The sequence below is a fragment of the Schistocerca gregaria genome, chromosome 7, assembly GCF_023897955.1.
Source record: "Schistocerca gregaria isolate iqSchGreg1 chromosome 7, iqSchGreg1.2, whole genome shotgun sequence".
Taxonomy (NCBI): Eukaryota; Metazoa; Arthropoda; class Insecta; order Orthoptera; family Acrididae; genus Schistocerca; species Schistocerca gregaria.
The window spans coordinates 99,501,454-99,645,632 of record NC_064926.1 but is presented as its reverse complement, the minus strand read 5'-3'; the positions used below and the strand labels follow the sequence as shown (position 1 = coordinate 99,645,632).

The window sequence follows — 144,179 nt, the reverse complement described above, 5'->3', positions numbered from 1 at the left end:
GCTGACAACACGCTTACCCAGGACGGTGGGCCCAGGGTCTAGTTCACTCCAAGCCGTGTGACGAACCAAGTAGTTTGCACGACGACCAATGCCGCCGCACTATGTTTGACGTTGTCGGGAATGTGTTGTTAACGCCTGATGTTACACAAAAATTTCACTTGTTCCGATGAACACTGAAGTGTTTAGGCTTAACTCGTAGCTCTGAAACATTAATTTTTTCAGCGATTTTCTGCAGCACCTGCAAGGAATTAATTGAAGGCGGTGTGCCGACTGTTAGCACTGTACTTTTTCAAGGCCAATAGTCGGACCATACATCCTCTCTGAATGCAGTTAGGTTGCTACAGTGCTTTTATCATTTTGGTGACTTAGTGAACCACAGAGCGAGGCTGCGCCGTGGTTAGCACACTGGACTCGCATGTGGGAGGATGACGATTGAAACCAGTGGTCGGTCATCCTGATTTAGGTTTTCCGTGATTTCCCTCAATCGCTTCCGGCGATGCCGGGATCGCTCCTTTGAAAGGGCACGGCGCACAGCCTTCGCCATCCTTCCCTAACCCGATGGGACCGATGACCTCTCTCTTTGGTCTCCTCCCCCTAACCAACCAACCAACTAGTGACCACTTCAACTTTATATCGCAATTCAGAGCTTCGCTGCCAATCTTTATTTAGACAATTTTTAAAGTGCTGCAGTGCCGGGAATTGAATGGGGTCCGCCTTTTCTTGAGCAGTGGAGCAATACGGCGTGCCATTTGCCTCGCGCTCTGGATATCGCTGACACTTCATCGTTGGTAAGCGACCTGATGCGAATGCGGCTCGCCGCGGGACTGCGCGAACTTTCGGGCGACCAAACGCAAAGCGGTGCGACGAGGTTACTGTGTCGGACGTGACCAGCGCAGCCGGTAGGCGAAGCACTCGGTCGGAAACAGCGGACGCTATGAAGAACTTATCGTACGATTATAAGAAAAGTATTTGCTGAAAAACTTTGGTTCGTGCCCATCCTACAGCCCTATTCCTTCGCACGACACAGGACTGAATTTACTTTCGTTATTCATGGTAGTTACTGTGCTTCATCAAATTCAGTAAATAGCTGGACGAAGTTTCAAGAATTTGCAGAAATAAAAATGTGTTGTGTAGACTTTTCGTATGGTTCATTTTAGGTCATACATTTGTGCGTGTAACATGTAACTAACACACAAAAATCGTATTTGAAGTTGAGAGCAGAACGACATCAACTTCGCCGGCGGCAGTGGCCGAGCGGTTCTAGGCGCTTCAGTGCGGAACCGCGCGACTGTTACGGTCGCAGGTTCGGCTTCTGCCTCAGACATAGATGTGTGTGATGTTCTTAGGTTGGTTAGGTTTAAGTAGAATGAGATTTTCACTCTGCAGCGGAGTGTGCGCTGATATGAAACTTCCTGGCAGATTAAAACTGTGTGCCCGACCGAGACTCGAACTCGGAACCTTTGCCTTTCGCGGGCAAGTGCTCTACCAACTGAGCTACCGAAGCACGACTCACGCCCGGTACTCATAGCTTTACTTCTGCCAGTACCTCGTCTCCTACCTTCCAAACTTTACAGAAGCTCTCCTGCGAACCATGCAGAACTAGCACTCCTGAAAGAAAGGATATTGCGGACACATGGCTTAGCCACAGCCTGGAGGATGTTTCCAGAATGAGATTTTCACTCTGCAGCGGAGTGTGCGCTGATATGAAACTTCCTGGCAGATTAAAACTGTGTGCCCGACCGAGACTCGAACTCAGAACCTTTGCCTTTCGCGGGCAAGTGCTCTACCAACTGAGCTACCGAAGCACGACTCACGCCCGGTACTCATAGCTTTACTTCTGCCAGTACCTCGTCTCCTACCTTCCAAACTTTACAGAAGCTCTCCTGCGAGCAGGAGAGCTTCTGTAAAGTTTGGAAGGTAGGAGACGAGGTACTGGCAGAAGTAAAGCTGTGAGTACCGGGCGTGAGTCGTGCTTCGGTAGCTCAGTAGGTTTAAGTAGTTCTAAGTTCTAGGGGACTGATGAGCTCAGATGTTAAGTCCCATAGTGCTTTTCGATATCTACTTCCGCTCTCGAGATTTTGACTTGTATGGCTACGGTACAGTCATGGGCAGTCCCGTACATGTGTAACATGAATCATGTGCTGCTAACACCTGTGATATTCCGTAAACGGTTCGACATATCGAAACGACATTCGCTACAAATGATGCGCATTTTGCCGTACGATTACTACTGGAATTTTTTTATACATCAAGGTCTGAAAGCAACTCTGCTTTTTTTGTTGTTGGATGGAGCATTTACTATGTCGTCCAAGATGAATACTGTAGCACTGGACACATTAATATTTATGTAATTCTTTGTGAGCAACGTAGGTTTCATGGAAACATGTTTGTTGTTATGTCGCAAGATAAAATCGCTAAGTAACTACATGTTTTGCCCGCCCGGTTGGCCGTACGGTCTAAATGCACGGCTTTCCGGGCGGGAAGGAGCGCCGGTCCCCGGCACGAATCCGGCCGGCGTATTGGTGTCGAGGTCCGGTGAGCCGGCCAGTCTGGCGGTTTCCCATCTGCCTCGGCAAATGCGGGCCGGTTCGCCTTATTCCACCTCAGCTACACTATGCCGACGAAGTGGACTGTAGTAGTCGTTGTGGGATTGTGGACCACTGCGGCTGCGGCGGGGACGGAGCCTCTCCGTCGTTTCTACGTCACCGGTTAACATAACATAACTTAATTACATGTTTTAATTGTTTTTTGCGCTTCCATCGAGACATTTTGTTTATTTACAAAGTTTATAACGCATTATAGCTACATATAATGACAGCAGCTTACAAATTAGTGTCTCTAGCAACGTTACTGGAACGGTCTTTATACGGAGGCGCCTGATATTCTACTTCAGTTCCTCTTATCCTGTGAAGCCAAGTACCAAATACAACAGCCTGTCATCATCTTCACAAGCCAAACGTCCTGTAGAACAGTGCAGCATACCATGTGAGCTTCCGTGGTGATTAGCAGTTATGTAGAGCCGTAATTAACCTTAAAGTGACCACTTCAACAGTAAGCTAGACTCACCAAGTGACTGCGAAAATACCGAATATACTTTTGATTAACCTACATGCCCAAAGCAAAAACTAATTAAAAATAGTTTCATGCGAAATTAATGTCCCCTTCGATCAGTTTGCGCGCGACTGCATGACATTTGGAATGAGCATAAAAAGCACCCCTGCACAAAATGTATGAGTGGAACAGGAAAAAAGCTGAATAGGAACATCGACAGATATCGTGCAGTCACCAGCGATAGTGTGAACATTATCGCAGACTCTAGCGCTGTCTGTGCCCATATTGTTGTCCACAGTACGTGTGACACAATATGATACTGCAACAGTGAGTGTGTATCGAGAATGCAGTAAGTTTGTATTTTCTATTACTCAGCGTGTTCTGCGTTACATTACGCGGAAGTGATAACAACCACTTAGCCGTAATAATTTGTACAATAGGACACATCCTCTGCCATGCACTTGACAGTGGTTTACAGGATACGGAAGCAGATCTGCACCACTTTCTCAAACAGCAGTGACCAAAATTTCAGACATTGTAACTTAGAACGCAAAGTGCGGCAGTAGCGCCGCCGCTGTGTGAACGCAGTCCGCGCGGAAGTAACCTGTGGCACTGCTGTGAAGCAACAGACCGCGGCCGTAACCTACCACAGCGCTGCGTCCAGTTAGATGAAGGGCCAGTCAACCTGGGTTGGGTTGGGTTGTTTGTGGAAGGAGACCAGACAGGGAGTTCATCGGTCGCATCAGATTAGGGAAGGATGGGGAAGGAAGTCGGCCGTGCCAATTCAGAGGAACCATCCTGGCATTTGCCTGGAGTGATTTAGGGAAATCACGGAAAACCTAAATCAGGATGGCCGGACGCGGGATTGAACCATCGTCCTCCCGAATGCGAGTCCAGTGTCTAACCACTGTGCCACCTCGCTCTGTAGAGTCAACCTGATCCCCACCGCCCACTATTGGCCGCTCTAGCTTACATGGCGGTCGGCAAGCGGTAGGGATTTTAAAAACATTTGCATTAGGCTTTTCATAAAATCTAGACAAAGTATTTGGCAAGTAATTCTTATTATACGCTGTAACCTGCCGCAACTCTGCTCCGTAAATTTTATAAAGTGACGTTAGCTATAGCGTGACCAGACGTCGTATAAATCCAGACATGTGCTCCTTTTTATATCTTTGTCCCTGGTCCGGGGAGATTTTGACATTGTCCTCCTTTCTCTCAAAGTTCACCATAATGAAATTATATCTGCAGTTATTCCCGTTCTATTGCTCTTTTCTTAAATACCTTATCTACAGACGGCAGCAGGATCGCCGATTTTATCGATTTTTTAGCACTCATCAGGGATCGATCCATAAGTGAGTCCAAATATCTATTATTTAAAATTTCCGTTCCGTATTTTATGTTCCGGATTCATATTGGTTTGGCATTACAGATTTCATGTCAAGTAGTCAGTGTTCAAGTGTGAGAGTGATCTGTTATTTATTGTAGCCGAGTGAGTTTTATAAAATATCTGGCACTGTGACAATTTGTCGTTACTTTTCCATGTACACTGCTAGAAAGGAACAGCATGTGAAAACTAACTGTTTGCCTCTTTTCCAAACCCCTGAAAGGTTACTGGAAATATATCCTGCTCAGAAAGCTTAGTTTCTGTCTGAAATCAAGCCACGAAAGGTTTTGTTTCAGTTTTTTGAGACTGAGTTAACCGAAGCCTACTTGTGGCATTTGCATTCTATAATGACTGTGTTCAATTCAAATATTCCTGCAAACAGAAAAGAAGAAAAATTGTATGCCTGATGAGACTGAAATTTTAGATTCCGTATGTAAGGTTCTTGGGAACCGATTGAATGAAAAATTCATTTGCCTAAAGGTTAAACAGAAATTGGAAATTGCAACAGAAGGAAGGTTTGGTAATGAAATTACTCTTTGTATGGAAGAACCATATGTTACTGCATCAATCGTCCCATAAACATTTAAAACGATGACTCTGTACGTTTGATGTCTTTTCCTGTTTCAAATGGATCTCTCTTAAAAATGCTAAAAGCCTTCTGTATTTACAAGATGAATGTAAAGCTTTTGAAATTGAAGATGTAAAATATTTTGACCAATTCGGTAATTTTAGACAACTTCTGAAACAGAGTAGTGACGACACCGAAATTAGTGGGTTATCTTGTAGGTAAAAAAGGGCCAAGTATTTTTGTGAAACTTGTAAGGGGTTCACTACCCTGCTCGAGCAAATGTAACCTCGATGTATTGCTCACTTGCTAGAATGAGAATTCACAGGCGCTGCCTGAGACATAAAATATCTTTGCCGCTGTTACAAGAGAGCTGCAATGGAACCGCAGGTCTGAGCAGTCTCTGCGGCAGTTGCAGTCGCTCGCTGCTTCACTGTAGTTGCAGCCTGTCGCTGGTACAGCGACTTCATAGTTAGTAGTTGTTAAAGTCACAATGCAGATCAATTGTAAAATTTTACTATATGAAACTGAATGATAATTGCGATCAGCTGCAGAGCTAAATGATACCATGGAATCAGATGATGATGAACAAATGAATAGTTTTTAATATAATGAAAAATCAACAGTGTAATTAAGTCAACCATATATTGTAAGGTAAACTTTATTATTTTTATTGACATGAGTGTAGTTAAGTCACTTATCTGATATGTTCATGTGAATTTGTTTCAATCTTTTCTTTTGTGATTCGTCAGCAACAGTTGACCCAGATTTGTAATATATTCAATTTTTCCATGTAATAGATTGTAGATCTTTATCAATAACGTAAAATTTTTTCATAATATAATTGTTTTTATCAGTCAACTATAAAAGTATAATTTCCCCTTAAGTCATTACCAGTCCCGACCCAGACATTTATCTAAATTAAAATATTCCAGAATTTTTGTCAGACCATAGTCATGTGTTCTTTAGTACAGCTGTGCAGATGTGTCACTAAGTAAAGTCAGTTATTCTAGTAATTCAGATCTCTGACAAATGTTATACAGTATTAGTACATACGCCAGCATTGCAATAAGGTGTACCATATACGAGAAGATATATAGACAGCGTTATCCGGCGATACCATCACGAGGTAAGAATTTTTCAGTTTATTTCTCACGGACAGATTCAGACTGATTTCACAGTCCATGGCGCAGTATTTCATGAGTTAAGATTTATCAGTTTTCGTACGTCAGAATTTAATTATCCAAATTTAATTATTTTTATTTTCCGTTCGGCAAGGTTACACATCTATATTTTATACTTTTTTATTTATACGGGAAGGTTACAAATTAAGTGTGTTGAATGTCACTCAGAATTGTTAAAACTTGCCGAATAGTTGCAATTTCGCTCATTGCAACACAGTGGACTGATGACCGGGATAAGCTGAACTTTGAATCTGTTAAAGATATTTTGATGGTCCAGTATAATTTAAAACGATTTTTCTGTGCATCTTTTTACAATTATCTCCTTCGACATGAAACTGGATCTTCAGAGAAGCAGCAGTAAAAGTTAAAGAATGTATGTTATATCTGTTAATTAATTCATTTATGAAATTTAAACGTATGTTTCCGTGTGTTCTGTTTTTTCCAACTTTGTGCTCCTTTTTGAAGCTGTTTGTTCTCTTTTTTTATACGCCTGCATCTGGTCACCCTACACTTTCTTTCTAAAACTTCATTACTATGAAACCTGTGGGTGGTTACAAAATTTTACTTCTGGCAGAGTTGCAGCGGCGGCACTGTAGTCGCACCTTAAAACGTGAGCGCGTGCATCGGGGCGGCGGCAGTGGTGAGCACGGCAGAGCGCCTTTGCGACGGTGTGGCACCGCGGACGATGAGGTCGACAAACCTTTCGGCACTGACAAGCCAGCTGGCGACGAAACAGCACTTGAGCTGTCTGTATCGAATAACAGAACTATAAATCCAACATTTTTCATATTCATTTGATCACACTCGTATGTCCCTCTTGTAATTTGTGCGTAGATAAAACACCCGATGGCTATGCCAACTTACATATCACGATTATATGTTTATCTCAATGACAAGCAAGTACATATTCTACTGGGAAAGTGAACAAGTGCATTACTTTTATTCCCATCCTGATGCCAGTGAAGATTACGGGTTATCGCCTTCCATCAGCCTGGGTGTGCGAGAAGTTTCACCGTCTACTCTTACGACTGTTTATGTCCTTGGAATGCGCTGCATTTAAAGGCCACTGATCGACGGCGCTTTCTTTCTCCACTTCAGTAACGCACTTTCCCTTACAATCTGCCTTCATGAGATACCGAGAAAGATAAGTACAGTATGTGTCATCATGAACTGTACACTACGATTCCTCCTACGGATGTAGGTGTCTTTTCACTCTGTATGTATTAAAGGTAATACTGTGTTCCTTCATTTCATCTCCCTCCATATGAAATAATTAAGAAAATAATAATATAAGAATCTGGTAGCGACATTCTTGTGTACAAGTGCGTTTCCTTCGTCGTAATGCCGCACAAGCAGCATTGCGTTAAATTTGGAAACAATAATTATTTAGGGGCTTCACCCGACGAGGTATGCGTAGTAAATAGTTTCAACCTGTTTTACGTAATATTTGAAGCTCATTACATTAAAGTCAGACTGATTAAAATCTGAATTTAAGCGACAGTAAAAACTCTAGCCTGTATCAGTAATAATATCTTTGTTCAATAACAGTGAGATAACAGCTGTCATTAAAAATGAAATAATTTCTATTAAAATTCTTAAAAGCATTTCTCCATTGAAATCAGGTTATAACTGGATGTTATCATTAAGTTTCTGAAAACAGCCACAAGTCGCACTTAGCATATTTTATTTAGTGGTTTCGCTTTTCAAGTGAACAAAAGCATCAACAGATTATATGGTTCAAAACGGCTGACAGCACCAAAAACTGCGTTTAAAATTTGCTAACGGCTCTAAAAATTAAACTCTCTGTTTTATAGTACTTAAACTACCATTTAAAGTACATTTAATGTACAGTAGTATCTTATGACTGCAGATTATAAGGGAAAGTGCGGTACGATGGAGCTGTTGAAGTGGGTGGGTTCGAGAATGAGAGGTCTATCGATCAACGGCTTCCAGAGCTCGTTCTTCTAACCCAGCTCGTTTCCAAGAACATAAACACTCGCTACAGTAGCTCTCAATGTCACAATTTACTACTGTAATTTAAACGTAAGTAAACAGGCAGTTTAATCTTTAGTGCTGTCAGTCAACGTTGAACTGTATATCTTGAAGAAGAAAACGAAAAATAAAAAATACTAAGTGCAACTTGTAGCTATTTTCAAAACCTTAGTTTTAACAGTCGCTTCACTTGCCAGCAATCTCTACTCTTACTAATAAAGAATATTATCATTATGATTTTGCCTTACGTAGCTTATTTCATTGCTACCAACATACAAAACTATCCATTCATGCGAACGTGCAAAAATTCATACGGAAAATTATCGACACACTTAAGTAATTGAAGGAGAGAGACTATATAATTGACGTCCTGTTTATTCCAACAGTTCCGTGAATTTAGGGAGCCCCGTGGCACGCGCGATAGGGCGTCTGCTACCAGGTTGTCAGGTGTTTCTTTGTTGTGGGTGGCGGTAATTAACGAATTCCATTTACCTTTTTCGCGTTCGAACTATTGTCTCTGCCGATATGATATGTCCCGAAAATTTTACTCGGGTCCTACCAACCTTTGACTTCATCGGTTTAGCTATAACATCGAATGGTTCAAATGGCTCTGAGCACTATGGGACTTAACATCTATGGTCATCAGTCCCCTAGAACTTAGAACTACTTAAACCTAACTAACCTAAGGACATCACACAACACCCAGTCATCACGAGGCAGAGAAAATCCCTGACCCCGCCGGGAATCGAACCCGGGAACCCGGGCGCGGGAAGCGAGAACGCTACCGCACGACCTCGAGCTGTATCATCAGCATTGGGGAATTTTGTGAGCACTTCCTCTATTACCTCTATATGATCTTCCCGTATAGGCGTAGCAATTACTAAATCGTCTACACATAGTGTGACGTTATCAACTAACTCCGGACCCAACACAATATCCAGAGCATTGATAAATACCCCGGCGCTAATATTAGGCCCAAAGTGCAGCACTTTAAATTGGTAACTTCTACCATCAAAAAGCTGTACCCTTAACACGAGGCCTCAGTCGGTACACTCTGCCAATATGAGGATCACACATCAACACTACTTAGACAGTTTATAGAAAAAAAAAAGCTTTTCAAACTGTTCCTCGAGATTTTCTAGCCTTGTGTGTATCGGTACGATTTTTTAATTTATACCTCTGGCGTCTAACACAAGCCTAATGATACCGTCTGTCTTCGCAACAGCCAATAGCGGACTACTATATGGGGAATAGGATGATACAATAATACTCCATTTGTTCATTTTCCTAATTTCCCTTGCTACAACTTCCTTATTAGTCCGAGGAACAGAGTAGGTTGCACGACAGTAAGTTTTTTGTGGGTACGCCTCCGTGTCATAAACATATCCCTTAATCGTTCTCCGTTTCTCAGAAAATATCTTCCATATTATGTTAGTATACACGCAAGCTGTACATTCTGCTGCACATCCAAACATTCAGATTCGGCTACTTTCTGTAGAATCAGTTCCATAGTGGCACTTATTCCACCATCCCGACTGAGCCTTAAGCTACAGTTCGTCTTTGGACATAAGGTATTATCCATATACAAGAACACTGGTCTGTTATGCTTAACACAGATACGCCGACAGTAATTGCCATGTACGTCCTCAGTAGCAATCAATTCCAGCACAACTCTTTCACCCAAATTATCCGCGTACAAGTGCTAGACGGGATGTCGATTCTTCCGTTCCTCTTTCTAATGAAATCCCAACCCATAATACAAGCCACTGATAAACGCTTTATCACTACGAGCATTCACTTAAAGGCTCCGTTTCTCAGTAACAGCCCCACCCACACCTGAGTCTTAACTACCTGCGATTTGGCACCAAAGGCACCAACTACCCTACATCCTTGGACTGGAGAAGACAGTATTTTGTGTACGTGTCACAATTCTTTAAAATGCCTAACTCACCAAACGTCGTAGCTACAGTATTGATTACCACAGCAAGTGGAATATCTCCTATCTTTGCACAGACTCAAGCTTCTATTATATATCTGCCAGTTTTCGGAGACATGCTCAGCTCAGAGCATATTTCGCTGGTATATCAATGCCGTCACTGTACCTCAACATGTTTATTTCATACAATGAGCTGTCTACGGTCCAGCCCAGAACCACTACGCGAAGGCAAGGTGTGGTCGATTTTAGTTTAACTGCATAGACGGGCCAGGCTGTCTCTCATCTACGAGCTCTGCTATTCCTCCTCGTTGATCATGATTTGGCTGCATTACGTGGCTACGTTTCCCTTGCTTCCCTTCTTTGTTGCTTCGAAGATGATTTTGTCTGGTGGGTGGCTCCCAATTTTATTCTGACACGACTGACCTGCCTGTCGGGTTTGCCATTTGTCAGAATTACATCCATGGAACTTCCAGTTTCCATTCTGTGGATTGTTGTCGTATTGATTTTGGTTTGGAGTTTGCTACGCGTTACTGCCTTGTGGTTGTTCATAACCACTATTTTCATTATTATTCCGGTACTTGTCTCTCCTACGACTACCGTTCCCATTTCCGTTGAGATAACTTTTTATTGTCCCTTCCGTATTGAAGGGACAATAACGGTGTCCCTTTCCATTATTTCGTTTTATAGCCCTGTGTGTGGGGTCAATGCAATTCAGTGTCAGTATCGAACCGTTTATCAACTCTTCCCTTACCGAAATGGGCACTGTAGGCTTAAGTATTTTCATTATATTTTGTGTGGATATTGACTCGTCCCAATAACAGGTTTCACTAATGTAACTTTCAGTATAACGACGCATACTACCCTGCTTTGGGCTGTACAGCTCTGGACTATAAACTTGTTTACATAATCTCTCCTGAACGCGTGTACTCCAGTACTTGGCCAGAAACAATTTTTTAAACTGCTCTGGTGTATGACAGTGGACTGCTTCCATACCCATAGAGCAGTGTCACCAACAATATGTGATGTGACGAATTGTATTTTTTGTTATTCAGTCCAAACTTCTGGCAGAACACATTTAAAACGTTTTATAAATATTACAAGGTGAGTTAATTTCTTCTCTACAGAGAAATTATGTAATTGTCTGTATTTAAGTAGACTACTGTAGTTTGGTACTTGACCAATTCGGTAAAAGCTAACAGCTGTTGCTGTATTCTCACGAATACAACTATGACGAGTAGGTTCAGGTGAAGAGGCTGACGTATAACAGCACTCGTGACCACATCTGCGTTTGTTCAGCGCCACACTTCGCTCACCGTCAGGCAGAGTAGATCCATTTTTCTCTATCAGTGCTATCTAACGTTTTCTCCGCCCTCCATTGCAGAAGCTCTGCGTATAAGATTTGAGGAACGTGATTTGATTCTGATCTTAATTCAGTAGTAGATTCCCCGCTACCAAACGCTGTTTCCATGTTCATTCTCTGAACTACAGTTTCAGTTTCAGCAGTTACATGTTCCTTTATTTCTTCGTCTTTATTTTCTAGCCACGTAGTCACATCACCTTCTATTTTCGTGTCCGAGCCTTCATACACTGATCGGCCAGAAAACTACGACCACCTACAGAGTACCTGGTGTGCCCATCTTTGGCTCGGATAACAGCGGCGACGCGTCGTGGCATGGAAGGGGTGAGACGTTGCTGTTTCTATGGAGGGATTTGACACCACATCATCCCACACAAGTCACCTAATTCCCGTAAATTCCACGGATGGGTGCCATGAGCTCTGACGCCACTTTCAATCACATCCCAGATGTATTCGATCGGATTCAAATCTGGCGAGTGATGGGGGAGGGGGCAGGAAATCAATTTGAACTCGCCTCTGTGTCCCTTGAACCACTCTATCACAGACCTAGCCTTGTGAAATGGTGCATTATCTTGTTGAAAAATGCCACTGCCGTCGGGTAAGATGATCGTCATGAAGGGGTGCACGTGGTCTGCAACCAGTGCACGATACTCCATGCCCGTCATGGTGCCTCGCACGAGGTTCACTGAATCAATGCATGCCCACGTGAATGTTCCCCAGAGCATAATAGAGCAGCCGTCAGCCTACCTCTGTCCCGCTGTACAGGTGTCATGGAGCTGTTCTCATGGAGACAACGGATTCTCCCCCCCCCCCCCCCTCCCCCTTCCCATCGGCATGATGACGCTCTGCCACTGCCCCAACGACCAGTGCTGATGGTGACGTGCCCATTTCAGTGGTAGTCGCCGACGTCGTGGTGCTAACATTGGCACTTGGATGGGTCGTCGGCTGCGGAGGCTCATCATTAGCAGTGTTGGATGCACTATTTGTTCAGACGCACTTGTACTCTGTCCAGCATTAAAGTCAGATGTTAGTTCCATCACAGTTCGTCGCCTGTCCGACATCTGCAATGAGGGATGGCCGCCCAACACCATAACGTTTGGAAGTGGTTTCAACATGGCTTCACCACGTGTTGAAGGTACTCACCATAGCACTCCTCGAACACCCGACAAATCGTGCAGTTTCCAAAATGTTCGTGCCGAGCCTCCGGGCCATCACATTCTGTCCTCAGTCAAACTCTGATAGATCGCCCCCCTTCCCTATTCTACACACGGACAGCAAGCTCACTGATACTACACGCACCCTACACGTGTCTGAGTAGCAGCCATTACTCGCCTGGTGATGCTGCCATCGCCTGGACGGGTTTATATCAATGTTCTGGCTGACCAGTGTATGCTCCTCCACTTGCTCTGTCTGTCTGACAGTAAGCTGGTCTAACTTAGTAGTTACTTCCTGTACAATTCTGTTCAGATCATCCTTTTAATGTCCGACAATTCTGCACATCAATCGCCAGTTTCTTCATAAATTCCAGCAGGTCTCGTCTAGCTTCCTTCATCTGAGTTATTTCATTCTGAATTGTACCTCACTTCAAATCGATTTTATTAACTACAGCTTCGTCTCGCCTTATCGAAACTTCGTTTATCTGACTGGTGAAATTTTCACCCGACTATCTTCCCGTTCCTTATCACGAGCTTTCTGTTGCTACTTAGTATCAACAACAGCGCTTCGTCACGTTCCTTTTCTTTCTGCGCTAACATCCTTACGTTCTGACTGATCCTCACGTTCTTTTTCTTTGAGAGCTGTCCGACCTTCGCGTTTCTTTCCTTTAGCTTCAGACCTGACGAAGAAGTCCACAAAAAACTATTACTGGACATTGTTGTCAGTATCGTATTAGTTAATGCGGCATCTATTCTCGTCTCTGTACAATTGGATGCTACATTTTGCCGACTACTCACTGCGTACACAACATTCTCTGCTTCACTTTCCCTGGATTGAACTGGTTCAGTTTCTGAATTAATGTCCTGGAAGAAGGATATACTAACTCATGGTCCTCACATTGTGCTTTGTAGATATTGTCTTGAGAGACTCTGTCAGACAAGTTGACTGCTTTGCTTTTCACTTGTTGACGAATTCAAACACGATTCATTCTTATAGAAGGTAATTCTATTCTTTTATACCGACTATCCTGTCGGAAAATGCAACTAACTTTTTAACAAACTTTAATACGACTGTGAGCAGTACTATACACTACTCCTGGTCGGACTTCAGTCTAACATCATACTTTACTCACTAATCATGAAATACCGCCAATTGGCCCGCACGTAAGATTCTAAGTTCTCTAACACAGGAAATATACCATGGATCACACTAGCACAAATTCTTAAGCTTTCGCCACATTAGCGCTCTTTCTTGAATGTATTGGTGTGATTCGTCCATTTTTTTAAATACTTAATGTTCCTTGGCGCTTAGGTTGTCTTTATTGCTGCCCAGAATGACTCTCCGTTGACTTTTTCCGTTATCGATGCTTGACACAGAAAAGAAAATGAACAATAATTACCACTACATAATCAGAAATTTAATAGACATGTCATCTGATTCGAGCCCCACAATGTTCGGGCACCAATTATATCGTCCCTCTCTCCTTTAATTGTGTCGATAATTTTCCTTTTGGGTTTTTGCACGTTCGCATGAGAGGCTACTTTTATATACTGGCAGCAACGAAATGCGCTACATAGGCCAAAACAGCTTAAATTTCTTCTTTACGGAAGTTCGCTTCCGAAAACGCTACCAGCACATAGCATACGAATAGCTTGTTAAAAAATCTTGTCAATATTTCCCGATACAAAACAATGTTACGGAGAGAAACGATACAATCAACTGAGTAGCTATATTGTGGCAACGATCGTGATAATAGTATTCTGTTCTGACCTGATTTTAACGGCGAAATGCTTTTCTGTATTTAAATTTTTAAATGAAAACTGATATTTCACTGTTATTGAGCAAAGATATTATTACTGATACAGGTTAGAGCTTTTATTGTCACTTCAATTCAGACTGTAATCAGTCTGACTTTAATGTGTTGGCCCTGAAACATTACGTGAAACTGCCTGAAACTATTTCCTATGCTTACCTTGTCGGGTGGAAGCTAGTAAATAATTAATGGTTCTAAGTTAATCGTAATGGATGCCCGTGCGCCATAACGACAAACGAAAAGCAGATGGCCAAAAGAGTCTCGCTACCAGATTCTTACATTTTTATTTTCTTATTTATTTCACATGGAGCGATATGAAATGAAGGAACACACAATTACGTTTAATATATACTCGTATATTGTGAAAAGACACTTACATAGATTGACCTCTACAAGAAAATACGGCATAGATTTTCATTTGCAGAGCAAAAGTAAAAGCATTCTTCTGTAACACTACAGATTTACTTCATTATCAATGACTTTCTAGAATGTGGCTTCTTTGGACTATTACAATGCATAGATAATACATAATTGCATTTATTTTTCCATATACAACGTTAACTTAAGTTCAGCGTTCTTTCTCCTTCTGCTGTTTCACATTTATTTATAACTGTGGGTAATCCGTGTTTTTAGATAACACTTAACTTTTCTTTCTCTCTTGTTCTTACACTTTGGTCACGGGACGCATTTGTGACAGAATTTTTCTAGCTTAAGGTACACTCTGTCTTTTCGAACCCATCCAGTGCAGCAGCTCCATCAGGCTGCACTTTCCCTTACAATCTACTTTCGTAAGATACCGCTGAAGACGAGAATAGTTTGTGTCATCATGAACTGTACATCACCATCCCTCCCGAATTTTTCGCTCAAATACTGAAATTTACAACTTCTACCATAAGGACTCCTAAAGGCGAGTGGCCACAGAAATATGGAGGCACAGAGGTCTTACGTGTTGCCTCATTCCCGCTGTTAAACACTTACGTGTACAAAACTGTCTCCATATTCTAGAAGAATCTAGATGAACGGTTATAATCAAAGTCGTAGATAATAATGAGATATCAGAAACTTTGCTCTCTCTAATCTACAACAAGGCACCCTACTTTCATTTAGCTCAACAGAAAACAAAAGAACATTTTTGAGAGAGTTTGTCACAATTTGACTCTAGAAGAAGACGCGATTTTACAGACATTCTTCAAAACATTGAAAAAATCCGATGACATACATATGAGATGCTACAGCGATTGTAGGAAAGCAGAGTACCCTACGTCACTCGAGCAACGAGGCAGAAAATACCGACTGGAGAAAAGCGCAAGTTTTTGCCATTTTCGCGATGGGTAGTAGAAGATATAGGCAAATACACAGCCCAACAAATAAAATGAAGCATGCAGTGGAAGAGGACGAAACGGAAAAAAAGTTCACAAGTTTATAGGCTATGTTATAGCAGTGATTACAAAGCCACGTAAAATATACAGAGAACTTGGCAGCGTGGGCCCAATCGTCAGTATGAAGGAGTACCCCCTTTGGCGTGTATTCTTGCACTGATTCCGTCGGGGACTTGTCATCAAACCGTAGTAGCCTTGTAAGTAGCCTGTTTAGGTTTTTATGTTGGTAACGCTACGTAGCGCTCTGTATGAAAATCACTGACTGCGCTGTGTGCAGTCTGTGGCTGGTTGGTTTCATTGTTGAAATATTCGCTTGTGTAGTGTTGGGCAGTTGGATGTGAACAGCGCGTAGCGTTGGGCAGTTGGAGGTGAACCGCCAGCAGTGGTGGATATGGAGAGAGAGGTGCCAGAGTTTTGAGAGGTTACTATAAGCGGACGATCTGGAAGTCCACCAGAAAAAGGAAATTTGTAAAGAAGGTCGTCATGAATTGGTAGATATATATGATGACTTTTGAGCATTATTAACGTAAATACATTGTTTGTTCTCTATCAAAATCTTTCATTTGCTAACTATGCCTGTCAGTAGTTAGTGCCTTCAGTAGTTTGAATATTTTATTTAGCTGGCAGTATTGGCGCTCGCTATATTGCATTAGTTCGAGTAACGAAGATTTTTGTGAGGTAAGTGATTCATGAAACGTATAGGTTAGTTAGGGCCATTCTTTTGTAGGGATTATTGAAAGTCAGATTGCCTTGCGTTAAAAATATTGTATGTCAGTTTAGTGATGACAGAATAAGTAAAGAGAAAACTGTTTGAGTACGTTGAGTTGGCTCAGCTGTTTGAAAATCAAATAACGTAGAAGCTTACCAGCACAGTCATTCATAATTTTTCAAGGGGATGTTTCAGCCTTTCCTGAGGCAAGTTGACCCACAGCTGTTGCAAGTTGCCCTTGTTAGCTTGGATAGTGGCGCTGGGACGAAGTTTATGAACGCTCTGCTCTACACATATTGTACTGGGCACAGACCTGGGGACTTTGTTGGCCATCGAAGTACCTGAACATCACACTCATAGAGATAAGTTCCATGTGCGTACGAGCATTGTCCTGTTGAAAAATGACTGCTATACACTGCCACATGACAGGTAAGACATTAGCACGCAGGACGTCCGTGACTTGCTGTTGTGCTGTCATAGTTCCCTCGGTCACTACCAGCCGTCGTCTGAAGACATACCCGACGGCTTCCGACATCACGATGGCAAAAGTTTCACCTCCGTGCGTTTCCAAAGCATTGGAAGTGTGGAACCTCTCCCGAGGTCGTCGCCATACTCATGGACGACGGTCATCTAGTTTGGTGGCGCAGAATCACGATTGGTCGCTGAACAGTGACTTCACTCATCAGCAGTCCGTGCTCCTGGGTCAAAGCACCGCAGTGGTTACTGCCGTAGTGCTGACGGCAGCCTTCGTGTGAGACGAGAAGTCCCTAATAGAGTTGCTGCAACTCCCTGACCAATGGTGTGGGTAGCACAGAATGTCGCAGGCAGTGCATTACTTGTTCTCGGACGGCAGAGGCACATGTGATGCCGTTACGATGTACAGGTTGCACAGGATATGGTGGCCGATGCTGTGGTTACGATGTACAGGTTGCACAGGATATGGTGGCTGATGCGCAGTGATCAGTTTTTGTACAAAGAGCTCAGTGACGTCATTCGGTTGTTCAGAAGAGGAGACCGACAAGCGTTTGCCACCTTTCGGTCGGTCGGCGATGACAGCACGCGCACACGGCCTACAGTTTTTCTCAAACGATTTTACAGAAACTATGAGGTAGAAAAAATCATTCTTTACTTTACTTGTAGTTTTATATGTCAGGTTCATTATAATATGCCCATCATTTCGTTAATGGTCATAGTTATTGGTCTATTTATGTGGGAGTGAGGCACAGCGGAACATTCGAAATAGTTTACAACGAAAAATAGGGGTCGCTATGATTCTGCTAACATGCTGTGATTTAACTAACATATTGAATTTTTCTCTAGACTTCGTTGGAGGTCTCTGTCTCTCGCCAATCACGGGAAAATTGATCTGACGTAGCTCACTCATTTGCGATCGCACCGTGCCAGGGATAAAGCCAGAGTGAAATATCCACAACATTCCTTATATTTCATAAACGGTTTGAGATATCTCAATGAGACTTTGGCAACTGATAGCACACAAAGAGGAGAGTATTTTGCGGTACGGTTATTATGCAAAATTCCGTTATCTACCGTGTTAATCAACTAACTATAGACTTTTCCGAAGAAAGAATGTAATTTTTCAGGACTGTCGATAGCTGATAAAACGAGAAATGCTATTGGTTTTGGAACAACATAAGTCATTCCACGTTTATTGTGTACCGAGGATGTACTTTTTCATAAGATGACGACCTTACTTTTCGTCAGTTCCTCATTTAATGCGTTTTATCTGAGCACCACAACCAGGTAATTGTTTTTACGGATGGGTCTAAGCAGGGTGACTCCGTTGGTTGCTCTGCCGTCTTTCCGGATCGTGTCCTCAAGGTCAGACTGCCTCCAGACTTTACCATCTTTGACGCTCAATTATATGCAATCTTGCATCTTCTAGTGTGTTCAGATTCTTTGAGCGCCCTTTACTCTCTCCAGCGTTTGTACCCAGCAGATAAAGTAACCCAGACTATCCAGGACGCCCTCCCCTAACTACAGCGACTGGGGAAGGAGGTGTCTTTCTGCTGGGTACCAGGGCACCTGGAAATTCTGGGGAATGAAAGGGCTGGTCGAGCAGCCAAGGAGACGTGTCCTGCCCATCAGGTCTTTCAGTGTGCTACCGCCCTGCGTGCCCTCACCTCGCAGTTGCGGTATAAAGTCCTGTGTCGCTGGGAGTATGAGTGGCTAGAAGTGACCGACAACCAGCTCCGTGTCGTCAAGCCCACAACTCGGCAGTGGCGTACTTCCTTCCAGCCACGTCGACAGGACGAGGTCCTCCTCACTCGTCTTCGCATCGGCCACAGCCCTATGATGCATGGATTTTTACTCCGCCGAGAGGACCCTCCGATGTGTGGTGCTTGTGGCGTGCAAATGTGTCAACAGGGTGGCTGGCTCACCCAAGTTTTTTGTATGTGGTCAGCCAGTCACATTTCCATCTGCTGTTCTTTTCCTCTTCTGTGTTTTGTTTTCCCTCTGTTTTAATTTCTTGATTAGCTATCTTGCCTCTTCATTGGTTTTAGTGCATGTAAGAGCGCCTGTGCGATAGAGTAATTGTGTGATCATTTCTTGTGCATGTGTGTATGACAGGTTTCGTTCTTATCGACATTCGTTTATTTTAATCATTGTTAGGGCGCTGATAACCTCGCCATTGGGCGAACCACCGGACACACACACACACACACACACACACACATCCTCACTTAAAAAACTTAATAAATTCTCTCTCAATTATGTCTGCACAACATATTAGTGAGACTGTGCAAACTCCGGTGAGTTTTGGCAAAAGAAGCAAAATTTAACATGGCAACAAGAGAAATGTGTAGCTTTTACTAAAAACTCCCCAATCGTGACTCTCCCCTGAAAGATACAAGTGGTTAACAAGCGAGGCGAAAATAAATCGCTGCATTTTCAGTGGAATTCTTTTTAGATACTAACAAAAGAAGAGATGACAGATCATTTTGAACGGTCATCATGCAAGTGGCGACCTGGAGGGGCCCCATATAATATGTACCAAAAATGTGAGTGCACACTTTAGTTTAGAACGGCAATTCCCCTCAGGGCTTGGTATTTCCCCCCTCCATTTCCCCCTCCCCCACTCCCATTACACTGAGCAACTCCCCACCACTGTCGCTCTTCCCCCGCTTCCCTGGCTGACTGCACATCTAGTGGCCATGGCATTTTATGGGCACTATTTCTGGTGCAAAATACAGCTATGCTTTTTTGTGGTGATAAGACATTGTCGACTTGAACCTTGACGATAATTATGCCTGCCCTCACGATCCTGTGCAGTCCAATATCGATCCACTGTCATATAAGACGCCCAAGAAATATGGATAGTGCATAGTTCGACCAGACAATGATACCCGTAACGAACTCTGTCAGTTGCGATGACGATGTATCATACAGGTATATGGCATGTCCGTGTGCTTGACAGCGATGGCTCACTATGTTATGTAGTTTATGTCCGTTATACACCTTACCAGACCTGGTAACAACAATTAACATGAACAACATTAATGCACTCTGATAGCCATTCTACATATCATAGAAAATGCCACCGTACCGGTGGTGTATACCTGTATAAAGTTACACTGACGTGTACGCTTCTCTTCTGGGTACTTCGCTTTCTTTGTCAGACTGTGTATTATAGGACTATATTGATGACGTCATTCTGTTGTGGAATTATGGAACACGTTGTTTGCTCAATACAAACATTTGGAGAACGAAAATCTCGTTTATACAAATCAACGTGTATTTTCCAAACTCAGACTTTGCTAAACTTAGCTCGCTCTGTACGTCGATAAGGTACAGAGCTTCGTGAACAGAGGCGCCCATGATGATTCCTTGTTTCTTGACTGCAGAAAGGGATTTCATACAGTTTCGCATTTTCGTTCAGTGAACAACATTCGAGCTTTTTTTCAAACACACTGTTTTTTCTTTTTACTCACACATGTATCAGCACCTCTGTGCCATAATCAGTGAGTTTTTGTTTATCGAAAACTGTAAAAAAAATTAACATATTTTATATTGTAAGTTATCTAATAAATGCAGCAGTAAAGAAAGTTTTTGTTCGTTTTGCTTCTTACCAGGATTTTACATTACATGGTTCTGCAGGAACAACTGTGTGGTGTCCTGCGCTGATAGCTTGTCATTTGCAAACCAAACGATGTAAATGTGAATTTCATAAGCGAGTTAACACATCCCTTGATTTTTAAAAAAACGTGATTGTGAGGATATTTCTCGCGTTTTGTTGTGACTGATTCTTCTTCTTTTGCGTTCTGAGCACACTACACACACATGTTAATGCACTTTGTGTAATTTCGTTTTTTGTAAACGCTTTTTTACTTCACAGAACGCGGTTAGAGGCAAAACGACCAAAAACTTTGTTTAGGCCTCAATTTGTTAGACCAGTTACAACTTAAAGTATGTTCGCCTTTTACTGTTTTCAGTAAACAAAAACCCACTGATATTGGCACAGAGGTACTGAGACATGTCTGGTAAAATGAAAAAACAGATGACGTAAGAAGCTCCATGACGGGGTTAGCAACTTATACGGTTGTACACTGGATGATTCAGCTTCCCCTACTTATGGGTATTATGCAACCTGTAACTCCTACAAATACCACGACCAAATTTTCATATTCTTTCACACGCCATACGCGAAAAAATGCCCTTTTTCTGTAGAACTAGCACTTCACGTGTGGCGAGCGAGACAATATGAAAATTTCGCGAGTGGTTTTTGACAGCGTTGCGGGTTGCATTCCAAATCGGGAAATAAATAAGCAAGTAATTTTGCTGTGAAAATATGTATTTTGGTTGATCTTGGTCAAAAAAAGCTCGGTTTAATAAATGTGACTGTCTGCCTACATCGGCCGTCCATGCACCTTTTCTTCTCCTGTTAAATAATAAGGTTAGGATGAAGTGGAAAAAATGCTGCTGAGCTACAGAATTAAACCACAAGTGGCGGATATAGCTTCCATCAGTATTGCTGTAAACTCTTTTAGTGAAAAACGCGCCGCCGCGGAGAAATTCGAATCTTTGTGGAAAACAGTTCCTAGCCGTAGCAGCGTGCATGGCAAAGAACAGAGCGTGTGGAGGCCTGAAAATTTGATCTAAACCGCGTATGGCTCAGCATCTGCATCGTATAAGCACTGGACTGATATAATCATATTACTTGTGATAGGCCACTTTATACGAATGGCCTTGCTATGAATACTGAGTGAAATATTTAAGAGTTAGCCAGGAAGGCGCGGTGATTGTAATGTTTAATATCAAGAATATACGTCATAGTTTGTTATCCTAGTAATTCGCTCGTTTTCTTAGTATTTTGGAGAGAGTACCAGTGACTGTGCGGATTTCCAGTTTATTGCGTGACTGCAGTGCTTTTTATTCACTTTAAGAATATTGCGTGAACTGGGGAGGAATTATGTAGTCTGTGAAATTGACAGAGATTCTTTGGACAGTAAACTTTTACTTGAGGAAGAGCTTTATTAAATGCACATTCTGCAGCACTTTTAGAACCGCAAATAGTTTAGTCAATTATCGATGACGCATGTGGGAGGGGGGGGGGGATGGATTTTGTGTGTTAAGATTCTGTTAATGTACGTTTTACCTGAACCAGAACTATATCAATGTTTAAGCACTCAGGGACGGGAGGTGGACAAGCATCAGTCACGAAATGTAAGGTGAGAGCCAGTTAAGTAGAGAGAAACACCACATACGTGATATGGCCATACTATAAGTGACGTTAATGTTACAGCCAAGTTGACCATTCTGTGAAATGATTAATAAGATATTCCCCTCTTTATTTCAGATGCTATTCTCGATACTGGAGACAGTCGCATTTCCTGTGCAGAAATTTATGTCCAAAACTGCACCAAAGTGCCCAGCGACTACATGTTTCACTGAAGAATACGATATATTACTTAATATCGAAGCATCGTAGTAGTATGACCGATAGCAAAAATAGAGCCTGATCATTATCAAGCAGCACAGTGCAAGTATAATATGATAATTAACCAATTTATTAACCCAATGGTTCCCTTAAAAACACCTTTTAAAGACTGTACTGCGAAGGTAAGGCACAAAACCGAAGCGGTGGTTATCAAATGCTACGACTGAGTGGCAGCTTATCACTTCAAACATGGTTCAAATGGCTCTGAGCACTATGGGACTTAACGTCTGAGGTCATTAGTCCACTAGACTTAGAACTACTTAAACCTAACTAACCTAAGGCCATCACACACATCCATGCCCGAAGCAGGATTCGAACCTGAGACCGTAGCAGCAGCGCAGTTCCGGACTGAAGCGCCTAGAACCGCTAGGCCACAGCGGCAGGCCGTGGTACCAGACTGAAGCGCCTAGAACCGCTCGGCCTCAAGGCCGGCTGACACTTATTACTCATCTCGCTGAAACATTAGTGACAAAGTTATGCTAGTCGAGGCGTAACAAGATTTAGCGCTGTTATTCAGAAATGAGTCCAAGTTGTAACTTCGACTTCATCCGTCTGCTTTCGCTTACACTTCCTTAACTTTTATTTAATAATTAGCACACAGTTCGCTAATGAATCAAGATTAATAGAAAGCTCCGTGAATGTGAGCTCTCTTTTGGCCTTTAGTTTCTCATCCACATGGCAACGGCCTTGCCGCAGTGGATACACCGGTTCCCGTCGGATCACCGAATTAAGTGCTGTTGGACGTGGCCGGCACTTGGATGGGTGATCATCTGGGCCGCCATTCGCTGTTGCCATTTTTCGTGGTGCACTCAGCCTCGTGATGCCAATTGAGGAGCTACTCGACCGAATAGTAGCGGCTGCGGTCAAAGAAAACCATCGCAACGACTGGGAGAGCGGTGTGCTGACCACACGCCCCTTCTATCCACATCCTGGTGAGGATGACACGGCGGTCGGATGGTCCCGATGGGCCACTTGTGGCCTGATGACGGAGTGTTGAGTGCTTCTCAACCACATCGACTAGCGCTCAGATTCCATTACTCACTTCGCCCATAATAGACCCGGCGACAGAAAATCCCTGACAATTGCAGCGGACTTGGCACGGATGCTTAGCGTGCCTGCCTCAACTAACCACGTAACGCAATTGCGTACATGTGTCTATGGCAACGCCTCAGTGTTGCCGCAGTTCTGTAGTCGACTACTGTTTTCGCCTGCAGCAGTTTACACTTCGCAGTTGAAAGCTGGCAACAGGCTGACACCTGTCAGAGGTCTTCTGTCGTCGACTCTACTGCAGGTCGCCGTTTTTCCGCTGATATCCTTACTGCAGTTGCAGGAGCTAACGTAGACAGTGACGGATGATCATGTTTCGAATACCACGTAAGCACCTCAGGTGTAGAGGTCCTTCCATTCCTTGTAAAATGCAAAGTATCAGAGCTGGAAAAAATGGTTCAAATGGCTCTGAGCACTATGGGACTTAACATCTGTGATCATCAGTCCCCTAGAACTTAGAACTACTTAAACCTAACTAACCTAAGGACATCACACACATCCATGCCCGAGGCAGGATTCGAACCTGCGACCGTAGCAGCTGCGAGGTTCCGGACTGAGCGCCTAGAACCGCGAGACCACCGCGGCCAGCTTAGAGCTGGAAAGGTTAAAAGTACTTCGGGCTCTGAAGAAATGCACAAGCCTTCAGCAATGGGGTGACAAGGACACTGACGACAACAACCATCGACGGTCGAACAGCACCAGCATTCGTAACTCACATGATGTTACGTTGCCCGGTATCCGACAGAACAATTTAACGTCAGTCATTGTGAGCTGCCGTGCGCTCCGCGCCAACAATGACCTGCTCCCCCCCCCCCCCCGTCCCCCCTCCGCACCATCCCCGACGATGATATTCTCTGCAGACGGGTACGAAACATTGGGTCATCTACCAGATACTAGAAGACCACGGCACAATAGCTGAGAGAACTTTAGTAATTTTATTTCATTCCCTCGCTCACTTTCGTGTCGCAGCTGCCTGTGATCAGGGGTAATGGCCGTCGGAACAATATTGCCCTAAAATCTGTGAAACACTCCACCGCTCGAGACGCTCGAGAACCTCAGCACGTCAGGAACCCGTAATCAACAGTTTTCCACAACTCATGCACAACATCCTTAAATTAAGTAGTGTCAGTGCAGCACACAACCCAATTCAATCTGTGTCAAGTTTAGTTCGACGATAGTAATATGTGCCGTTAAACCATAACGGACAAATTACAATCTTTCTTTAAATACAGGACACAATTCACCTTTGGATCTCAGGCCACTCTTGCACTTTCTGGAAGATAAAAATGTCACCATCTACGAGCAAAGTATTTAACCTACTGATTCGCGAAACCCTTATTTATAGAGGGTTAAAAAACAGAATTTTAACTATAGACTATGAATAGAAAATATTTTGTAAATTTCAGATTTTTTGTTCCATTTCTGTATGACGGGCTTCATAATGAATTATGTTCCTACCATATTTTGAGTCTCTAGCCATAATAAAGGGAAGCAGTGGTCGGGAAGGGAGTGAGACAGGGTTGTAGCCTCTTCCCGAAGCTATTCAATCTGTATATTGAGCAAGCAGTAAAGGAAACAAAAGAAAAATTCGGAGTAGGTATTAAAATCCAGGGAGAAGATATAAAAACTTTGAGGTTCGCCGATGACATTCTAATTCTGCCAGAGACAGAAAAGGACTTGGAAGAGCAGTTGAATGGAATGGACAGTGTCTTGAGAGGAGTATATAAGATGAACGTCAACAAAAGCAAAACGAGGATAATGGAATGTAGTCGAATTAAGTCGGGTGATGCTGAGGGAATTAGATTAGGAAATGAGACACTTAAAGTAGTAAAGGAGTTTTCCTATTTGGGGAGCAAAATAACTGATGATGGTAGAAGTAGAGAGGATATAAAATGTAGACTGGCAATGGCAAGGAAGGCGTTTCTGAAGAAGAGAGATTTGTTAACATCGAGTATAGATTTAAGTGTCAGGATTTTTCTGAAAGTATTTGTATGGAGTGTAGCCATGTATGGAAGTGAAACATGGACGATAAATAGTTTGGACAGGAAGAGAATAGAAGCTTTCGAAATGTGGTGCTACAAAAGAATGCTGAAGATTAGATGGGTAGATCGCATAACTAATGAGGAAGTATTGAATAGGATTGGGGAGAAGAGAAGTTTGTGGCACAACTTGACCAGAAGAAGGGATCGGTTGGTAGGACATGTTCTGAGGCATCAAGGGATCACCAATTTAGTATTGGAGGGCAGCGTGGAGGGTAAAAATCGTAGAGGGAGACCAAGGGGTGAATACACCAAGCAGATTCAGAAGGATGTAGGTTGCAGTAGGTACCGGGAGATGAATAAGCGTGCACAGGATAGAGTAGCACGGAGAGCTGCATCAAACCAGTCTCAGGACTGAAGACCACAACAACAACAACAACAACAGCCATAATAGAAGTATTTTAAATTTGAAGTCTCACATACGTCAGTACTATCTAAGACTACGGTCAGAAAAAAAATGAAATTAATGTATGGCATCGTTGGCTGGGAGGCCCCATCGGGGAAGTTGGGCCGCCAGGGGCAAGTCTTATTTCAGTCGACGCTACATTGGGCGACTTGCGCGCCACCCAGCTAAGCAGTCGGACTATGGGCAGCATGGAAGAGCGGGGTGGTGCAGTGGACAGATATTCCGGAGCAAAGCGGATCAGCTTGACGTTGCTCGTGATTCGTTTAAATCGGACGGTTTCTTTGTGAGGGCACGGTTAATCTTCCCCATTCTCAGCTTCTCATCCTGTCTCTAATGATCTGAAGCAAAACCCTAATAATCCTCCCTTTCTCCTTTCTGCTACGTGCCACGAGCTGTTTGTCGATGATGTTTGCTTCCAAAGAAAGTTCATCAAGGGTGGGTGGGTGGTGAGTCACGTTCTATGCCGGTTGATGAACGGAGAAATTCTGATAAGAGTACAGTGTTCAGGTAGCAACGCGATAAGAGAGGTCGCCGAGAAAAGTGTTTACCAACGCTGGGGAATAACAGGCCACCTGCGTAGAAACAGGACTCGTTCAAATTACCCTGCTGTCAGCGGGGTCACGTAGCGGAAAATTTTCGATGATCAACGGTCGAAAGATGAAAACATACTTGAAAGTTCTCGTGTAAACAGCGGTCTGCCCTCGAGATATTCACACGGAGATTAGATGGAGAGCGGTGATACGGACACCTGCACGAGTATAAGAGCACAACTCGCAACAAACCGGAACAATGGCGCCGGCCGAGATGTTGTCGCTGTGCTTGTTGGTGGTGCTGGCGGCGGCTTCGGCCTCCGCTCAGGAGATCAACAACCGCTTCCCAGACGGCTTCATTCTGGGCTACGCCACGGCCGCCTACCAAGTGGAGGGCGCCTGGAACGAGGATGGTGGGTACTGCAGTTCCCAGGCTCCTTAGTGGCACGTAGCTGATCGTAATGAATATACACACAGCACCGATGTTGGTATGGGCTATGAACGTAATGGCAGAGTAAGGTACGCATGTTCGGTACTGAAAAGAATTCTCGTATTGCTGTCTGTACGCCATAACACCCGCAATATTCAGAATACAGACACTTCGACTATCACAATTTTATCAATAAACTGTCGAAGTATTCTTGAATTTACCGCCCTCCAGGAAAGTTCTCGCCCTCAAATTATTCTTGGGACTGAGAGGCTTACATCTGATATTTTAAGCACCTTGTTGCTTCCCGCTGTTGAAGATAAATTCGGGGATGGCGATTGCATCTTTCAACACGATCGAGCACCTGTTCATAATGCACGGCTTGTGGCGGAGTGGTTACACGACAATAACATCCCTGTAACGGACTGGCGTGCACAGAGTCCTGACCTGAAGCCTATAGAGCACCTTTGGGATGTTTTGGAACTCCGACTTCGTGCCAGGCCTCACCGATCGACATCGTTACCTCTCCTCAGTGCAGCACTCCATCGAGGATGGGCTGCCATTTACCAAGAAACCTTCCAGCACCTGATTGAACGTATGCCTGCAAGAGTGGAAGCTGTCATCAAGGCCAAAGGTAGGCCACCACCCAGCATTACCTATAGAGGTTGCCACCAACTTGTAAGTCATTTCCACCCAGGTGTCCGGATACTTTAGATCACGTAGTGTACATCGCACGTAAGGACCGCGAAGATAAGATACGAGAAATTAGGGGCATACGGAGGCATACAGGCAGTCGTTTTTCCGTCGCTGTATTTTCATGTGGAGGAAGCGGGAAATGACAGGTAGTGGTACCGGGTACCAACCGCCATGCACCTTACGGTGGCTTTCGATGTATCTATGTAGATGCAGATTTAACAAAATTATATAGACCGACTTCAGGAGCGTGTAGAGGTTATGCATAAGAAGAAAGGGAGGATTTGAGCCCATGTCAGAAACATCGTCCAAGCACCACACAAGAGAGTCGCTCGGCCAACAACTAAATCTAGGCATCTGGTATGTGTACATACGGGGTATTTCACAGTTCCTATTACAGGCTCACAAGGAGACGACATGCTAACCTCGATTTCAGCAATTTTGTTTTTATATTTATGACACGTGAGACATCAGTTGCCCAAAGCTGCTTGATGCAACTCTCAAAAATTCTCGAGAAAATCTCCTTCGAAGTTTTCCTAGCATATTTAATAACGTAAATTTTTTCGACAAGGAGTGTGGCTCTGCAGTAGACAGCTTGCTTGTCTTTGAGGGGTCTCAGTTTGATGCCCGGCGAATCAAATTTTTCAACAAAAGTGCATGTTCCACGGGCAATTCCGTAACGATGAAAAAAGTTGGAAGCTCTTTAGACTAGTAATCTCTGGATCGAGTCTCGTATGGGTCATTTTTTTCCTTTTTTGTTGAGTTGGAATGCCAACGTCAATAAGTGTAAAATTCATCAAATAAATGCTAATTAACAGATCTCTCACAAATTCACGGATTTATGAACGTCTTGTTCTTCTTCCAAGTTGCAAATTGCACAAAATCCATTTTTCATTACAAATGCAAATTCTTAGTTACCAATGTTTTATATAAGATTGTTAATATTAAAAAACAATAGCAATTAAAAATTTTTACCGCGTCTATGTCGTTTACCCTTCACAGTAATGTTCGTCGAATATGCGACTTTTTTTAAAAAAAATGTCACCGTTGGAAGCTGAACACAGGGTGGGAGAAGCTTCGAAAGACTGCTTATGGTGTCTTGAGAACCAAATCGAGGACGAAAACTATTGTTGTGAAACGTCATCCAAAGACGCTATAGAGCGTCAAAATTGTAAGGCCGCCATTTACGCCAGGCTACCCCTTCAGCAGGAACTAAGCCATCGCGTGAAAAGTATCCGGACGCTGCTATGTAAGGCGGTATTGACCAGTAATGCCACGTGGACCCGTCAGTAGAGTATCCAGTCACATTGTGGTGGCCACGTGTCAGAAACCTGAATAACCACCTTTTGCAGCGAGGTCCGCGGTGACACGTGCAGGAACAGGGTCAACAACATTCTGGGAGGAACCGGCAGCGGTGTGGAGCCGTGCCGACTCCTGCGCCGTGTTCCTCTGTTGAGGATCCTTGACGCGAACAGCTCAGTCGAGGTGCTCCCACAATTTCTCGATTGGTTTTCAACCCAAGGAGTTTGGTAGCCAGGGGAGAACGGTAAACGCCCGTTTGCTGGCCAGGAGAATACGGTAAAGTCGTCCTCGAGCTCTTCTAACTATGCACGTACACTGCGAGCATTGTGAAACGTTACATTGTCCTGCTGGTAGATGCCATCCTGCCGTAGAAAAGTAAACGGCATGCATGGGTGGACATAGTCCCGAAGGACAGATGCGTACTTGAGTTGATAATTTGAGTCTTCCAGAATGATGAGGCCACCCAGGAATGCCACTAAAACGTTCCCCAGGTTACAATGCTCCCTCCTACGGCCTGGACACTTGTTAAGGGGTGTTTGCTTTCAGAAGCTTCACGCCGAACACGACAAAGGCCATGTGTCATCTGAAAAGACCAGCTGTGGACGTCCAGTTGCGGTATTGGCGTGCAAATTCCAGCCTTAGTGAGCAATGGACAGTAGTGAGAACGGGTTCATGATCTGGGCGTCCGCTGCCCACGTGCAGGTCTTTGAGGAGACTCTGTTGCTTGTCCCTCGGTTCACGTGAGCGGCCAGTTGCTCAACAGTTGCATGTCTGTTCGCCTGTACACACCTCCACAGCCGTCGCTCACCCCTGCCATCTATGGCCCGTGTTGAACCACAGTTGCCGTGGCGCCGGTTTTGGATAGCGCCGTTTTGCCTTGTACGGTATACAGGGTGGTTCTAAAGTCACTGTACATTTTGTACTTAAACAAATTTTATTGACCAATATGTAATGGCACTGCAACTTATGTTACAATAGGACTTCATTTCGGTACATTTCAATGTGACCACCTTGCATGTCTAGGCACATCCCACCAGCGCTCCACTGTAGACCGAAAAACCTGCCCAAGCATATCTGGTGTAATCTCAGCAGCTGCGGCTCTAATCCGCTGTGTTAAGTGTTCACTTCTGCGGATCTTCACCTGGTATACCTAAGACTTGATAAACTCTCATGCAAAAAAGTCTAAGGAGAGCGGGCTGCCCACATCCGTGGAGAGGCACGACCAATCCATTTGCCGGGAAATGCTTCATTCAGATAATCCCGAACAACGAGGGCAAAATGGCGTTGTTCACCATAATGTTGAAAAACAACAGTGTCCATAATCCCATCAGATATCAATTGGGGCTCCAAAAACTAACATATCTAGGTATGTGGTTCCAGTAACGGTTTGTTCTTCAAAGAAGAAGGGCCCGTACATTCTTGACCTCGTTAACCCTAACCACACGTTCACTTTTGCTCCGTCCCGTTGCCACTCCTGCAGCACACTTGCTTGTTCGTCTGCCCAGATCCTGCAGTTGTGTCTGTTCATATGTCCACAACTATGAAATGTAGCTTCGTCACTGAACAACACATTTTGCATCAAATTATCATCTTCCACAGCTTGTAGCAGGTCATGACACATAACTTGTCTGGATGCGTAGTCCTCCGCTTCAAGCTTATGTACGACCTGGATATGGTACGCACGTTTGTGGAGCTTGTAACGAAGAACCGTCCACACAGTGGTTTGAGGAATACCAAGCTCCCTACTAAGTCTTCTGGTAGATGCGGAAGGGCTACGTGTGAGCGCATCCTACACACTTTGCACGGTGTCTGGCCTTATGCCCGGCCTTGATGGACGTTCCTCATCCGAAACACTACCAGTACGCTGGAATTTATTGACGAGGGTCTTGATAGCAAATCTGGTGGGGCCTGTTTTCCGGAATCTACGGGCAAAGTCTGTCCGCACCTGTTCGTACGTCATTCCACGAAGACGAGCAAAAAAATGGTTCAAATGGCTCTGAGCACTATGGGACTTAACATCTGTGGTCATCAGTCCCCTAGAACTTAGAACTACTTAAACCTAACTAACCTAAGGACATCACACACATCCATGCCCGAGGCAGGATTCGAACCTGCGACCGTAGCAGTCGCGCGGTTCCGGACTGCGCGCCTAGAACCGCTAGACCACCGCGGCCGGCGAAGAGGAGCAGAAACAACAGCGATTCGTTCTTCTTTCGTTAGCATTCTGTAGTAGTACTTGCAAGAAACAAATATTCCGTTACAATATCACTAAAATGTATAGTGACTTTAGAATCACGCTGAACTTTAACCACCAAATTTACAAACATAGCCATTTCGTAAATGTTTCCATCCTTGGCCCAAGACCCAATTATAATGCCCTTTTGTACCTCAGGGAAATCGCTCCATTTCGGCATTACGGCAAAGACAGCATTGTTTACCACGTCTCCCCAAAACTCCTTATATACCGGGTGATCAAAAAGTCAGTATAAATTTGAAAACTTAATAAACCACGAAATAATGTAGATAGAGAGGTAAAAATTGACACACATGCTTGGAATGACATGGGGTTTTATTAGAACCCCCCCCCCCCCCCAAAACAAAGTTCACAAAATGTCCGACAGATGGCGCTGGGCAGCAAAACGTCAGTAACTGCTACCGTGACGGGTGAGAGGAACGCCGATATGCTACAGAATCGCATATTCCCCAGCCTGGCTGATAAACACCTGCTGGAACGTACGATGTTATGCAGGATGGCGCTCCACCCCATATTCCTAGACGCGTGAAAAATCTCTTGCGCGCGTCGTTTGGTGATAATCGTGTGCTCAGCCGCCACTTTCGTCATGCGTGGTCTCCCAGGACCCCAGACCTCAGTCCGTGCGATTATTGGCTTTGGGGTTACCTGAAGTCGCAAGTGTATCGTGATCGACTGACATCTCTAGGACTGCTGAAAGACAACATCCGACGCCAATACCTCACCATAACTCCGGACATGCTTTACAGTGCTGTTCACAACTTTATTCCTCGACTACAGCTATTTTTGAGGAATGATGGAGGACATATTGAGAATTTCCTGTAAAGAACACCATCTTTGCTTTTTTTTACTTTGTTGTGCTATTTATTGCTATTCTGATCAGATGAATCCACAGCTGTCGGACATTTTTGAACTTTTGTATTTATTTATTTTTATTTTTTGATTCTAATAAAATCCCATGTCCTTCCAAGCATGTGTGTCAATTTGTACCTCTCTATCTATATTATTCCGTGATTTATTCAGTATACTGACTTTTTGATCACCCGGTACCCTCCGGTGCTCGTGGTGCCACCTGGCAGGTGAGTGATTATTGCACGTTCACGTCGAACATAGGCCGTGATCACATTAAGGTGACAGGGTCCTGTGTAAAAGGAGGTAGGGAGTACTTCGTTGTCAGCAGAAAAGCACTAACAGCAGAGTGGACTCAGTGATTTCGAACGTGGACTTCATTTTCTCTGTCATTAATTTCTCTGTTCTTTCTAAATGTTTCGCTTGCTCCCATAGTTCAGTTTTCACGTAACGTACAATTGTTTGACAGAAAAATAAAGTCAAACACAGCAAAAATGATGAAACGTCACCGAAACATGTATGAGGGGGCACAATGTTTTCAAAACATGTTTAAAGTAGTCCTTTGGTACCAATGTTGACTTTTTTTATACAGTGCTAAAGTGGTGTTCCTCCACAGGCAAGGGCGAGAGCATCTGGGACCACATGCTGCACGAGCATCCAGAGTGGGGCTGGAACGGCCAGAACGGCGACGTGGCATGCGACTCGTACCACAAGTACGCCGACGACGTGGAGTGCCTCGTGAACGCCTCGGTAAGTCGCTGGCCACCTACAGCTGGCTTTCATCCGCCTGATGTGCAGCTGTTGTAAGGTTACGTAGATTCTCTTAGCGGTTGGTTTTTTATTGTCTTTGACAGTCTGATGAACATGGTCACCTTAGCACTTCCATTTCTTCCCCGCATTGTGACACGGCTTACTATTATAGTTTACTTAAAGCCCTGTTCCATGTCAACTCGTAACTTTGTAATATGATAAAAATGTATCAAATATATGAATAACATCTACATCTACGTGGATACTCTGCAAATCACATTTAATTGCCTGGCAGAGGGTTCATCGAACTACCTTCATAATTCTCTCTTATTCCAATCTCGTATAGCGCGTGGAAAAAATGAGCACCCATATCGTTCTTCACGAGCTGATTTCCCTATGTATGTCGGTGTGACCAAAATATTTTCGGATTCGGAGGAGAAAGTTGGTGATTGGAATTTCGTAAAAAGATTCCCTCTCAAAGAAAAACGCCTTTCTTTTAATGATGTCCAGTCCAAATCCTGTGTCATTTCTGTGACACTCTCTCCCATATTTCGCGATAATACGAAACGTGCCGTCTTTTTTTGAAGTTTTTTGATGTACTCAGACAATCCCATCTGGTAAGGATCCCACACCGAGCAGCAGTATTCTAAAAAGAGGACGGACAAGCGTAGTGTAGGCAGTCTCCTTAGTAGGTCTGTTACATTTTCTAAGTGTCCTGTCAATAAAACGCAGTCTTTTGTTAGCTTTGCCCACAACATTTTCTACGTCATCCTTCCAATTTAAGTTGCTCGTAATTGTAATACCTAGGTATTTATGGAATTTACGGCTTTTAGATTAGACTCATTTATCGTGTAACCGAAGTTTAACGAGTTCCTTTTAGCACTCATGTGGATAACCACACTTTTCGTTATTTAGGGGCAACTGCCACTTTTCGCACCATTCAGATATCTTTTCTGCATAATTTTGCAGTTTCTTTTGATCTTCTAATGACTTTATTAATCGATAAACGACAGCGTCATCTGCAAACAACCGAAGACGGCTGCTCAGATTGTCTCCCAAATCATTTATATAGATAAGGAACAACAAAGGGCCTATAACACTACCTTGGGGAACGCCAGAAATCATTTTGTTTTACTCGATGACTTTCCGTCAATTACTACGAACTGAGATCCCTCTGACAAGAAATCAGAAATACATTCACATAACTGAGACGATATTCCATAAGCACGCAATTTCACTACGAGCCGCTTGTGTGGTACAGTGTCAAAAACCGTCCGGAAATCCAGAATTACGGAATAGATCTGAAATCCTTTGTCAATAGCACTCAACACTTCATGTGAATAAAGAGCTAGTTGTGTTTCACAGGAACAAAGTTTTGTAAACCCAAGTTGAGTGCGTGTCAATAGACCGTTTTCTTCGAGGTAATTCATAATATTCGAACACATTATATGTTCCAAAATCCTCCTGCATGTCGACGTTAACGATATGGGCCTGTAATTTAGTGGATTACCCCTACTACCGTTCTTGAACATTGGTGTGACCTGTGCAACATTCCAGTCCTTGGGTGCGGATCTTTGGTCAAGCGAACGGTTGTTTATGATTGTTAAGTATGAAGATAATGCATCAGCATACTCCGAAAGGAACCTAATTGGTATACTGTCTGGACCAGAATGTAATGTGTATCGGACTACTAGGTGCCACAAGATGCGGACCGCCAATATAGAAGGAGGCAGGGTATAACGTGCTGTCAGTAGAGAAGCAATAAGAGCGGAATGGACACGTCAGGAGAGCTTAGTGATTCCGAAGGTGGACTAGTGGCTGGATCTCACCTGAGAAACAAAACCACCAGGGACATTTCAAACGCTCCTGTGGCTGCCCAAGTCGACGGATTCGGATGTGACTGTGAAGTTGAAATGCGAAGAAACAACCTCAGCCAAAGCAGCACCAGGCAGACCTCATGCAGCGACGGACGACTGTCGATCGTTGTGGATAGAGGTTCCACAAAATCGAATGAAATCAACAGAAGGACCTACCTGTGAATTCCTAAGTGCTTCCAGTAGTCTCGCTAGCGCAATGACTGTGTGTAGGGAGTTAAAAACAATGATATACAGTGATGGAGCAGTTCCTCATAAGCCACACACCTCTTTAGTCGAAGCTAAGCGACGCTTGAGGTGCTATATAGAACGACGTCGCTGGAAAGTGGATGCCTGGAATCTAGTGACTTGGAGTGAGGAATCGCGAGATACCCTGCTAAGTTTGGTGGAACGATTTCGGTTTGGCAAGCGTCTGGAAATCGTTACCTGCTTACTCGGTACTCACAGCAATTTGAGTGTCGTGCCACAAAAGTTTGTAAATGCTCTCCCCGACACCACCCAAGATCCGGCCGGTGTGGCCGTGCGGTTCTAGGCGCTTCAGTCTGGAACCGCGTGACCGCTACAGTCGCAGGTTCAAATCCTGCCTCGGGCATGAATGTGTGTGATGTCCTTTGGATAGATAGGTTTAAATAGTTCTAAGCTCTAGGGGACTGATTACCACAGAATGGCGTTCAGTTTCATCATAATATTCTGGTTATGCTACGTCTGAGTGTAAACATGCAGGTAGGAATAGATTTCCCAAACAAATACAAGGGGAATGTATATTTAGATATATATTCTCTACCATTATACCAAGCAGATCGAAGAATAGTGGTAGTGCCAGCTCTGGGAAGTAAAAAATAGAAATTGCAGGGAAGGAAAAGAACCCCAGTGGGCGCAGTACCTCGCATAGTAGTATGGGATGCCATTAGACACGCCACACTATCACCTTAGTTCGCATAGTCGGTAATCTAGTCAGCAGCCAGCATATGCTGAGGCCAATAGTTGTATGACCTGCCTGCAAGTTTCCGTGATGATCCCTTTCATTGCGATAACGATTTCCATATGTTATCCATGGTGTTCTGATCCACCTCTATAAAGAGGGGTGTCGACTGTTTCCCTGGCGAGCAAGAACTGTTACCAGTAATCGTTCTTTCCGCACGCGAAAGAACTTGCCCCCCATCTATCAGCCGTGTACCGCAAGTCTTTAGAGGAACGGAAGGTTCCAAATGATTGGAAAAGAGCACAGGTAGTCCCAGTCTTCAAGAAGGGTGGTCGAGCAGATGCGCAAAACTATAGACCTGTATCTCTGACGTCGATCTGTTGTAGAATTTTAGAACATGTTTTTTGCTCGAGTATCATGTCGTTTTTGGAAACCCAGAATCTACTCTGTAGGAATCAACATGGATTCCGGAAACAGCGATCGTGTGAGACCCAACTCGCTTTATTTGTTCATGAGACCCAGAAAATATTAGATACAGGCTCCCAAGTAGATGCTATTTTTCTTGACTTCCGGAAGGCGTTCGATACAGTTCCGCACTGTCGCCTGATAAACAAAGTAAGAACCTACGGAATATCAGACCAGCTGTGTGGCTGGATTGAAGAGTTTTTAGCAAACAGAACACAGCATGTTGTTATCAATGGAGACACGTCTACAGACGTTAAAGTAACCTCTGGCGTGCCACAGGGGAGTGTTATGGGACCATTGCTTTTCACAATATATATAAATGGCCTAGTAGATAGTGTCGGAAGTTCCATGCGGCTTTTCACGGACGATGATGTAGTATACAGAGAAGTTTCAGCATTAGAAAATTGTAGCGAAATGCAGGAAGATCTGCAGCGGATAGGCACTTGGTGCAGGGAGTGGCAACTGACCCTTAACATACACAAATGTAATGTATTGCGAATACACAGAAAGAAGGATCCTTTATTGTATGATTATATGATAGCGGAACAAACACTGGTAGCAGTTACGTCTGTAAAATATTTGGGAGTATGCTTGCGGAACGATCTGAAGTGGAATGATCATATAAAATTAATTGTTGGTAAGGCGGGTACCAGGTTGAGATTCATTGGGAGAGTCCTTAGAAAATGTAGTCCATCAACAAAGGAGGTGGCTTACAAAACACTCGTTCGACCTATACTTGAGTATTGCTCATCAGTGTGGGATCCGTGCCAGATCGGGTTGACGGAGGAGATAGAGAAGATCCATAGAAGAGCGGCGCGTTACGTCACAGGGTTATTTGGTAACCGTGATAGCGTTACGGAGATGTTTACAAACTCAAGTGGCAGACTCTGCAAGAGAGGCGCTCTGCATCGCGGTGTAGCTTGCTCGCCAGGTTTCGAGAGGGTGCGTTTATGGATGAGGTATCGAATATATTGCTTCCCCCTACTTATACCTCCCGTGGAGATCACGAATGTAAAATTAGAGAGATTCGAGCGCGCACGGATGCTTTCATACAGTCGTTTTCCCGCGAACCATACGCGACTGGAACAGGAAAGGGAGGTAATGACAGTGGCACGTAAAGTACCCTCCACCACACACCGTTGGGTGGCTTGCGGAGTATAAATGTAGATGTATATGAAACCATACGTGACTGTAGCAGGAAAAGGGGGAAGCGACAGTGGCACATAAAGTACCTTTCCTTGCGAAGTAAGATGAAGATTGTACGCGTCCATCTCTGTTAAATAGTTGATGCTGACTTCTGTTGCAGGCCGACGCGTATCGGTTCTCCATCTCATGGCCGCGGATACTACCGACTGGAGACCTTGACAACATCAACCAGGCCGGCATCGACTACTACAACAACCTCATCAACCTGCTGCTCGCCAACAACATCCAGCCTCTGGTAAGCCCTCAGCTTAAGTAAAATCTCTGTAGTTTACAATCATGTGGAATTCGGCTCCACTTGTAACAATTTTGTGCCTCAGAAAATTATACGTTTAAGATGAAGGGGGTACCCTGATCTTGTGTTCAGTAAAGCAAGGTATCTCTCAAATTATATAGGCATTTTATCGATGTTTAAATTAATTAATATTAATTACAAAATTGTCATTTGGATGAACCAAATTATCTCTTCAAAGTATTTTGTCTCCGACAGTGATATTTCGTTTGCTTGAAAATGCTTTCTAAACAAAGTGTCAAAAAGCAAGTTGAGCACTGCTCTCATATTAGACCTACTTCACGGAATCTGTGTCCCACAAAACCTGTTACGTCGCTGCGAATAAGACGTGGTTCTGAATTTCCGCAAACTTAGAACCGGGCAGTGACAATTAACGTTACCTCTAAAGCAAAATCGGATCAGCATTAAGAAAGTAAGATATGTCCTGACTGTCATAACCATTCTCTGCATTACGCTCAGAAGTTATTGCCTCAGATTGTGAAGGTAGGTACACAGTTACTAAGTGACACAGCTGAAACAAACTCAGCACATTCACTACAAGAGCAGCAAATACATTTCTGACTATATAATCTTGTCGACGTAAAATATGCAATTGCACTAATGATCACAAAGTCCTAAGGAAAATTACTTTACTCGTCCCATGTTGGTACATTCGAGGGGCATTGGTCTGCAGGGATCGTTCAGAAAGTAAACACTTGTAGATCCGTGTACAGCAGTTGATCACATTCGTGTACAACATGTAGACAACCCGCTGGTAAAAGGTAAGCTGGAATTGAGAAGTAGACTTTCACTGTAGCAGCGTTGTATATGATCCCAGTGAGTGACTATGTCTGCATAGAGATGGCGAGGTGATATTCCCAGTTGCTTAGGCACATTTAATGGCTTCGCAAAAATTTCCTCATTTCTGGAGATTTGTTTCCGCAGTTCATTTCATGACGGATTCCTCCTGATAAGCATAAAGAGCGGTTATCCAATTTTTTCGCTCAGAAGGGCAGCATGTTTCACGAATTTACCGCAGGATGAAAGAGGTGTACGGAGAGTAGTGTCTCGTATCATGCACAACATTTCGGCGGTGTCAGCCTTATGAAGCGAGACTTGTAAACATAGAGGACACGCCATGCCCTGGGCAGGCGCATGTTGTCACCACTGGTGGCACAGTTTCGTCTGTGGAAGAACTCAGACGGGAGAAACATCGGATCACCACACGTAACATTCCTGTTGCACTGTCTACAAGCAAAGGAACTGTGCATCACATAATGCACGAGAAGCTTCGTTATGGCTAAGGCTGTGCACATTGGGTGCACTAGCATCTTTCAGAGAATCAAAGGACTGTGACAATGGATGTTTACCTGGCCCATGTGTTGATATACCTCGAACAAGGAACGGATTTCGTTACTCAGACTATGACATTTGATGAAACGTTGTGTCAAACATTTCGAACGTGTTGCCAAACGAATGAGCATGGAATGGCGGCATCCCTTGCTCCCCTCATTCAAAAAATGCCCGCTCTGCCTCCAAGGTAGGAAAAAATGTGCTTCGTTTCTGTTTGGACGAAGAAGGTTGTCTACTCATCCACTGGCGACCACGAGGTGCAAAAGTTAATGCTCAGCAGTATCGCAGCGTGTTGCTGAGGTTAAACAACAAGCTCAGGGGCAAACTCTCGAATGAGATATCACATCTCCAGGACAACGATAGGCCACGTGTGGCCAAGAAGAACTCGACTTCCTTCAAAAATTCCGATGGGAGGTCCTGGAGCATCCACCTTACAGCGCCGATACCTCCCCATGTTACTCGCTTATTAATCTCTGAAACGTCTGAGGTTCATCTGTGACAAGGAAGTACACGACACGGTGGAAAAATGGATTCGTCAGCAACCCGATGGTATCCGCATGAAGTGTAACTGTAACACTGTTATTAAAATTTTCTGTACATATAACAGCAGTTTCTTCTTCATTTCAGCACACCTTATACGAGTAACTAGAGGAGAGCGGGAGAACAACTTTCTGCCGGTGGGCCATTTGGTCCACTAAATACCCGATGAGCGGAAGGATACTGGCACGCTCTAGTTCAGTGCACATGACTGCCGCTGCAATGCCTCTTGGCCGTGAGCCTGGCCGGTGCCACATTTTGGTTGTGCCGTTTACGCCTGGCGAGCAGGCAGCCCGGCAGATACAGCAGTGCTGCGGAACGCCGCAGTGCCCCTTGGATACAGTAACACATTACGCTAAGAGACGACGATTTTCCCTTATTTTTATTTATTTTTCTTACGTCCCGTGGTATCAAGTGATATGGAAAATAAAAAAACAAGTAGCTGCCTTAATATGTAGGATGTATCATATTTAACAGGAAACCTGACATGGCCAGAAGCACACAGTCACAGAAGGAAAAACTTCCGTAAGACTGAGTCCGCAAACGAGAGTACTCTCGTAGCGAAGGTAGCAGCAATCAGTTCCCGTACAATACTATGAATGTGATATTTCTAAGGAAGCTTCTCATCTGTCTGCAGTCCTACAAGTTAGAGAATACGAGTTTCCTCATTACATGATCAATAAGTGTCAACAAAATTTCAGATTTATGAGAGTTCTATGGCAGAAATTGAATGCGGTGTGCTTTGTCCTCTACAAGCGACCAGATGATAGACAACTTTTTCGGTCGTTTATAGCTGCTGACAACTGATGCAAATCAAGCAAAGCTGTTGACCTGCATAAAAAATCTTGTGGCACACCACTGCCCCCTTTACACTATTAAATCCTTAATTACCCGTAAATTTTTTATCTCAATTAATAATGAAGAAACAGTATTTCTTAAGAATACGACGACGTACGTTTTCAAAGGCTTCCAAGAGTTGTTAAAAATTGGAGTATAGTGATATGATGCTTTACTTGGGTGTCTGAATGAAACGCTTACATAATATAGCTCTCGAAATTTCTGCGACTAACCTTGAACAGCGCATCTTTAAAACGTTGTTATTCCTAATAGCGTCATTTCTTCTCAAATGGCCCAAAATTTAAATGACGTCATCACTCGACCCTCTCCTAGTTGGAAGAAATTTTTACGGGATATAGATATGAGTCTTATATAAATCCATGCCAAATTAAAGCTCGTTAAGTAGCATGACGAGGCCAAAAGTTATGTTTTTGTAAGGACCAGTTTTTCCATATCGTGGCAGATATGAATAAATCACCAGGTTCGCTTTGCTGTTTCTCATGATCTAAGGGGCTTCCATGCTGAAACTCGTTGATTCTGGTCTTTTTTTCTTTACAAATGTTCAAATGTGTGTGAAATCCTATGGGACATAACTGCTAAGGTCATCAGTTCCTAAGCTTACACACTACTTAACCTAAATTATCCTAAGGACACACACACACACACACACCCATGGACGAGGGAGGACCCGAACCTCCGCCGGGATCAGCCGCACAGTCCATGACGTATCTTTACAAAATCGCTCCTACACATACGTTATGATGTTGGTCAGTACTACGAAAATCGTCCGATTCCGGTTCAAAGTTCGGTACTATTTAGGATGACAATCAAGTCTACGGTGGATGGTTAGTCAAGTGACAAATTTGAGCGCAAGATTGCCCAAGGCCGATCGAGTTTACAGTGTACGCAAGCTGGTGAACCAACAAAGTTTACGCCTTTGCACCCGGTATTTACCTTAATCTGCGACGCGCTGCTGTCTGCAAGGTCGCTCTCTCCCACTGAAATTCCTACAAAACTAACCTGGCCTTTGCTGAACTTTCCAGCAGAAACTTTCCCTATGTTTCTCGTTATGCGAGAAAACATGTACTCAGCACTAGTCTTATTATGTGGCGATATACACGCACATGGTTGGAGCAGCGTGCATATTATAGTGCCCTCTCAGTTCTCGCAAGAACAGTTAACTATTTTGGCCGGTTCGTTTCTCCACATTTGGAGCTAAACGTTGCTACAGCTAATTTTAGCTGCAGTGCAGCCGCTGTGAACGCAGTGTCCACACCAAGTTCGTCTCTGCGTCGTACGGAGCGTTAAGTGCTCCGTTCTGCACTTGACACCAGTCCAGAGAAGAGTCCCTCACACAAAATTTCTCTCTTGTCCTCTCATGGCAGAACTGCCTCCCTCCACTTGGTTTCTTTTTCACGTCACGGCTTTTTTCAAGCAATAGGAGCACTCCTCCCATTTTGTAGAAACACCCGCTTCCAATCACAACGTCCCTTCTATCAAACTGCGTCGAAACTTCAGTAGTTTTCTCCTTCCTAGTGAGTTTCCGCCAATCTGACGTTTTGTGCCCGTTCCAGATGCCTTAAGTACATTGACGTTTCTTTGTGTCGCACTCAGTGGACGAAAATGTGTCACTTGCTTTTGTTCGTATCCTGTTGCAATTTCGAAACGCAGTTTTCTAAGGCTTCTTCTCTGCTCTTGTACCGATGCCCTCACTACAGGCAGCCCTCCAGCTTGAATCACCTGGCCCGGTGTCGCTGTCCTCCTTTCTGCCACCCCTTTAAGTGGTTGCCGGCGTAACTCCCACAGCACGGCTTTGCTACGCCATTGTGAAGCTGGATTTTCAAAACTAAAAGTGGCTAGACTCGCGTTCCCTGTTCTACCTTCCGCTCAAAGACATGCATTGTATAGGAATTGTGTGTTAATTACCGTCGATTGACTGTCACCCCTTTTTGCATTACATATTGATAGGCAAATGTTCTCATAACTGTCGATTTACGTTAGGTGTCATCTTAAGCTGCTCATTGCGATTTGTAAAGGTCCCATGTAAGGTGTGAATCTGACCATTTATTCTGCCACCTTACAACTGACTTTCGCTCACACGGCGAGAAATGGGAACACTTAATGCGCCAACGAATACTGTCGAACATGAAGGTATTGGTCGGCCAAGGTGGTATGGTGCAGGGGCATAACGTTGCACAGGCGCACTGACCTCCAAATCTTTGAACACCGTATACGCAGGGGCCAAATTACTCCTTCCCCATGTCCTTCTTTTGGCGGGGGGGGGGGGGGGGATGCATTCGGTCCTGGCTCCATTTTTATGGGTGACAACGAGCGACTGCATTGAAAAGAAAGAGGTCTTGGAAATGGTGGACTGGCCCGGCGTTTCGCCAACCTAAATTCCATAAAGCACGTGTGATATGTGTTGAACTGCAGTGCATCCACATGCACCACCGACCGTCCAGCAGCTGTCAACTGCTGTGGTGGGGGCGTAGCACGCCCTGGTACAACAACTCCTTACCCTGGCTGTGGCCACATAGTAGCACGGTGCAGGGCATGCATTGCCATCCGTGGTATTAAAACCATGCCACACCTCTTGTAACGTCCAGGGGACAACATGAATCGTGATGGCTTCGTTGTAATACCATTATCTTTCGACAAAATTGTCGTTTCTGTTCGTTTCGTCACGTATTTATTTCAATTCCAGTGCAGAATAATACACTAATTCCAATTCCAAAGAAAGAAGGTGCTGACAGTTATCAAAATTACCGAACTATCAGTTTAATAACTCACAGTTGCAAGGTGGAAAAACTAGTAGAAGTTGATCTGGATGAAGATGAGTTTGGACTCTGGAGAAATATAGGAACAAGGGAGGCAATACTGACCCTATGACTTCTCAAAGAAGACGAAAGATAAACCTAAGATTATGGCATTTGTAGACTTCGAGAAAGCTATTGACAGTGTTGACTGGAATACTCTCTTTCAAATTCTAAAGGTGGCAGGGAGCAAAATGCTGTTTACAATTTGTACAGAAGCCAGATAGCTGTTTTAAGAGTCAAGGTGCACAAAAGGCAAGCAGTGGTTGAGAAGGGAGTGAGACAGGGTTGTAGCCCATCCCCGATGTTATTCAGTCTGTATATTGAACAAGCAGTAAAGGAAACAAAAGGAAAATTTGTAGCAGGAATTAAAGTTCAGGGAGAAAAAATAAAACCTAGAGGTTTTCCGATGGCATTGTTATTCTGTCAGAAACAGAAAAGGACTTCGAAGAGCAGTTGAATGGAATCGACAGTGTCTTGAAAGGAGCAATAAGATATCAACAAAAGAAAAACAAGGATAATGGAAGCTAGTCGAATTATATCAGGTGATACTGAGCGAATTAGATTAGGACAAGAAACACTTAAAGTAGTAGATGAGTTTTGCTATTTGGGAAGCAAAATGACTCATGATGCTCAAAGTATGGGGATATAAAATGTAGGCTGGCAACAGAAAGGTAAGCGTTTCTGAAGAAGAGAACCTTGTTAACACTGAGTCTAGGTTTAAGTGTCAGGAACTCATTTCTGGAAGTGTTTGTATGGAGGGTAGCCATGTATGGACGTGAAACATGGACAATAAGCAGTTTAAACAGCAAGAGAATACAAGCCTTTGAGATATGGTGTTACACAAGAAGGCTGAAGATTAGACGGGTATATAGAATTGGGGAAAAGAAAAATTTGTGGTACAACCTGACTAGAAGATCGGATCGGCTGGTAGTACAAATTCTGAGACATCAAGGAATCACCAGTTTAGTAATAGACGGAAACGCGAGGGAGGGAGGGGGGGGGGTGTATCGTAGACATAGTTAAATACAGCAAGCAGATTCAAAAGGATGTAGGTTCCAGGAGTTACTCGGAAATGGAGAGGCTTACACAGGATAGAGTAGCGTGGAGAGCTGCATAAAACCAGTCTTAGTACTGAAGAGGACAACAACAACAGATCCTTCTCTACTATACTGTGGCAGTTCTACCTACATACGGTTAAAATATCTTTTAGCTATTTACTAGGAACTGGCACGTCATGCGAAACCTACTTTCACCCTTAAGGTTAGCACACTAGCTTAGAAGTAAAAAAAAAGAACAGTGTGCCCATTATCCATAAGAACCTCTCAAGGTCGTTACCAGGGCCTTAAATTATGGTTGCTAGGAGAGATCTGGTAAGTGGACTTTGATGAGAACATTGGTGTGGAAAGTCGTTTACCTAGCGACCTGGGTGGGACAGGCGGCGTGGCAGGAGCCAAGTCTCACCAAGGCCTCCGTCAGCTTCCCTCCTCTGGCGTCTGCAAGAGTACTGTGCAGTCTCACAATCCAGCAGCTACTCTGCTGTCTCCAGAAGGACGACCTCTCTCCCAGAGTTCTGCCGAGATCTCTCTGCACACACGGTCTGGCACCCGGTGCTCAGCTTACGTTCTTTAGCGGGCCGATCATATTGCAACAGCTTTCTTAACTGTTGCATACCTCACACAGTTTCCATGGTAAGACCACACACAACCGCCAGTAACGTTATTACTAGAAGGCATTCCCTCATTTGTCTAGTTGCATATCGTCTGCTCAGTATTAACGTCTCGTGTCCAGTGAATGCATCCGTTTGTCATTTCTGCTTTTGAAGAGCGCCTTTACACCTGTATCTTCAGCATGCCAAAATGCGGTTTGACCCACGACAGATTCGATACCTGTTCGCACATATGATAGTGGCCGTGGGATGGCCTCTGGCTCCAAGCAGCACAGTGTTTGCCTGAGGCCACACACAACCGCCAGTAACGTTATTACTAGAAGGCATTCCCTCACTTGTCTAGTTGCATATCATCTGCTCAGTATTAACGTCTCGTGTCCAGCGAATGCATCCGTTTGTCATTTCTGCTTTTGAAGAGCGCCTTTACACCTGTATCTTCAGCATGCCAAAATGCGGTTTGACCCACGACAGATTCGATACCTGTTCGCACATATGATAGTGGCCGTGGGAGGGCCTCTGGCTCCAAGCAGCACAGTGTTTGCCTGAGGCCACACACAACCGCCAGTAACGTTATTACTAGAAGGCATTCCCTCATTTGTCTAGTTGCATATCGTCTGCTCAGTATTAACGTCTCGTGTCCAGTGAATGCATCCGTTTGTCATTTCTGCTTTTGAAGAGCACCTTTACACCTGTATCTTCAGCATGCCAAAATGCGGTTTGACCCAAGACAGATTCGATACCTGTTCGCACATATGATCGTGGCCGTGGGAGGGCCTCTGGCTCCAAGCAGCACAGTGTTTGCCTGCTTCAGTGCCAGGCTGCTGTTGTATATGGGCGATAGGCTAACTGTCTCGTACAGCCGAAATATTACATTGTAACCAGTATTTATGTCCTGAGTAGACTACTAAACGTCGAATTTCAGAAGTAGAGGTGTGCTTTTTACAACTAAATATTCCATTCGATGGACCTATACTACTATTGATCTGTAGGCTCTGCTACAGCGTTCTCACCAGGACGTTATTTGGTGCGCAGGTGACGATGTACCACTGGGACCTGCCACAGGCGCTGCAGTACATCGGAGGCTGGCCCAACCCCATAATGGCGGACTACTTCGTAGAGTACGCCAGACTGCTCTTCGACACCTACGGCGACAGGGTGAGTACGAGTTCGCCTTCTTTTTCTACATAAAGGTGAACTCTCTTAATCTGCTCGTAGAATTATGAGTGCCTGCTTGATTTAAGTGGCATGGATACCGTAACTGTAATAAGGATATGATTGTATAGACCAATGTTATCTCGCGCCACAAGAAAGGAAGGCAACTTTACACCGAGCCGCTGCACCGAAATAATAGCGGTCGCCCAGGCTTGATTCTGAGAGGTATCCTCAATTATTTCTTCATCCAGAGGATATGCAAGCTGTTAACACGCCAAAATAGACACAAGACTGTTTGTAGGACTTGGAAATGAAGGGGCTCTTAGTGGGTGGTAGGGAAGGTAGCCGGTGACAAAAATTCGCAAACTCAAGCTCGGAAAATTGGTTTCCATTCTGAATACCTAAGGAAATCGCTACATTCGTCACTCAGTGCTGAAATTTCTGCGGCTAGATACTACTGCAGCGTTCAACTCATCCTGTATCTTTAGCCGGTAATTTTCGGTAGTCAAAGTGTGTGCTATCTTGAGCGTCAGAGCACAAACGGTTGTATTTGAGCGATACCAAAACTGTGAGACATGCGTTAGCATTAAGACATGTATGAGCATTAAGTTCAGTGATACAGTTCTATGTAAAATCGTGACAATATAACAGCTAATGGCAAAGTGCATACCCACTTATTTGTAGAGCATCACTCCAGTGATAGCCTTGCCCACATGTTGTGGGATGCCGTTAGGTTGTACTCAGCTGCAGGTCAGACGTAGCTGCCTTTGCAAAAACTCACGTCTCACAAAACCTGTAAGCACCAGTTAACGAGTGTTAATGCGACCAATATGTCAACTAATACAGAAGTCCAAACTGCCATTTTCAAGCACGTTAATGGAGTTACTTGGTAAGTTGAGTATTAATTTCTGTTCCAGTCATTTGATAGAAAATAGACAGTCAGGCGAACTGCAGTACCGCTTTATGCACACATAGGAAGAGAATAGCAACGGCTCAAATAATTACCTTCGTTTCTACATGGTACTCTTACGTTTTACTCCCTCACTTGAACATTGCAAGTCCATTTGGAGTTAGTGAGAACCATTCGAAAGACGAAAACATTTATTGCATCCTGCACAACCACATTCACATGATAGAAGATATTTACGAGTTTGAGACGTTGTTCTTTTGAAAGAGGCGCTTTTATTGCTTCCCTCGATTCATCTGATCACACGTCTTGGGTCTAGTGTCAGAACTGTGAATAATTCATACATGACAGATCTGCCCTTTTTACGATAATTTCTCACTTTATTCAAAAAGTGGATATATTTATTTCGTATATCTAAAGGTTCAAGTAGCACCTCTCTGTTATATGATGACCTTTTGCATGTGGGTAGTGTTACACTGTGTTCATTATAAGAGCATTCAAACATGTAAATAAAAGAGAAACAAAAAGAGTAAATACTGACGTGCTTAAAGCCCAGCTTGTGTGGCACGGGTCGTGGTGACAAAATGCCATCTTTAAAGACTTATCTTCTCCGAGTAACGGAATTAACGACTTTAATATCGGCACTTTTTATGTGCCACTACTATTTATCTATTAGTCTCCTAACAAACTGTTCAGCAATAAGCAGTGATGAGAACAATCGAATCAAAACAACAGGTTGTATCTATTGTTGAAAAACAGTCGACTCATTCGGTAGTAATTTTACGTATCGGTTGGACTACTGGTCATTCGTTTATTCATTTCTTTCGAGTGGAACCAGTACGTGGGAGCAACGGAATGAAAATAGTCTGTGCCGTTTGTTGTAGTTTCCCATATTAATTGAATTATTTATCCTTCCTTTTCAAGTGAAATCAGTCTGCAGTCTTTCTGTCGTTTCGTCTGTCCAATCTGAGGGTGGTTTTCGACGGTTTCGCCTCACTCGTCGACGTGAGTGCTGAGCTCGTTAACCATTAGAAGAAAATTATCGAATGATGACAAATATTTTGTGTGAAAAAATACTTCTACAAGTGATAGCATATGGTTAAAAACGATGATTAAGTCACCAAAGACGTCGACATTTATCAGAAGATAATTATCGGTGATGGTTGCAAACCAATAGCAAGAGAGATAGAAAGAGAGAGAGAGAGAAAACTTTCATAAATTTAAAATTAAAAAATTAAATGTTCATTTATTTAAACGTAAATTTACTATATAGCACCACTTATCAAACTTTTCAAACCAACTCAACATTTATATTCATTTCATATTTAAGTATAAGGGGCAGTCAAACGAGAACGAGAGAACAGTAAGCAAACTGCTTACTATTTCAAAAGTAATCGCCGCAACTGTTAGTACATTTATCTCACTGTGAGACAAGACGGTCACTGTCTCCATGGGAAAATGTTTGCGGTTGCCTACGGAACCATGACCGTGCACCTCTTCGTACGGAGCAAATGACGGCCAGGAATGTCCTTCTTCACGGCTCCAAAAATATGGAAATCGAGTGGGGTGAGATCGGGACTGTATGGAGGGTGTATCAGGGTTTCCCAGCGATACTGCTGCAGCGTCATCGAAGCAATCTTCCGAACATGCGAGTCCTGCACTACCCTGCAACAGAGTGATGTCTGTCAACCTCGGTGGCGCGCTTCAATTCTTGCAGAGTGTCCACGTAGCGCTGAGCGTTAATCGTGGCGCCTTGTTCCGAAAAGTTACCGAGCAGCGAGCTCTTGCAATCAAAGGAAAAGGTCATATTGACTTCCCCGGAACGGGTGTGCTTACTGTATCGACTGCGCTGCTACAGTTCCGCCGGGAAGTCCCTTACAACACCTCCATACTGTCCCGATTTCTCCCTATGCAATTTCCACATTTTTGGAGCCCTCAAGAAAGGCATTGGCGGCCGTCGATTTGCTTCGTACGGAGAGGTGCACGCCTCATTACGATCACGGTTCCGTACACAAGACCAACCATTTTCCCTTAAGGCATTCACTGTTTTGTCTCACAATGAGATAAATGTGTTAATAATTATGGTGATTACTTCTGAAATAATAAACAGTTTACTTATTTTATCCATTTGTCTCGCTTTTATTTCACTGATCCTTGTAAACAAATAATAAATTTTGAAAATACTTCGTTATTATGTAGTTTTTATTTCCCTTTCCTTTTAATAATATACGTTATTTATCCCCAAAACGGTTGGCAGGTCTAATGATGGCTATGTATAACTGGAAATGCTGAACAAGCATGTAAGTGAAAACACTCTTTTCTGGAGACAGAGGGAAAACATTCCTATGACTGACATGCCGTTAGAGACTGTATCAGTCGATTGTCTCATGTTAAAAAGAAACGACTCACACCAAGAGGAGGAGTGCAAAACACTGCTATGGTTGATGTGCCCACAGAGACTAGCGTCATTCCGTTATCTGACTCCACTGAAAAAAAGTTGACTGAATGAAAAACCAATCGACTGCCCAAATGGTTAATTAAAACCTGTCTGTTCTTCCATCACTCGCAATCAGGAGGAGAATGCGTTTCTGCACCGGGGCTACGATATTCTGTGCAATCAGTACCATTCGCTTTTTCACCTTGACAGTACTACGTACATGGAAAATATGTTTGCGAGTTGGCACGATATTGTCGTGGCGCACGAAGGGAAAGAAGAAAGATTACGGTTTCGCGCCCCGTCGGCAGCGAGATAGGAGTGCAAGTTCAGGTTAAGGAAGGAGATCCGATGTATGCTTTCAGAGAACCATCCGAGCATTGGTCTTAAGTGATATAGGAGAATCCAGCGAAACCTAAATCTAGATGGCTGGGTGGGGATTTTGACCCCTACCTCCTTGATTTTGAGTCGAGTGTACATCCACTGCATCACCTCGGCCAGTCCGCGTTGTCGGCGAGACAGACTCTGCTGCGTACCAAGGAGGGAGCTGTCGCGGCGTCGCGTCCTACAAGAGCGCCGCTGCATTATATGCTATGAAACTGAACAGCATTAAAAGCAGGAAAGAGTCTTTATGGGCGAAAAGACGGCTGAGCAGATAAGAGGAGACGAAAAGCTTGACGTTTCTTCTAAAATAAGTTCAGAGGAAAGATCTATATCGAAATTAACTGGGGATAACCGAACATAATTCTCAAATCCTACTGGACCTTGCCCAACAGAAATTAACGTAGCATGACAATATGATGAGAAAATCGATTACTTTTTCTGAGAAGTAATCGGCAGCTCTTAATATTCTACTTCTGAATCGAAGTCTGTCAAACAACTGTACTTTCGTTATGTAAACACCCTCACTGCCAGAACCACTTCTCTTCGGGTCACAGTGCCACATATTCTCGGCAGTACTGTGAACACCGAGTTCTTATCTTCATTATTCCCTCCACCGTTGTCTGCGGCCTACACTCTTTTAATATGCACAATATTACGATTGATGCTGTATCACGTTTTTTGGTGTTGTGATAACCTTTATTTTTGTCGTCAAAACAACACGGTTTCGGTTCGTATTGTTGAATTAAAACACTCACGCGTTCTCTGCAGCAAATTGCTAATTTCTACGTTTATTCTTCTCGAAATCAGTTTGTTAGTGCGCCGCATGTATGAAACAGACGTCTTATCTGCTGGAAAATACGCACGTGAGTGGGTACATTGCTTGCTTGTCTTCAGTCATCGTTAGCGGTAGCGAAATGGTTTCTTTTTTATTATTATTTTTATTATTTTAAAGATTCGCTACAACGAGGGGCGTCATGTAATGACACAAGTAGACTTAACAGAGGAGGAATGTGCTAATTTTGAAACGGGTTGTGTATATCAGTTCTGTTGACAGTGTTTCATGGCAGAGACTGTAATTCAACGCTTTTGGTGCTACCGGCAACATTTGTGTATCATCGGATGTGCCACCGGGCACATATACAGGGTGGTTTGTTCCACAGTGTACGAACTCTAGGGACTGACCAATGAGAGGATACAGAACAAAAAATTGTCTAGTGAACTTACGTCAGGAAATCTATGGTTTCCACACCACAGACCATTTATTCAGTCATACATCGTTACAGATGCTGCAGTCTAATACGCGCTGTACCATGCAGCCACTGTTACAGTATGTGCTGAAAATGGTTTCCGAGTGCCTCAACCCATGCGTGTACGCGCCGTAGTACACATTCACGTCGGCCAGGTTGCACTTGAACAGTTTGAAAGGGAGCATGAATGCGTAGATTCAGTGTCTCCACATCTGCTGTGCGCTCTGCATACACGATACTTCAGAGATGGCCTCATAACCAGAAATGACACAGGTTGAGATCTGGTGAACGAGAAGGCCATGCAAGTGGACCCCCGCGTCCGATGCATCGAACAGGGAAGACACGACTGAGATACGTTCGGACGTTAATGGAGAAGTGTGCTGGAGCACCATCATGTAGCAGCCATATAACCCTTCTGATCATCACTGGCACTTCTTACAGCAGGGGAGGCAAAGTCACCCGCAAGAAACGCCGATAGTCCCGGCCTATTAGTCGACGTGGAAGGAAGACTGGCCCCAAAAGATGGTCGCCAATTATCTTGCCCCATACATTCCAGCTGCACCCATGGTGATGATTTGCTGTCAGCATACCATAGAGGATCTGCACACTATTACACGGATGACCGTTATGAAAGTTGAAGACACCACTCTGTGTGAAGGTAGCCTCATCTGTGAATAGGATGGATGACACAAATCCCGGAATGATGGTTGTCTGGTGAAGAAACCAGTGACAAAACTGCTTCTGGTGTGGAAAGTCTGTCGTTAGTATGCCCTGCACACGCTGTAAGTGATACGGGTAGTAGCATTTGTTATGAAGAATGTTCCCGCGGTCCTCTGGCTTACCTTGTATTAGCGGGTGAATTGTCTAATACTGCCACGGTGGTCGCCTTCCACAGTTTGATCACATTTTCCTTCAAGTCTGGTATCCGAACATTTCGGGTATATCCTTCATGATTCCCTGCTTCCTGACATGACTCTGTCTCAGACATACGGCGAGACACTGTTGCAAACATTGAATGCTGTGACTGTTATATGCTAGGATAGGTCTCCCGATACAACCCTGCTGCTCGCCGCCTATTACCATTAGCATTTCCGTAAGTAAACACCGCGTCGGCGAGCTCTGATTCGAATACAGAACCACTGTGTGCAGTGCTGTATCACATCGACTACAAGGTGAGTCAGCTACAGAAGTGAGTCAGCTACAGAAGTGAGTCAGGCAAAACATTACCAATTACTATGGCAGGAGAGGGCGGTAGGGCATGACATATGAGTAACAGTACCGTCCTCTAGGAGGAAACCTCGCATACCGCAACAATAGCTGCATCATATAGCGCGTATTAGACCACAGTCTCTGTAAAAAAATGTATGAATAAATGGTCTCTAGCATGGAAACCACGCATTTCCAGATGGAAGTTCATTAGACCTTTTCTGTTCCAGATCCTCTCCTCGATCAATCACTAGAGCTTGTACACGGTGGAAAAATCGCCCTGCACAGACTTGCCTTCGGTTCACTGTAACATGCAGCAGCAGGGTGGGGGTAATGAGTTTAGGCAGTCTGCACTACGCAGATTCTTGCTGTACACGAAAAGGAACGACTAAATGCGCGTTAAGAGACAACTGCTTGAAAGTGTCCCTGACATACGGTGTTCAGACTTGAGTCTAGCGATAGTCTAGCAGTAGTCTAGTGATACGGAATAGCACAGGGCTCATTCTGCTGCTTCCATTGTGCTTTATCACGATTTCTGTCTACCGTCTGTACTTGTGTGTTCAGATGTACTTTGCTTCCGCATACTTTTTTTAACGACTCTAGTACTGACGTACACCTCGTGATGTGGCTTCCGCTTTGTTGCAGGTGAAGTGGTGGATCACGTTCAACGAACCGTCGGTGTTCGCAGGCGGCTACGCCAGCACGGGTGGCCAGGCACCGGCGCAGAACGCAGTCGGCATCGGCGACTACCTCACCTACTACACCGTCATCAACGCGCATGCGCGCGTCTGGCATCTCTACAATGACACGTACAGGGCCACGCAGCAAGGTACGAGTGCGGCGCGCAAGATGCCACGGCCGCTAGATGCGCAGTCAGCAGGGGAAGGTGGGGAGAGCGGCAGTGGTGGGGGATCGCTCAGGGCTCTGTAGGAGAAATGCCGAGCGCTGCAGGGGAAGTGTCGCTCTAAACTCAAACCTAGGCTCACACTTTTTGTAAATATTAAGTGGGGCCCTTCCACATGCACGCTTGCATGGTGACCATTAAAAATTATCCAATGTCGTCTCTGCTTTCGTCAGCACCTAAAAAGACTTCCGCCTAAAATGCAGCAATTTATTTTTGCTTGGCTGTTTACCCATTTGTAATTTTCAGTGAAGCATCATGAGTGGCGAATTTTGAGTACAACCTACACATTTCCCCAGTTTCCATGTCAAAATTTGCTTCTTTTACCAAAACACAGTGGAGTTTACACTGTCTCACCTAACTAACATTTTGTGCAGACACAGTTGCAAGAGATTTCTGAAGCTGCGGTGTCACCGCCAGACACCACACTTGCTAGGTGGTAGCCTTTAAATCGACCGCAGTCCGTTAGTATATGTCGAACCTTCGTGTCGCCAATATCAGTGATTGCAGACCGAGCGCCACCACACGGCAGGTCTAGTCTAGAGAGACTCCCTAGCACTCGCCCCAGAGTTGTACAGCCGACTTTGGTAGCGATGGTTCAATGACTACATACGCTCTCATTTGCAGAGACGACAGTTTAGCATAGCCTTCAGCTACGTCATTTGCTACGACCTAGCAAGGCGCCATATTCAGTTACTATATGTTTTCTGAACAGATAATATTGTGACTCATGTACCATCAAGAGCAACGTTCATCATCAGTGGATTAAAGTTAAGGATCAAACTAATTCCGTCCGCTTTCTCAATTCTCATTCCTTGTCATGTTCCAAACCTCACATCAGTATAGTTCTTCCCTCCTCACACAAGCCTGCGTGAGCTAAAACGCGTGCATTTCGGCATCCACTAGTGACACAGTGTTGGATCTTCTGCCAACACAACTGAAACAGTGGTTTGTTAAGTTTATTAAGTGAGGAACAGTGGAAAAGTAAAGTCAGTAGCTTATGCACATCCTCAGTACAGAAAAACTTGTAATGTCTTCTCATATCTTGTTCCAAAACCCATACCATTTCTCATTTCACCAGTTATTTGTAACCCTTAAACATTACATTCTTTCACTAAAAACGTCTATAGTTACTGGAATAACCTGTAGATGATGAAGTTTTACATAACAACAATAGGGTAAAATACCCTCCTCTTTTGCTTGGTATCATTTGCCAAAATCTCATTTCGATATCTGAATATTTCACTCTGGCTGTATTGGTGGCATGATGTGATCGCAAATGAGTGTCCTAAATTAGATCAATTTTCTTGACCTCTATTCTTCACTGTGCACACTGTCTTACTTCCACATAAATATCACAGTAACTATGATCATTAACAAAACAATGGGCATGTCATCATGAACCTGACCCATAAAGCTACAAGTAAACCAAAAATGAAATTTTTTACCGAATAGTTTCTGTAAAATCGCCTGAGAAAGATTTCAGGGTGCGCACCTTTATTCTGTAATCTCTGACTGGCCAAAAGATGGAAAACACGTGTCCACCTCCCCTGCCGAACAAACGAATGAACTCGCCAGCGCTTTGGACTAAAACTGGTCACTGAACATCAGCCACCATACCCTGCACGAGCCATTCTGTACGACAAGTAAACCCTCGAGCTGCCTTCAGAACCACGTACCACACTAGGCTGCTAGAAACCTTCACCGCGAGAGAACTTCAAAAAGCAAGTTGCACCTTAAAACGGCAGACCAAGCCACTGTTACTGAATTCCACACCACACTTCATAGTGACACAGACACATGACACTATTTTCCAAGAGGGTTAGCAAGTCTCTGTCAACAAAGATGGGGACGTTCTACCAATCATCCAGTTCCTCGACACCAGCAATCTGCTCCTCAGTCATGGAACTAATCGAGAATCGCTGTCTGGACGTCCACACGACTCTGTGACTGCTGCGAATCTGTTCATCGGTAACCCGGACATTGCCGTCTGTACTCGATGTCGCCGGCCCTAGTTCCTGGCCAGCATCACCCACGCCTGTGTGCCCTTTGCCAAATTGTTGGCACCATTTCCAATAACTAGACGTGACATCGCATTTCGTCCACAGGCCGACAGAATTTCACGGTGTACCAGTGGGCAATTTACACGTGTTTCCCCCAACAATCGTACTGTCCCACGCACTTCACCTTTGAAGTACTTTCACAGTTGCCACGTCATTTCGCTCCAACATTGTAAAGCACCTGTGAACCGTACCGCAGTAGAACTGCGTCTGCAGGGAACCCAAAGCATGTACTCTGTTCTGACAGCACGCCACTTTTGGTGTGCAATAGTCTTAGAGCAGGACGACATGTGTAACTTACATTCTGAAGTCCCCTAGTATGTCTGAAGGCAAAAGTTCGAGAGAAATTACGCCTTATGCAAAAGATACAGTCTCTTTATTTTTCCTTTACCCAAACAGGTTTCGGCACTTTCTATGCTTTCTTCAGTCGTTTTTTGTTTACTATTTTGCTGAAGATAAGGTGGATAGATCACGTAACTAATGAGGAGGTATTGAATAGGATTGGGGAGAAGAGGAGTTTGTGGCACAACTTGACTAGAAGAAGGGATCGGTTGGTAGGACATGTTTTGAGGCACCAAGGGATCACAAATTTAGCATTGGAGGGCAGCGTGGAGGGTAAAAATCGTAGAGGGAGACCGAGAGATGAGTACACTAAGCAGATTCAGAAGGATGTAGGTTGCAGTAGGTACTGGGAGATGAAGCAGCTTGCACAGGATAGAGTAGCATGGAGAGCTGCATCAAACCAGTCTCAGGACTGAAGATAACAACAACAACAACAACATTTTGCCTCTTATGAGACTATAGCAATTTTGTGCTTGCTCTTTGATCTGTACCATACACTATACAGTTTGTCATGGTTTCTGACGCTGTAATCTTGCTTCCTGTTCTTTCATATATGTTAAAATTCTCATTTTATAATTGTCGCTCGTGTTAACCATTGAAAATTCGTGTTATTCATTTTCTCACAAAACACAAGGTTTCTTCCACCTTATCACATGTTATTGTCAATCTACCATCAGAAAAACAGGACAGACGACAAGATCAGTAACAAGACAAGCTGCACAACTACAGTGACAGAGACCTGTCCAAGTTAACAGTGACTGCGGAGCACGAAGAGTAGCCAGTGGTCCAGGAGCAACTGAGTAGCGTTGCTGGGTAGTGGTAGCAGACATACAGCACGGTGCAGATGTACTGCCCAGCCACACTAATGTCACCACCTGTCAAAAGCCTCAATAACCACCCTTTCCAGCGCGAACGGCTCCGAGATGTGCAGGAAGAGAGTCTGTTAGGTTCTTGAGTGTATCGACGGGGATTTGGAGCCTAGAGGATTCCAGTGCTGTGTCCAGATGCGCTAAATTTTGCTGTTGAGGATCCATGGCGTGAACTGTCGTCCCACAGATTCTCGACTGAGTTTGAATCCACGGAGTATGGTGGCCAGGGGAAGTGGTCAACTCATCCTGGTGCTCTTCGACCCACAACTGAACACTGCGAGCTGTGCGACACCTTGCGACAGAAAGGGAATCTGACCACTTCTTAAATTATCCATGCAATGTCCGTTAAGAACCATGTAGACCTTGCGGTGATGCAGAACAAAGATACGAGAAAAGGAAAAAGTATTTGGTTTGCAAGGGGAGAAGAGGTGGTGACGTAAAGTTCCTAATCACTAGACTACCTTTAAGTCTCTCATTTATTGAGGACATGTGAAATAACTGGCAATGCTATTCGGGATGAGTACACTACGTTTGGGCACTGGGCTTACTAAAGCTAGGCCAGGAGAAGTCGCAGCAGCTCGTAGGCTGGTCGCTGCAGTCTGACGTACAAGCGTTAACCGTCTATCACAATAACAATGAGATGCTGACACGGGCTTTCAAGATAGAGAAGATTACGTCAAAGGAAAAATACTCCAGTCACACAACACTTAAATATAAGAATAACTCAAATGTTTCGAATACATATTTTGCCACGTCATGAAAGCACATTCTAACTACTATGTGATTGTTTATCATTATCCCAGTAGTTTCTGCAAGAAAAAAAATTATTTGGATCTTAAATAACTGCATTTATATTTTTCCCATAGCTGAATGTTAGGCGAATGCATAATGGATGGCTCTGAACATTGTTCAGTAAACCTTTTGGCCTTGAAATTTTCATGAAATTGTTGCAATATGAAAATGTAAAACAGGACAAAACTTAATAATATGATCAGACTGTCTCATACAAAGATAAGTCATTTCTCTAATGCGAGAATGTTAACGAAAACAAAACACATGAAGCTCAAATCGTTCCGTCATTGAACAATGTAGGTTGCAGTCCTATTAAAAACGATTTTCTGTATACATCTGAGTTTACAGTTTTGGTTAGATAATGACATACAAATGGGAACTTCAAACATTTCTACCAAATAAAACACTTTTTATTCATATGATTCAATAATCATTCAAAAATTGTTTTCATGAGTAACACAATATGCTTCCAGCCAAGATGAAGCCAGAGAATGAAGCGACACAAATCTTATTCCAGTGAAAGAAGTATAGTAACATTTACCCGTTTAAAAGATAAATTATGAAGACATGCCAGCAGCATCTTAGAATGCCGTTACATTTTCTTTACACTGCGTAATTGACTATTTTCATATACAGAGAGATCATGAAAATGTTGAAATGTTCAGCAGCTTAACACTGTCGGCCCGCAAGTTCGACGTCACTATCGATATCGCGGCGCAGCATCACCTACCAGTAAAATGTGTCTGGAGCTCTAGTTTTCGCTATAAACCGCAGGTAATGGATCAGTGTCACTTGAGCAGACGTATGCATGAGCCATACCGTCAAATCACCGTTTGAAAGAAGGCACATTATTGGAATGAGAGAATGTGATCCATCCATCCGGCAAACTGCAATTCCTTTGGGACGAAACGTTTCGGCAGTGCAAGGGTTGTGTGCAAAATGGTTCACAGAAGACCGTAGAACACGAGGAGATGGGTGAGGTCGCACCACCCAGACCAACCCCCGATAAGATCGACACCTCATACGAATGGCATTGCAGGACACACCTGTATCCTCCTCAGCTCTGGCGCAACATTGGAACAGTGTAACACATCGTACACTATCAGGGGTGACAGTCCGTCGCCGTTTATTACGGCATGTGTTACGTGCGCGTCGTCCACTTCTCCGCCTACCTCTGACGAATGTGCAGAAACATGCTAGACGGCAATGTTGTACGGAACGATGTCAGTGGGGACAGGGATGGCATCAGATAGTGTTTTGGGGCGAATCCAGATTCTGAGTGATTGAAAAATATGGTCGCATGTTGGATCGCCACAGAAAGGAGGAGCGGCATCACAGTGACTGCATTGGCAAAAGACATACAGCCCCAACTCAAGGCCTTGTGTTCTGGGGTGTTATTGGGTACAACCACAAATCACAGTTGGTGCGTGTACAGGGCACTGTAAACGGTGTGCCTACGTGAATAACATCCCGCAATCCGTAGCCATACCCTTTCTGCACAACACCCCAGACGCCATTTTTCAAGACAATACACGACCACACTCTGCTGCACGAACACGTGCCTTCTTGGTGTCACAGAATTTCAGCCTTTTGCCTCGGCCCACCTGATCACCAGACTTGTCGCCAACCGAAAATGTGTGGGGTATGGTGAAACGACGGGTGCAATGTTGTTACCCAATGCCAACCAACACAGATGAACCTTGGAAACACGTGAATGCAGCACGGATGGTTATACCACAGGACGCATTCGCGTCTTCCACACGTCGATGCCATCATGCAAGGAAAACGTTATCAGGGCGAATGGCGGTCCCTGTGCCTACTAGGTAACAGGACAGATGTTGAACTGATGTGCCTAAAATGCTAATCATTTCTGTAGAACATACTAATGTAATGTAATGTGAATATGAATGTCCTGTCTCTATAGTCCTTCAAGGTGTTCTATTTTTTCTGAACATGAGTGTGTAGTACAAACACGATACTAACGACCACAGTGAAACACACGACTACCGTTTGCATCAAACAGTTACACATAATACACAGTACTCGAATTTGCACAAAGTAAAGTGCCCCATTGAAAGTATAATAAGGAGATCATTTAACGCACACCCTAGAGGCAACAATGCGATACTATCTCCTCCGTCCCTCGGTTCATCTCACATTAAACGCATACGAGTAACAGCACCAGTGTCATAAGAGCATATTTTGTAGCCACATTACAGACAACTTGACTATGGCAATGTACTCCGAGCGATATGTTACGAAAACTGTATTTCAATTTGGAAGAAAAAAACTTTATTCTGCATTCTGGTCATCCAGTTTTATATCTTGTGTGCAGTCCCTAAATCCTTCTTCAGGTGACGGTTTTTGCAACAAGACCCTTCACAATGCTTAGCGCTACATCAATAATGGAAATATCAGAGTGACTTTGAATCCTGCTGGTAGTTTTTCTTCTGGGATAATTTAGATGGGCAACGTATGGGACTTTTTGAAGAAAGGATGATTAGGGTTTTAATGTGTTGTGTCGGACGAAAAAACAATTGTCGGCACTGTGGTGGGTCCTTACATTTACTTCTGGAGGACGCCGATTGGATATTACAACACACACAAAATATTAGATCACTTTATTATAAATTGTACAACATGAAATACATAGCTTTCAAACAATCCATGTGCTTGGGACTGTCTATGTATATTTGTTATTTTCACTGAGCACTACCGTATCACTTCATACACTGCAGAATAATAGTGTCCATAAACTACGGTCTGTCTAACACGAAGTGTGACTGGATAGTTTCAAGAATGGTCTTGTAATTGTACAATGGTGGTACTTACATGCTAGTGTGAAGCATCTCCTTCAAAATAGCCCCCTTCTGACTTAACTCACCGACTCCAACGGTGTTTTCAGTTTTGGAAAAATTATTGGAAACTTTTCCGGAAGTGTGTAAAGAACACTCTCCGTATTTGCCTGGATGTCTTCAATCGAGTCAAATCGCTTCCCTTCCAGTGAAAATTCCAGTTTAAGAAACAGTTAGAAGTCCACAGGGGCCAAATCAAGGGAATATGGCGGTTGTGGAAGCACAGAAATTTTGAATTTGGTCAAAATTTCAACGGTCAAGAAGGCATGATGAGCTAGAGCATTGTTATGGTGTAGCACCCAACTCCTGTCTTTCCACAATGCAGCCTTTTCTTCCGCACCTTTTCGCGCAAACGCCAAAGGACACATTTGTAGTATTTCTGGTTAAGTGTCTGTCCTCCATGGGTACATTCATGATGCACAATACCGGAAGAATCGAAAAAAAATTACCAACAGTGTCTTCACCTTCAATCGACTTTGCCGTGTTTTTTCGGTCGTGGTGAACCTAGAGTCTTCCACTGTGAGGACTGCACTAAGGCTTCAAGATAATATATCCATAATTCGTCACCTGCAATTACCCTATTTAACAAATCTGGGTCATTTTCAGTCCGATTAATCAGTTCTTGGCACACTTCAAGTCTGTATTGTCTCTGGTCCACTTGACAACACTTCTGGAATGAATTTTGCGGGCACTCGACGCATGTTCAGATCTTCAGTTAAAATTGACTGAACTGCATAGAAACTTAAACTAAGTTCATCAGATATCCCCCACGATCAGAGCGCAGTAAGTCGCGAACTTTCACAACATTTTCATTTGTTTTTGAGGTGGAAGGACGGCCGGACTGTGGTTCACCTTCGAATGATTTTTAAATCTGTTGAACCAGACAAAAACATTTGAATGGCTCATACAATTATCTCCAAAAGCAGTTTTCAATAGTTCGTAAGTCTCAGAATCTGATTTTCCTGTTTTAAAACAAAATTTCACGCAAACTCGTTGCTCAGTTCTTACGTCCACTTTCACGCTGACAGAACCCGGCAACAAGCCCTAACAGACCCACACTCAACCGTCTGCCACAGCGAACTGAATAAAGGAAACGCAGTTCGCTGTCAGAGGGCGTTCAAGGACAAGGCAATGACTCACTGCCCACCCTGTGTGTATCTGCCTGCCAAACCAGTAAGCAGTAGCGGAGCCATTCTAAAAACTTTCCAATCACACCTCGTAGAACTCTGCTCTGTAGTGATATGAAGGTGCAGTCTTCGGCTACGACTGCAGAGTGGGGCTCAGCGACACTTCGCCCTGACGTACGTTCAAGTCTTCAGCAGCCGCGACTCGTGGAACTATGTCCACGCCGAAGTCTCTCATTCGTCCCTGCATCTGGCAGCGAGCGTGCTTACGTGTGTTTCCGTCGTGAGGTACCAACTTTGTCATTGTACGTCGTTCTTCAGACGGTACCACATAGTATCCCGTAGCTGGCAATCTCTTTAAAAGCAAAGGCCAGAATTCCAGACCTCTCAAGAAAATACTGTGGATAGATGAGAAAATACGACAGCTATGAATGGGCTATAATTATATCAATAGTTGGGTTGAAAAGACTTACTAGCGGTGTACAGAACGTGATTAAAATTGCAGCACCATAAAATATCAAATATGAAGAACAATAGGAAGAAGACAAAATTAAATTTTTAGGTGATTTGGGCACACACACTGTGCGAAATTCAGCGCATAGAGATGTCACCTCAGCAGTGGAGTCATTCCCTGCTACCCCACCTTGCAAGAAACTCCCACTTGTGTTAAACCTCGAGAAATGTTTCAGTTTAGCCAGTGACTCCGTAGAAGATGGTATAAGAGGCTTATAGTGTGGCAGGCCGTACTTTTCTATCCGATTGAGACCATCCGTCCTTGGATTACTTAGTCAGTCTCCAAGTAGGATTCCTTCTACCTGTTGCGCCGAGAAGCTTTCTATCGAAGTTTATGTCCTTCGCAGAAGCAGTATCGGTACCTCGGGTTCCCTGTAAAGTGATGAAGCGGGAAGCTATATTATTCAGATTAACGTTCAAAGGGGATGCCATTATGATATATTTATTCACTGAACGCCATAAGCTGGTAATATCGACAGAATTAATAATGATTAAATGGAAACTAACTATTTCCTGAGAGAATGGAATTACGGCAAAACTAGCTCGGAAGGCATCCTATCGCCGACAGGCGACTATGTGGCGCAGCCTGTGGCTCGTACTTACAGCAACCGTTTGTTCATTTTTGTCACCTTAAACATTATTCATTTATTTATTAAATGATCGATTTCTGGCGTTGTAATGTCGATGTAAGAAAGTGCTTATGACCTGTAGTTTCTCCTGATATCTGTATTAGAAAAAGCGACTTTTATTAGCAAGTATTTTTTAAGCGTCATTACTTGCTTCGCGACAGAATAATTGTCCTTTCCCTACGCACCTGGCTGCTAACGTAGCGGGCGTTCTCATGTCTAGCGACAGCGCCTCACACCACAGTCTTCTGGCAACGCCATATGGTCCACCGGCTCCTTCAGCAAGATGACAACTAAAATGTTAATCTCGCCTGTGTGCGCTTTGCTCACTGAGTGCTGCATGATATCTGCAGACGCGATAAAACATTGTGAAACTGGATAATGAGGAAACAAAATGTGGCTTTAACAGCAGGGGCACCTTACAATTTCTGTAAGAGAGCCCATAAATAGTACCGTAGTGCTTGCCGGCTGGCGGAGTACCAGCCCATCGGCAACCTACCTGTAAGACCGGAAGTTTTCAGTGAGCAAAAGATCTGAAGAATATGTTGGCGACGACGACATATGAACCCCGTACGTTCTGAGGTAGGTCAGGACGAAACGAGCGCCTGCGGTCTTATTTAAAGATATCGTCACCGGGATTTGGATCACACAGTGCAGCCACTGGCAGAGATGCAATGCCTGCTGTCCATTGTTACCGGCTATGCGGACGAGAGGTGGTCGTATAGCGTCTCATCACTCCAAGAGCTGCGCCCGTATTACGCAGAAGAACGTAGCCTGGATAACGTTCGTTCTCCTCGTAGATCCCTCATACGGATACGTGTATGACAGCGCTCTGCGCAGACCGATGCTTGTCTGGTAAGACGTATACAGCCCCTCCTGTGTCCATTGTTGTCGGCCGCACCATTAGAGGCTCGCCTCTCTCTGCTGTGACCGCAAGGGAAGCCGCAACAATGGTCGCCTTGCTGACAGTGCCTGGTGGTCCAGACGTCATCGCCCTGTCTGCTGCTAACAGACCCACTCGTCAACTCAAGATATGCGACGTGGCTGTACAGTAGAGCACGGTCGCGCGAACACTACTAACTTATCCTAGAGTCGTGCGAGGCCGTTAAGGTCCTGCACGACATTGGGTACGGCCTTCCTGAAAACCATCGATTTCATATTTGCGTGAGAGTCGTTGCATTCCGAGCGACGCGAGCAACAGTACCGCGGACCCACACGATCTTCTCACGACCAAACGACATTGAAAAAGCCATTTCTGAATGAGTAACCCGCTTTGCAGTCTTTCCTTACATGCAGACTGTAGATGGCATCAGTCCTACAAAAACATACCCTCGCACTGAAATGTTAATTACTAGCGATGTTATGCTAGTTTCATATGGTTGCATGTCGTCCTCACGGTGTTGTAGTTCTAGAGGCGTGCAGTGTTAAGTGTGCTATAGATTGTTAGCGCGCTAATGCGTTTTCAGCGACAGCTGTGCCCTTTTGTGCCTTCGCTCTTTCTCACCTTTCTGCCTTCTCGTCCTGCTGCAGGCTACGTGGGCATCACGCTCAACAGCGACTGGGCCGAGCCGCTCAACGCGTCGAGTCCCACCGACCAGGAGGCTTCGGAGAGGAGTCTGCAGTTTGGGGTAAGTTTCAAGGGAAAGAAAGCTGTTGCCGTCTGCCTGCAGCGATAGCAACTACCAACTACAGACAAATACAGCGTGAAACATAACTCCACCGACAAAGCGTCGCGGGTGGGTAGCATGTCAAGCAAACATGGGCTCTAAAACTCATACCTTAGCAGCTATCAACACTTATCTGTAGAATTGATGTGTCTCACAATGGCGACGATGAACAGGTGCTCATAGCTCTTTAGAACATGTTTACTGGAAATTTTTTCTTATTTTGGTCCGTACTACCATCTCTCAAAATATGTAAAGAAAAGGGCTTTCCTTAGAAGAGATGTGTACGCCAGCAGTGAGGATGAATAAGTGCTCCTATCTCTTAAGGTACGCCTTTTACAGCCCATGCATACTAGACACATTTTTGTTGTTTCGGTTCATACCACCAGCTCTGAAAGTTAGTAGGTGGAGCCCTGCTTCACCTTGTATGTTCTTCTTTCTAATTCTCACTTATCCTGCTTCTATCGGAACAACAACGCTACATCGGCATGTTAGTGTGATAAAAGATATACTGATGCAGGCACATTAGTGATGGTTTTGACTATCAGTACCACTTTGTCCGAGGTGTCTATCGCTTGAGATTTTTTATAATGTCTGAGGATGAAATTGCTTTTAGCTACTCGGGATCACACAATCAGCAGTCTCCAGCAATCGCTGAAACTTTCAACCCACGCATCTCCTCCCCCCCCCCCCCCCCAAGTCAAAGAACAGTGTCACGAAGCAAAGGGTACAGTCTGAAACGGATGCGCCAGTTGAACACCAGTTTCGCTTTATTACGACCAAATGCACAGGAGATGTAAGTTCTCTATTGTAAGCGTCGCGTTTTAACTCCACAGCACGGGTCACCCTCCCAGGAACGTTCTCCAATACGTGATGAAAGGCTGTATGTAGAGTGTTAGTTCATGAAGAACTGTAAGAAGCAAAGCTATCGCAGTCTGTCTTTGTGATCGGACACTATGTTGGCGTTCCAGGAAGTTCCGTAACTATTGATGTGGATTCCTATTAGGAGCCTGAAAAGGCCTTGGGGTGAAATGCAACAAATCAGAATCTCCAAAGGGTCCTGCACGGCGACGTATCCATGTAGAATAGTGATATCCATGTAGCACACTGATGTCCTCAAGTTCTCTCCTTAGGAAACGATGTGTCATTTCTCCTCAGGAAATATGGAGGCTGGAAGGAGCCATCCATCAGACATCCTCGAAAACAGTAAGACAACAGCACCTAGCCCATCAATGAGTATACGCAGTTATGGCGCTCAGTCCGAAATCGCGCGACTGCTACGGTCGCAGGTTCGAATCCTGCCTCAGGCATGGATGTGTGTGATCTCTTTAGGTTAGTTAGGTTTAAGTAGTTCTAACTTCTAGGGGACTGATGACCACAGATGTTAAGTCCCACAGTCCTCAGAGCCACTTGAACCATTTGAACCGTCAATGAGCATAATATAAGAGACATTATGTAGGAAGCGACAATATGATTGGTGCTTATAAAAAACTGCTAACTACGGCAACCAGCTTGTAATCTCTCTAGATTTTATTATGTTTACGGAATGTGCAGTACTTCAGTGAGTACGACAACGGAGAATTGTCGATTTGTCAAAACGACTGTCCAACGCTTATCAGTCTCCAGAGACCAAAATTTTCAGTCACCCTGTGAACTCTCGACCTGTGGATGCCCACTAATTTTCGACCTCAGTCTGAAATTAAAAAAAAAGAACAGTTGACGTGATTTTGTAAATAAAGATTGCAGATGCCATCAAGTCTCGTGACCAGATCTAAGTCCTTGAGCTCCACACAAAAATTCTTTTGTATCTCGGGAGCTGTCGTCTTGCAACAACGAGTACTGTCCATCTAGTGTACACACCAGCGGGCGTCGCAGTGTCTACACACTATGACACCCTCCTCCAGAGTTGCCTCGATACCGATGTACGTCGCAGAGGAAAGACTGTGGCGCCCATCGCGTTAATCATCTCATCACTCTCCCAGAGGGGTGTGACAATTCTCTTGGCTTTTTACAGTACCTTATATTGTCCCGCGTTCTGCCTGAAAACAATTTCACACCCCATCTGGTGAAACAGTGCAGCTAAAGTTGAGTCTGCAAAAGCTGACAAAACAGTCACTCCTGTTTGACGTCTGCAGATCGGCGCCTTCGGACACGCCCTGTTCACCGCGGAGGGAGACTGGCCGCCCGTGATGAGGGAGCGCATAGACGCCAACAGCGCCGCCGAGGGCCGGCCCCGCTCACGGCTGCCAACGTTCACGCAGCAGGAGATCGAGTACAACAGGGGTGAGTATTGTCTACTGTGTTACGTCCAGTTCCTTCGTCGTCAACCACAATACGTGGAGTTTCGAATAGATTCATCCTATTTGACACAACTGTATCAGCTACGTGAATGAAGATAGAAATTTTAGCTTATTCGAAGAACTAATTATGTTTAGCATCACAAATTTCATTTAGAGTTTCAAGAAAATTACTTGCCCCCCCCCCCCCCCCCCCCTGTTGCGCAGACGGTAGGGGAGGGTCGACGGTAGTGGTGGGGTTTCCTTGAGGACTATCCAGAGCACTAGCCAGGTGTAGCTCTACAGCTGAAGTTAGATTCGGCTCTACTAAAACTACCGAAATGTAGAATGACGTAGTAAATGGCAATGGTGGTATAACTGGTAGGGAAAGAAATGTAAATGAATGTGTACGAGAGAAAACGGGAACCGACAACTTTCTTTTGTTTGTTTGTTTGTTTGGTTGTTTGTTTTGCACGTAATTAGAACGGCACATCATTCAGTGTTAGTCCGTTGTGTATTTAATACCCTTACAGAAAATAAATTGCATTTTATAAGTACTAAAAATTAGCTGATTGTGTAACTTCTGCGCTTTTATGTAACCAAAGTGTTTGCTATTGATACAAGTGCGGTTTACATACACAAATATATAAAAATGTACAGTAAATTTTTTCTAGGTTTGTGACCACATTGTCAGTATATAAAACTACTGACGTCTCGGTCCCTGTTGCAAGTGTCTCAGTTTACACACCCTGAAGAAGGTCACTTGCAACAGGGATCGAAACGCCAGTAGTTTTATATATTGACAATGCGGTCACAAACCCAGAAAAAATTGATTTCATCCATATTTCGCAGTTTCAAAGGTGACTCCAGAAAATTTTTATTAGGTGTGATGATGGCAGCGGAAGCCTACGTCTATATAAAAGATGCACATAATTATTGCAGTTATTTTCTACTCAATAGAACGTTCTTCATCATGATCAACAGCAAGAGTTTCCTGTTGATAAATCGAAACTGTTTATAATTAACAGAAACACGTTTTATACAAGTTCGACGAAGTACGGAAGCTACGTTTGATATAATTTAGTTTCCGTTTCTTTTTGTTTTATATATAAGGGATCGCGTTTTCTAGCGCTAAACGATAAATCTGTATTGTTTTCTTTATTTTTACTGCAACATCCCCCTGTTTCACATTACAAATCAACAATTTTCGAACTAAACATTGGCAATTTCAGTTTTGCCATAAATACTGTTTATTCTTAAGTAATATGCAGGAGGATAACTACGAGTATGTAGAACAAAGACTTTCTATAAAATGTATTTTAAACATCAGGTGCTTATTTCTCCCATTAGTCATCTATTAGTTATAAAACATCACCCCGGATGTAGGGTACAACAGATTAATTAAAAGCATCATCTATTCCTTTTAAGATCAACAGTATCGAGTTATCCAGTGAAATTGTACAGAAACCTGACGTAGTTTGCCACAGGATACTGACAGGTATATTTCATGTCAAATAGACAGACACCACAGGAAAAACAAGACGAACAGTTACGAGTAAAAATGGTAAGGCGAGCGCTCAGGACAAGCGGGACATAAGGGTTCGAGTCTCGGTCAGCCACAAACTTTTACTGTCGTCATTCCATTCTACAGCTGATGGTTGTCCATATTCGTAATGGCAAATCCATTTCATGTATCAAGTGACCAAAGCAAATAAGAAAACTGCTACAGTCAGCACTTACTTGCGGTAGTCTACGGAAGCCTATAGTAGTTCTACAACTTAAGCTGAAGCCTTAACACAAACACTTGCGTCAGAAACCTTCTATGCTACACTAGCGAGTCTAAAAACGATAGTATTCCAGTGTAACCCATAATTTGACAAGTCAATCATATGTTATTGAAAACGAAATGGGCCACAGGATTATGCTGAAATTGCAACAGAAACAGCAATTTATTTTCAAACGACTTGCAAGCTTTTTCTTCTTTCTCTTGTTGCCATATTAAAATTAGTTTCATTTGCCAAAATACAGCGATATTTACATAATTTCACCTCAAAAACGTGCTAACATGGTTAAAATAGTGACAGAATGCTGAAACGGTCCGTTACTAAACAAACAATAGCTTATGAAAAGCTCATGCTCTGAATGCAAATAAATATGTGATTCCTTCACTTATGTTATTGTAAACCCATACTAATTCTCATTTCAGCAGCTAGGAATGGCCCTTAATATAATTACATAATTTTATTGAAAAAATTCTAAAGTTACTCGCAAATAACACTAGATAAGAAAGTTTTACATGTTAACAGTATTAAAAAACGCTCTAGACTTTGAATGCTATCATTTGTTAAAAACTCGTTGAAGTAGCTCAAGCGTTTCACTACATATGAGGGATGTTACGAACATTTCATTTTCATTCTGTGATTTGCACGGGTAAACAGAAGTGAGTGCATTACATACAAAACTTTTTCTCTGGACTGGAAATAGATAAGATCTTGCCTCAAATTTAAATAAAAATTCAATATGTTACCTAAATTTAGTTCTGAGCAATGATTGACCCAACACGCACCATATGCAAACTTATAGTGATCCCAGTTTTTCATTGCAGACTAATCGAATTTGGTGCAGTAGCTTATTTAATGTCCAAGTACCACTCCTACGACCGTTAACTAAAGGATATGCACTTCATTGTAAAGCTGCTGAATGAGGCTCCGAGATCAGAGAGGATCATCTTTTCACCAAATAGTTTCCTTCAAATTGTTTGAGAAACATTGCAGACTAGGCAACATGCACATTCCTCACTGCCGTAGTACAATTGAAGTGGACAGAGGGTGTTTCGTTCGTGACGGACAAAGTGCACGGCTCATTAGCTGACACCAGACTGTGCCGGCCACCCCTTCAGAACCGATGTGTGGACTCTCCCAGTCTGAGAACGGGAATACATTTCCGCACAGGGGCCAAGTGTTCTAGTGCGATCTCAACCTTTCACAGCCGATCAACGTACCCCATCTGACCCAGTACAAACATCCAGATAGTCACACACATGCCACTGCTTTCAGTGCACATCTGCAGCTACTGCAGTCACCACAGCTGCTAGGCAGCGTTCCAGTTGGCCCAAAGTTTTTGGAAAGGGAGGTACGCACTCGGAATCGTTCACAAACCATCACAAAAGAGACCAGATTACGAAATTTCGTAAAATTTACTTAAGTACGACAATTATGAATTAGAAACTGTAAGTGATCAATTATTTTGTGTCACTTAACGTGAAACTGAATACACACATTTTCTTACGTGACTTATTTCCTCAGGTGTGGAACTTTTCTGAGTTGTGAGATGGATGTGAAACATTCGCAGAAGAATTTTCAACATTACACAGTATATTTTGAAAGACGTAGAGAACCGTGACTCAATTACGAACAGTTTCAGGACAGCTGTTTCAGAGGTGGAACATACACAGGATGATCCACTGAAAATGATCGCTGTTTTAGCGTTTCTCTCGTACCTATTGCAGGTTTCGATAATTTTAGTGATAAAATGAGTTCGCTATTAGACCGGTAACGTTACCCAAAGATATTGCATAAAATTTTATGTTTTATTCAATATTCTTTATCCATAGCTCGTCAGGAAACTAGCTTGCAGTTCGAAGAATCGAATGACATGAGAGAGAGGTATTTATAGAGAAGATAGTGAGAGGGCTATAGTCTGTCCGCATATTATTCAATCTGTACACTCGGCAACCAGCAAAAAGGAACTAATGGGGAATTTAAGAAAAGGAATTGAAGTTCTGAGACAAGAAATAAAAACTAAGGTTTCTCTCTGACTCCTCCTGTCAGAGATGGCAAAGAATTCGGAACGGTGCGTCAATGAGTTGAGGTTATACGACGAACTTCTGAAAAAGGAAACAAGGTGATGATGTGCAAATTAGATTAGGAAATAAGAAAATAAAGTTAGAAGATGAGTTTTGCTATTTGGGTTGCATATAACCGATGATGGCAACAGTAATAAGTAGACTGGTAACAGTAAGAAATTTTTTTCTGAAAAAAAAAAATTATGTTAACATCCAACACTGCTGAGCATTGGTGCAAGGTTCCCTCGCGAGGTCGCAGCAGCGATCGGACAGTGGTTGCAAGTAACGATTTCCACTTGGCCACGGCTTCACAGCGAGACAGCCGGCCGAGGGCAGAGCTAGGGGACACGGGTTTTGACCGACAAACCGGGCAGACGCACCTGTAACTATATCCCACAATGGAGTGCTAAACATACAGTCCAGTTTTACCAACCACGTACTTTTTTTTTCAACCGCACTTCCTTTAAGCGTGTATGGACTCGTCTGGACTATGGAAAGAGAGAGGCAGCACTGAAGTACCTCGCGTTTTGCGGTTGCCTACAAGTATAACTTTACCTGTCAGGGAGGCTTTTCTGAACTTATTTGTCTAGAATTTACAAGCAACCCCTCGAGAGAGGGATCGCAGGAGGCCTGTAATCTTTATGACATTCGACATCCCACATACGATTTTGTCAGAATGGAACCCAAGGATTATCGCAGAGTGAGAAAGTGGCAGATCAAATACTATCGTCTCTGCAAGATGAATCAATGGAATGTGTGGTGTGTGCGTTCGACTGTACGGACAATGTACTCTAGGAGTATATGGAGGTTAGGTGCTCTATAAGTGAAAGTGATACTGAAACAGGTGTTGAGCCCTGTAGTTCATCGTCCTTGTCTGTTGTCGCGGATCGTGGTCCTAAATACTGGGGAGGTCAGGAAACATTTTGGAAAATCCTATTTGCTTTCCTTTTATGGAGCCATACCTAACGTTCCTAACCACCCGCCAGGATAGCCGAGAGCGCTAACGCGCTGCTTCCTGGACTCGGGTGGCACGCCGACCCCGCCGACGGCGGTAGGTGTGCCGGCCAGCCTGGATGTGGTTTTTAGGCGGTTTTCCACATCCCCTAGGTGAATACCGGACTGGTCCCTACGTCCCGCCTCAGTTACGCGGCTCGCAGACATTTGAACACTTTCGCACTATTCCATGGATTACACTAGTCGCAGACAGTTGAGGTACACTAATTCCGTCCCGGGGGGTACGGGCTGGCTACAGGAAGGGCATCCGGCCATCCTTTCCACTAACATTACCAAATCCGTTTAACCATGCCGACCCTGGCAGCCTGCAGGAAAAAGGGACAAGCGAAAGATAGAACCTAGCGTTCCCAACTACCGCTGCTACTACAACACCACGACGACCACCACCATAACTACTACTACTGCTAAAGACAATCACTTTTATTTAGAGACGAACTAACAGACTGAGCGTTTCAGAATTGTTACCTGTAACACGTAAACTCAATGTACCTTCTTCTTCCCGAATCATTCGACGACATCTTCATATCTTCTATCTCGGCTTCCAAGTATTCGCTGTACTAGATTTTCAACTGACGTCCAAGCAAGAGCTGATAAGCGATCCTCGCCCACACTGTTACCTAAATACGTTTTTACGCGTTTAAAGACAATGAAAACTCCTTTCAACTGAAACACTTGTTGCACGAATTTAAGCATTTCGACCGAATAGTTTGAAATCTTCTGGAAAATTTTTATCTATCCCAGCATTCATTTGCTAACGTCTCCGAAACTGACAGACCGCAACTGCGAGCGACTGAACGACACACAACAATGGATGTTCACTTGCCTTTGCTTGATTGCTGATCTGAGTGTGAAAATGCTCCTTTAGGACCAACTATTCTTCCTGAAAACTGTGTGACACCGCAGTTCATAGCACCCGAAACCATTGGACAAACTCAGGCCCTTGATGTTTGTTTCTTCTGTACCTATAAAACGTGTTATCGCACTATCTGCAGCTACAGAATAGCCAGTTTGCGATAAGCTCCCGACGTTCTGTTTCACTTTCGGTTACATGCCACCACATACCGCGATTTCTCATCACCCCATTACACCAGTATAATTCCACATCCATTTTTTAAGACCGAATACCTAGCTGGACGTCCTGCACGGTTCGTAACTCCCAAGGGGTTCGGCTTCGATCTTCATAGTACGAACCTTTGTGCTCACTGTGTCGCGCCATTTTTCATTCGGTCCATTTTCTGCCGCCTTACTGGTGCACATGGCGAGTAATTAGCAGCTAACATTTTTCCTGTCATAATTGTTAACACAACACATGCAATTGAGCGTTACTAAAGATTGAACCTGTGACCTCGCACTCAAGGCGTTCCTTCTTAACCCTGTAGAAAATTGAAACGCGGGCGATAGGCAGTGCAGACGAGAAAAGAATAGAAGCACGTGAACTGTGGTACTACAGAAGAATGCTGAAGACTATGTGGACAAATTCAGTTGATAATGAAGAGGTTCTTAATCTAATAGAGGAGAAAAGAAATTTGTAGCCTGACTTGACTGAAAGACGGGAAAGGGTATTATAATACATCCTGATGCATCAAGGAATAGTTCACTTGGAATGGAGGGAAAGGTCGGCAATAAACGTCGTAGGAGGTGACCGTAGGTGGATTCAGGTTGCTGTGGTTGTGTACAGATTAGGAGGCCCGAAAGTATAGACCATCGTGATGGGAGGCATCAGGCCAGCCCTCGGAATGGAGACCGCCGCCATCATCCGAACATTATATCCAATATCGGGGAGTTTCTACACAGAAAAATTGGTGCACTACCGGAAAGAAGTTCATCATTTTGACATGTGTGTTGTAAAGATTAATTATTTGTGTGATCAGCTGAGCAAACCTTTTAATACTCTACTGCTCTAATTAATCAAATGAAACACTAAGGTACAATATTATTAATTAATAACGAAAGCATCGGAGAAGGCGTTCTACTTTTCCAAATAGGCATCCTGGAGAGGAACTGCAACTTTTATGGGTGTGTTGACAGGAACGACGGACTTCATCGGCATCAACACCTACGGAACCGGTCTGGTGACGCTGGGCGAGACGGGCAGTATTCCGTCCTTCGCTCACGACCAGGGCGTCATCGTCTCCAGGGATCCTTCCTGGGTTGTCGGCGCCAGCGGTTACGTCTACGTAAGGAATCATGCTTTCTCACGTTTACAGCACAACGTGCACACCAGATACTTCGCTTGTACCATCTTCCTGTTCGTGTTGTGTTACGTGGCTAGACTTGCTCACGTGATTAAACGTAACTGTAGACATGCCAATACCTTTCTGCTAAATGCAGCGTTTGTTTTGTTACCGTCTGATAAAAAATGAAAATGAATGAAAAAATGATGACGGTCGTTGAGAGTACCGCAGGCTGCACAAACGGAGCACTGCAGAATAGTTTCCGCAGCTTGTTATTCTGTTGTTGGAATCTTGTGGACACCGGCAATAAACTACGCACGCTTGTGCGAAAGCTGATGTTAACAATGGCGAATACAGTGCCCACCACACACACTTTTTGCTGCGGAACTTGATGCCAGAAACCACAATCTCTCGTTTGCAGATACCACGTCTTATGCCCTGAGGGCGTTCGAGTATTTTTTCCGGACGCGCTCGAAATACAGGTTTAGATAATTAATAGTATAAAAAGTGATAAGTTGTGGCATAATTGAGGTATTTATTGTGGGTTTGTTTCTACAATTATAGCAACTCAGAATATTTTCTATGTTTGCTTGCGGCATTTGGTACCGTGTGCACATGCTAGCACCTGCTTTGTTCACGTAAACGCGCCTCAGTATCAGTGTGGTGTCCACAGCAGAAGGTGTTCTGCGAGCTTTCTTTCGCGGAGAGAGCCACAACTTCCTCGTGACTCGGTCTTCCAAAAAGACGGGCCGCCAAGTCACTTTCCGAACTCTGTCAGGGATTTCTTGGATCACAGATTGCTGGATCAGGAAAGGTAGTCCATCGATTGCTTGGCCCCCCAAGAATTAAGTGTACCAGGAACAGGCCGAGATCCATCAGATCTGCATCATCGCATTCGTACAGCTATCGCAAATTTTATGCTTGCAGTGCTGCAAGAAACGTGGAGTAAAGTGGGGAACAAATGAGATGTCTGTCACACCAGTAACAGTGCTGATATCAAGATGTAATCAGGTCCGTAAAAATACATTTCGAATACGATACTTGCAGAAACATACCGTAAGTCAATATCTGAATTACTTCTCAAGTTATTACCTTTTTACATTATTATATGTTTAGCCCAGAAACACAGTACTTTCAACACTTATATTAAAGTCGCAGTTGTTGCTGTCAGACTAACTATTTGTTATAGTTAAGTCCGCATTAGGATCATAACTCTGAACACATAAAATATTAATTCATCACTCAAATAATTGAATATTGTTGTAGTTGTGGTCTTCAGTCCTGAAACTGGTTTGATGCAGCTCTCCATGCTACTCTATCCAGTGCAAGCTTCTTCATCTCCCAGTACCTACTGCAACCTACATCCTTCTGAATCTGTTTAGTGTAGTCATCTCTTGGTCTCCCTCTACGATTTTTACCCTCCACGCTGCCCTCCAATACTAAATTGGTGATCCCTTGATGCCTCAGAACATGTCCTACCAACCGATCCCTTCTTCTGGTCAAGTTGTACCACAAACTACTCTTCTCCCCAATCCGATTCAGTACTTCCTCATTAGTTATGTGATCTACCCATCTAATCTTCAGCATTCTTCTGTAGCACCACATTTCGAAAGCTTCTATTCTCTTCTTGTCCAAACTATTTATCGTCCATGATTCACTTCCATACATGGCTACACTCCATACAAATACTTTCAGAAATGACTTCCTGACACTTAAATCTATATTCGATGTTAACAAACTTCTGTTCTTAAGAAACGCTTTTCTTACCATTCCCAGTCTACATTTTATATCCTCTCTACTTCGACCATCATCAGTTATTTTGCTCCCCAAATAGCAAAACTCCTTTACTACTTTAAGTGTCTCACTTACTAATCTAATTCCCTCAGCATCACCCGACTTTATTCGACTACATTCGATTATCCTCGTTTTGCTTTTGTTGATGGCCATCTTATATCCTCCTTTCAAGACACTATCCATTCCGTTCAACTGCTCTTCCAAGTCCTTTGCTGTCTCTGACAGAATTACGATGTCATCGGCGAACCTCAACATTTTTATTTCTTTTCCAATATATAAATGTAAAATATCATCGATCTAAGGCCAGCCTAAAGCATTTGATGGTGTGAATCACAACGTGTTCTTAGGGAAACTCCAAAATTGTACCAGTTAATGGCAACTAATCATTATTTATCCTACCACTTCACAGAGAATTACTTAGGGCCAATCTATGCATCTAACTCACATTCTATGATAAAGGGGTAATGGTTTTCCTTGCAGAAAATTCAGTTAAAGAGGCTAGAAACAGCCCAAAAGAGCAGGTACATAAACAATTTCACCTCCTGGTTTCACGGAAATGAACTCTTACTCAACTTCAGGAAAAAAAATGCAATGTATACAAAATACGAGAAAGATGGAACTTCACAAATTAGAATAGGAAGTGGTGGAAAAACGATATGTAAAACAAATAATAACTGCTTTCTATGTGTGGTTCACCATTTTGCAAGATAAGTCTTTCAGCTGATTTTGGAGGTCATGTAATATGCTGTTGACCTTTTTATAAAACCGCCCGGTAAATAAGTTCTTTCGTCCTTCACTTTTATCGCACATTCCATTCACACAACTTTTTAACAACATTTAGAAAACACCGTATAGTTTATAAATAATATGGAACTTAATCCGTCTTTAGTGACTGTAATAAACCATTATCAGAACCAGAAGAGTAGCGCTTTATTTAAGGAATTTTCAGCGGTCACTGTAACGATTGTGTTTTTCTGACAAATCGAGGTCTTAAACAATTCTTACCTTTAAAATGACCATTGTTACGTTTCTTGTCTTCCACGTTATTTCACACTTCCTTCTTCTGCACGCAGATGTTCGGTTTTTAGCACACTGCACTGCATTGGAACACACTTCTTTTTCCTTTACGTGCGTTTATATATATACACCTTTTTCAGCTTCTCCTACCACCGTCGCCGTCCTTTTATGCAACCCGATATGATTATAGCTGGGCTTCATAAACCAGTCGCGGGATTTTCCTGTTCTCTCAGTTAGTACGCGAAAGCTCCATTTTGTAAGAAATTTAGTATAGTTAAGTTTTGTTCCGGGATAAGTTTTCGCTGGAGGCCACGGTTTTGGAGTTATTCAAGAAAAACGCACAAACGTGACCTTCAAATGCATCTGCACCAAACACTCGTCCCTCGTGCATTCACACGCTCCCGTGTTGCCGCGTAGTACTCATTTTCCTTTGCAGAATCGTAATAGCCTTACCACTTTTCTGTGCACTTTCGCTGTTACATACAAACACTGTTACGTAGATGAAATATGTCATACAGAGAAACAGCGAACACGAATCAGTACAATTAGGTTATCAAGCGCAAGAATCGTCTTCTACTGGCTCTGTTAACCGTAAACAGTACTTGAGCACATGAGCATAATGACAACACATGCCATAAACACCCACCCACCGATCGACGGACCGCCAATTTCGTTCGCAGCCCACTCATGTCCTGATCGGCTTCACTCAGCGCTTCCTATAGCTGGATGCGATTTGCACATAGTAAGTTCATTGACATTATGTCCGACGATATGACGCTCGGTTTGACACAAAAACAGAACTTTCCCTAGGCTTTTAATATTATTTTGAACTTCCACTGAGACCATAGTTTGCTAATTTATATTTCGGCTAAAAGCAAATACAGCTGCCTATTTCACTGTCGGAAGCTGTCTTTAATTATTTCGAACAGTGTCGTTAAATTGATACACATGCTTTAATATCAAGGACAAAAATTCCAATGTACAAAAAAGCGGAAGTGGAACAAGCAAGCACTTGATATTATTTATGTTGGGGTATTATCAAATTTGCCCGAGGGTCTGCGTTAACGATAAGTGACAAGTCTTCTCTAAAACAGTGTGCCTTTTCCGTTATGTTAATTTCTTGGGCAGCCGTTAGTCTGAACGACGATAATCACTTACGGTCGATACAGTACCAATAGCAAACAGGCATAACAACAATCGCTCTCTAGCAAACAGTTCACTGTGTTTCCTCAAAACCAGAAAACATTCAACACAGTCTTTCTGAAAAAGCGTCAGAAATCGAAAACGTTGTCAGTTTACTTCAGTAATTGTTGTTTCGTTCAAATTTGTAGAAAGAGATCACATCTAGTACGAATCGTAGTGACTTTTCTTAATCAAAAGAAATTATTTGATCTAATTTTTAAAGTAAACATTTTCGAAACCTGTTACACCGTGTCTCGTGTCTCCGCAAACACAAACGTATCGGGGAAAATGACACCTTTCCTCCAAAAACACCCTTAACTCTTTATTTTTCCATTAATGGCTGCTTCAGCAACGTTAACTTGCAAAACAGATTTCGAACAAAATTATATCAGTGAGACGTATTTAATGAATATCTTAATTTCATCTGAGTTGCTTGTTAACACATACGCGCATAACATTTAATAAAATATTACAAATAGTAAATTTTCAATAAAGGTAGTCTTAACTGTGTTTGTAAACTAATTTTTACTATTTGTTAAATTATTATCTATAACTGGTGACTATTCTCGTTAAGCACGTCAACTGAAATTACTTTTCATAAAAAAATCGGATTGGCTTACTCATCAGGCAGCCGTGTCATTCTTCCATTGTGACAACATCTTCGAACAGAACATCTTCTTGGCAAGAATGTAACAGTCCTCTGTGGCTCCCTCATTTCTATTTTTTTAAGTTCATGATACTCCGAAGAACGAGCTAACCATCACTGTTGAGTATCATCGAACGCACAATTAACTGTGGGCTGTTAAAGACACCGCTCCTCGCGCGCCATTAACTTTTTGACGTTTGTAGTTGTTTTACTGACGGAGGGCTACCGTGTTTCTGCATTGCGTGCGATCACACCACCGAGCAACATATAACCATTGTACAGCTTCCGGTAAGAACCTTGCATGCTTTGCACAAATGTGGAAGTCAGTAAATCACAACTTGTCAGGAACCAATACAAGTCACATACGTGGTTTTTATGATGTACATACAGAATAAATAGGCATTAATAAATAACGTACTAAATTATAGATTCCAACTAACTGACGAAGATTTAATGATTTCTCCGTTAATTTCTCGTGAGGGTTTCAAAGATTCAAAGATTAAAATATTCATTTCTTATCAATGCCATTTATGCCTCTCCTATTAAATTAACTATTAACTATTTGGAACTGTAAACAATTACATTTCATCTGAGAAACTTACACCGCTAAGTAGTTGTAAATGAGATGAGGATTCTGCAAATGCAAGTTTTATTTCCAAGAGCTTATCGGTCATTGTATAGCAGTATATTTATTTATCGCCGTCATTTGTTTCTTCTGGACACACAGATGGTGCCATGGGGATTCAGGAAGCTGATGAACTGGGTATCCAACACTTACCCGCAGTACCCCATCATCGTGACTGAGAACGGCTTCAGCGACCTGGGCGAAACGCAGGACGACCAGCGTATAAGTTACCACGGCGTGAGTGACCATTTTCTCTTCCACTGTGTCCAGTGTGTAGTAGTTCCATCAAAAGATTAAGAAATTGAGACCTGCAAGAATTATTATTACCTTCACTGTATAACTTACCTGTTTATTTTATTCTCTTTTTAGCACTACTTGGCGGAGCTACTCAATGCAATCAATATTGACGGAAGTAACGTGATTGGGTACATGGCGTGGAGTATTATTGACAATCTTGAGTGGGGTCAGGGTTTCAGGTAAGCAAATACCGTCTACAAGGAACATAAATTTACTTAGGGTCTTGTGCAATAACATGAAGCTAAACAAAATTCATATGCTTGTCTGTGTCTTAATGTCCATAAATTGTTGAAGTATGTTATTTTATTCAAGTATTTTAAGGCCTGTATATCCCATATGCAGTCCGAATACGCACCTTGAGCGAGGAGTAGCGCTACTAGGTTCAGAAAACCGATAACGGCTGGGAGAGTGTATACATATAACTACCGGTATTTCCTTTGTCTTCACATAAACTAATTTCGAAAACTTAGACATAACAAACTGACGTACAATTTTAACGTATTTTTCCTGTTCGCAACTTACAGCTCCGAAATTCCATTACACATTTGGGAGAAAAAGCTGCATTTTTACAAAGTTCGGACGTTTGCAAAGCTTTTCGTAAGCCATGAGTGATTTACGTAACCTATTTCGTAATAAGCTGGTGTTAGTGATTTACAGTTCCTGTGAATAAGTAACATATGGTGTCACAATACTTGCATTCACAGCGCCAGATTTGCACCTGGTGGTCCAAACTGGAACATTTTTTTTCTAGAGTAAAGTGGTTCCACAGTTGTTTTTGTTGTGGTCTTCAGTCCTGAGACTGGTTTGATGCATCTCTCCATGTTACTCTATCCTGTGCAAGCTTCTTCATTTCCCAGTACCTACTGCAACCTGCATCCTTCTGAATCTGCTTAGTGTATTCATCTCTTGGTCTCCCTCTACGATTTTTACCCTCCTCGTTGCCCTCCAATACTAAATTGGTGATCCCTTGATTCCTCAGAACCTGTCCTACCAACCGATCCCTTCTTCTAGTCAAGTTGTACCACATACTTCTCTTCTCCCCAATCCTATTCAATACCTCCTCATTAGTTACGTGATCTATCCACCTTATCTTCAGTATTCTTCTGTAGCACCACGTTTTGAAAGCTTCTATTGTCTTCTTCTCAAAACTATTTATTGTCCATGTTTCACTTCCATACATGGCCACACCCCATACAAATACTTTCAGAAATGACTTCCTGAAACTTAAATCTATATTCGATGTTAACAAATTTCTCTTTTTCGGAAATGCTTTCCTTGCCATTGCCAGTCTACATTTTATATCCTCTCTACTTCGGCCGTCATGAGTTATTTTGCTCCCCAAATAGCAAAACTCCTTTACTACTTTAAGTGTCTCATTTCCTAATCTAATTCCCTCAGCATCACCCTACTTCTTTCCACATGTGTTCCACAGTAGCACATTTGAATATCTACAAAGTTTCTCTGCCATACTATAATTACAGCCCACAATGAACCTACATCAGTAGCTGCACTTTAATTAGAACTACCCGCCATTATCCTCTCCTGCTGAGTCAGTTTCTCCTGCAGGAAATGTGGGCCTATCATCACTCGTCGATGTGACTGTGAACGGCGTGTTGGGGGTAGGTCTGGGAGTCTTGCCTGGGGGAAACAGAGATCAGGAAGCACTCAGGACTAAGAAATGAGTAAGAGGTGGCGTGTTCCACTCAAACCGAAACTGAACCAGTGAGATTCGATTCACCTGTTGGGAAACCTGCTGCATCCTGTGCCAAGGGCCAGCGAACGCAAAGGGGTAGGGACCTATTAACCGTCGGCAGTTCAGATGTACCACTTAGGGAAATGGCAGCAAGACATGGGAGGGAGCACCATGTTCGCTCAGTGTGTATGCCTTGGGGCCTCATTCAGCATGCTGAAGAAGCTATTCCGGCAGCCGTTGAGGGTCAGGGTGTAACGAACTGCAGGCTGTGACGCACGTTGAAACACATTACGCCTGTCGTCTGGACTCGCAAGTCATTCTTGGATCATTATTCAGCGACAAGTAGAGAAGGTTGATAATACCAGTTTTGCTCATGGACTTTCAATTATTCTCAAAATCTGTAGCGTTGTCTCCAGAACAGATCGTAGCCCCCTGATCCTGAAACCAGTGGAAGGCTTGAACCAGAGATTGACGAGGTTCTGTGAATTCCTTGAATTGTGCCGTAGGATGGAGAGTTGTAGGACCCACCTAAAGGGGTCGAGTGTGCAACACACATGAGAAACCGCTATCCGGGTAGCTGACTGTGTGTGGAGTGCACACAAGGCTCTTTTTGTAGATCAGGCAAATCGTACATTCTATCCAAATAACGTTAGTTGTAGGAAACCCGGAAGTAACGGAGTAAGATCCAAAGAAGCGCCCTCCCGCTGGTGAGAGTATTAAAATCCTAGTTGAAACTGTGGAAGCATCCGCAACAAAGAGCCAGAGTTTGAAGCTCTCCTAAAAGACATCATATTCTATAGCCAGGATGTGGCTGAGTGAGCCCTTCTGTTAACTAGAATATATCGTAAATCTCTTGGACAAAAGAGAGTGCCCAGCAAGTGGAAGAAAGCACAGCTGTCTCCTGTCACAGAATTTCACAGAAAGTTTGTTAAAACTTGTAGCTGATAGTAAAAAGATTTTTGGAGAAATGAAAGTCAGAGCAATGGAGGTGGTGTATTTATCTCAGTACACAACAAACCTATATCCACTAAGATAGAAACTAAAGCTGCATGTTAGATTGTTTGGGCAAGACTCAGTATAAAGGGTGAGCATAAACTTACTTACAATGGGATCCTTCTATAGACCAACAACCTCACCTCCTGATCTAGCCGAAACTTTAAAGAAAACCTCATTTCACTTGTAAATAAGCCCCCAATCACACTGTAGTCATTGCAGGAGACTTTATTCACCCGATAGTCATTTGAGATGGTTACAGTTCTGTGAGAGGTGGACCTGTGAAGCATTACTGAATGCCTTCTCTGGAAGCTACCTAGAGCAGCTAGTTCGCAACTCCGCTCATGAGAGAAATATATCAGACCTAACGGCACTAAACGACCTGACCTCTCTGAAGGCGTCCGCATCGAAACCGGCGTCAGTGACCACAAAGCAGTTATAGCGACAATGAATACCAAGTACGGAAGATAAACAAAAACAAATAGAAGGATTTATATGTTCAACAAACTAGATAAAAAAGCACTAGCAACAATCTCAATGAGGAGATATAAACTTTTACCTTAGCACAGAAACACTAAGAGGAACTATCGCTCAAGTTTAAAAGATTAGTTGACCAAGCACTGGATAGATATGTACCCCGTAGAACAGTTCATGATGAGAGAGATCCTGCATGGCATGCAATAACCGTAAAGAAACTTCTAAAATAAACAGAGAGTACTACATAATAGATATAACACAAAGCAACGGACCGTAGGTAGATACATGCTGAATGAAACGTGTGTGGCAGTCGAAAAAGAGCAACGCGAGAAGCCTCCGGTGACTACCGTAGCAAACTATTGTCGAAAGGTCTTTCACAAAACCCAAAGAAATTCTGGTCGTGTATAAAGGCTGTTAGTAGCACCAAAGTTAATGTCAAATCACTAATGAACAAGAAGCGAACTGAAATTGAGAGTAGCGAAGCAAAAGCAGAAATCCTTAACTCCCTTTGCAAAAGAAAATCTAGTGTATTGTCCCAATTCAATCCCCGTACCACCGAAAACATGGTTGAAATAGACATTAGTGTCAGTGGTGCTGAGAAACATCTCACTTCGTTAAACGTAAACAAAGCCCAAGGGCCCGATGTATCCCTATCAGACTCTACACCAGGTTTGCGGCTGAGTTTGACCCTCTGTTAACTATAATCTATTGTAAACTCCTTGAATAAAATAGAGTGCCCAGCAGTTAGAAGAAAGCACAGGTCAAACCTGACTACAAGAAACGTAGCAGAAGTGATCCATGTAACAGTCATCCATTATCCTTGTCATCGATTTCATATTCTGAGCTCAAACATATTGAGGTTTCTCGGACAGGATCGCCTCCACCATGCCAATCAGGATGGATTTCTAAAACTTGAATCACGTGAAAGCCAACTCTCACATTTCTCACATCACATCTCGAAATCCGTGGATCAAGGCAGTCACGTAGATGCAGTATTTCTCGATTTCCGAAAAGCATTTGACTCAGTACCACACCTACTCTTATTTCGAAAAGCACAATCGTACGGGGCAACAATCGAAATTTGTAACTGAACTGAGGATTTCTTGGTAGAGAGGACGCAGCATTTTATCTTTGATGGAGAGACATCGACAGGTGTGGAAGCAACTTCGAGTGTAGTCCAGGAAATTGTATCTGATCCTTTGCTATTCACGCCGTATATTAGTGGGATTGCGGACAGTATTAATAGTAACCTCAGACTTTTCGCAGATGATGCAGTTATTTACAATGAAGTACAGTCTGAACAAAACTGCTCAAATATTCAGTCACACCTTGATAAGATTTAAATGTTCAGAAATATAAAATAGCTCACTTCATGAAACGAAAAAACATAGTTTCTTATGAATACAATAGCAAGAAGTCACAGTTGGAATCGATGAACTCCTACGACTACCTAGGCGTAACACTTAACAGAGACACGAAATGGAATGATCACATAAGCTCAATCGTGGGTGAGTGAGGTAGTAGAGTTCGCTTTAGGGAAAAACAATTAGTCTAGAAAGGAGAGTGCTTACTAATCACTCGCGTAAGACGTCATGGAATATTATTGTTCAAGTGTGTGGGATATCGAACGTAATGGGCAGCACAAATGGTCAAAGTTATGCATAACTAATAAAGCAGCTTCGTTGGGAGTACAAAAGCTGAGCGAACATAAAGGGGCACATAAAGAAGAAAGAAATATTGCCAAATTTTCCGTCTGTTTGCATTCTGTTTTACGGAAAGAAAGCGTGTGGGTAAAAATAAAATAATCCAGCAAGCAGCACCTGAGTGACGCCTCGTGCTGCTGCCTGGGCCAGGGCACAGCCGCCGCGAGGAGGTAGCGCAGGGCCCGCCACTGCTGCGCCGAGCCGGACAGAGTGCCACGGCCACTCGACGTAAAAGGGTGAAAAACCCGGAGGCTGAGTGGAAACATTCGTATAACTGACATTCATATACCTGGAACAACCAGTTGCCTCACATTAAGTGAAACCAATCAAGCCTGGAGAATGTGTCCATTCACTTTGTATGTCTTTTTTTTTCATTAGACAGAAAAAACTACCTGAAAGAAAAAACAACCGGTCCAATCGGTTGTTGGAAAAAGTCGGTTATCCCAGCCAACACCGTGTTACACGCAGTACTGGCAACACGGCGAACACGTGGACTCCTGGGAAGTTGCCTATTGCCTGGCCACTACCACTCCACTGATTCAAACTCAGTCACAAAATTATTCTAATTAAAGTATAGCTTTCTTTAGGTCAGCCAGAATCACATTTCAGGGCTACGATTTACAAACTGAAAAGCCTCGACACTATTCATTGGCATAAGCTCATGTAAAAAAAGATCGTTTCTATCTAAATAACACAGTCTCTCATTACCAGACTAAGAAGCATGCAAGATTCTCCTCTATACCATAAATATCTCAGCCTGCTTCGTCACACTAAAGACGGATGATACAATGTCTTTGTTTCTGCAGCGTCTGTAGGTGTTATTGTTGTGGTTGGCAGGAGAGCCAACACCGTGTTACTAGAGGAGGCCGAAAGGCACGCGATTTAGCTCATGCAGGCTGGCGTGGGGTCTGGAACAGGACAAGGAAATTAGAAATTAGAAACAACGGACGTAACTGGTGGAATACTTAACTTTAATCCATTAATGATGAACTTCGTTTTTGACGGTACATAGTTCTCAATATCAATAGTGACTGATAATGGCGCCTTGCTAGGTCGTAGCAAATGACGTATCTGAAGGCTATGCTAATCTATCTTCTCGGCAAATGAGAACGTAAGTAGGCAGTGAACCATCGCTAGTAATGTCGGCTGTACAACTGGGCGAGTGCTAGGAAGTCTCTCTAGACCTGCCGTGTGGCGGCACTCGGTCTGCAATCACTGATAGTGGCGACACGCGGGTCCGGCGTATACTAACGGACCGCGGCCGATTTAAAGGCTACCACCTAGCAGGTGTGGTGTCTGGCGGTGACACCACAGTTATTACAATTCATGTCTGAAGGGCGTTGTAACATACAGACATGCATGCTGCGGGTCTAGTTTAGCACGGGATACAACCCGTCGCTTTGACCAATGACGTCAGAATTGGCCAGAGAGCATGTATTACAAAGATGAAAGAGCTGAGAAGAATGTTCAGAAACAAAGGAATGCAAGAGAGAAAAACTGTGCTTCACATATATAAGGACCAGTAGTATTTTCACGTTAACGATATCGTGTGTTTGTATCTTAGTACAATGAAAAAAATGAAAAGAAATTAATGAAATATATTACTAGCCAAGAATACATCACGTTACATGTATGTAAGTTCTATCTCGAAACTCTTTCGAAATGTATTGCTTAAGTGCAGTACAGGATACAAGTTCAGCATACGTCACTAGCATTACTGTCCTGTTCTTCACTTGAACGATGTATCCTCCGCTTCAGTAAACCCCAAGTGGAACACGGGATACAAATTGTAGATGTGTTGTTTATTTCGTCATTACTAACAGTCTTTTGTTACGTACATATCAGTACTACTAATGACAGAAGGACCTGCGTATGTAATATATGTGTACCATCCTTCCGTTGACCTCTATATATGTACACTGGAAACGAAAAGGTGGAAATAGACGAACGTTAAATTTGCAACCTGTACCTCAATTGAGCTACTCGGAGACAAGAAGACGACACATGTACAATTTGTATCCCATACCTCACTATGGGGTACAGTTTTCTTGTTGCTGTGGACGCTAATAGTATCCCATTCGTTACTTGAGCTATAGAGCTATACGCAACATTTGTATCCTGCTCGCCAATTGACATATATAGTGTCAGTGTAAAGGCGAAGTGAAGGACGGGATACAAATTTTAGTTGTATCGGGGGTTTCGCCTGTAATACAGCAAGTACACATTCGAAAATGTCGCACTCATAATAGTGTTGGGAAACGAAAGAAGATCGACAGCTGAGAAATTTCTATTACGTACTCCACAACACGAAAATACACATATTGGTGGAATAAAACAGTGAAATACGTCAAAATATACAGTGAAGGAAGCAAATGGAAAAGTGAACTTACCACACGGAAATATCGAGGAATAACCGAAGCTCGCCTAGACAGACAGTAACGAAAATTACATACCCACAAACAGACAAATCCATTCCTATAATGAAAATATGACACTTAATATTGTTCTTCAATAACTAACTAATACTCTAAATTACCTCAATATCTTTACGAATAATTATTTTAATGTACAATGATAGCGCTTATCCGGAGCACAGAACTGTTTTATTATCCATGCCTTGAAGTGAAGACTTACTATGACTAATGTATGACGTCATTGGTCCCCTGCTTTGCTAGACCCCATGCTGCACGTCTGAAAGACATCGTAATGTTACACACAGAAACTTTATAAACACAAACGTTCTGAAACACATTGGTCTATCTGCCTCCAAAGGCATACTAAAATTTCTCTCTTCTTGTGCAGGAATCACAAGAGTGCAAGTGTAGGTAATACGGACAATATGACACATTATGGTTTTTGTCTGTCTTGGGAGCGTGCATGGATAGTCAAAGTTATTAAGGCGACCTCTTGTGTTCAGCAGGAAATCCGGGTTCGAGTCCAGCTCTGGAACAAATTTTCATGTTTCATTAAGATGCACACAAGATTCACAATTTAGGAATCCATTTCGTAACATTAAAACTGTTCTCTAACATTTGAATTCCATATTTCGTTAACAAGTACTTGCTGCTTCGCAATAATTACCGAACCACCTTGTATAAATTACATAAGCCAAAATATTCAAAACAGAAAAACCTGAAACAATCCTATGAATATCTGCTGTCGAAGTCACCAGTGCTGGAACACTGGACTCAGAAATATCACCAACTTTACTATATTACCTTAAGAGTATATAACCTATATTATCTGTAATGATAATTGTCCACTGTGCTATTTTTCTCTGCCTCCAAAATTCACACTATGTTTGTATGACGTCAGCATGAGTAATTTTGTTTATTTGCAGGCCAAGGTGGGGAGTTTTTAAAGTGGACACTGACGATCCAAACCTACCCAGAAGCCCGAAGGCATCGTCAGAGTTCATGGGCAACATTTATAGGACCAGGACTGTGCCCCTGGAGTATTTCAACAGCACTCGAACGACATGATGTTCATAAGCTGGTCCGTGTTTATACTGTCAATTTTGTACTCTGTTTTGCTTAACACTGTAATAAATTCTTTTAAAAACCTGTATATTTTGTGTGCCTTTATTAAACTATCAGCAGCTAACATATGGTGCTAACTCATTTTCAGCTCTTTCGTGGCCAGAATGACAGAGCCCTTTGGTACAAATTGTCTAGAGTTTACAGTTGATTACACTCATGTGTGTTCTATGGATTGCACACCAGGAACGTTAACTTTTAATATGGTTATCACGATATTCACCTTCGTATATACTTTACCTTCAACTTATAGAATGTTTCAGTAGTAAAATTACCAATGAGAAGATACCATTACTTACTTCAAATCTGGATAACAATGCAGCTATAACGAAACATTCTACACTCCTGGGAATTGAAATAAGAACACAGTGAATTCATTGTCCCAGGAAGGGGAAACTTTATTGACACATTCCTGGGGTCAGATACATCACATGATCACACTGACAGAACCACAGGCACATAGACACAGGCAACAGAGCATGCACAATGTCGGCACTAGTACAGTGTATATCCACCTTTCGCAGCAATGCAGGCTGCTATTCTCCCATGGAGACGATCGTAGAGATGCTGGATGTAGTCCTGTGGAACGGCTTGCCATGCCATTTCCACCTGGCGCCTCAGTTGGACCAGCGTTCGTGCTGGACGTGCAGACCGCGTGAGACGACGCTTCATCCAGTCCCAAACATGCTCAATGGGGGACAGATCCGGAGATCTTGCTGGCCAGGGTAGTTGACTTACACCTTCTAGAGCACGTTGGGTGGCACGGGATACATGGGGACGTGCATTGTCCTGTTGGAACAGCAAGTTCCCTTGCCGGTCTGGGAATGGTAGAACGATGGGTTCGATGACGGTTTGGATGTACCGTGCACTATTCAGTGTCCCCTCGACGATCACCAGAGGTGTACGGCCAGTGTAGGTGATCGCTCCCCACACCATGATGCCGGGTGTTGGCCCTGTGTGCCTCTGTCGTATGCAGTCCTGATTGTGGCGCTCACCTGCACGGCGCCAAACACGCATACGACCATCATTGGCACCAAGGCAGAAGCGACTCTCATCGCTGAAGACGACACGTCTCCATTCGTCCCTCCATTCACGCCTGTCGCGACACCACTGGAGGCGGGCTGCACGATGTTGGGGCGTGAGCGGAAGACGGCCTAACGGTGTGCGGGACCGTAGCCCAGCTTCATGGACACGGTTGCGAATGGTCCTCGCCGATACCCCAGGAGCAACAGTGTCCCTAATTTGCTGGGAAGTGGCGGTGCGGTCCCCTACGGCACTGCGTAGGATCCTACGGTCTTGGCGTGCATCCGTGCGTCGCTGCGGTCCGGTCCCAGGTCGACGGGCACGTGCACCTTCCGCCGACCACTGGCGACAACATCGATGTACTGTGGAGACCTCACGCCGCACGTGTTGAGCAATTCGGCGGTACGTCCACCCGGCCTCCCGCATGCCCACTATACGCCCTCTCTCAAAGTCCGTCAACTGCACATACGGTTCACGTCCACGCTGTCGCGGCATGCTACCAGTGTTAACGACTGCGATGGAGCTCCGTATGCCACGGCAAACTGGCTGACACTGACGGCGGCGGTGCACAAATGCAGCGCAGCTAGCGCCATTCGACGGCCAACAACCGCGGTTCCTGGTGTGTCCGCTGTGCCGTGCGTGTGATCATTGCTTGTACAGCCCTCTCGCAGTGTCCGGAGCAAGTATGGTGGGTCTGACACACCGGTGTCAATGTGTTCTTTTTTCCATTTCCAGGAGTGTACTTTGAAAGACAAGAAGTAAGTAGCAGCAACCTAGTTCATCTGCTCATAGTAAGAAAGTTGTGATCATGGTGAAGATTACGACAGTACTGGGTCAAAGTGGATTCTGAAACACTTCTAATATCAAATTAATTATATAAATTAATTAATTGGTCAATTAATTACCCCATCCCCTGATGACATCATGGATGTTCCCTAGCCAGCACATGCGTCACCCTTAGCGAACTCTCAATCCCCACTCCTCCCCCTCCCATCCCATTAAATGTTCACGATAATGGCCTGAGAACAAATGGCGGAAAATTTAAATGTTTCAAATGGCTCTGAGCGCTGTGGGACTTAACTTCTGAGGTCATCAGTCCCTAAAACTTAGAACTACTTTAACTTAACTAATGTAAGTACATCACACACATCCATGCCCGAGGCAGGATTCGAACCTGCGACCGTAGCGGTCGCTCGGCTCCATGTTTAATCTCCAAACTAGGCACTCATCTTTTCGTGTTTTCCACGCTGGTCTCGCCGTAAAATCATGGCTCAATCGTTCAAAATCTAGGTGATTATGATTCCAAGCTCGGATGCAAAGAGGCCCAGGTTTTATTCTGCTACCTGTATTCAAAAGTTATGTAGATGCGCTTCACAAACCATTCTTGGAGATTAAACCTTTCAAAGTTAGCACAATAGTGATGTAAAAAAATAATCAGCACTCCGAATTTAAGTTACACTTATTTTTAATTGCAATATCACTAAACACAAAACATCACTTCACAATACAAAACATACTTGAAAACATCTTCCTCACAGTCACTGTTAAAAGTTCACATTTTATAAGCGGACTTCAATACGCGTCTTTCCAACATGACGTCCAAGACTTGACATTCTCAAGGTCCAACTCTCAAACAACTCAACAACTAACTGACTACTAATCGTTTACGCGCCCAAAAATCAGAGTTACAAGTACGTCAAAGATCATAGTGACAAAAGAAAGAATACACATAAGAATAATATCATTGCAATATAAACATATCGATGTATCACATATGAAATCAAATCTGAATGTTGTCTCATAAATATGTTAAGTAGTTAACAGAAATACAGTAGAATATTACTGATATCAAGAGGTTCAGCTGAGGTGCCGTAATGGTTGCGTAATTCATGTACCATTACACCAGGAAACGTTGTAATGCCCCCTCGCAGCAATTGACTTACGTTTAGAGATGTTCGGCAATATGCTGCCACTAACGTTCACTGTATCATTGTTTATCACTTTATTTTGGGAACATTTAGCATTCACTTTGCCAACTCGTTTGCACAATAGTTTGATTTACACTGTTTATATTTTCTAACACTTTACAAGGTGAGCTCGACCTACTCCCAGGGTCATTATAGCTTTTCGGCTCCCCCATTTGGGCCCTGTGCGAACAGGAAACCTGGGAAAACTGCGCCGGAGCCATGGTTATCTCGACTGATCGTTTCATTCAAATAAGTCTGATATATGCCAGATGTTCATAAATAAGTGTCACACAAGAAAATTATTTGTTACGAAATGTTGAAACTTTAGTCCTTTTGTCAAAATGCACCTTATACGCTTTACTACATCAGTGATAACGTTTGAGGTTGTGTTTTGTGCAACATAAAAGCCACTCATGAAATAGTTTTGTAGTCACAAAATGACTTGGCTTTAAGATTGTTCACTATAAATGTTCCATCATAATACATTATTCATTTCAGTGTGTTTCACTAATGGGATAGAGATATATAACATATGTTATAAATGTCCTGAATTTACACATACGAAAATGTCCTTCGCGTATTTACGTGTTCAGAACATTGTTTTTATGTTAGTTCATCATCAACAAAAGCAAAACAAGGGTAATGGAATGTAGTCGAATTAAGTGGGGAGATGCTAAGGGAATTACACTAGGAAATGGGACCCTTAAAGTAGTAAAGGAGTTTTGCTATCTGGGGAGCAAAATAACCGATGTTGGTCGAAGTAGAGAGGATATAAAATGTAGACTGGCAATGGCAAGGAAAGCGTTTCTGAAAAAGAGAAATTTGTTAACATCGAGTATAGATTTAAGTGTGAGGAAGTCGTTTCTGAAAGTATTTGTATGGAGTGTAGCCATGTATGGAACTGAAACATGGACGATAAATAGCTTAGACAAGAAAAGAACAGAAGCTTTCTAAATGTGGTGCTACAGAAGAATGCTGAAGATTAGATGGGTAGATCACATAACTAATGAGGAGGTATTGAATAGGATTGGGGAGAAGAGACGTTTGTGGCACAATTTGACTAGAAGGAGGGGTCGATTGGTAGGACATGTCCTGAGGCATCAAGGGATCACCAATTTAGCATCGGAGGGCAGCGTGGAGTGTAAAAAGCGTGGAGGGAGACCAAGAGATGAATACACTAAACTGATTCAGAAGGATGTAGGTTGCAGTGGGTACTGGGAGATGAAGAAGCTTGCACAGGATAGAGTAGCATGGAGAGCTGCATCAAACCAGTCTCAGGACTGAAGACCACAACAACATGTTAGTTCATTGGGAACGTAGTTAAAAATGCCCAGCTGAACGTCGACAATGGCGGATTCAACAGGCGACGTGAAGTAATTGTTGCGTGGCGTCGGCCGGATTGCGGCGTGTCAACGCCCGCCGGGGTCGATGACCTGCGCGTCACAACAGCAGCGGCGCCGTGGGGAGTGGCGCCTGCGCGGTTGCGCTACGGCGTCCTGTCTCTGATGTTTCCCACGAACAGCAGACTGACGGCACGCCATTCCAGCACGGCTTCTCCACAAGGAACTCCGTCAAATACATGAAACAAATATTCCACAACAATGTACCGCCTTTTTAGTACAGTTTATTAGCTGTGGAAGAAATGCACTTGGTTAATAGTGTTTATTGTTTAGTAAGCCTTCGTTTAGACGGTCTGCACAGTACGGTTTGGTGTGATAACAAGTTTTACACGGCTTCTCAACTATATTGCCCCGTGACACTGCTGTGGAGTTCCTCACACGCAAGTTGTACTACACACTTCATTTATCCCCACGGTCGATGCGCTTACAAAGCGTCCCTCAACACGCGAAAATGTTTTGAATCACACACACGGCAAGTAATCCTGTCGAGCAATGATTGTTTCGATCGTCTCTGAACGAAGCACTTTTTATCCCTTTTTTATATTCAGTAACTTTACTATCCGATCAGCTCTGCACTAAAACAGTTGTTCACTCGACACTTGGATGATCCTGACGTATATTGATGTAGTCTCAACAGTCATTTCTTGTCCCTGCTACACAATATTCCGTCTTTCCTAAATGTTTATGCCCATAGTTCACCCTTTTTAAACACATATCAACTGTTCTCGCATAATCATTCTTATTCTAATTCATACATTGTGTCCACTGGGTTACAATGTTCACTATACCACTTTAGTACTGTTACATCTGAAACATGACTCTTTGCAAATACAAAAAGGTGTGTGACTTTTGATACATGGTTTACTTTTCTCCTTTGGGTGTAGCTTTCCCGGTTATCACCCTTTAGTAAACAGATTTTACTATGCGCATGACCGCCGGACTTAGGTGTCATTTCACATGCGTAATCTTTCCTATGGGACTAAAGTGTAGCTTCCATGTGGTTGCTAACCCAGCTGGTCAATGGTACATGTACCAATCACACGGGCTCCAATTGAAGCTTTATCACATACAGAGTGTATGTTGCTTGAAATGGGGTCCGTCTGTAATTAAATCGGCTCCAGTGTTGTGCTCACATCACTATTGGTAACCACATGGCTATACGTCATTTTTGTGTGCTACATAGTCACTCTCGATTTATAGAGTCTCTCTCAGGGCTCTTAATACTAACACAATTATATTTACTATATTACTTCATGGAATTTCCATACGAACCACACATATACCTAATAAATAGATAAATTGATTCAATAAATTATTTATTTCTTTGCAAACGAAATATTGTTCATAGCATGAAGAGCTCATAGTGGTTTACCTTCGATAATTGTCTGTAAGTAAATCCTAAAATGACACATAATTGCACATTTTACTGATTTTAACTTCATGCAATTATTAATTATTAAATGTTTTGTTAACCTCAAAATAAAAAAATATAAATTCATTCTTGTAATTAAACACCCTTACATTCTAAAACACAATTGACATGATAGTACATCTACTATCGACAAGTCATTGCATAAACAATTTTACATCTTTTCTTGGATACAATCCCTTTATTTTCCCCGACTGGGGATAGGCTACCCACTTCAACATCTTCCTTATTTCCTTATCCACTATATCCCTCCTCGACCAATTGATGGAGTATGATGCACGGCGATACATTTCATGGGGCATCACCTCAATGTGATAATGGTACCCTTTTATTATCCCTGGGCGATCGGAAAATACCCCCGCGTAATCCGATAACAGCTGCACTACTTCCTGTTTTTGTACATAGCTCATGCTCTCAGATTGCTGTACTTCAGTCTGGAATGCCTCTACATTTGTATCAAAATCTTCATTTTCAACATTAGGATAATAGAGGTCTTTTACAGGTGAATAATCATCTAAATGTAGTACCCAATGGTTCCTACATTTAATATTAATTCTATTGCAACACGGCACAAGTACTTCCTTCGATTTCAACATAGATAATACAACTCTTCTACCTTCATTTAGTATACTCAGTTTTCCCGAAGAAAGGTCAATTATTGCATCCCTTTCTCGCAAAAAATCCACACTCATCATGCAGGCCACGTTTAATCCTTTCACAATGAGGAACGAGCGCGCTATGGCTCCGCCCTCCTTACTTATCTGCACCCGCACCTGCTGTTTAATTATTTGGCTCTGTGAACTAATGGCTCCAGAAACATTACGATTATTACCAGGGAAAGTCGGTATGTTACGTCCTCTCCCGAGCACTTTAAACAACTCCATACGCATAACACATACTGAAGCACATGTGTCGATAATCACGTCACCTTAATATCATTGATTTTAGTCTCTGTTATAGCTTGCACATTTTCATTATTTACTTTGTAGCACACGTGTGGTTCGGTAAGGAGATCTTTCTCCATATGGATCCCATCATTATATCGCAGCATATGAATTTCAGGTACGTTGTTATCGTTCATGTTCCTCCCACTCCATCCCTCGCCAGCGACGGAGTTTTATCTCTGGGTGAGATAGGTTCATACCAGTAACGTGTCTTATTTATGTATTTCTCGAACTACCGCCTCAGGCTTCCGAGACGGGCAGAGTACGGTTCCAGATTATACACTTCCTTTCGTAGTCGTTCTTGTATACACGGTGACCAGTACTTAGAAAAAAATGCCTTTTCAAACTGGTCATAAGTAATACAGCTGTGGGCTACATCCGTAGCCCACAGCGCTGCATCGCCCTGAATGTATGACATTATGTATTGGATCTTTTGTGCCTCGTTCCACACACTAGGCTTTTTATAAATACTATGGGGTGTACTGATTTTCGCTCAGTGGTAAATGTTTGAAACTGACTATTTTTAATTAAGCTCTTTTCGACCAAATATTTTCGGGCTGTACTTGTTTGCTCCTTGCGTATAGGCTGTGTGCTCCGATCCGATGATACAGCTCTTCGCATTATCACCTAAAGATTCACTATTGTTGCGTCGCGCTAAAGCCTGTGCATTGCCAAAAACATTGGCTGTTGGTGACATCGTCTCATGTTCAGTGAGCTTGCCGCTCAGTGCTAATCCATTCTCTAAATCGGATACTCGCTTGTTGATATTTATTTGCCACTGCGGAATATCGTATTTGAGTATCTGTCTGATAGTTTGTATTTCATTTGTACTTGAATACTTATTGCAGCATTGAGTGATTCAGAGTCTCTCTCTGCCATGGCTGTTTGAATCCTGGAATCGATCCATTTGTCTATCTCACTATGCTTTGACCCTCACCAGGAGTTGAATTCAGTTTCGATCTTAGTAGCGTGTTCATTTAACCTCTGTTCTACCAGTTGTGTAGCATCTATTTCGAGCTTTTCTAGTCGGTTTGCTAGAACACCTATTCCATCTACTACATTGGTATTCGCCACTCGCAGGCTGTTGACCTGTGCGCTCAGCTCCTGCACGGACTTAGGTAGTGATTCGTAATTTTGCTTTATGCAGGCAATCTCTTTCTGCATAATTTCTAGTGACTGCATAAGTTGCTGGTCACGTTCCGTTTGTTGACGTTCACGTCCAGCTTCTTGGGCAAGCAAGTTTATAATTTCCTCGTCTCTTTCCTTTTGTTATTGCGCAAATTTCGCCTGATAGTTAAGCATGCGCTCTAATATTGCTTGAAGTGAATACCCACCAGGCAGATTACCACACTCTGGCTCGTGCCCTTTTGGTGGTGGTACAGTTTCTTTAGTTACGTCTGCTTGAGCATTGGTAGACGGTGGCACTGCTTCTTGTGCCCCCGCCCCAGTATTCTCACTCTGTGTGTCCTCAAAGAGGCTACTGGTGCTACTTAAGGCTCCCGCTCCTACATCGACATCACTAAGTTCTTCAGAATCCATATTGATAGTGCGCTGGCTACGCAGTTTCACCACATGGAGAAACCAGTAACTAATATACTATGCCCATCATTTTTGAAAATTGAAATTTGCACACAAAATGTGATAGTTTATCTACAATACACCACACAATGAAAATAATTAACTACGTTCAACCTTGTCCTGTTATATGCACTATTAACAAATCATGTGCATACCATAGCAATATGAGGTCACTTCACTGGAGTTGGGCTTCTGCAAACAGGACAACTACACTGTAGTCTTACCTTGAACTGATTTGACTTGGGGCTCTGCTGCCCCCAGCTTATAATGTTGTTACAGTTTCTTAGTAGTTCCAGGATATTCTCATCGGTCTCGCTCGCAGTGGTGCGTTTTTTTCTTCGTGAAAAAGTTATTTACACTCATTAATACATGGCATAAATTATACAACACATACATACATTTATCACTGAATATATCCATACAACAATATGCAATTATAGAAAATACATTACATAGTTATTATCTCTCGTGGCCACTGCACGTTCTCGCCACACGCTTTTGGGCGACAGTATCGCGCTCCAATATTTTTTCTGTACACTGGTTTACTTTGGTTAATTGTATATTATATTATAAGATTAATTATTATTATACTGCAGCTGGCTTCTTATTAAATGAACAGTTTTCTTACTGTAACTCAATAGAATGCACAACATATCCATCTCTGCTACAACTATCGTTCTGGAATTATTTCTATTAGCAAAAATAATGAAGTTACCGTACGCAATGCTTAAAGAACCTCAAACCTTGCAGTGGATTTTTCGTCAACATTAATTATTAATCAGTGCCACGGCTAACACTAGAGCATGAGACTGCCACGGCTAACACTAGAGCATGAGACTATCATTGCTAAGCAGCAAATGATTTTTCTATAACTTTTACCAGTCCATAATTTTTTCATAGCAAGATTTCCTTTCGAAACACGAAAGTGTTTTAGCTTCGACACACTTAAAGTTTACAATATTAGCAGCCCGCGCCCGCCTGTGAAACTCAACGTAAAATCTGCTACTTTGTACTCCGATCTCGAACTTCTGTAAGAAATAATTTTAAATTCACTTTTTACCTGACCGCTCATTGCGGTCTGATTGCCCTCATTATCAGATTTGAATCTGCCGCGGCGGCAGTTCGTTCCGCCGTGTCGCAGCTCTGCACCACGAACACTTCTTAAAAATGTCTTAAATAAATGGATAAAATACCAGGCAAGCTTTATAATAACACCATACGAATTCTCATTAAATAACTATATTTAAAACTCGAATAATAACAAGTTCACACACCTTTCTTTATAATCAGCGCTTAATGGCGTCCTGCTTACAATCTTGACAAATGAAAGCCACCTATGCGTTAAACATAGCGTCACAGGTTCCTCCTCTCTACGTGACTCCAAGAAGACGACAACGACATTATTATTCTTACACTACTATTGTAATGAAATGTTTGAGTTTTTCTTTATTAATTCTTTTCTGTGGCGGTTTCAGAACTCGCCGACACAGATATTATTTCATAAATCCACTACTGAATCCTTTACAAATACAAAATATAACATAATTGTCTCTATTCTATTATTATTCATAGTCCACAGACGTAATCAATGCATATATATAAATAAAATTGTAACTGTATAGTTATAAAGCATGTTTTACCAGGAAACGTTATAGTGTGTCGGGAGAGATCTTGCATACTTGGATGGGTGCCGTGAGTAACACTAGTGCAGAATAGTCTTCGGTGAACAGCAGTAATGGACTCGGCTTGCTCTGTTCCTTCATGAGATGTGGAATGTAGTGGATATAGTACCCTCCTACTTCTGGTCAGCTGTAACTTAAATCAGTGACAGTGTTGTAGGGAGGGTTGGTCCAAAGTCAGATCTTCCAATCTCCAACTTTATCATAAGAATGCGAGAATGCTCTGTGAGTCCATCCACACAGGGAAAGGTGGACAATCGTAATCGTCAATTACCCATTATGATCGAAGTGCTAGAAATATGTAGATAACCTAACTGTATCGTAATATGATGCTATCTGGTATACTTTGGTATATATATTCTAGAATGAACCATGAATGGACGTACTGCACAATCATCTATCTATGTTCGCAATCTATTATATGATACATGCAAAGTAGTGGATGGGTGGATAAATGATAGTCAGAAATTGGGAGCTACACTGTTGCGTCGTTGAACGGTGTTGAAACTACATAAAAACTGGTACAGTATCTAAAATTGATCACACTATCAACTTTGGTGCTTATTACAGTGCATTGTGCAAAATCGACACCATCTTCTCCATCCCATCGATCCATTTGTACGCTGTTGATTACCAGATAATGATTGCCTGATACCACTCGTTTGAGATGGAGAGTCTTGGCAGGAACAAGACCTTCTGGGGTTGGTGAGCACTGAAATAGTGATAGTGTAAGTGGCTGCAATATAAGGAATCAGTGTTCTTGGTCTCTTCAAAATGGAACACCTAGACATGTGCTATCCCATCACTGTGAGAGAGAGATTAAATGAAGAGGTCGTCACCTTCGGGCAGCTTTTTGGAAACGCCCCGTAATGCAGCAAACTCTTACAGTTCCCATATGTTGTGATGTCATCCGCATTTTTGTCAATATGAAACCCCGCCTGTCTTTTATTGCAACCCTACTGTGTGTTGTGGGAGCAGCATAGTTTACACCATCTGATGCTCAGCTTTCTGTGAGAGCCAATAGATTTAAATGTGTTAATGTCAGTTTAGTACCTGACGCAGACCTTGAAGCCGTGGTAGAAAAAGAACATATATATGGCAGTGTACAAAGCTCCAGTCATACACTGCTCGGAAGTGTTACAACAGAAAAAACAAAGTATCAAACTGTTTATGAAAGAACAACACAGGTATGCTCTGTTGCAATTGACAGTCAGTGGAATATGGTCCTCCTACAGTACATGTGACGAAACTCTACAGTGCTCTGTGCAACCGACTTAGATCACTGTCCACCTACTGCAGTGGAACAATACCTACATTTTTAATAGCATCGCCATATATGCTCAATGTCGGCGCAGACGGTATTTGTTTTCAATATATCAGAAGAGAGGGACAGTAATATCTTATCAAGTTCTCCACTGGTTAATGTCAGTGAAGCTATTATGTTTTGTAGGTTTTCTCTGTTGGATGGTACAAAATAACAAGAATAAAGATATGTTTGGGTGACAGACATGGATGCACCCTGAGGGATGCGGATCTCCTTTGGACTGTAGTACCCTTATCTATTGTAATTTGGAGATGCACCACAATGCAGTAGCAAAATCTACATCCTTCTTCCAGTTCCTGCATGGTGTGGAGTCTTTCTAATTTTCCCAATAAGAAACACTATTGTAACTGTTCATACTAGTGTACTACCTCCCATTGCAGGAGAAAGCTTCGTGTGACACTGGCCTTATACATTGTACACAGTTCGTGGAGCTATGACAACATGTTCTCATTCCCACTGAGTGGTCAAAACACGCTCCTGTTGCATTACGATTGGCAGAGCTGGGACAACATGTTCTCATTTCCGCCAAGTGGTCAAAACACAGTCCTGTCGCATTAGCTCGGCTCATCCTATTTCTTCATGGAATGCAGAAAGTCTTAGATACAGTGGTCTCCGACTTCTGCTCAGTTACGACTTAAAATGATCACATGGAAGAAGTGGCAGTCAGGGCAGAGCAGAGACTGAGGAACAGTTACAAGATGCAGAGGGACTGTCTAAAACCACGCTGGAGTTTGCCGTAAGGAGGCCTTAGGAGATAGGTCCCAAAAAGGTGTCTTGTTTCGAGATATGAAAATGCCACGAATATGATTCACCAGTGGATGTAATCATTAAAAGACGTAACCATAGGAATGGAGTGACATGAAGCCAAATCGCTTACAACATTTCTACCAGAAAGTGTAACACTATAGATCTGAAAATCCAGTGTATTGGTCATAGGCTTTTGTATATTTGATAGTCAACATGGTCTTCCTCCAATACAGGCAACAAAACTTTACACAGGTCCATGGAAGCAACTTCGATCAGTGGTTGTCTACTCCAGAGAACCAATACATGTATGGTTGATGGCAACACACAGAGGATATTCGTTTCCCAATGTATCGGAAGTGAGAGATGTGGTAAAATCTTATCGAGTTCTCTAGCAGGTGAAGTTAGCGAAGTTTTTATAATTCGTAGTTTTATTCAGATGTGTGTTGCAAAAATAACGAGAAAGGAGAGAGAGAGAGGGAGAAACTCTGCTGTCAGAAAGGACTCTGACACCATTACACTGTCGTGTTTCTAGCGTGCTAATCATAGGAATACGATAAAGGTGACTACATCATGTACAGTAGGGATTTTTGAAGTCAGTCATTGGATATCGATTAACTGTAGTTGCTTTGCTTCAGAATTTCTTTGTGCAGTGCATGTATATTCTGCTGGGTTATGAGTTTCCTCCTGTGGGTTGGCATGCTATTTTTCTCGTTGCGATAGCTTTGCCTGTCAGCCTTCTAAGTAATGGAACAGTGCTTTTGGAGTGCGATGGAGTTCCGAGAGAATTAGCCGGGTCTGTAACTTGGTGGGGCCATCACTTGCTCATCTAAACCTGGTTTATTCAAATGCTATATGTCGAAGACTGGAAGATTCGTGAGAATATGGCAGCTAAGCGATACTGTGACGAAAGGGAAGTTGAGAGGTGAGCTCTACGCCGTTTCTTCTAAGTATTGTGGGCAAACATATTACAACCTCCCACATATGTCTTACGAAGTGACTGCAATGAGAAAATTAAGGGTTAACGTGAAGCTTTCAAAAAAGACACAGTCAGCAGCAGAAATTCCGCCTTTTGTTTTCGCAATAAATATGAGTCAACATTCTTCCATGAGTTTTGTATACCTGTAAATAGATAGACTAAATTTACATCTATATGCTTACTTCAAAAGCTGTCGTACAGTGTGTGGTGAAGGGTATCTTGTAGCACTACTAGTTTCCTATTCCACTCACAAATACAGCGAGGGAAGAAGGCTGCTTATGTGTCTCCCTGTGAGTGCTATCTTATCTGCATGGTCCTTACGCAAAATGTACATTGGCGGCAGAAGAATCCTTCTGTGGTCAGCTTCAAACACAAGTTCTCAATAGTGCTCCTCGAAAAGAACATCATCTTCCCTCCAGGGATTTTCATTCGAGTTCTCGAATCATCTGCCCACTAACTTATCAGGAGGCAATAGCAACGTTTCTACAGGGCTGTATCTTGACGGAAAACTAGGGATGTGGCAGTCTGTATACTGGTGTTTTTTTATTGGGATATTTGGGAAACCCTCACCGATCATTTCGGTTTGGAGGAGGGATGAGGGGAAGCATAACGTTCAACATCCCAGTATTTACCCCAGTGACATTTAAGTGCCCTGTCCTTTCGGGAAGAATAGGACAATTTTGCGAGTCTGGAATCATTAACAGCTGTCTGTCACAGTGGCTGCTGGCCAGTTGCAGCCCTGGCACGTGGGCAGAGGTTCGCGTCTCCATTACAGGTGTTTACATGTAGTCCGGGGGCGAAGAAGAGAATGAAACATCATACTTCCCGACCAGATCTCAGAAGGATTCACGTTTAGTTTGGGAGCAGTATAGCAGAATTCTAAGTGACTTAATATTCTATAGTTGCATCTCAGCCTTTTTCACTTTACATAGTCTACCTGTCCTCCATCCAGTTCACAGCAGTTGTGGCAATGGGCAGCATGTCTATTGATTACTTTCTGTTGATTCTTCGATTTGCAGAGCCATTGTGTAAATACTCGTCGTTACACCACAAGGCTAGTAAATGAAAAAGGAATTACGGCTTCAAAATGCATTTGCGAAATAAATAATTCAAAGACGTACAGAACACATGTGGTGTTAATTAACCTAGACACAGTCTACCTACTTTGAAAAGTGTTATCGTGCAAATTAAACCTGTGTAAGTGGATTAAATGCTAAACCTCGCGCTAAAGCTAGAAGCAGAATAACATCTAAAATAAGCATCAAATGGCACAGATAATTGTTGTTGTTGTTGTGGTCTTCAGTCCTGAGACTGGTTTGATGCAGCTCTCCATGCTACTCTATCCAGTGCAAGCTTCTTCATCTCCCAGTACTTACTGCAACCTACATCCTTCTGAATCTGCTTAGTGTCTTCATCTCTTGGTCTTTCTTTACGATTTTTACCCTCCACGCTCCCCTCCAATGCTAAATTTGTGATCTCCCGATGCCTCAAAACATGTCCTACCAACCGGTCCCTTCTTCTTGTCAAGTTTTGCCACAACCTCCTCTTCTCCCCAATTCTATTCAATACCTCCTTATTAGTTATGTGATCTACCCATCTAATCTTCAGCATTCTTCTGTAGCACCACGTTTCGGGAGTTTCTATTCTCTTCTTGTCCAAACTATTTATCGTCCATGTTTCAGTTTCATACATGGCCACATTCCATACAAATACTTTCAGAAACCACTTCCTGACATTTAAATCTATACTCGATGTTAACAATTTTTTTTTCTTCAGAAACGCTTTCCTTGCCATTGCCAGTCTACATTTTATATCCTCTCTACTTCGACCATCATCAGTTATTTTGCTCCCCAAATAGCAAAACTCCTTTACTACTTTAAGTGTCTCATTTCCTAATCTAATTCCCTCAGCATCACCCGACTTAATTCGACTACATTCCATTATCCTCGTTTTGCTTTTGTTGATGTTCATCTTATATCCTCCTTTCAAGACACTGTCCATTCCGTTCAACTGCTCTTCCAAGTCCTTTGCAGTCACTGACACAATTACAATGTCATCGGCAAACCTCAAAGTTTTCACATGGATAATTAGAGGATTAAATTACGTAACAAAATATATTGTAAAGTTCTAAACAAAATCATGAAATACTAAAACGTTCAGAAATTGAACGGTGTAGTATTCCGTCACCGATGATGTCATTAGAGAGGGAGTAAGATCTCTAATGCAGAAGGATAGCGAAGGAAATCGACCATGCCTGTTTCAAAGGAACCATCGAGGCATTTGCGATTTAGGAAATCAGGAAAACTTAAAACTGAACCCCCCGAATAGTGTTGTGAATAGCCATCTTGCCGAATACATTCCGTGTGTTTATTTTGTTTTAAAAAAATCTCCGACAACAAAATAACTAATATTGAGAAGATACACATTTGTAAAATTGTAGACACTTTCTGTGTTTTTTCTTTTTTTTTTGTCGGTGTCAGATAATAGGTCCGAATAGTTTATTTTGGGTGTTAATTGACTCACATACGCTCATGAGCTGTTACTGCTGCTGATCGTAGCAGTTTATCTTAACAAAACTCCCCGACACAAAGGCATTCAAAATAGTGGTTGAAACTGTTTGATAAAACGTTCGTATGTGGTGAGGTCGATCAGAGCGATCGATTGCAGGGGTGTCGCCCCAAGATTTTCAGTGATAAGTCGATCTTGTTTGGGGCCCTTGTAATTATTAAATGACGTAATTTATAATAAACTAATAATCGGTGGTACTTCTTGTTGCGTCAGCCCCGGGGAAACGCAACGCCATAACAGGTCATTTACAAATGATACTGATTGCTGTAAATTATTTACCACCAAAAAGAAATACAGCATTAAGCAATGGCAAGTATAAGGTTTATGCTCGCAGTAGGATTTGATTTGATCACAGGCCCGGACCCGGATCTATGAGCAGGGGGGTGGGGGGACAGAACAGGATATCTGCCGCGGGCGGCAGTTTCAGGGAGCACGAAACTTTTATTCATCAAGAAAAAAGCCTTGTTTCTAAAAGCATCTAACATTCAGCGCACGTTGGTGAATCGATTATTCATATATTTTTTAAACGCGTCTCAGTTTGTTTTTGAACATTTTTGAACACTTTTTATGTTAATTTCTGAACGAATCATAAGTTGATTTTTGAATGCGTGCATAGTATACGTGATGTCTCTGCCAGGCGAATACACGTCGCATCCAGATTTGAAAAACTTTCCCGCGGACAAAACGGGAAGGGGGTATACAAGTTAAGCCGAATATACCTGAACAGGAGAAAGAGGAGAAAGTCGATCGCTGTTTTGTTTATGGAGTTGATTGGGTCTACGAATGATCAGCGCAATTGTTAATTACTAGTGAAATCCATGGATTCAGACTACCAGAGTGGAGATAAACGACTGGCAGGAATAACATTATCTTCTCGGTGTATCCAAGAATGTGAAATTTTGACAGAAAATTTCTGCCAGAACGCTACACAACCAAGGGTCAGTTGTACAGTCCTCGGTTAGCTGCCGCTTAAGTTCTGTGCTCGGAATAGCGCGGAAACCGCGTTGTACGAACACATAATAACGCCAAGCCGGAGAACAAACGCGGGGAAACTGAAATAGTGAATCCGGTAGGGCTAGTGAAATTAACGGGAGAATAAGTTGTGACAACGGCAGGAATAGTTACAGAATTAGTGATGACAAGATTGTTTGTTAGAACGAGGAAACAGAAGAAACAGGTTATAAAGATATGTTTACGTAATGTGTATACATAAACATACAGTTATAAATGTCCCCGTTCGTAGTCGCTAATTATAACAATACGTTCACTTTTGTGCTGTAACATATAGCTATAATCAGCGGTGGAAACATATTTGCGGACGCCTACCGTGTGCGGCTGTTTCTTGTTGGATCGTTTGTTCAGTCGGAAGTTGCATTGCAGAGGAGAGTAAATGCCTATTCAAAATATAATTGTTTTTGGATAGCTCAACATGAATTTCCTAAGGGACCGTTGTTTATCATACATTTACCAGTAGAATATGGCGCAGAGAAAATATTTCGCCGCATGCAACTTCCGTCCGATTACGACGAAATAATTCATGACTGTGAACTCTCTATTTGGCAGAAACATAAAGAAAATTAAATAACTTCATGAAGGAGTGAGACGTAGATTCTATACTAAATAAATATTCCATACACCAGTTCCATTTAACTCTGAATTTATGGAAATTAATAGATGAAATTACACTGCAATGAAGGATTTAACATGGATGCCGTTTTGACTGGCACTTCTTTTCTCGTAATGGAAGTAATTCCTTTGACGTTTTCACATACACGTCACACTATAAACCTACTGGTATGCAGTATTGCACTCTCAGTATTGTACTTTCACTTTACACTAAACTAATATTATTTTTAACAATAATAAAACGGCGGCAAGACATGCGCGTCCGACACAAGTTACAAGAGACAAGAGAAAAAGAGTAACTGAGTAACTGTTCATGGAGAATATCTTGTACATAAAAGAATGTGTAAAAGTGTTCTTCTGTCCGATTTTCGTGTCGCGGTTTTCAAAGTCAGTAACTGACTGCATATCTGACGGCGCTTCGACAAAAAACACGTTACGTCACAGGACGTTCACCTTTTACATTCTCGCAACATTATTTGCTAACTGTAGCTGGTGCCAGCAACTGCTCTATTAGTGAATGATTTAAAATGATAAGGCAATCACATAATGTTACATGGTGTTGTTGTTGTTGTGGTCTTCAGTCCTGAGACTGGTTTGATGCAGCTCTAAATGCTACTCTACCTTGTGCAAGCTTCTTCATCTCCCGGTACTTACTGCAACCTACATCCTTCTGAATCTGCTTAGTGTAGTCATCTCTTGGTCTCCCTTTACGATTTTTACCCTCCACGCTGCCCTCTAATACTAAATTGGTGATCCCTTGATGCCTCAGAACATGTACTACCAACCGATCCCTTCTTCTGGTCAAGTTGTGCCACAAACTTCTCTTCTCTCCAATCCTATTCAGTACTTCCTCATAAGTTATGTGATCTACCCATCTAATCTTCAGCATTCTTCTGTAGCACCACATTTCGAAAGCTTCTATTCTCTTCTTGTCCAAACTAGTTATCGTCAATGTTTCACCTCCATACATGGCTACACTCCATACAAATACTTTCAGAAACGACTTCCTGACACTTAAATCTATACTCGATGTTAACAAATTTCTCTTCTTCAGAAACACTTTCCTTGCCATTGCCAGTCTACATTTATATCCTCTCTACTTCGACCATCATCAGTTATTTTGCTCCCCAAATAGCAAACCTCCTTTACTACTTTAAATGTCTCATTTCCTAATCTAATTCCCTCAGCAACACCCGACTTAATTCGATTACATTCCATTATCCTCGTTTTGCTTTTGTTGATGTTCATCTTATATCCTCCTTTCAAAACACTATCCATTCCGTTCAACTGCTCTTCCAAGTCCTTTGCTGTCTCTGACAGAATTACGATGCCATCTGGTTTCTGTACAAATTGTAAATAGCCTTTCGCTCCCTGTATTTTACCCCTGCTACCTTCAGAATTTGAAAGAGAGTATTCCAATCAACCTTGTCAAAAGCTTTCTCTAAGTCTACAAATGCTAGAAACGTTGGTTTGCCCTTCCTTAATCTAGCTTCTAAGATAAGTCGTAGGGACAGTATTGCCTCACGTGTTCCAACATTTCTACGGAATCCAAACTGATCTTCCCCGAGGTCGGCTACTACTAGTTTTTCCATTCGTCTGCAAAAAATTCGCGTTAGTATTTTGCAGCTGTGACTTATTAAACTGATAGTTCGGTAATTTTCACATCTGTCAACACCTGCTTTCTTTGGGATTGGAATTATTATATTCTTCTTGAAGTCTGAGGGTATTTCGCCTGTCTCATACATCTTGCTCACCAGATGGTAGAGTTTTGTCAGGACTGGCTCTCCCAAGGCCGTCAGTAGTTCCAATGGAATGTTGTCTACTCCGGGGGCCTTGTTTCGACTCAGGTCTTTCAGTGCTCTGTCAAACTATTCACGCAGTATCGTATCTCCCATTTCATCTTCATCTACATCCTCTTCCATTTCCATAATATTGTCCACAAGTACATCACCCTTGTATAGACCCTCTATATACTCCTTCCACCTTTCTGCTTTCCCTTCTTTGCTTAGAACTGGGTTTCCATCTGAGCTCTTGATGTTCATACAAGTGGTTCCCTTATCTCCAAAGGTCTCTTTAATTTTCCTGTAGGCAGTATCTATCTTACGCCTAGTGAGATAAGCATCTACATCCTTACATTTGTCCTCTATCCAACCCTGCTTAGCCATTTTGCACTTCCTGTCGATCTCATTTTTGAGACGTCTGTATTCCTTTTTGCCTGCTTCATTTACTGCATTTTTATATTTTCTCCTTTCATCAATTAAATTCAATATTTCTTCTGTTACCCAAGGATTTCTACTAGCCTTCATCTTTTTACCTACTCGATCCTCTGCTGCCTTCAGTACTTCATCCCTCAAAGCTACCAATTCTTCTTCTACCGTATTTCTTTCCCCCATTCCTGTCAATTGCTCCCTTATGCTCTCCCGGAAACTCTGTACAACCTCTGGTTCTTTTAGTTTATCCAGGTCCCATCTCCTTAAATTCCCACCTTTTTGCCGTTTCTTAGTTTTAATCTACAGGTCATAACCAATAGATTGTGGTCAGAGTCCACATCTGCCCCTGGAAATGTCTTACAATTTAAACCTGGTTCCTAAATCTCTGTCTTACCATTATATAATCTATCTGATACCTGCCAGTATCTCCAGGCTTCTTCCATGTATACAGCCTTCTTTTATGGTTCTTGAACCAAGTGTTAGCTATTATTAACTTGTGCTCTGTGCAAAATTCTACCAGGCGGCTTCCTCTTTCATTTCTTTGCCCCAGTCCATATTCACCTACTACGTTTCCTTCTCTCCCTTTTCCTACTACCAAATTCCAGTCACCCATGACTATTAAATTTTCGTCACCCTTCACTATCTGAATAATTTCTTTTATTTTATCATATATTTCTTCAATTTCTTCATCATCTGCAGAGCTAGTTGGCATATAAACTTGTACTACATCGGACAAATTATATGGAAGGATAGGACGACTGCAAATGTATATAAAAATTTCGAATTACTATTTTTCTACCTCATGCTTGATAAACTGGAGCGTACGAATGAAATGTGAAACTATTTCCTAACATAAAACTTTTTGCTTGTAGTAGGTCTAATAGGCATTTGATACTGGTATTTCGTGAATTATTGTCTGTCGTGTTATTTATGTACATAGGTACATAAAAATGATCAGTTGTGCCAAAACATTCTAGCTTATTGGGCGTGTGTCACAACTGCTCCAATATTAGAAGGGCCTATTTCGTTTTATCTAGTTGACAGCGACAAAATAGACGTATTCAGATCGAGAAACCACGTCGTATTAACAGCTTTTTCAGTATCAGACAACAACGTTTCGATTTCTCACGTACCAAAATGTGTGGCGAACCTTAATGAGGTAACTGATTCTTTCGAAGAAAGGAAATCACACCGCGCAGAACTGTAACAAGACACAGAGACAAAATGCTGAGAAAGGATTGAAGAAATGTGTACCGTCTTGGATGTCTCTTATGTTTACTGGTTGTATGTTATCTATATACAAATTTATGTGACACGAAAGAGAAAGTTATTAGCTAACAGGCAATAGAAAGTGCACATTTTCTGAAGTGATTTTACTCTCCCGGTCACAAATAAATCCACCCAATATTAATTATGAGGTTTTAAGGGAGTAGGATGGCAAACCGGCAGCTTGGAGCAGGAGGGGCACCACAGGACATTTTAATTTCCACTGTCCTGAATACAGTTTTGATGGTTTCCATCACAAAAAATACATGTCTGAATTCCACAGAGTGAAATATAGTGCCGTGCGATAGAAGAATGGTGTGTGAAGAGGCGTGGTACTGCACGTTGGCACACTTAAAACCAAATAACATGTCTTACATTTCCCCGAACATAATTGTTTGTATATCAAACTCTTCTGGAAGATATGCGCTACAAAATGATTTTTTTTTTAATTTTTGGCTTCCTATCTCAAATGCTCTAAGGGGGAGGGGGGAGGGGGAACGCCATTATCAAGTTTTTGCCCTGGTTCGGTAATATCGAAGATCCGAGAACTGTTTGATCACGAAAGCTGGCAGCGAGAGGAATCAAAATGTTTTCAGCTATAATTCCAGCAGCCTCTATCGATTCAGTAAAAGAAAGACGTGAAACGTAGTAAATACAGGCGCATTGTAAAGGGACTGAGGATACGCAATGCGCTGCCACTAAGAAAACAATGCTGATCCACTTAATCAAAACTACAATTTCAAACTGCATTTCATTCCGTTAAAGTCTTGAAACTTTTTAAGATCTCTATGAATTCAATGGCAAATTAGTTTTCAGACAAAAAACATAGCTTACTGCGTTAGAAATTGTTATAAACTGTGTGTAAGTAGGCTGTTTAGGTTTTTTTATTGGTAACGCCGCCGCCACGTAGCGCTCTGTATGGAAATCACTGGCTGTGCCATGTGCAGTCTGTGGCTGGTTTGCATTGTTGTCTGCCATTGTAGTGTTGGGCAGCGGCAGCTGGATGCTAACAGCGCGTAGCGTTGCTCAGTTGGAGGTGAGCCACCAGCGGTGGTGGACGTGGTGAGAGAGATGGCGGAGTTTTGAAATTTGTAAGAATTGGTGTCATGAACTGCTATATATATTATGACTATTAACGTAAATACATTGTTTGTTCTCTATTAAAATCTTTCATTTGCTAACTGTGCCTACCAGTAGTTAGTGACTTCCGTAATTTGAATCTTTTAGTTAGCTGGCAGTAGTGGCGCTCGCTGTATTGCAGTAGTTCGAGTAACGAAGATTTTTGTGAGGTAAGTGATTTGTGAAACATATAGAGTAATGTTAGTCAGGGCCATTCTCTTGTAGGGATTACTGAAAGTCAGATTGCGTTGCGCAAAAAAATATTGTGTGTCAGTTTAAGCACAATCGTGTATAATTGTTGTAAGGGGACGTTTTATGTGTTACTTCTCATGGCACATGATTGCAAAATGTGTGCTTCAAAACGCAGTGGTAACAAACTCGAACTGTCGAACATTGTATAAGTATCCGTCACAAGCACTAAATTATTGGCGTCGGTGAGGGGGGGGGGGGGTGGAGGGGAGCGATTCAGTAGATATAATATAGTTCAGAAAAGGATCTAAACGACAGACGCCCTTGAGAAAAAATTGACGAAATTTGGACCTAAAACTGCATTTTGGAGCATTCTGGATGTCTCACATCATATATTTCAATGGCACTTACAACTCCGTAAACGTGACAATTTAAGCATGAATTAAAATGTATGTTGCGACTACTGACTACAAAAGCAACAGATGAAGACCTCTACATTTTTGAATACTGCATTAATCCGATTATTAAAACCTGTTTAAGAAAATGAAAGTAATCAGCCAGAACAAAATGTATTTTGTAGTTTAAAAGTACAAACCTATGCTTTTAAAACATAGATAACTGTGGAACGCTATTGCTTTGCAAGAATACATTCCAAAACTTCATACTGTGTATTTTTCGCGTGGCTGAGCGGTTCTAGGCACTTCAGTCTGGAACCGCGCGACCGCTACAGTCGCAGGTTCGAATCCTGCCTCGGGCATGGACGTGTGTCATGTCCTTAGGTTAGTTAGATTTACGTAGTTTTAAGTTCTAGGGGACTGATGACCTCAGATGTTAAGTCCCATAGTGCTCAGAGCCATTTGAACCATTTTTTTTTTTTGTATTTTTCTTTTACTGAGTAATGCATGCAAAGCTGCGCTGGTTACACTGCTAGTTCATTATAAAGCGTTTTGTAGTGAAGACACAATGATAACAGGCTACATAAAGCAATTTGCCTCAGTCAGAAATATAAACTCCTCGTTAATGAAAATCAGGTTCAAAAAATGGCTCTGAGCACTATGGGACTTAACATCTGAGGTCATCAGTCCCCTAGAACTTAGAACTACTTAAACCTAACTAACCTAAGGACATCACACACATTCATGCCCGAGGCAGGATTCGAACCTGCGACCGTAGCGGTCGCGCGGTTCCAGACGGAAGCGCCTAGAACCGCTCGGCCACAGCGGCCGGAGAAAATCAGGACAGGGGTTCCACAAGGATCTGTTCGTAGAACTTTCTTCTTCATTACAGCAATCAGTGATTTGCCTAGTAACATAGCTAATACTGTCATATGTTATGCTGATAATACAAGTCTACTTAGCACGCATCAGAGAATTTCAGATCTGAATATGATAATAATAGAAGCCCTTGATATGGTGTAGGACTGATTTGCAGCTTATAAACTCCTGTCCTTGTAATGACGCAAACAATGGATAAAGTAAGAGGAACAAAATGAAATAATAGAGCCCACCTAGATTTTGCAGATGACATTTGCCTTCTATCCCACGGCCTCAACGACAGGAAAGAGAGACCAGAAGTTCTGAAGTCTGCGGCGAAGAAAATTGGTTTGAAAATTAATGCCCAAAAAACAAAAGACATGTGGGCAAATGGTAACAACATCTCAGTGCTTAAGCTTGAAAGTCAGGTAATAAAAGGATGGATGAGTTTGTTACCTTAGAAGTATGATTACCCCATATGGTGGTGAAACAGAGGACATTAACAGCAGCATCAACAAAGCGAAAGGTGCTTTTACAATCCTCTGCTTTATCTGGAGATCAAAGGAAATGAGATTGAGCGCCAAATGGCAGATATCTGAAACTAATGTAATGTCTGTCCTACTATATGGATGTGAAATATGGAAAGCGACAAATCAGCTAATCCATAAGGTGCAGACATTCAACAACTGATGTCTGAGGAACATAAAAAAAAAAAATGGTTCAAATGGCTCTGAGCACTATGGGACTCAACCTCTGAGGTCATTAGTCCCCTAGAACTTAGAACTAGTTAAACCTAACTAACCTAAGGACATCACACACATCCATGGCCGAGGCAGGATTCGAACCTGCGATCGTAGCGGTCTCGCGGTTCCAGACTGAAGCGCCTAGAACCGCACGGCCACTTCGGCCGGCGAGGAACATCCTGGGGTATGGTGGCCAAATGTCATCTCTAACGAAACACCCTGGCAAAGAACCAACCAGATGCCAGCTGAGCTGCAAACAACAAGCGGGAAGTGGCGATGGTTTGGGCATACGGTTAGGAGACCAAATGAACATATTGCGAAGGAAACACTGTATTGGATACCGCAGGGACGACGGAGATACGGTTGGCCCACAATGAAGAGGTATAATATCTCGATCGAATCCGCGCTAGACAGACATATTTTACTCGTTATCCTTTTTAAACTGGCACGACCAGCTGACGGATCAATGAACCTTCTACTTGCGAGCTAACATCCCACAGATGTTCGGGCTCACATGCGGTTCCTCTTCGTCGAAATGTGTTGGCTCAAACTCGTCTAGGTGTTGACCCGTACGTGTCGCATTACACGCCCTAAATTAGGCACTTGTGACCCTCTGGTTAAATTGTCTGGCTGATGGCAAGTCTGCAAAGTACAATGTTAACATAACATATAATAACAATGATAATAATATCGGGAACTAAATTAACGACCCATAAATGATGTAGGCCACACAGTTGCGAATTGGTTAGAATAATGTTTATTCAGGAAGCGAACTAGTAGCGAAAGTGGTCGTATTTAGAGTTACTATTACACTCGAGCACATACCCATTTGATACAGTTCGATCATTCACAATCTCATCGCGAAACACAAGTCCAGTACTCCGCCTCCTAAACTACACGAAAAGTTAAGAATTCACAACAGGCGCGCGCTGCTCACCACTCAAGAGACTAAGTCCCGCAATACCACACAACGCGATATTTTCTAAGTCGTTTCACTTCGTAGCTACCTCAAGACCGACCGTCCGCTTTCTCGTCTCCACCAGTACTCTCTCTCCGCCTGTCCCCGGCCGCTTTTCCCGCGCGGCGAACATCCTCGCTCAACTGACTAAGGCAGTTCCCTTTCTTGAAACCGTCCATCTGATTGGCTACACCTTATTCTACATTATTTTACATTTTAACATGTTGAAATAATCAAAGTTTGGCCACTTTCTCGTTCTAAATAAAGTAACAATAATATCCATTACATAATAAACGTTAAATTCTTTTATATAAAACCAATACAATTTCCTTCTTAGCTTTGAATGCTACAGCCAGTAGCCTTGCACTAATGTACTTTCTGATAAATAAAGAAGAAAAGTAGCTATTATGCTCTAAACTTTACAACAGATATTCGATTACCTAATGATTCAATAAGGTGTCTTGCTGTCATCGTACAATGTGTTTTGCGTGGAGGAAATGATGATCTGATACTTAACTGCAAATACTGATAGTTGAAATTTACTATATCTTTTAAACAAATAAAGTTACAGGGTTGATATTTATAAAGTTTCTCATTTTAATTATGCTCTTCTATATGAAATATCGATCATTAAGATCGACCAAAGCGTTCAGAGTTTATCATTCAGGTCTTTGTTACAAAACTTATTAATTTCACTTTAACAGTAAATCATCTCCCCGTCTCGTGGTGAATCTGCGCCCTTTGTGGCACGCGATCCTGGACAAGGTTCGATTCACAATTCCTGTAGGCTGACTCTTCCGGACATGAGTTAAAATGAGAGCGCAATGCTCTTTAACTCACATACTGTTAAAACTGAAACATTAAATAAAAACTGTTGTAGATATGATCAATATTCAAGTTTTATTGGGATCACCATGAAAATTTATGGAGGATGGCAGATTAAAATTACTGTGGGTTCACTCCCTCCACTATTACAGAATTAAATAGTAATTAAATGTTTCCCTTTATGGCCGATCTTAGGTCCTCCATATTTAACACTGTACGTCTCCTTGGCCACAGAAGCTTTCTACTGGGTTTCCCTATGATGTAGGTTCTCGTCTGTCTCCCTCGCTTGCTACAGCGCTTAGGCCTCAATAAACGACTGTGAGTTTCCCCATCTCGTGGTGAATCTGCGCCCTTTGTGGCACGCGATCCAGGACAAGGTTCGATTCACAATTCCTGTACGCTGACTCTTCCGGACAAGTGTTAAAATGAGAGCGCAATGCTCTTTAACTCACATACTGTTAAAACTGAAACATAAAATACGTCGAGTCAGCGCATTTCGCCTACGGAAGGGATGCGTTTGCTCCGAGAAATAGATTCACTATGTGCCGGCCGGTGTGGCCGAGCGGTTCTAGGCGCTTCACTCTGGAACAGCACGACCGCTACGGTCATAGGTTCGAATCCTGCTCGGGCTTGGATGTGTGTGATGTCCTTAGGTTAGGTAGGTTAAAGTAGTTCTAAGTTCTAGGGGAATGACGGGCTCAGATGTTGAGTCCTATAGTCCTCAGAGCCATTTGAACCAGTTGAAGAGTCGCTCCGCGGCGCGCGGTCGGCTATAGCAAAAAGTCTGCGATCGGAAAAAGGAATTCGATACCAAGAAGTGGTTTTAATGTATAGACCTATGGCAATCACATAACTGTCGATTGTTGAGCACCACTCAGTAAAAAAGAAACCGGTACAGAGATGTATAAAGAAAGAGAGAGATAGCTGAGATTTTATCACTGAAAATCTGTGCGAGAATACATATATAAAGCAAGTAATTCAACCCATGTCACTTATCCTCTGAAGAGAATTTTGAGGAAGTAAATTGTCCTAGGTTTCAATAGCAATATTGGAGGTTTGGCTGAAAATTTTCGCTAGTGAATCTGCAAGCACCGTCAAGGGAATTTGGAAGCGTTTTCTGTTAGTAACAGAAATCTGCGAAAGTCTATGAGCCATAAAACCAAATGCGAACTGAGTCTTACAGAACCAGTATCCGAGGATCCTTTACATCTTATTGATAAACAGTGAAAGTTTTGCAGCCGACAGGAGGATGTCGGCAGTTGCTTCTGCTCTACGAGATCAACGATATTTCATCACTACAGATTTGATATTGTTTCTAGGACGCGGCGTGTAGGAAATATGCTCATTTTCTGTAAGGCTATGGAGGTACAGCAAGAAAAGTAATTCGTGCTCTACTACTTCAGACTTTCAAGCATTAGCAAGAGAGTTTTTACGTATTCACAACACAAACTTTTTCAGCGTAGAGCGGTAGACACAGATTTAGATATTGATGCATCTCTATTAGCTTCAAGTTATAATTACTTCAAGTTTAATTGTTTTCTTTTCACTATTAATTGCACTTCAGTACAATATATCGGCACATGCGTACGCATACGTACAACAATGTACACAGACATAATAAGGAATATACTGTAATGCATACGATCAGTTGAAGCAGGTCAACAGCAAGGAATAGGATGAGAAGAAGTGAAAACACTAGCAGAAGACAGAGCAAGCTGGCGATCCTTTGTTGCAGCCCTATGCTTAAGGAGTTAGAGGAATTAATAAAATAATAATAAAAACTCCCAATAAACCACATCAGCTCACAACGGGAACGTCAAATGAAATAGAGAATAAGTCTGTAAAACTTTTAGGCATTTATATTGACTCTGCATTCCGCTGGGAGGAAAATATCAATCATGCACGTAAAAAAAGGTCTCAGGTGTAGTACCTTATTTTGAGACTAAAGGATGTAGTGATCTTGGATTACCTTAGTGTGACGTACTTCGGGCTGATCCAATCACATACCTACATCAAAAAAAGTTTTGCATCCTCCCGGTTGCCAGAACTGAAAAATGGCTCTGAGCACTATGGGACTTAACAGCTGAGGTCATCAGTCCCCTAGAACTTAGAACTACTTAAACCTAACTAACCTAAGGACATCACACACATCCATGCCCGAGGCAGGATTCGAACCTGCGACCGTAGCAGTCGCGCGGTTCCGGACTGCGCGCTTAGAACCGCGAGACCACCGCGGCCGGCGCCAGAACTGAAGATAGACGTTGACTGTGGATGTTGTATCACAGACACAGTCCTTTTAACTGTTCAGAGATGTCACTAAACCCGCCCAAAGATGTAAACAATCATGCATGAGCAGCGTCTATTAAACGGAGGGGGTCCGACAGCCGGTTAGTTCCAGTCATTCCACCAAGAAGGAGGTACACGGCTCATGTTGTCTGAAGTTCAACTATGCCTAAACGGTCAATATTGCGGTTCGATCGCGTCCGCATTGTTACTTTGTGCCAGGAAGGGCTCTCAAAAGGAAGTGTCCAGGCGTCTCAGAGTGAATCAAAGCGATGTTGTTCGGACATGGAGGAGATTCAGAGAGACAGGAACTGTCGATGCCATGCCTCTCTCAGGCAGCTCAATGACTACTACTGCAGTGGATGACCGCTACCTGTGGATTATGGCTCGGAGGAACCCTGAAAGCACCGGCACCATGTTGAATAATGCTTTTCGTGCAGTGGATGACCGCTACCTGTGGATTATGGCTCGGAGGAACCCTGAAAGCACCGGCACCATGTTGAATAATGCTTTTCGTGCAGCCACAGGACGTCGTGTTACGACTCAAACTGGGCACAATAGGCTGCATGATGCGCAAATTCAATCCCGATGTCCATGGCGGGGTCCATCTTTGCAACCACGACACCAGGTGGTGCGGTACAGATGGGACCAACAACATGCCGAATGAACCGCTCAGGATTGACATCACGTTCTCTTCGCCAATGAGTGTTGCTTATGCCTTCAACGAGACAATCGTCGGAGACGTGTTTGGAGGCAACCCGGTCAGGCTGAACGCCTTAGACACACTGTCCAGCGAGTGCAGCAAGGTGGATATTCCCTGTTGTTTTGGGGTGGCATTATGTGGGGCCGACGTGCGCCGCTGGTGGTCATAGAAGGCGCCTTAAGAGCTGTACGATACGTGAATGCCATCCTCCGGCCGATACTGTAACCACATCGGCAGCATATTGGCGAGGCATTCGTCTTCATGGACGATAATTCGCGCCCCCATCGTGCACATATTGTGAATGACTTCCTTCAGGATAGCGACATCGCTCGACTAGAGTGGACAGCATGTTCTCCAGACATGAACCCTATTGAACATGCCTGGGATGGATTAAAAAGGGCTGTTTATGGACGACGTGACCCACCAACCACTCTGAGGGGTCTACACCGAATCGCCGTTGAGGAATGGGACAATCTGGACCAACAGTGCCTTGATGAATTTGTAAATAGTATGTCACGACGAATACAGGCATGCATCAATGCAAGAGAACGTGCTACTGGGTATTGGAGGTACCGGTGTGTACAGCAATCTGGACCAGTACCTCTGAAGGTCTCGCTGTATGGCGGTACAGCATCCAATGTGTGGCTTTCATGAGCAATAAAAAGGGCGGAAATGATATTTACATTGTTCTCTATTCCAATTTTCTGTACAGTTTTGCTGTCGGAACCGAGGTGATTCAAAACTTTTTTTGATATGTTACATCATATGGTATGAATTCGTGGGGACATTCCTTTCAAATGAAGAATATTTCAAAAATATAAAAAAGTGTTATCCACAATTTGTATAACAGGTCACATGATGCAGTGTCGTTACCTTTTTTCCAGTCTCACAATACTCACAATTATAAATTTATGCATATCTATGTGTCTGTGCTCTGTACTAAAAGTAGTATATCATAATTTTCTGCTATGGGAGAAATTCATGAACACAGCACCAAACCTAAGGTTAATTTTGATAGACCAAGCCACAGGTTAGCAAGAACTGAAAATTCGCACAAACTGAACGCACTCAAACATTTTTGACAAATTAACAATCTCAGTTCGGTATATGAATACAAATATTTTTAAAATTATGTGGTACATATAGCTATCAGGTCACACATTTTATCATATTAAAGAATTCTTTGAGATGCCTGAGAAGGACATTAGCATTTAACAAATTTTCCTATAGTTTACTGTATTGTTACATGCTGTGGTTATCTTTTGTGTCATTATCTTTTTATGTTTTGTATAATTATGTCCAGTACACTCTATCCAACCATTAATGCTCAGCGTTTATACCATACTATATTATATCTTATTGACACTAGCTCTTAGAAACTTTCCTGTAGCGTATTTTTTATCGCTGTGGTTAATATGTCTAGCACAGTTCATTGAAATTAGTTTATTTTACTATTTTGTGTGGCGCCAGTATGTATTACAATATCCTGTATTATACTACAATAACGAAGGCTGCTTCTTTGTAAAATGATCAATGGTGAATAAAAATTCTTGATTCTTGATTCTATATGCTATATTTACATCGCATAAAAAAACAGATGATACATTTTATAAATTAGGAGATCTAGTACATTGCAAGGGTAAACCGAGTAAACTGGGTATCATTTCGTAATCAATGTCAATCAGTACATTTCAGTAATATCAACATTGATGAATTGCCTTGAACTCTCTTCATAGCAACTACCCTTGACTCATACACTGACTATTATTTGCGATCTAAGGCTTTCCCGGCGTAAGGTTCTCGGGTGTATTGCCGGATTCAATCGTCGAAGGTCCACGATATTTAGATTGATTGGATTTTACCACCTGATAATCGCGAAACGGTTTTTCGCCGAAATATCACGGACGTTCGACTATTGCATCCGGCAGTACAGCCGAGATCCTTGGAAGCATGACTATTACTTTATTTACACCGGTTCCCAACCACAGGTACCAACACAATTCGTTAAAACTTGGAATTTTGTCTTTTTAGTGAGTAATATAAATGGATTTGATCTAATGGCATATTGGTAAAACCTGAAAACTATTAATTATTGCAGAACAAGAGCTTTTAGTATGTGTAATTAGTTAAACTTCATTCAACGGGGTAATTTGCTGTCGACAAAGACTGAAAAAATCTAAATTGCCTTTACAAAAATATTATGGGAACATGTCCCCGGTAATTTCCAATAATGATTGCCTATTGAAGTCGGTGGATCCAAACGATACACATCGAAAGTGCGATAGTAAATCGATCGTGCGGCTCTGGTGGCGGGCGTTATGAATATGTTTACGTTGGTCACTACAGTAACGACAAAAGAAGAGCGTTACAAAAATACTTGTAATTGCAAAGGAGATGACTTACTTTACTCGTCGTCGGTGTTTTCGTGATGTGGAAGTCCTTTACGGTGGTCTGGATGGAAAATTTGGAAGAGTCGAACCATGTATTCTCCCTGATACTCGTTCGTTTTCCGCACTGTCCGCAATGAAATTATAACGGTATTCCAGCATTGAAACTGTTCTTACACTTCGCACCACCACAGTCTACACAGTCCCTTCTTTCCTCGTCCAGTAGTACTTCATTTCTGTGACAAAAAGTCGAACAATTTTCTTTGCTTTATAAACATGGAATTAGATTGTTGGATGTGAGAGAATCCGCCGAAGAAATATCAAGAACAGCAGACATCCCACTCACTAATGACGTAAACGTCTGGCTTTCCTTAGCAACTTACAAATAATTCGCGGAGGTATGTAATTTAGACAAGTAAGGGAATGACGGAAAACAAATAAAAATGAAGATCACAAATCATTGATCACAACGCCCACCACCGGAGTCGCATGATCGATTTACGATCGCACATTTGATACGTACCGTTTGGACCCACCGACTTCGATAGGCAATCATTCTTGGAAATTACCTGTCGTCCTGTCGGGTCTAGTGAAGCAGGGGGATATAGCCCGTCGGCTTTGACCAATGACGTCATACATTAGTCATAGATAGTAATGTCTTCACTTCGAGGCATAGATAATAAAACAGTTCTGTGCTCCGGATAAGCGCTATCATGGTAATTAAAATAATTATTCGTAATTATATTGAGGTAATTTGGAGTATTAGTTTGTTATTGTAGAACAATATTTAGTGACTTATTTTCATTATAGGAATTTGATTTGTCTCTTTGTGGGTACGTAATTTTCGTTACTGTGTGTCTTGGCGAGCTTCGGTTATTCCTCGATATTTCCGTGTGGTAAGTTCACTTTTCCATTTGCTTCTTTCACTGTATCTCACTATTTTGACATATTTCACTGTTTTATTCCACCAATATGTGTATTTTCGTGTTGTGAAGTACGTAATCGAAATTTCTGAGCTGTCGATCTTTTTTCGTTTCCCAGCACTATTATGAGTACGACATTTTCGAATGTGTACTTGCTGTTTTACCCGGGTAAGTGTACATCGGCAGCTGGAGCGACGTTCGCGTGGAGGCACAGTTTTGTGAGAAGCGAAAAAAAATGAGGAAGGAGAAGAGGAATGGCAAAGTAAAAGAGGGAAAAAGAAGGAGCAGATTGGGGTTTATTTCACAAATTAGCGAAAACGTTGGGGAAATATTTTGGGGAAAAAACTTTCGGCAGTGGGGAAATTGGGGAAGTATTTTTTCTGCGTAACCGTACTGATACTGCCATCTCTGATATTTTATTTCAAATATCGCATATTTAGATTTACAGAGATGCTCTCTCTCTCTCTCTCTCTCTCTCTCTCTCTCTCTCTCTCTCTCTCTCTCCAAATCAATCGATTCAAAAGGTTCAAATGGCTCTGAGCACTCTGGGACTTAACATCTAAGGTCATCAGTCCCCTAAAACGTAGAACTATTTAAACCGAACTGACCTAAGGACATCACACACATCCATGCCCGAGGCAATGTAGCGGTCGCGTGGTTCCAGACTGAAGTGTCTAGAACGGCTCGGCCACATCGGCCGGTACAATTGATTCAACTTGTCGTTTTTCGTCTCTGGTGGTTGATGTCAGATTCGAATCGGTGACTGAAAAATATGGATACAAGTGTAGCACATATCGATGTCATGGCGTATTCAAACATTGCTAACCGAATCTACCAGCCCACGCAACGAACGCCTGATACAAATTTTTATTTCTCCCTTAAGAAAATAAGGAGCGATTTATGATTATGATTTACGTTTTTGCTGGTGTGAAACATAGTAAAAAACGATTTCGACCGACATTTGACAAGTGGTTGTCATTTCTCCAAACTTAATTACAACAATGTAGAGTCTTCACTGTAGCACATTAAGCTAATTCCTGACTCTTTCTTGCATTCAACAAAGACGTAATTTATTCCGAACACAGCTGCCAAAAGTTGAGGGTTTAGATGTAAGTGATGGTGTTTTTGTGGGAGTATTGTTTGTTGATGTGTTCGCTGATGCTGTGATTTTTTGGGGTATATTAACTGAAAAAGAGGAAGTAGGTATATATTACTTAAACTGTTTACCATGCGAAGATATCGGCGTGCGTGGGAAGCCGAAACCGTTTTTCTGGTTAGCTTCTGTATTTCTACGGTTTCTAGGTACTTCACTTGATGCAAACCAGGGTTTCAATCTTGTCTAAAAAGCTACAAATAAGCGATTATCATTTTATTTTTAGAATAAATGCAGTTATGACGAAATCACGCTGTACGATATCACACTATTCCGATGCTCCTTGTTGTGTGAGATCAGTGAGTACTTAGAAGAGCGTTGAAATAAGCAGGGTTGGGTACTGGTTACTGGTTTGTTTTCTTATTTACTGTGAGTTGGCTCTGTGGGCTTTATTTGTATGCCATTAAAATAAGAAGCAACTATGTATTAATAGGAACTGGATAGATGTTATATTCGTTTTGCTGGAATAATCTGATTCGCTCTCTAACAGCTGATGCTGACCAGCGGACCAAACCACACACCTCGGACCGATCGAAAATACACATAAAACTCATTCACTCCCGTTGTTCATAAACGAGCCGTGTAGTACGGTCTTTGGTTTAGTCTGTGGCCCGGACTTCGGTATTATCGTTTTAGAGAGCTTGCTTTGTGTTGCCATTACGGTGTCATAAGACATAAGTGGAATTTTGTTTCTCTAAGTTGAACACATATAACCTCAATTTTTTTGCTGATTGTCTTTAATAACTCATGTAATCAATATGATTGCAATGTAATTATGGTAACACGTGCTGATTCGGTGCCAAACATGAAACATAAAAAAATTTGTACCGATTGTAGAAGAATACTAGAAATCAATGTTCATTTAATAAGTGAAACACCAATGTGCCAGTTTTTTTACTGTTTTACTCTTTAACATGTAACAAACACAGTTTTTTTGCCTTTTCGTAGTTAGCTTTCTGTGGTCAGGATAAGTATTCCGGAGCTATTGTATGTAACGTAACAAAAACTGCTTTTCTTCATCCTCAAACGTGATTGAACGATGAGAGTTTTGTACAGGACTTAAATTTCGGCCGGCACCTCCCTATGAGTTTACTTTGAACGCGATGGAGCAGTTCCACACCGGAGATTTAAAATAGTATACGTGCGTTAAATAGCAATATAACTATAATTTACGGTTGCGCCGGCACCAGTGAATGTGACAATGAGCGACCAACGCGATGTGATGAAATATCTTCACTGTTATTCATCGCTAAGTGTTTTATTACTTAACAATGGACACACGTTAACCGAGCAGCAACAATGCAACTAGGCAAACGTTGTGACCAGTGTTGCCATTTTAGCGACTTTGTCGCTATAAATGGCGACTTCTGCCTTCGTCTTAGCGACAAAAAAGAACTTTTTAGCGACAAAAATTATTTAGCGACTTATCTGGCGACTTTTGGAGTACTGACGACTTTTGAAGGACAAATCAAAACTATTTTGGGCTAGTATTTTCATTAACAAAACTAAGATTTTAACTATAGAATGGACACTACACTGACTTTGTTCTAGATTTACTAAGTTAAATTAAGTTCTTAGCAGACCATGTAGCATTGTTCAGCATTTAGTAAAACTGAATGTGGGAATTGCCTACAGAGTAAGAAAACCTTGAATATAGAACAATTCATTATTCGTTATCCACTAGCCTGTTATCATCGATAGCGTATCGATCTATAATTCAACTTTTGAACTTCCTTTATTTTTCTAATTGACAAAAAACATACGTAATATTAAGTATAATAAAACACATTTCTGTCCAGCAACCTCTAATTTTCCGAAATGTTAACTCACAGTCAAATTATCACCACATGCACAGTGGTAACGCAAGAACAATTTGGTGGGGGTATCTCATAGACATTATTACGTTTTAAACAATAAACAAATAGGACTGATATCGAGTTACCGAGTGAGTAGATAGTTTCATGACGTCTAGTGATTATAAATTAGTGAAACTTATATTGTGGTGGCTTACATAAGGGATTTACCGCAGAAGAAGAAGCAGTACGCTCAAATATGTCGGGATGCGTGGGAAGCAGAACCTGAATTCAATGGGTGGCTGAAACCAGTTGTTGGAGACTTATCCAAGGCAAGATGTCAAGTATGTGCAACAGCGTTTTATGCTAAATTGTGTGATGTTAGAAAGCATTCGAAAACAATTAAGCATAGACAAAAAATTGATTAAAAAAACACACAAACCACCTTACCTGTGAAAATTATTCCGAAAACTACAGTTAGAATAACAAGCAGAGCGGAAGGCGCCCTTTCTTTATTTATTGCTGAACGTTGTTCTATTTTAGCCGTAGATCATTTAGGAATACTATGCAAGAAGGTGTTTTCCGGTGATGAGGGCGTTAAAAACATGCAATTACGTCGTACTAAGTGCACTAACATTATAACTGACGTTTTGGCTCCATATTTTACACAATCATTGGTTGAAGATATAGGTAACCAAAAATACAGTGTACTAATAGATGAATCCACAGATGTATCAATATCGAAAATGATATGTATCGTTATACGGTACTCTAGTGTAAACAACCGAACCATTAGATCAGCATTTCTCAAACTCGCTGTAGTAGAAACTGCAGATGCTGGCTGCTGTTCTTGTGAATTCTTTGAAAGATCGCAAACATCCAATCGCTAATATGGTAGGAATTGGCACAGATAATGCTTCTGCAATGGTTGGAATAAACAGTGGACTTTTCGAACAACTCAAGAGAGAATATGGTTTGAAGCATTTGGTATTGATCCGTTGCATTTGTCACTCTCTTCAGCTTGCAGTTTCGCACGCCTCAGTGAATATCATACCTAGAAACATAGAGTTTCTTGTACAGGAAACCTACAATTGGTTCTCCATTTCACCCAAAAGACAAGAGGAATATAAAAAGGTTTATGAGACAATAAATTGTGGAAAACAGCCACTAAAAATTTTGAAGGTCTGTGCAACACGTTGGCTTTCGATTGAACCAGCAATACGAAGAATTCTGGAGCACTGGGAAGGACTAAAGCTACATTTTTCACTTGCCATGGTTCATGACAATTGTTACACTGCCGGTTTTTTGTTCAAAATGTATTGTGACGACTCAAATCATCTTCACATGTTTTACCTTAAATATGCTTTAAAAGACGTACAAATAGCAACAAAAGCTTTTGAAGGAGAAGACAATGACCCCACTAAATTACTAGATACACTTGTATTTCTCATGCAGTCACTCGGACATAAAATAGTTTTTCCAACTGCTGATTTGTTGACAACACCAGTTCCAAGTGAATGTATGTACGCAAATCCGAACTTTGGCTTTATGTTTGAACAGAAATTGTCTGAGTCAAGTTTGTCTGAAGAAAATAAAGTTTATTTGAAGAAGAGATGCATTCAGTTTAGTCTGAAACTCATAAAAGAAATTTAACAAAGACTGCCAAGTAACGTTACGATCCTGAAAAAAATGTCAATGCTGAATGTTGAAGAAACACTAAAAGTGAATAAAAATAATGCTGTACGGATGTAGCCAAAGAATTCGGTTTGAGTGGCGATTTCATAGACGGTATGCTGCAAGAATGGCATAATATCAACTTCATTACGTGGAATAACACTACTAACACTGTTCGATTTTGGAGTGAGGTTTTGCAGTATAAAAATGCCGCAGGGGAGAATCCTTTTTCTTTGATTTCTCAGCTAGCAATGACTGTTCTATGCCTACCGCATTCAAATGCAGAAGTGGAAAGAATATTCAGTTCTATGAACATTATAAAAACTAACAACGTAACAGATTATCGTTAAAGATAATTAATCCCTTGATCATATTGAGAGACCAGCTGAAGATACAAAATAAAGATTGTGCATCTTTTGACATACTGTCAGACGTATTTGATCTTATTGGAACGAACAAAAGTTACTCTTTTGCGATAAAACCAGTCGAACTGCAACAACACCTTTTGAGCGACGTTCATCCCTCTACATCAACTACAGTTCTGTCAGTGCATTAAACAGAAAAGTTATTCGATCTTCTGAGTGACGACGATGAATAGCTCACATACCGGTATGTATATATTTTATAACCTAATTTGAGTTCTTGCTTCCTTTTATTACAAATATAGTTGTATATTTCTAGTATATTTGACTACTGTGATTGAAACAACAAGTTATGTGTTGCGTCAATTATGATAACATGTTTAATTAAATGTTAGCGTATTTTATATGTATGTTGTTGCAAGCGATGCGCCAATTAATTAAGACAATATAGCAATTATGTATGAGACAATTTTTATTAATATTTTATTTCCCCCCCCCCCCCCCCACGCACACACACACACACACACACACACACTGGCTTATTGCGCCATACACAGCACGAAATTTTCAGTACACCCCCAGTAAAATCGGTTTTAGCGACTTTATAGCGACTTTTGATATTGAATCTAGCGACTCGGATTTTTTAGAGTTGGCAACACTGGTTGTGACGACAGCAGTTGAAAACATGATCTTGTAGCCACTAAGACTACTGACTTTGGTCAATATATCGAGCAGAAATAACAAAGTGAGACCGCTTTGGGCACCTGTTGTTTATGTTCAATTTTGTGTTTTTTTTATTTTGACTGTAAGAAATTACCTTTTAGAAAACTGAAACTGAGAAAAAAAACGATTCCTCATTGTCAGTTTTTCAAAGTTTACAAAAATCGAAACTTGTGATTTTTCTTTGTATGCTTGAAAAGTTGAGTTCAGGACCCAGCACCTAAAATTTTAAAATTAAGCACTGGTTTTGCGTCAGCTTGACTGCTCTTTATTGTATCGTTCACTGCCGTCATCGTTGAATCTTTCTTCCTGACTTCTGGAAAAAACATTATTTGCTCACGTAGTAGATCATTAGTGGAGAGAAACTGTCATCAGTTTCAAGGCGATTGAACAACAACTTGCTTCTGACTTGAATGAATTCGTAGATGTATTTTTATAAAAAAAAGAAAAAGTCACTTAACAAAATAGTGATATAAACAGAAAACTAAAGAGACAATTTACGGTAAAATGGAACTCAAAGTTCTTCCTTCGATGGGATGTAATGTTTACAGTGAGCTGATAAATTCTCTTTCGTTAAATTTTCAACCTTTCTGACTTTATTTATTGATCCAAATCATTGTCAAACAGTGACAAGACAGAAACTTCATCAGTCAAATACCATAAAGACTGGCCTTCATCCTGTAAAGCTGCTTTTGATATGCTTTTATCAATTTTTACGTAAGCCTTCCATCGACTTCCGAAAGCACAAGCCTTGGTAGGGTGCTTTTACTGCCAAAACAGATTCAATGCATGACTACGTCTAACAGCGCTGCTTCCTTTTCCTTGCTTGTAATTTAGCATTGAAACACAAACTAATGACATTTTTACAGAATAAATAGCTCACGCCTTCCATCGAGCTTGGTGTGTTGCACGTGAAGGTCGAATTTTAAATTTTCTGTGTATCTGCGCTTAAAAATATCACAAAAATCTCTGTCAACTCTCGATAATCATCTCTGATTAATTCTTTCTTTAGTCAGTTTAGTTCGGTAAAACTCAGACTGCCCATTTCAGACACAGTCAGGTGCAATGGGAGCTTTTCTTTGTAGGACTAAATTTTATCTTGTTCGGTATTTTTCCAATAGCCTCGGAATTTTTTGAAGAGTGGAATATCAGGATTTGTTATCATTTGGGTGAGTTTTACTTGGAACATGCTTTTTAACACCATTTCATACATGTGATGGCGGCAAGCGTAAATAGCTTATCTCCATTACTTTTTCTTCAAGAAGGACACAGGTACAACTGATTAATCGATATGACCCATATTTTAATCTGTAGTACCAAAAGAAAGAATTTCCACTTCACCTTCGAGATGTCAGTCCACAACTACGTTACAAAAACTTGCGCCTGTTGGCATCCTGAAGAACTGTCCAGCCTTGACACAGCAATACGTTTTCTTTATTCAAATATGAAATAACTATTGGAAGACGTTCTTCTTCTGATTTCCGATCATGTAAAGCAGGCAATGGTTTATCAGTTTTTATATCAGGTACATGGTTTTGAAAATTAGCTTTTATGGCTTCCGCCTGCTGTTTCCGTTGTTCTGTATGACTTCTTTGAATTGAGAGCTCACTTGTAGGAAATTGATGAGTATTATATCCAAATACTAAAACGTAGCTTCAGTCATAAACATGAATCTTTCGTACTCGAGTAGCACTGTATACTTTTTTGGCGTAATGAAATTTTTCCGCGTAGTTGTTTTGCAGGTTCCTAGATGTATGTTCTCGAACACAGATGGGAAATCCTCTTGTAAATGCATGTCATTTTCATTAGAATCAGAAGATGACTATTTTGCAACGGCTCATAAGATGATGTTGAAGAAGTTGTCTTGGAAAACTATTTAGCGAGTCGTTTTACTTAATAGTTCTGAGCGCCCCCTTTCCTCCTTATTAGCCAAGTTTTTGTTCACTTCAGCCAAGTGATCAGGCTGGCCTGTCTTCATTAATAGAAGCGCATCGGCATGTGCAATCGGACTGCTTTGGCGGATAGTCATTCGTTTTTGGCTGCAGGCAACATTAGCTAGATGACGGCACTAAATGAGGTAGCCATGGTTGTCTGCCGTGTTACTCCGTTGCAGTTCAATGTATTTAGTACTGTTTCCTTTTCTTTTGATAAGTGTGCGTAATTGCTGCAGTTAGAATCTGCATTAAATACGTTAATACGTATGACGAGTTCAGTTCCTTTTACGAACTGCATCTCAGTGATTTTTCACTTTCGTGCATGACTTCTGCTTCCACGGATCCATGTACCATAGTTTGTGGTGCCAGCACTGTAATTCCACAGACATGTTCACTGATTGACAACAATACGTTTTCTGACAATGTCAAAAATGTTTACACAAGTGCGCATGCGACTTAGCGAGTACTGACGTGTAGTTTCAGTGCAAGTCGACCCGGGTTATGGTAGTCCTTTGTTTACAAAGTTTTATTTACAATTGTTTCTCGCATATTATAAATAAATTAAGAGCATATGCGTTCAACAGAAACGACTCCGAAATTTCTGGAACATCCTAATGGCCATTAAATAAAAAAATTTCCGTTTCTGGGTAATTAGTACACTCCTGGAAATGGAAAAAAGAACACATTGACACCGGTGTGTCAGACCCACCATACTTGCTCCGGACACTGCGAGAGGGCTGTACAAGCAATGATGCACACGCACGGCACAGCGGACACACCAGGAACCGCGGTGTTGGCCGTCGAATGGCGCAAGCTGCGCAGCATTTGTGCACCGCCGCCGTCAGTGTCAGCCAGTTTGCCGTGGCATACGGAGCTCCATCGCAGTCTTTAACACTGGTAGCATGCCGCGACAGCGTGGACGTGAACCGTATGTGCAGTTGACGGACTTTGAGCGAGGGCGTATAGTGGGCATGCGGGAGGCCGGGTGGACGTACCGCCGAATTGCTCAACACGTGGGGCGTGAGGTCTCCACAGTACATCGATGTTGTCGCCAGTGGTCGGCGGAAGGTACACGTACCCGTCGACCTGGGACCGGACCGCAGCGACGCACGGATGCGCGCCAAGACCGTAGGATCCTACGCAGTGCCGTAGGGGACCGCACCGCCACTTCCCAGCAAATTAGGGACACTATTGCTCCTGGGGTATCGGCGAGGACCATTCGCAATCGTCTCCATGAATCTGGGCTACGGTCCCGCACACCGTTAGGCCGTCTTCCGCTCACGCTCCAACATCGTGCAGCCCGCCTCCAGTGGTGTCGCGACAGACGTGAATGGAGGGACGAATGGAGACGTGTCGTCTTCAGCGATGAGAGTCGCTTCTGCCTTGGTGCCAATGATGGTCGTATGCGTGTTTGGCGCCGTGCAGGTGAGCGCCACAATCAGGACTGCATACGACCAAGGCACACAGGGCCAACACCCGGCATCATGGTGTGGGGAGCGATCTCCTACACTGGCCGTACACCTCTGGTGATCGTCGAGGGCACACTGAATAGTGCACGGTACATCCAAACCGTCATCGAACCCATCGTTCTACCATTCCTAGACCGGCAAGGGAACTTGCTGTTCCAACAGGACAATGCACGTCCGCATGTATCCCGTGCCACCCAACGTGCTCTAGAAGGTGTAAGTCAACTACCCTGGCCAGCAAGATCTCCGGATCTGTCCCCCATTGAGCATGTTTGAGACTGGATGAAGCGTCGTCTCACGCGGTCTGCACGTCCAGCACGAACGCTGGTCCTACTGAGGCGCCAGGTGGAAATGGCATGGCAAGCCGTTCCACAGGACTACATCCAGAATCTCTACGATCGTCTCCATGGGAGAATAGCAGCCTGCATTGCTGCGAAAGGTGGTATACACTGTACTAGTGCCGACATTGTGCATGCTCTGTTGCCTGTGTCTATATGCCTGTGGTTCTGTCAGTGTGATCATGTGATGTATCTGACCCCAGGAATGTGTCAATAAAGTTTCCCCTTCCTGGGACAATGAATTCACGGTGTTCTTATTTCAATTTCCAGGAGTGTATAACGTGAATTTCGATATTTGTTTCAGGGAGGCTCTCATGTTCAAAAGGTGATGGAACCAAAGCATTTTGCAAATTGTGCAAATGCACACTACAAGCAGATAGAATAGGTTTGTGTAGCCATACAAATTTTTACAAGCATTTACACGCCCGCAACTTTCACAAGTCATTTGCAGCAATCACAATTAACAACATTTTATGGTGTAAATATACATAGAGAAAGAAAAATAGCAAAGCTGGAAGTGGCAGCATCCATTGCGGAGCATTGTTCAGTATCAGCAGTAGGAGATCTGTTGACAGCTTTGGACAAGTCATCTACTGTTCTCAGTGGAATGGAGTTACGTCACACTATATGTGCGGGGCTGATTGCTGACGTCATTTTACCATGTTTGCTTGAGTATCTCCTTGAAGACATTGGCGAAAGTTCTTATTTGATGATAATAGACGAGATTACGTGCTTTGACAACAAGCTAATGCTGTGTGTCATTGTGCATTATTTTAGTCAAAACGCGACAAATATAATAACAATGTTAATAGATTGTTGAAAATAGAAGGTGGTGTTGCTGACTATTTATCTAATGCGTTTAAAAAGCAACTAGCTACAGATAGCCTTTATTTAAATAAGTTAATACGTCGAGGTGTGGATGGAGCTAATGTAATGACAGGAGAGCAATAATCATTCTCTTCAATTTTGAAAGAATCTCTGCCCCTTCTTACTGTGTGAAATGTGTGTCACGCTCACTGCGTCTTGCAACCAAAAACGCTTCTAAAGTATTCCTTCTCATTAGAATACATTGTCACAGAAGTTGACAATGCTTTTCGTGCAGTACCAAACGGCAAACTGAATATTCTCTAGTGCATGAAACATTGATCAGGAAAAAACGGCTCAAAATAGACAAGTTGTCGTGGAAGCGCTGGCTGGCACGCATAGTAACCATTACTAAAATTTTAAACCAGTGGGATACTTCACTTTAAATTGGCCAATGACAAAGAAAGATGCTATACTGCTGATCAATTAGATTATTATTATCATCAAAACCCAATAAATTACAATCTTATATTTTTGAAACCTCCAATGCTAGTGTGGAATGAATGTGGTAAGAGACAAGTTGAGAAAGGAATGCACACAAGTACAGCGGATCACTTAATTAGAGTGCAGTACAGTTTCAAAAATCAAGGCTGTAATAAATTCGAGCCAAGCTCTAAAATGCCTACCAAATTTAAGTCAGAGGATGTATATAACACTTCCAGTGATGTCGATGTCATGTCACTTCTGGCATAAAAAGATTATCATACTGGTTTTATTGTTGTTTGAATACAATGTAAATGATAATAAACAGTGTTTGCATTAGTACAATAATTATAATAGGCCTACATGTCATAATTTAATTAACTGTCCCACGTACCATTATATCTTTAAAATAGTACATCAACGTAATATTGTTTTTACAGCAGAGAGAATTTATATTTTGTAATAGTCAATGCTTCACAGATTAAAAAAATTTAAATAATGCCTCCGTAACTGTACTTTTGTCACTCACTAAGCCACAAAATAGCTTTTTTATCTATTTCTGAAGTTTTCATAGCGTCTAACGGTAAACCAATATGACAATGGAAAAAAAAACGAGAAGGAAGTGAGTGTGGTGCCCATAGGCCATGTTTTGTATTTTTTTGTCAGGTTATCTGTTTTTATTTACAAATTAAAATTTTTAGTTTATGTAGTTTTTTTATTTGTATGCTAATTTTACGTAACTATTATTTAAGATATTTGGAGGAAAACTGCCCAAATAGTAGATTGGTCAGTCGATTGTTATTTCGTTCAGCTGTTTTTTTCATTGTAATGAAACAACCGGGTGTGACTAGTCTCTGCAGCCATGCCAATTACATGAATGTTTTCATCCACTCACCGGGTTTAAGTGGTTTCACCCATTATTTTATTTACATGATTTTTCAGCCATTCGGTTATACATTAACCATAACTAGGATTGACAACCTTTTTTACGGACAAATAACGTATTTTATTTAGAGGAGAGGTGAATATAAAGTACATTTCTAAAAATATTTTCAAAATGTTAGTATCGACTTCCTCAAATAGAAGTTTTCGTATTTGTGGCATTAAACATTGATTTTTGTTTGGTTTTAAAAGTTTAATATCTGGTGCTGCATTGTAAATTTGTGTATATATAAATGAACAATCAATTTTTAACACTTTTTATTAGGTCGATTTCCTGTCAGCATTCACCTAGACGAGTGTGGCAAAAACGCATTATGAGCTACACTCATTACATTTTCTTCTTTGGGTGAGACCTGCAGGAAATGTGAGCTCCCTTCAGAGCAGCAACAACAAACATTAACGAAACCACGCCAGGCCAGGCATGGAAGGGACATGAAGTGAAATATCACTTAGATATTCTGTGTGCTACAGATGACGCACACATTTAAAGTGACAATCCGTCACTCCCCCCCTCCCCCCCTCACCTCACCTTTTTTTCATGACAGTCACGATTTTCTAGTTCTCTCCCGAATTTTCCACAAAAGCAATTCAGAACACCAATTTACAGTACTGATAAAGTCTGTCTATTCGACTGATCTTAGAAAGCAGTAATAAAATATAAATTAATATACTTTTGTAACAAGTTAAAGTGATAGTTTGAATTTTCTACATTTAACTGAGATTTTTACCAAATTTTTTACTGTGGCCCGAATATTGGTCTCGAAAATTTGCCCACTTAACACAATGAGTCCTGTTAAGGACCTACTAGAGCCTCAGGTGTTTATGTACATGTCACAAACTGCACATTTCTGCCTCTTCCCTTTTCTGAAATATATATGGTGAAAGTTGTAAAGATCATTATAGAACACCCGACAATCGTCGATCGTCGACAATTGGATATTTGTCATTTACCTTTTACTCACTGAGCTGTATTAAAACTGGTTTAATTTACGTTCATATTCCTTACTGGAAATGAATACTACGTTTGAACATGAAGGTCTGTATACAGCGCTTGCATAAATCCTTGTTTCTCTCGTGTGTAATTTGCGTCTGTTGGGCTGTAGGAAGCACGCGCCCGCTGGCGTTGTCAGCACTGAAAAGCAGCTGAGGAAACATTCCCCCTCTCATGTCCCTGAAACCGGCGGTACATCGCGTCCCAGATCACATAAAAATCCTGTAATCTGGGATCGTGGCTGTCAGCTTATCGTCTACAGTCTGTGTGCGTCCGGAAAAATAACACCATTTGACCTAGATGTCGGGGTTTTCGGAGCTTCTGTTTGGAGTCATCAATTTAATTATGGAAAGCCTATCGCAGCGATACCTCAGCTAAATTAGTTAAGCGTTAATCTCGCTTGGAACAACTTAATCCACAACAATATATGATTCAGTTTTAAACGATGAGAAGACAAATTACTCTAGCCAGCGCATAATTAAATGAATATGTACAATGCTTGTTTTAACTTTAGCATATCCCCTGAGATGTTTCTTCACTTACCCCTCGGGATAGAAGCAGCATCTTGAGCTATAATGTAGCACTGTATAGTTCAACTAATGAAAGTACTGCAGGTGTGTTTTACTCAGAAGAATGACTGGCCAGCTCAGTCAGAGTGATTTCTGTTGAAAGAATGAATATATGGTTCAACCGACAGGAAAACTACTAAACATTTTCACTTGAAAAGAAAGACTGAATAATTCTGTTAATATGCAAAGCTACAACGGAGTCGAATGTTTTCTTTCGGTTGCTCTCGCAGACTTGTTTCACTCAAAAGAATGAATGAATAATTCAACTGACTCGTAGAACTGCAACCGAATGAGTCGATTGTTTTCCAACAACCGAATGAATCTATAGTTTTCGTTCGGCTGTTCCCATCACTAGCATGTGACAGGCAATCAAATGAGATTCGGACGAGACAGTGTAGACCACAGGGAAGCTACCGGTGGCCTACAGACCGGACACAACCCACGACTGGTTTCAGTCCGGCCTGCGGAAGAAATTCGAGAGAGAGAGAGAGAGAGAGAGAGAGAGAGAGCAAGGCGCTGCAGAAGTTCTTAAGGCAGCTATTGCCAAACGTTGTAAGGGACGAAACAATGTTTACAATGTGTAATTAAATGTAAACATCTGAATATGGGGGTAATCATAAAATTAAGGCATGTTCTCTCAAGAAGGCATGTTTTGAGGCATAATTTGCTGGCCTGGCTTTTTGGGAAAGAGGTATTATTCATATCGTTGCCTTACTCATAAACATTACGTACCGGATGCTATAGTTTTGTTTTTATGCACTGTGATTGTACCTCTTATTTGTGTGGACACGATTCTTTCTTGTTTTCGGCTACTAGTTGACATCACTCTCTTTGTGTCAAAAGATACAGCAGAAAGAAAGTGTAAGTAGTTTATTTTGTGCCTGGTTTTTTTTAATTTTTTTTATTTATTTTTTTTACACTGATTGGGAATGAAAATAACTGGCGATATTGATGCGAACAGTGAGACTTTGGATTGTGTGTTCTTACGTATTTTTAACTGTATCACACAAAACAAAATTGCTGAACATATACCTTTTACTTCGCAATAATCTTAGTTGATCTCAAGGAATGGACTAAGCGTCATTGAGATTTTAACAAAAAATAAAAATGTGGTTGTGATGTCGGCGTGGACATTGAGTCGAAGTTATCCTAGGAATGCCACTGCCCAGGTCAAAGATCAATCTGAATTGGATATGAACATCAGTTAACTGAATGTATAGAGACTAGATGTGAGAAAATGTTGCAGACAAGGCAGAACACCCTTCGTGAGCGATCTAACAGTAGTATTCCCAAAATTTTTGACAACAGCATGCTACGGTGGTAGGATTTAAAACTTATTCAACAGTGTATTGATCGCAGCACAGCAAATCACTCACCAGTTCATTGTTAAATAGCAACCTCCAGCAAGCAACCATACCACCGTCAGAACTCAGAAGGAAAGAAGTAAGCAAGAAGAGATTTTAACATCCCATCAGTAGTGGAGTAAACTGTCTCCTGCCCCAGCTACATTGTTGTCAAACCTGTGCCCCTCCTCGTACTCCACCCCCCACCCCCACCCTCTGGTGTAGATGTGGCATTACACTGATGATGTCATGGGTTTTCCCCTGCACAATAATTCAATAACAACACACTAAAAAACACACGTCTCTTCCATGTTAACAAAAATTAACTGAAATGGCAATAAACACCTACATCTACGTGACTACTCTGCAATTCACATTTAAGTGCTTGGCAGAGGGTTCATCGAACCATAATCATACTATCTCTCTACCATTCCACTCCCTAACAGCGCGCAGGAAAAACGAACACCTAAACCTTTCTGTTCAAGCTCTGATTTCTCTTATTTTATTTTGATGATCATTTTGACTCAACAAAATATTTTCGCATTCAGAAGAGAAAGTTGGTGACTGAAATTTCGTAAAAAGATCTCGCCGCGACGAAAAACGTCTATGCTGTAATGACTTCCATCCCAATTCTCGTATCATATCTGCCACACTCTCTCCCCTATTACGTGATAATACAAAACGAACTGCCCTTTTTTGCACCCTTTCGATGTCCTCTGTCAATGCCACCTGGTAAGGATCCTACACCGTGCAGCAATATTCTAACAGAGGACGAACGAGTGTAGTGTAAGCTGTCTCTTTAGTGGACTTGTTGCATCTTCTAAGTGTCCTGCCAATGAAACGCAACCTTTGGCTCGCCTTCCCTACAATATTATCTATGTGGTCTTTCCAACTGAAGTTGTTCGTAATTTTAACACCCAGGTACATATTTGAATTGACAGCCTTGAGAATTGTACTTATTATCGAGTAATCGAATTCCAATGGATTTCTTTTGCAACTCATGTGGATCACCTCGCACTTTTCGTTCTTTAGCGTCAACTGCCACCTGCCACACCATACAGCAATCTTTTCTAAATCGCTTTGCAACTGATACTGGTCTTCGGATGACCTTACTAGACAGTAAATCACAGCATCATCTGTGAACACTGCATAATAATTGAACACATCAAAAAACGTGTGTATCTTCTGTGCTTGTGAGAGGACTGGAATGAAGTGCAGTGTGTATTCTCCTCAGTTTAAAAAATCCAGGGGACTGATGACCTCAGATGTTAAGTCCCATAGTGCTTAGAGCCAATTGAATTTGAAGACAGAAGAAATTGGAGCATACAAGTATGTTCACATCACTAAAGTATTGTTACTTCTTGTGAAAGTGCTGTACAATAGTAAGGCCTAGGTTGTACTTCCTCTAAGTATTCTCTCATTAGGTGAAAGAAAATGTGTTGTTGCCAGCTTAAGATCTACTGTGTCCTGCGTCATAGGACTAGAATCTTGAACTCACTTCAGGCTCATGAAGAAGTGCTGAGAACATGCTCTACCTCTTGTCACAATATGCCTCCTCGTCTTCGAACTCTCTTAAAATAACGAAATGCTTCGTCACCTACGATGCCTCCTCAGGTAGTTGAAAATATCAGGTTTATAATACATATCACTTTATAAATTAGGTAAAATAGCTGATGTTATTGTGATGTTCATCCCTCCCTGTGTAGGAGGGAGACTGAAATGACGTTAAAAGATCTCGTCACAACGAAAAAAACTCCTGATTACTGCTCCAACCTAGGAATCATTTCAGTGGTACTCTCTCCCTGGCTTCCACGTGCCTAGCGGCACGTCATTGATATATTGACTGAGTAATAAATTGATCATGAGAGACACGTTGCATGGTGAGTAATTTTATCCTGCAGTCGGATTACGCTCGCCAGGTAACTCAAATCCCTGGAGGGAAGCCGATGTTCTTTTTGAGGAACACCATTGAGCAAATTTAGAGAACATTTGAAGCCAACTGCAGAAGCCTTCTACTGCTGCCATCATACATTTCACATAAGGACCATGAAGATAAGATACGTAAAATTGGCGCTCATATGGAGGCATATAGGCAGTCTTTTTATCTTGCTCTGTTTGCCAATGGAGTAGGGAAAGAAGTGACTAGTAGTGGTACACGGTGCCCTCTGCCACACACCATACGGTGGCTTGTGAAGTAAGTACCTAGAAGTAATGTAAATTTAGTCTACCTATTAATCCAACCATCCATTTATATGCACAGAACACTCATAGAAGAATGTTGTCTATTATTTATCGAGAAAATAAAAGATAGAACTCCAGCTGCTGGTTGTCTTTCAGTGAAAATCTTCGGATTAGTTCCAAATTTCCTTATTGCAGTCACTTCGCGGGGCATATGTGAGAGGCTATAATATATTTAACCACAAAAGTTAGAAGAAGCGGTTTAGAGCTCATTTCGCAACTGCCCTTTCTTCAGAGTATTGCTTACCTGCCATATTCTCACGAATCTTCCAGTCTTTGATACACAGCATTTGCATCCACCTCATTTTGACAAGTCAGAGAACCCTGCTAATTCTCTCGAAATCCCATTACGTTCTGACAGCATTGTTCCATTAATTAGAAGGCTGCCTAGTTCTCCACCTGTCGCTGTCTAGGTAGAGAGCTATCACAATGCGAAAATTAGGAAACGTACAGGAGGAAATTCACAACAGTGCAGAATATACGCAGACTGCACAGAGAAATTCAGAGGCATAACACCTCCAATTCATCAATATCGAATGACTATCTATAAATGTCCGCCCCAAGTAGCTGAATGGTCAGTGCGACAGATTGTCAATCCTTAGGGACCGGGTTCGATTCCCGGGCTGTGTCGGAGATTTTCTCCGCTCAGGGACTTGGTTTTGTGTAGTTCTAATCATTATCATTTCATACCCATCGGCGCGCAAGTCGCCAAAGTGGCGTCAAATCGAAAGACTTGCACCCAGCGAACGGTCTTCCCGGCGGGAGGCCCTCGTCACACGACATTTACATTTATCTATAAATGTCCCCTGTACATGCCCTAGCCTCCTTTATCGTATTCTTATGTTTACTACCTTAGAAATACAACAGAATTTCTCTCTCTCTCTCTCTCTCTCTCTCTCTCTCTCTCTCTCTCTCTCTCTCTCTCTCTCCTCTCTCCCTGCTGCCCCCCCCCCCGCCATTATTTTTATAGCACTCAACTGAGTAAATCTATGGACTATAAAAACTTCATTAACATCCCCTGGTTGAGAACTCAATAAGATTCTCCAAGACCCTCTCTTCTGATATATCAAAGACACATAATGTCTGCATGTTGACATAGAGCAATGTGGTGATCCCATTAAATATACACGTATTGGTCCACTGGAGTAGGTGACCAGTGATTCAAGTCGCTTCCACAGACCTGTACTGTAGTAAGATCATATCCCACAGACTATCAATCACAAGAGAGGGTTCCTGTGCTGTTATTCATAAGCAGTTAGATACCTTGGTTTTTCATTTTTCATGTAACGCCTCCAAGCGGTGTATGACTATAGCTTTGAACACTACCATATATTTTGTTCTTCTACCATGACTTTGAGGTCTGTGTTTGGTGGTAAACCGATATTAACATGATTTGATCCATGGCTCTCACAGGATGCTGGACTTGGCATGGTATGAAGTAAGCTGCTCCCACAACATATAGGACAGTTGAAATAAAAAACAGAGTTGATGTTCCCTATTGACAAAAATGTGGACGACATCGCAACACATGGCAGCTGGAAGAGTTTACAGCATTGTGGAGTGTTTCCAAACAGCTCTCTGAGGGTGATGATTTCCACATTCCACAGTGACAAAACTGAGATTATTCCTTTCTCACTTGATATGCTGTAAACTATGGATGAAGGGCAACAGGTATATTTCATATTTATAGATTTCCGGAAAGCATTTGACACGGTGCCCTATTACAGACTGTTAAGGAAGGTATTAGCATATCGAATATCATTCCAGATATGTGAGTGGCTCGAATACTTCTTAAGTAATAGATCCCAGTATGTTGTCCTCGACGGCGGGTGTTCATCAGAAACAAGGGTTCAAAATGGCTCTGAGCACTATGGGACTTAACTGCTCAGGTCATCAGACCCCTAGAACTTAGAACTAATTAAACCTAACTAACCTAAGGACATCACACACATCCATACCCGAGGCATGATTCGAACCTGCGACCGTAGTGGTCGCAGAAGCAAGGGTTTCGTCAGGAGTGCCCCAGGGAAGTGTGATAGGACCGCGACTATTTTTTATATTCATAAATGGTCTGACAGGGTGGGTAGCGGTCCGCGAGCGTTGCTGAGGATGCTGTGGCGTACGGAAATGTGTCGTCGTTTAGCGACTGTTGGAGGACGCAAAATGACGTAGACGAAATTTGTTATTGGTGTGATGAATGGCAGCTAGCTCTCAATGTAGTAAAATGTAAGTTAATGCAGATGAATAGGAAAAACAACCTCGTAAGGTTCGCATACAACATTATTCAACATTATTAGTGACGTGCTTGTCACAGTCACGTCGTCTAAATATCTGGGCGTAACGTTGCAGGGCAGTATGAAATGGAATGAGCACGTGAGAACTGTGGCAGGGAAGACGAATGGTCGACTTCCGTTAAATGGGAGATTTTTTTTTTTTTTGGAAAGTGTGGTTTATCTGTAAAGGAGACCATATACAGAACGCTAGTGCGAAATATTCTTGAGTAGTGCTCGAGTGTTTGGCATCCGCAACAGGTCGCATTAAAGGAAGGCATCGAAGCAATTCATTGGCAGGCCGCTAGATTTGTTACCGGTAGGTTCGAACAACACGCAAGTGTTGCGGAGATGCTTCAGGAACTCAGATGGAAATCCCTGGACAGAAGTCGACGTTCTTTTCGCGGAAAGCTATTGAGAAAATTTAGAGCACCGGCATTCGAAGCTGACTGCAAAATGATTCTACGTCCGCCAACATACATTTCGCTTAAGTACCACGAAGACAAGGTATGAGAAATTAAGGCTTTTACGGAGAGGTTTTCCCTCACTCTACTTGTCGAGTGGAACAGGAAAGAAAATGACTTGTAATGGTACACGATACCCTCCGCCACGCACCGTACGGTGGATTGCGGAGTATGTATGTCCATGTAGATACACAGTATGAACAACGAGGATCCCAATACGCTTCCCTAGGGCACTCCTGAAATTGCTACTTCTACTTCTGTTGATCGCTGTACGTTCAAGGACCTGTCAGTCCAGGCACAAATTTTGTTTTAGACTCCACACAATAAAATTTTTGCTAATTGTCGTTGGTGCGGTAACGACTAAGATTCTTTTCGGAAGTCAAGAAACACGGCATCCATTGATTGCCTTGATCCATGACTTTCAGGGTGTCATGTGAGAAGAACAAGTTGAGTTACGTCGGATCGATGTTTTCATAATCAGAGCCGGTAGATATGGAGGTGGTCATTCTTTTTGAGATACCTCATTATGTTTGAACTCAATATACGTCTTAGCTTCCTACAACATATAGACATCAATCAATACTTTGGACCATGGATTTCTCCATCACTTCTGATACCATTCTTGTAATCGGCTATGACCTGTGCTTTTTTCCAATCACTTGGCACTGCTTTTTTTCAAGGGACCTACGATATATTGTGGTTGTACGAGGTGCATTCAAGTTCTAAGGCCTCCGATTTTTTTTCTAATTAACTACTCACCCGAAATCGATGAAACTGGCGTTAGTTCTCTGCATAATCGCCCTGCAGACGTACACATTTTTCACAACGCTGGCGCCATGATTCCATGGCAGCGGCGAAGGCTTCTTTAGGAGTCTGTTTTGACCACTGGAAAATCGCTGAGGCAATAGCAGCACGGCTGGTGAATGTGCGGCCACAGAGAGTGTCTTTGATTGTTGGAAAAAGCCAAAAGTCATTAGGAACCAGGTCAGGTGAGTAGGGAGCATGAGGAATCACTTCAAAGTTGTCATCACGAAGAAACTGTTGTGTAACGTTAGCTCGATGTGCGGGTGCGTTGTCTTGGTGAAACAGCACACGCGCAGCCCTTCCCGGACGTTTTTGTTGCAGTGCAGGAAGGAATTTGTTCTTCAAAACATTTTCGTAGGATGCACCTGTTACTGTAGTGCCCTTTGGAACGCAATTGGTAAGGATTACGCCCTCGCTGTCCCAGAACATGGACACCATAATTTTTTCAGCACTGGCGATTACCTGAAATTTTTTTAGTGGCGGTGAATCTGTGTGCTTCGATTGAGCTGACTGGCGCTTTGTTTCTGCATTGAAAAGTGGCATCCACGTCTAATCCAATGTCACAACCGACGAAAAGAAAGTCCCATTCATGCTGACGTTGCGCGTCAACGGGCAACATGCCACACGGACAGCCATGTGGTCGTCCGCCAGCATTTGTGGCACCCACCTGGATGACACTTTTCGCATTTTCAGGTCGTCATGCAGGATTGTGTGCACAGAACCCACAGAAATGCCAACTCTGGAGGCGATCTGTTCAACAGTCATTCGGCGATCCCCCAAAACAATTCTCTCCACTTTCTCGATCATGTCGTCAGACCTTCTTGTGCGAGCCCGAGGTTGATTCAGTTTGTTGTCACACGGTGTTCTGCCTTCATTAAACTGTCGCACCCACGAACGCACTTTCGCCACATCCATAACTCCATCACAACATGTCTCCTTCAACTGTCGATGAATTTCAGTTGGTTTCACACCACGCAAATTCAGAAAACGAATGATTGCACGCTGTTCAGGTAAGGAAATCGTCGCCATTTTAAGTATTTAAAACAGTTCTCATTCGCGCCGGCGACGGTGAAATTCCATCTGCCGTACGGTGCTGCCATCTCTGGGACGTATTGACAATGAACGCGGCTTCATTTTAAAACAATGCGCATGTTTCTTCTCTTTCCAGTCCGGAGGAAAAAAAATCGGAGGCCTTAGAACTTGAATGCACCTCGTAGTGGAGCTATCTCAGCTGAAAATTCTGTATAGAATCTGTCAGGGATTCCATCTGGCGCCAGAACCTTGTTCAAGGTGTCAACGACACTGACGTTGAGATCTGTTATCACTCGTCTTTGCGGAGTTGTGAGAAATAAGATTATGCCAGTGTAATCTCTGAGGATATCACACAATATAGTTCACTCAGTCTTTTTGTTTATGGCTCTATGCTTTGTTTTCACCTATTATGCAATAGTCGCTGTTTCTTAAGAAGTTACTTTATGGTCCTGCCTGCTTCTGCCTAGAGATAATTTATTTTTTATTTTTTTTAGGAATGATATGACTGGCTCGTTATCTAGCTTAATGGTTCAAATGGCTCTGAGCACTATGGGACTTAACTTCTATGGTCATCAGTCCCCTAGAACTTAGAACTACTTAAACCTAACTAACCTAAGGACAACACACAACACCCAGCCATCACGAGGCAGAGAAAATCCCTGACCCCGCCGGGAATCGAACCCGGGCGCGGGAAGCGAGAACGCTAACGCACGACCACGAGATGCGGGCATATCTAGCTTAATGAACATGTAAAACTTTCTACTTGTTTGGGTTGACCTTTTTTCTTTAGTAATCACTGATGACACAACTGCCTCGTGGTAATTGATCCCAGTTACATCGTGAAAATACTGAAAGAACTTAGGTCTGTTTGTTGCCATTAGGTCTAATACATTTCCATCAAGACTGGCTACCAAACTACGTGTTCTATGTAGTTCTCAGAGAAGGAATTTAGTAATGTTTCACAGGATGTCTTGTCACGCCCACCATTTGCAAAACTGTTAACTATCGCATTCGATTGTTGGATGATTAACATCTCCCTGGATAATGACGCCTTGTGTGGGGAACATTTGTACTAGTGAACTGGAGTTTTCCCTAAATCTGATGGAGTTAGGTTTTTTTGGAGATATATGACGATTTAAGAAATGAAAAATGGGCTAAAGGTGTGTGCTGAAATTTCTGTTAGGGACGGCACTGGACGAACACAGTCTGTGCAGCCGTGCAGGCGCAGCTCATAATTAAAGGCTCTGAGGCGGTTTCCTCGAATTACAGCTCTTATGGGCCTCTCGAAGGCTCTGGTGCTTTAGCCTAAGGATGCCGTACCAACCTGCACACAATTTTCACGTTAAACTGCTCGCATCAAAAGAAAATAATCAGAGTTGCTGAAACTTCACTATCGAATCCCTGTCTCTGTATGTCTCTATTAAGCTTTGCTGTGTCTTTAATTGACGCTTAGTATTATTGTTTCGACAGCGTTCTAGACAGTTTTTCCGCCACTGACTATTCTATCCGCTGCTGGAATAAGTTTGGAAATGTCTTGCCGGAGTGCAATAGCGTCCGATAACATAAGTATCACTATCTAACGAGAGTTTCAAGGATGACAGAGGAAAAAGCGAGCGTAATGTAACCCTTGCGCGAAATACGTCCCATTTCTTTAGTTTCCTTGCGTGCTGACTCCGGGTAACGAGCGTTGTTAGCAAGTTTCTCTTTACGAATGTATTATACATGAGTTTAGTGAGTTTCAAATACTTGCGATTATCAGCAGCATACCTCGAGTTCGAAAACAACCTGTGGTTATCAGGTAATGCTGATCGGTAATAACACACTTTAAATATCGTAAATGCATTTATTAGACATGAAGCAAGAAGAACGAAACTTGGCAGTACACAAGTTGCGCGCCGAGAGAGACATATAACAAAGAAGTTACAAGAGATCAGAGTCGTTTCAGTAGGAGCAAGGCGCGCAACAGTTGCATACGCTGTCCCCATAAGTAGCACGGTACCAGCACAGTGGGTAGGCTGGGAGGTGAGGCAGTGTGGAGAGGGAGGGGCCATAGATGGCAGCATCAGGGCTGGGAGCCGCTCGGGCTGCTGCTCGCGTGAGGTCGGTTGCTGGTGGGCGGCCACAGGCAGTACCTCCTGTAGGCCGCTAGGTGGCAATTCCAGACTGTCATCCCACGTCAGGCCATCCTGATTTAGGTTTTCCGTGATTTCCCGAAATCGCTCAAGGCAAATGCCGGAATGGTTCCTTTGAAAGGGCATGGCTGACTTCCTTCCCCGTCCTTCCCTAATCCGACGAGACGGATGACCTCACTGTCTGGTCTTCTCCCCGGAACAACCCAACCAACCTGACTGTCAGTTGAGGTGCCTAGGTGAGCAAGCTGGCCACTGCCAGCAGGGCATGGAGCCAAAGGTGCCAACTGACGGTGATGGAGGAGTCATCCGTGACAGGCGGTATCAGTGACGAATGACAGCCATGCGTAAGCGAACCTCGAGTGGGTCGGTGATGTGGGACAGCAGGTGGAGTTGTAGATCCAAAGGCATTTTGACAATCCATAATGTCCAAAGCGTGGCATCAGGTAATGCTTGATCATCAATTAATGTACGGAGGCACCGCCAAATCTGCAAAGGTGTGCGGTTGTCAGGTTGCTTGTCATGAATAATGTGGTGGATAGGCTCTGCCGGGGGCGGGGTGGGGGGGGGGGGGGTGAGAAAGGCACTCAATGAGCAGTGCTTTTGCTGTCAAATGCTTGAAGAGGTGGACGGTGAGAGAAACGGATCACTGATGAGGTCCAGATAAGCGTGGAGGTGACTCACCAGGCAGACAAAATGTGAATTGTCATCTGAAATAACGTGGTTATCCAGTAGGTGATCCACCAAATCTTTGGGTTATCTTTTTGGAAAGCAGGCAGCTTAGGAAACCTGCCAGGTAATGCAGCAGAGCAGGAAGACCCCGACACCGAGAGTGCAGTGGCAGTGGATGGTGCGTCACCTGATGTCTAATTGGGGGGGGGGGGGCGGGGGGAGTGGGGGGGGGGGGGCTGCCGCATGTACCACACAGTGTGGAGTGTGCAGGTGCAAAAGTCAGCATGGTGTGTCCCAACTACATGCTTAACAATGAACACGGTGCAGGTGTAATGGCTGGTGCCATTGCAATAGTGGGTGGCAGGCGGTTGCAGTGCAGCCATGACGGGGCTGACCCAGTAACCAGTGCAGGTGGAACAGCTGGCCCCATTATGGAGGCGGGCAGAAGGCAGTCATGGTGTAACTATGAAGCGACGGTCGAGGAAACTGGCACAGTGTTATTCCTTATGAGTGGTTCAAGTCATATTTAACTGATAGGAAACAAAAAGTACAAATTTCTCAGGATGGAAATGTGTACCATTCTGAATAAAAAGAGTTAATTATGGGGGGGGAGGGGGGGCAGGGCTCGGAATTAGGACAATTGTTATTCTTTATTTTTATTAATGACCTACCACAACACTTTTCGACAGCTGATACCATATTATTTGTTGATAATACCAGCTTCATTACAAAAGGGAAAAATGATTGTGAGATGCAACAAAAAATCGAAAAAACAGCAGAAGTGGCAGAAAATGGTTTAAAGATAACTGTCT

General features: G+C 42.6%; 1 protein-coding gene across 1 annotated transcript; it reads left to right on the top strand.

Moving 5' to 3' along the window:
• The first annotated feature begins 26,764 nt into the window (after positions 1-26,764).
• Positions 26,765-87,097, top strand: LOC126281623 (myrosinase 1-like). Its single transcript, XM_049980745.1, has 11 exons — positions 26,765-26,916; positions 32,642-32,775; positions 37,343-37,477; positions 45,752-45,874; positions 52,695-52,878; positions 63,662-63,759; positions 65,931-66,078; positions 72,958-73,106; positions 78,470-78,604; positions 78,737-78,843; positions 86,871-87,097. Exons 1-11 carry the CDS (start codon positions 26,778-26,780, stop codon positions 87,010-87,012), a joined length of 1,494 nt encoding a protein of 497 aa, XP_049836702.1. The 5' UTR covers positions 26,765-26,777; the 3' UTR covers positions 87,013-87,097.
• The last annotated feature ends 57,082 nt before the right edge of the window (positions 87,098-144,179 follow it).

What these genes read in the sequence shown, in the direction of transcription:
- LOC126281623 (XM_049980745.1), top strand. Translation starts at nt 26,778, where the DNA reads ATGTTGTCGCTGTGCTTGTTGGTGGTGCTGGCGGCGGCTTCGGCCTCC. An exon ending in GGGCGCCTGGAACGAGGATG is followed by an intron (nt 26,917 to 32,641) that starts GTGGGTACTGCA and finishes GTTCCTCCACAG; the next exon opens with GCAAGGGCGAGAGCATCTGG. An exon ending in TCGACACCTACGGCGACAGG is followed by an intron (nt 45,875 to 52,694) that starts GTGAGTACGAGT and finishes GCTTTGTTGCAG; the next exon opens with GTGAAGTGGTGGATCACGTT.